The sequence below is a fragment of the Macrosteles quadrilineatus genome, unplaced genomic scaffold (genome assembly GCF_028750875.1).
Source record: "Macrosteles quadrilineatus isolate MER2022 unplaced genomic scaffold, UCM_ALF_1.0 Scaffold_7__1_contigs__length_78375512, whole genome shotgun sequence".
Taxonomy (NCBI): Eukaryota; Metazoa; Arthropoda; class Insecta; order Hemiptera; family Cicadellidae; genus Macrosteles; species Macrosteles quadrilineatus.
Window position 1 is genome coordinate 10,061,152 of NW_026542600.1, and position 125,032 is coordinate 10,186,183.

At 35.4% G+C, this 125,032-nt stretch overlaps 1 protein-coding gene across 1 annotated transcript; it reads right to left on the reverse strand.

The window, feature by feature from the left end:
• Window positions 1–12,459: 12,459 nt before the first annotated feature.
• On the reverse strand, window positions 12,460–54,337 carry LOC128998276 (abl interactor 2). Its single transcript, XM_054424335.1, has 8 exons — window positions 54,059–54,337; window positions 50,253–50,419; window positions 42,537–42,704; window positions 40,880–41,027; window positions 36,417–36,628; window positions 29,356–29,554; window positions 21,837–22,103; window positions 12,460–15,328 (listed from the first exon to the last, which is right to left on the reverse strand). The coding sequence occupies exons 1-8, from the start codon at window positions 54,090–54,092 to the stop codon at window positions 15,165–15,167; spliced, it is 1,359 nt and encodes a 452-aa protein (XP_054280310.1). The 5' UTR covers window positions 54,093–54,337; the 3' UTR covers window positions 12,460–15,164.
• Window positions 54,338–125,032: the final 70,695 nt, after the last annotated feature.

Sequence of the window (125,032 nt, forward strand, 5' to 3'; positions counted from 1 at the left end):
TACAGGATGAGATATAAAGCTATAGTTCAATTGTACATGATGAGAGATAAAGCTTTAGCTCTGTTGTACAGGATGAGATATAAAGCTATAGCTCAGTTGTACAGGACGAGAGACTAGATGTAGCTCAGTTTCTCAGAATAGATTTTAACTCTAATTTAATAAATTGATGGTACATGCAAGAGTAAAACAAAATTTCAACTGGACATCTTGGAGAATTACAAGATTAGAGACAAGCTTTAACTTAAATGTAAACTAAAACATAGCTTTAATAAATTAACTCTGCAGCATTGTACTGAATCATTCGTTAGGCCGTCGGATGCATAAAAATAAAAAATCTTTTTTTATAGAATTTTCAAAGGTTTTCTTTTATATCTGAAAAGAAGGTACAATAATGAATTGTGAGACAAATAAGTTTAAATGAACTAAGATCACTACCAAAAAGCTACTTTGGTCACCAAAACTCCTTAGTCACTGTTACCATCACGACCGTCCCTGAAGTCGCGGGTTCAAATCTTGCCAATCACTAATAGATTTAATCTAAGTGATAATGCCACAACCCTCTAGGGCCAGAAGTACTATTGTGTAAAACGGTTCAGCGTACGTAGGATGTTAAGGTGTCACACAAAAAAACCACGAGAGCGTGAAAATAAATCCACCACAACTGTTAAATTGCCCAAACGGATATCTGTACACGACGCTCTCTATAACGTAGGCCCTACATTCCATAGAATCAGTTAACCGTCAGTGGACAATTACACAAAGATATACATGATCTAATAAACGCCTCGGCAATTTACACTCGAATATCTAACGCAAGCAACCCACGAAATCACCGTAGTTAAGTTATCCCGTCAACTCGATTTAGACGTTTGCATTTGTAATGCAACCTACGCGCAATTATTTTTATTCAACTAATGCCCCAGTCCACGCCCCGTCGTATGCGCGTTGACCTCGTAAACCAACTCAGTCTATTGTCTTTATGACCGAGGAATTCATATTTTTACTTCTCGTTCTAGAAGGGCGTGGTAGTCGGCGTGCGTGGGATACATTTGGTACCGGTATGTCACAGGACTTGCGGAATTCGGTACCGGTACTTCACAGGACTTGGTCTAATTCGGTACCCGTAACCAGTATTTTACAGGAATTGTTGGAATTCGGTACCGTAGTGGTACCTCACAGAGGTGGAATTCGTTACCAGGACTTGGTGTAATTTGGTACCAATACTTCACAGGGCATGGTGAAATTCGATACCGGTAACCTGTATTTTACAGGACTTTGAATTAGGTAGTGGTACCTCAGAGACCTTGGGTAGAATTTGGTATCAGGACTTGGTGTAATTTGGTACAAATATTTCACAGGGCTCGGTGGAATTCGGTACCGTTACCGGCGTTAACCAGTATTTTACCGATTACAGGACTTGTTGGAATTCGGTAGTGGTACCTCACAGTGGTGGAATTCGTTACCAGGACTGGCAGGACTTGGTGTAATTTGGTACCAATACTTCATAGGGCTTAGTGGAATTTGGCACTAAACAGAGATTGGTGGAATTTGGTACTTCGTTCGGTACTTCATAGGGCTTGGATGGAGTTTCCTATCGCCAGTGACATAGTTCTAGTTCATCAACTCGATAGACTAGATAATTATTTCTTTCTTTAAGCTCTACAAAATGGTTTGGAGAGAAATTATGAAATTTTGTGTTTTTAGGGTCAAAATGGGAAAAATCAATTTTTACCCCATAAAACCCCCCATAAACCCCGGTTCCCATAGTCCGATCATGCTGGTTCGCGATCTAGTTCGAATAAGCGTAGGTTTACACTTTTGTACCAAATTTCATCAAAATCGGATCATTTTTGCTCGAGTTATCGCGCTAACGGACACATATATGAATTTGAACGGATTGTGTTTTTGGCCTCTGGGGACCTCAAGTAAAAAAATAAAATCGGTCCAGGTCTTACCATGAGTACTACGGTAATAGCTTATTTCCCTATATGGGAAATTCGCTAATAACTCTTCATCATTATTTCAAATTAAAATCAATTCGGTACAGGTATTTCCCAGATATTGGGTTGACATTCAAAATATCTCAAACAACCTTCATTCATTCAACTTTCATCGACTCGTAGGTAATATTAATAACGTTTTTTACATTATACGTCCACTAACAGCACATTACAAATTTTTAAAAATCTGGATACATTTGGTTACTGTTACATTTCAAAAGACTATGCTAATTTTTCATATAAGTTTGAAAAAAATAACTTATTTTCAGAATGATACGTGCTTTTAATTACACAGTGCAACTATCCCAGATGGTACTGGTCTAAATTACATAATTCGAATAGAGTTTCGAAAGATCGCAGGTTTAAATAGCTTTTTAGCTCGTTAGTAAAAACTAAATCACTTTTAGCATCGTACACTCTTAACAACGCACAGAAAGTATTTTAAATCTAGATACATTTTTCGTGTATTTAATAGGAATTAGTGAGAGCAACACACTGACGGATGGATGGATAAGTATGTACTTCGGTCCATGTTTATATTGGGACATATTTGTTTGTCTGAATTATGGGAACACATACTCACGAGGAGATAAGAGAGTTCCGTGACACCCTGTATATTTACTAACCAAATTGATAAATGTATGATTGTATTCGTCCATACTTGTGTAGAAATCTATATAAGGAATGCAATCGATGAAACACGGCACGCCAGAATACAGACATTATAGAACACTTAACAATAATTAGGTTTGTTTTAAGCTTATAAAATCTATATGAAGCTGAAGAGAAGTAGAAGATTATTGAAATGGGTAATAGCATTGATTATGTATAGTATAAATTGTTAATGATAGTAGCGTTGCAGGGAAAAGGTTTCTAAAAATGAGTATATTTTTAATTATTTGGAATATATTCAGGTGTGTTTTAAATGGAGCCAATGATAATTAATTGGGAATTGACATTGTTAAAGCTTTTCAAACATGAATTGGCGTTTATATTTTGTATATAAAGGGGAATGTTAACGTTTTTTACAGTTATGCGGTATAATAGAACACACAAAGTATTTTTGATTAAAATTCGTAAATTTAACGATACTAGCGAAGCTGAAGTAAACTTTGTACAAAATATGTGCTAGTCATTCCTTGATCACATCATTAACATGTAGAGATTCCCTAGTAAAATCCCGACATTATTCAAATCTCTTCTGAAAAACGGGAACAACGATTTCCCCCGAATATTTGGGTCTTTAAGTTGAAGCCAAGAATCACTTTTATCCTCTTTTAAGTAAAAATATATTTAAAACTTTCGACCTAGCTAAATTGCTCCAATAAAATACGGTGGGTAAGACATGTTTTACTTCAAAAGATTTTATCCTGAAACAATTAATAGATAATTATCCTGATAAGATTTGTTGTTGTTGTGCTGTTTTGGGGGTTCCGTGTATACTTAACAAACATGATACCTTAATAATAACGACGTTACCTACACATTTCAATCATTTTTCGAAATGCAATTACTCTATTCTAATTTTGCCTACACATTTTGATATCTAATAATGCAATGAAATAATGATAACGATTTTACCAGCACCTATTTCATTATTGGAAATGCAATGACATAATGACAACGAATTTACCTATTTTTCATCATTATTGGAAATGCAATGGCATAATGTTTTTCTTAACATTTTTGACTATTATTGAGCTTGGAATGCTCTAGTTTATTTTTGTTCTCCATAGGAACAAGTGGAAGAGTTATTAGATGAGTCTGATGGTAGGCTACCGAACATCTGGCGAATCAAACGTTCCTAATCAAGACAATATCCTTGATGAACCATCTGCCACATCGCCTATATTGTCCCTATAAACCTATTGTTTTGTATTGTATCGAGTTTGATTGGGACATATCTGAAAAGTCTAAATGTTGATTTTTATATCAGGGTTCATTTTGGGTTCGTCCTCCAAAGATAAGATTTAGGTTAAGTTATGGGATGATTGGATATTTCGGAAGGGGGGTATTTTAGAATTCGGAGAGTATTTCAGCCATTTTAAAAATACATATAGCCTATCGTTGAAGAGTTTAAAACAACCAAATCCGACAGTAAATTATAGAACAAGAATATTTTTTTTATTTTATTGTTATTAATGCCTAAAAATTGTGAAACTGACTGCACTTAGAACGAAAATCTCAAATTATTTTATTTTTTGTATTATTAGTTTTTTTGTTTTTTTTTGTAAAAGGGGGGAACGGGAGGTTTTTGTTAGTATTTTAGTAGTTTACATATTCAATACTCTTATAAAATATTGCAAAATAACGTCTTGATTGGAATTTTACGTGTTGGTACTATATTATATTATACAAATACGAATGTTATAAAAAACGTAGTCCCTCACATTTTAATATGTTTACACCTACACTGTTAACTACGTAAAATACGTATGACGGTAAATATGTATAACATAACATTGTTGCTGTTGTAACGTCTTCTATGTTATATTTACCAATTTCTAATGTTAACGTAAGAAGGTCTATAAGAATCAATGTATCGAAAAATATTGAAAGACTATTTTATTGTCTTTGCCAAGTCAACGTGTAGGCTAGTGTTTTTTTCTAAATTAACAACATGGTCATTTCTAGCGCATTTAGTGAATACATTTAGAATACAATCTGTTAATGTCGTACATAAATTTTTCTGTAATTCGTTGAATGGACACAACTATATGTCAATGAAATATTGAATTTGATAGAAATTGTTTAAAATGTATGCTCTTACGAGTGTAGGATTCCACAGAACAAGCCATTGAAACCATTTTTGAACACCGATCTGTTTTTTAACCATTTCCAGTGTAAACTTACCAACGCAAATCTGTAGATCAAGATACAAAATAAGTAGTTTATATTTTTGTAGTTCTGTTATAAAAACAGCTGTTTCAATGCATTCGGTGGTAGTAGTAGTTTAATTAGTTCCAGGACATCCATGACCAAAATCAGCTGATTAAATATGTCAGCTGTTCCATTGTTGTTAATGAATTGCTGCAACAATGTGTGCACTGAAAAAGTCGTCCGATTGTATCGAGAATCGTAATCGGTTGGACTCGTTTTGTTTTTTATGAATCTCATTTGACTCAAACAAACACAATGAATTACAAAGTATGCATTTTAAAATAAGCAAAGCACATTTCATTGCCTTGGGGTTTCTATTGGTTAGCGATAGCAGTTGACAATGTTCCATTTACAGTATCTTTATCATCTAAACCTATTTAAACTTGACTACAAATTCCCATACCGCTGGAACCGTTTTTATTAATTGTTTCCTCGTTTAAATGTACCGTTTTACCGTTTCAATGTTCGTGTGTATATGTACTATATGTGAATCGACGACCTTCTGATAAAGTGATCATGACATCCTTTGACGTATGAAGATGACTTCCCCTAAAGCCAAAACTAGTATTAGAAACTACATTAGCAACATTTTGGATTACAACAAAGCAGCCTATTTACACAAATTCGTATACTCATATTCCTTAATTTCTGACTATCATAAGGAATATTTCACAAATAATTTACACTATAACAGCTGTTTGTTTACAATAGTAATGGTATTATGGAAACAGCTTAGTAAATAATTTTAAACATTTTCAAACATTATTTGGTAAATATTAAATTAAATGTGTATTATTAACTCATGTTATACCCTGGCAAAAAACAACATTTACTACATTATTTTGTTGTTAATTTAAGGATACAGAATAAACAAAAACCCAAACATAAATTTTACTTATACACTAACTTATATTAACACGTCTTGCAAAATCGTCTTCCTGTTGAAAACTTGTTTCAAGGTAGAGCGATTTTTCGGCTAAATAACCTTAAAAAATTATTATAAATTCTTAAAGCACTTCTTTCTTCGTTTAACACCTGAAAAAGAAACAAGAATTAGTCACAGATAAATAAAATTATAAGACGGATTAGTGTTTTAATAGTAGTTGGTGTACGATATATTTATGCTTACCTAAATCCTAAATTGAAATGATGAAACTGTGGTTTTGGAAACAACCTCATCAAAAACAGGCCTGTAACAGGAAATTTAGACTTAAGACTCAAACCCATCATAAAAACATAATGCTCTATAAGGTTTTGTGTGTAAGGATTTAGGAACAAAGCATAATATATTGTTGTATTGGCAAAAATTCAAATACAACAAAAAATAATACCTCATTTACACTAAACAATGGCTGTTGTTCAAGACTCTAAAACCATTAGGTGGAGAAATAGTAAAAATAAATAAACAACACCATGTAGTTTTAGTATAAGAGCTTTGTTTGTAGAATCCCACAAAATAAGTACACTATTTAATACAGTACTCCTAAAGCAATGTTAAATTAAGCAAAGGTCCCGTTGTTGCAAAAGATTACATTGAAAAAATTAAGATACAGTAATAGATATTTTTAAGTTCAAAACTGTTTTCATTAGTTTCAGAGTCTTTGTCAGGAACAAAAAGAGGCATTTTAATTTAAAAGTCAGTTCTATATTTAAAAAAAAGTTATTAGGGTAGCATGCCAAATGTTCACCACAAAACAATGGGTTCTTACAAATACATATCCTATACCAATAATGTATCAAGTAGATTACATTTTCAACATTTGGTTTTGTAAATTTTAAGATCGAAATAGGAGTTTTTAAAAGTTTGGTAATGAGTGTTAACATCACAGGAATTGTATACTGTACTGAAAAAATAGTTGGAATCAACATCATAGAGTTGAGGGGAAAATTAATTCTTTACAAATTCTGTTATTGAAGCACCATGGATATTTTTCTTTGGTTCCATTCAAACATCCAGTTTAAAATTATATGTACGACAGAAGACAAAAGATAGTGTTGAAGTTGTCTAAAAACTTCATTGATCTTATTTCAAAGTGATATGTAGGGTAATTTTTCGGCTAAAAACCTCCAAAACCTATAATTTCTTTAAAAGCACTTCTTTCTTCTTTTAACATCAACACCTGAAAAAGAAACAAGAATTAGTCACAGATAGTATAAAAAAAATGCCAGTATTAAGATGTATAAGTGTTCTGTATTAGTTGGTGTATCTTTAATACTTACCTATTTCGAAAAAAGAAGTAGCGGTTTTGGAGCCGACCCCATCTAAAACAGGTTTGTAAAAGGAAATTTAGACCTAAGATTTAAGCCCAACATAAATACCTAATGCTTAATGATTTCTTAAGTTTTCTGTCTAAAGGTTACGGAAAATACATATTGTTGTTTCCATTGAAATTCAAATACAACAAAAACAAACAAAGGCTGATGTCCAATTTGAAGATAATAGACATTTTAAAGTTAAAAACTGTTTTCATTAGTTTCAGAGTCTTTGCAAGGAACAAAAAAGTGGATTTCCATTTAAAGGTCAGTTCTGGATTTAAAAAAGAATTATCAGGATAGCATAACTATTGTTCACCAAATAACAATGGGTACTAACAAACAATACATATTCTTACCAAAAATGTGCCGAGCTGATTACATTAAACTTTTAAATAGTATTGGTTTTGTAAATTGCAAGATCGAAAAAGGAGTTGTTTTAAGTTTGATTATGAGTGTTTACATTACAAGAACCATCATACTGCACTAGGAAAATATTCGGAATCATACTTATGACAACATAGAGTTGAAGGGAAATTTCATTCTTTACAAATTCTATTTTATTGAGGAACCATGAATATTAGCTCTTTGGTTTTATTCAAATATCCAGTTTAAAATTTTAAGTACGACAGAAGACAAAAGAAACATTGAATAGAAACTAAAAACAAAATTAAAACAAGTTTAAATTTGCTTTTTCTACCCTGAACCAAGCAAGAGTGGAGAAAAGGGTCAAAAAGAGTATTAAACTCTTCAAAGCCTTATCAGTAAACTATCAGGGTCATGATGTTATTGAAATTATATGTTGGGTTAAATATAGACAATTTTAAGCACTTTTGGGACAAACATTTGACCCTGTAATTAAGACAATAACCTATGAAAGAAACATCTTGGGGGGTATTTTACCTTATGTTAGAGAGTCAAATATATTTTAACTTTCACAGAACTATACATTCTATCCCCATGTTTAAGCTGTTGTCAATTTTTAAATCAAAATGAACACAGTTGATGTGAGCCACCAACAGATTGCGCTGATATAAATTACTTAATTCTGTTTATACCACAACTTTTTAACCAAGTCAAACTTATAGGTTGACGCATTGTCTGATATAGCACCTTTTATGTAATTTCAACTATCTGAGTGACAAAAAATAAAGGTAGGAAATAAAATTTTAGACTCAAGCGCAATCTGTGACTGGATCACTCAACATTTTTTTTTTTTTTTTATTGGCAACAGCTGGTCAACGGTTTTACTTTTACTAACGCAGGCTAAGTAAGCTTCAACACAGAGAAGTAAGAAACAGAGGATACATTCAATGGTACACTTAAGTAGTGTCTAGCAACAGTCGCTGGTGCCTAGAAAATTCTATTCGTCCCCTTCCGCTCTCCTTTCCCCCCTTGCCATCACGTACTACAGCGCTCCGTAGGAAGACCCTGTGCGCTACAACTGTTGCACAAATATTCTATGTGGCCATCGCCGTTCGGGCTCTTCCTTGCTCGATACTAGAACATATCTACCCCAACATACCTGACCTATAGGCGCACGGTTGACCCATAAGCTTGTACCCTCTGATTACTTCTCTGTGGCTTCAATAATAAGTGGTATACACATCAACAACCCTTACAGCAAACGTATTCTGACCATAGTCCATGGTTTTAGAAGTTTTGTGTTATCGCACCATCAACTAAGAATTTAAACTCCATATCTGTCCAGAGGACGTAAATTAAAAGTGACAAAATGCACATATTACAAGTACTGTTCATCAGATAGTGTTCAAACCATGGTTACCATTAACTTTTTTTAATGATTGATGACGTTAAGAGGTGTAAACCACTTATTATTGTAACTTAGAATCCTGGGCAGTTGTTACAAAATGATAAATATAATTAATTAGCAAGCCTCTCTGCCTTTATTCAAGACATCCTGTAAGATCCTAAATCAGTTCTTACAAAAATTCCAGCATCCAGCACTGGTCCATGCTTGATCTCAGGTTTTATTTCACAACAGGGGAAGCAATGATTATGCCGTTCTGCAGGCTTTATAATGATCAGCTGACTTTCTAAGCTCAAAACAAAAAGCGGGTAGATCATGGTGCTCTCATTGCAATAATGATATTCAAATCCCAAGTACTTGAAGAACCACAGAACTCCAGCTTTGACCACACTGAAAAGCACTGGGGAAAAAATGAAATATAGACTGTCAGCCGCAGTGGTTACCATGGTTACCATAGGTTTTGGCGCACACCACTGGGAGCGCCGTGTAGTTATGTAGCGGGTAGGTCATAACTTTATGGCCCTCCCAGCATTGTGCGCCAGAAAATGGGGTAACCGCAGCACAGCTGACGGTCTATATTTAATTCTTTTTGTCTATGGTAAATCTGAAGAAATGCATATGAAGATTTTTTGAAAAATTGTTCCAGCCTTGTACGCAAATCAGAAACCACAATCTTCAGATACAATTAATTTAATTATTTTTTATACAAGCTGACTAGTACAGAAACCATTGACCATTGGATACTGAAGTAGACGTCCCATCTATATGGACCAGTTGTAGCCAATTTATTTATTTCAATAGAATATGGTTAATATGAACTACTCATAGTGTGCTATAATAGAAATTTTCTTATTTGATTCTTGATACTTTTATAGTTGAATATATCTCAAAGCATTTCTCATTAAGGATCTTTTCATATCATGAAAGTTGTTTTTCTTTTTGGCTAGGTTAAAAAGTTCACATTCAGCAGAAATCAATAATTTACTTAAGCGCACTCTTGTCTGTAGCTTAACTGAATTTCGTAAATTTTTATTTGAAAAATGGCTACAGCTTTAACATATGAATGGAATGTCTACTTCTATCTAATAGTCAAGGATAGTACTTAACATGTTCACTCTGACGTGTGCCCACCTTCAGTCAAAAGTAAATATGTGTACTAAATACCATACTTCCAAAAAAAACAAAAGTGCCTTTTTAAGAATAACTAAATATAAATAAAAACTAATCCGTTGTACAATCATAGTACAGTTTTAGTAACAAAATAGATACAAATGTTGCTAATAAAAGCGTGTAAAACCTGTGGTACTTATCGACCTGTCATTGTGTCAATATACACTGGTCGATGTGCGCCACCCAAGGCCTTGCTCAGTACTGCGTAAAACAGTGCATCACGACTAGGGATGAGCATGGATAGTCGATGTTTTGTGTTTAAATGGTAGATTATCGATGTTTTTGTCGAACATCAATGTTTTTGCCACGTATCATATTTATAAACCTGGTTATTATTTGATTGATTTGAATACATTTTTAGTTGATTTTTTATGTTTACAACAGTTTTATGTTGTAATAAAGAAAAGCACATTATTATTGATTGGATAAATTAATGTATTGTTCTAGTATTGAAACCCGAGTTTGGTTGAGGTACAACCTGTGGATATGGTTCATTTGCCTCTAAAATACAGTGGCAGATCTAGAACAGTCACACGGGGGGGGGGGGGGGGGGGCGAATCAGGGGTTCGGGTAAGCCCCGAAAAATATGTGTAAACTAAGTCTCCAAAATGACAATTTTATACCATTTCTTTGTCCAAAGTTTGTGTGACAAATTATTTTACACAATTTGTATGTACTACTGTATTACATACAGTCAAAAATATATGCATATGTATGCCCGAAGGGAGGCGGTCGCCCCCCCTCGGATCCGCCACTGCTAAAATATGAATACATAGCAAAACCACTCACAAAAACTCCGAAATGATGTGTTGTAATGTAAAAATCCCGTAGTAAAAGTGTCCACTGGTGGCGCATGTTGGGGTTTTAGGGATCACTGTATCTACCAACACATCAGTTTCAAAAACTTTTAAGATACAGTTTTTCAGATGGAACTTACTAACCTCTGGTTAAAAAAACATACACCCGTATTAGGTCTTTGATTTGGCTGTATTTGTATTACTTTATAAAAATGGGAAACATTTAAAATTCTATTTTAAAACTCTACCTATTATTTCATTGAAAAAATGTTTTTCAAATTTTCTAATCGATTACCGTTACCGATTTAGTCAGATTTCATGCAATAAACCCCACTCAAGCTTTAGAGTTCAAAATCCTGTTTGCTGATGAAGTGCAATTAAACACCATCAAATAGGCAGTAAAATGCAAATTTCATTGCCCACAATTTAGTAAAAATAACCATCCCAAAACTGGTGTTGATGAAATCTTTAAAGCAAGGTCCAATCTTTCCTTCTTCAGATTTTGTGTTTTTCTGGTATAATATTTACAATTATACATAGTACAGATTTTTATTTCGTTCGTCCCAGTTTGAGTTATGTTTGAATCCGGTATGATATCGGCGTTGTAAAGGAAAAAGTATAAAAATTATCTTATGGCAGAGACAGAACTACATAACAACTTAAACCTTACTGTGTCAACTTATAAATCGTTTAGATTGAGTGGCAAGTGTCTAGTGGTGTGATTCTTAGTGTTGGGAGTTCTTTTCCCTCCACCATATCCTAATTGACATGATCTTTATTCTACTTATACTCCACCAACTGATATTACATTATTTTTGTAATTTTAAACTTTTCTTCTATTTTTTAATCACAGTAAAATAAGACAAGAGGAGCCAGAAACAGAAATATATGTTCCAAATGTTTTTCTAATTAAATTAATTAAAAAATGATATAATTTTTCAATTTATAACTTTGTTTTTTGATTGAATGGGACCCTTGATTTGATTGTTTGTGTAGTATTTGGCCTGAACATATAAGTAACTGAACATGTAAGCATTTAAAAAAGGGGTAAAGTGCTTGTGATTAAAGAAATATTGTTTGTCAGAGCACATTAAATGCTTATATCTTTTTGGGAGCACCCCTGGCCAGGCTTTTTTTATTTAGACAGGCAAAAGTTAAGGCCACATGGGGTTTAAACTGCAGTAGCATTTATAGCATTTTGCTATTCACAACTTAAAAAGTGCTACATTGTTTTTGCCGGCTATAGCAAATTTGGTACAAATAAAATTGAAGATGTAATGTTCAAACATGTACTATTAATTTCAGTTTTTAAAACAATGCTTACAATAATATTTTTTCTTCAGTTGTCTGAGAGTTTGAAGCATTTTTGCTCAAACAAATTTCATGCCAGCCCCTGACTTAATCAATTTTGTGTCGATTCTGTTTCTGACCATTATAAATTTCGTAAAACACTTTTCCCAAACATCAACCAAACTTAAACTATTATATTTTAGTCAGATGAATGATTGTATTTCACCTCATAGGAAATATTTCCATTTGTTTTTTTCAGAAGAAAAATCAGGTATCCCTTACAAAGAATTTTGACAAATTAAAGATAATTTTGAGAAATATTTTTATTCAATAATTGTGCACCACATACATACTGTAACTTATATACAAAGAATAATTCATCTTTAAAGCATAATATGAGATAACAATTTTAATTTTGTAGGATGTTGGCAGCTTTTTACCTTACATTTGCCTCACATTCGACCTCATACATATGGGAGAAATATATCGAACTTAGGGATGAGCTGTTGCAGTACAAGAATCAAACGTAGCGACTGCATCGGAACTCAAATCCAAATCGCTCCATTTTTACAGTTGCTTGCTTATCCAACTAACCCCCCCCCCCCCCCAATTCTATTACAGTTATACAAAGCAACTCTAGCTCTTTTGCCTAACAAAACAAAATAAATAGTGCACGGCACGGTTTTCCGTAGAAAATAAATAATTTTATACAATATTGTTTCATAATCATAACTAGGCCTATACAGTATTTTTTCTTCGGTTAATCAAAAATACTTGGAAACAAATATATACCATCATGTTTCCACAAAATAATAGTTACAGCAGATTTGTAACTAATAACATGTATTAATTGTAGGATAGGGTAGGTGGAAGACGAGTTTCCTTCTAAAATATTTTCTGGCTAAAAAATATTTAAAAATATGTTTCAAACTTCTTATTCAGATGTATCAACTTAAATAACTAAGGTATTGTTTTTACTGTAAGCACTAAAAATGTTGATTAGCGATTAAATTACAAAACTGGCTTAAATACTGGTATATTAACCTTCAATAACATTTGCTGCTTAGTTTAGGCCATAACTTACTGAAAAAAACTATGGTATTTCTTTTACCTATGAAAATAGACGGTATTCTATTGGAATGTAATTTATAATTTGGCTACACTTAAGGGATGGGTTGAATATATGTTATTTCAACATTACTTTTGTCAGTCACAAAATTTGTTACTAATACAGGTAATTGAATTGAACTCTGTAAACCAATCGTTTGTTTTTAAAGTTGTCTTTCCTTAACATTCTAGGACGCTAGGCTCTGTTTTGGACATTACTTCGAGTAGCATCATTATTACAAAAGTCATTGGTAATTGATGAGATTTGAACCTGAGAGCTCAGTAACTGAAGCTGTCATCACTACAACCAGCAACTAGGGTGAAATTTAGAGCATCTACTGTGATTGCAACGAAAATCAAGAAACCGAAAATGACATTCTCTCTCAATTCTCAATTTGGATTTTTAACTAAAATCAATGAAATTGACAGCCAACTTTCAAAACCGATATCTCGAGTTTAAAAAATGTTTCCTACAGTTACCCAACAAAGCGGACTTTCTTGTACCGATTATAGCACGCAAAGTAGCTAATTGCTACATTTACTTACTTTTGTCACACTCATTTTACTTTTACCGCACTCATTTCTTTGCTGCACTCCAGTATTCCAACCGAACAACAAAAACCTTGTGCTTTTATTAGGCACGTAATACAGTACGCTTGAAAATAAGTTGGCAACACTTAATAAAACGACTACGATCAGCTGATGCAGCGTTTCCCATTGTGTTATAACGCTTAGATTTAACCTAACCTAAAACGTGTTGCTTAGTGTTTGAAAGACTAATTATTTCTATGATTTATAGTAACTGTAGGAAAAATACAATGTGTAACGCGAGTGCAAAGTGCCACTTTGGCCACTAGTTACACAAATAACTATTTCAATTAAACTTAGTGTAAACACTAAGAAGACCTGTCTTTTAGAGTGGTTATCATTTTACAAGAAAAATAAAACAACCCACCCCCATATTATTCACAACTCAAATAACACAACCAAATAAAGTTATGAGTATTAAAAAGAACACTCCTTTTCCATGAGATCCATGCTAAGATAGGAGGAAAAAAAATAAGAAAATGATATACTTTAGTTAAAAGTTTAAAATAATATCTTCGTAAGTCTTAACAGGCACCTTTTAAAAAAGCACTGAAAATATCAATTAGGTCTCCAACATAGTGCTCAGAGAACAAATAAACTTTTTCAAAGTTACGCAAAAAACATAGGGGATAAATTCTTTTTCAACAATTGACTTAAACTAAATAGGTTATGATATAAATAATTGTATCCGGTTAAAAATATATATCTAACATTCCGATAATCTAGTTAATATCATAACGTCTTCAACTAAATAAATAATTTAGGGTATTGGATAAAGTGAAATTAAAAGGGTTTAAAAATGTTGTCAAACTAACTATACTTGTGTGCACCTATATCTTACTATGCACCAAAATAACTTTTCTTCTTTGCAAGAAAACTTCAAAATGCTCAAAATAATCCTTCAAAATTGATAGCTTTTCTTGTAGATAAGCAGGGTATGACAATGGCTTAAAGGATTCATTGAATATGATATTGAAGTCAAACTAAATAGGTAATGGGTAATGTAATAGGTTTTATGATGGCATAAGCAAATACCAAACTAATATTTTTATTAAAATTTGTTTTCATTTTGATCTACCATAAGTATTGTTTTTAAATTTTTAGAGTAGCTTTCGCCAGCGTATAAACTACTAGCAAAACTCACTTCGATTTTCTACAAGGAAATTATTTTGAGCATTTTATTATAAATTTGCAATATTTAAATATTCAATTGTTGATTTACAATAATTTACAAAACATTCTCCAAGCTCAATTCAACTCTTGAGTATAAGTTAGTAGATATAAATAATGTATTAAATGGAATATATTTTAGACGCAAGGCTCTACGTAGTTGCCTGGGAACAGCCCTGTGATTCCGTCCATGACTCCTTCCCACCATCCGTCGTCGTTCTTCTTGAGCACGTAAATCACAGCTGATTCCTGAAAACTCAGCTCATCGTCTTTGTCTGCGTAGTAGTCGTAGATCGCCACAACTGAAAATAAAAACCATCATCAGCTGTGCAAGTTAGCGGTAAGATATTTGTTGTATTGGACCTAGTTCGGTTGCAGACTTGCTTGTAGTAAAACCATCGAAGTACATAGCACAACTGGAACACCGGGTAGATAGGAGATGTGGGATAAAAAGCGCGCCATTTCGGCAACCTTCCCCCACGCATGGGAACCCAACGCAGATGTCAGTTCCTCAAGCTGTGCACACGGTTGATAATACGCTCTGGCCGTGCATACAATAGGTTGACTACAATTATAGTTATATATTCAGAATCTGCATTAACTGCAGAATCTGACAGTATATAAAACCAAAACTTTTTATGGAAATTGTATATATATATATAATCTTATTTAAATCGTAGTTAAAATTTTAACAACTAAAAATGTTAAACAAATATCACACCTTGACATGAAAAAGTTACTAAGCGAGGATTTTTTAAAAATTTTTTGGGAAGAGCAAACTTCAAGCAACAAAACTGTAGGTAATGAGATGATCTTCAGCATATAACCAAAATTTTCTAGTCGTGCGTAATGGAGTAATTTGTAACGCAAATAGGTTCTTTATAAATCGCGCCGCGGGCCGTTCTCCCTGGTCCCGCTGATCTTTTTGTTTACGGTACTCCCAGAAATTGTTTGAGTACAACCAATAGTTATATTAAATACATTTTTATTATAGGTAACCCATAACTAAATGCTGTATTATCACCTTCTAGGTAAACTATTTACATACAATGTTACCGTCAATTAAAATATAAAATGTTTATATATACAGGGACAGGGACTGGTAATCCCCCTTTGTTTAGTTTAACAAGGGATTGTTTACTATCTGCTTGGTTTGGTAATTAATGAGAAATTAAAAATATTAAGGTTCAGAGGAAGTACTTGATAAGGTCATAAATACTAAACCTAGGAAGTATTTAACGTAAAGGCAATAACAATAACAAAAATTGAATAATACATTTACAAATTGAATTGTTAGACGTGTTCCTTTGACAATATGAGTATTTCAATAATGTTGCAAAGACAAGAATAGTAAAAAAGTGTTTCAAAAATAAAATACTTCCTCGTATTCCTACTAACTTTTTCATGTCACAATGTAGAAATTGTTGACTCTTTTTAACTATGGAAATTCTATTTCAAATCAAAAGTAAAATTTATTTATAACATTACATTCTGCATTTAATGCAGATTACGAATATATAAACATTATTGTACTTAATCTTTGTTATTGAAGGCTAGGAGCGAGTTAACAACTTTGCGCACTATTCGATGAATTGGCTAAAATCCGCTGGGTCCCACATGGTGGTGGGGGAAGGCTGCCACAACAGCGCGCTTTCGTGAACACGTACCTAGCGATCCAGTTGTGTTATATACTTCGATGAGTAAAACCTCGGTTATTGGGGTTAATAGAGGGGAATGTAACCACAAATAACTCTAAGTCAGAGAAAGCCAAACTTAGTTGACAGTTTTAGAAAGAAAGGGATTTAAAGTTATGAAAAAAAATTTAATACAGAAATAAAACATTGTATAAGAATGTACTAGGCACGTTTTTTAAGTAAGGGCCGTTTTTAAATTTCTTCGTTCCAGCACTGCGATTGGCATTTTCGACATTTGCGCTGTGTATGTGCATCTATTGGTAAGTCATAGCCGGAAATTCGAGAAAAATCGGCCGTGTTTACATCCGGTTTTGAGCATTCAAAATGGTGCCGCCAATTGAGACTGCCGCCGACTGTGAAGTGAGCGCTGTAATTAGATTTTTAAGAGCTAAAGGTGTGAAAGCTATTGAATATCATCGACAGATTAGTGAAGTGTATGGCGAGAACATTATGAGTGACGGAATGGTACGCAAGTAGGTAAGGACATTTTAAGACGGCCCCACCAACGTTCATGATGAGCAACGCACTGGTTGTCATCATGGGTACGGGGACAGTAATGACGCCGCCCAGTGCGTTACTCATCATGAACGTTCGTGGTACCGTATTTCAATTCCCATATCCACTTGCATACAATTATGACACTCATAATGTTCTCGCCATACACTTCACTAATCTGTCGATGATTTTTAATGGCTTTCACACCTTAAGCTCTTAAAAATCTAATTACAGCGCGCACTTTCACAGTCGGCGGCAGTCTCAATTGGCGGCACTATTTTGAATGCTTGAAACCGGATGTAAACAAGGCCGATTTTTCTCGAATTTCTGGCTATGACTTACCAATACATGCACATACACAGCGCAAATGTCGAAAATGCCAATCGCAGTGCTGGAACGAAGAAATTTAAAAACGGCCCTTACTTAAAAAACGTGCCTAGTACAAGGTGGAGCGGAATATTTTTTAAATTATGCTGTAGCCAAACTGTTGGTTGAAGACAATGGAGACGCCGTCGTTTATATGTAACAAAGAGAGGTTTGTATTCATCTAATATTCGGTTTCCAAAATGCAAATGAAATTAGAGTGCAGGTTGTTTTTTGTTTGCAATTTATTGTTCAGTGCGTGGATATGTTCTTGGATGACAATGGATGCTCAAAATAATCCTTTTCTAGTATTGCATTAAGATAACATCAACTGGGTAACATCATTCTGGACAACAGGGAACAACTAACTGCGCCAGAACAGCATGTATTTGAAAAAATTAATATGCCACACTCTACGCTGTATGATTCTATGGCTTTCATAGACAGCTGTCATATTGAGTTTGTAACAAGCTGAATGGTCTACTGATACTATTGGAGTGCCAAGTGAGGAAAACAAAAACGATTACAAATAAAAAACAGAAATTTAATTTTTCTGTAAAAATATCTAAATTTAAGGTGGTAGGTCGTTGGAGTTCTTCCTTAAGCTGGGTTTTCCTAGGCGCGGAGTCGGCGAGCGGAGAGAGGAACGCGGAGAGCGGAATTGAAATTAACATGGCATTCCGCTCCGCTTCTAGGAAAACAGTAACATTAAATGGCCTAAGACAAGTGGAATCCGCTCTCCGCGTTCCTCTCTCCGCTCGCCGACTCCGCGCCTAGGAAAACCCGGCTTTAAATGTTTGTATGCTACAAGCAAGGGTTCTGAAAATGAGGGGGTGTGACGCTGTGTCAGAGGGGGCACGTGCCTAAGACCAGTTATGAATAAAAAATTGCATTCCAATACAATTAAATCCATGCATATCAGTTACAAATTGTATGTAGGCCTATTACATTCCTGCAAGGTTCTCATTGGCCAAGACTCTGTGATGTACACCACTGTACTAATCAAATGTTATTTATAATGAAGTTACGAACTTCTCCTAATTGTTTTTATTTAAATAATTCTTGAGATAGTATTATATTAGTTTTATTTATTTCATAATTAAGAATATTTGTAATTACAGTATTATTAAAATATTATTAAAGAAATATTAAAAAGACTACATAAACTTTGTGTGTAGCCAATATTTAAATGTATGTGATGGGCAAAATACACGTTTTGTTTACATTGTAATATTTGTTTTTTGTTTACCTACAAAAGGAGGGCATGAATCAAACAAGTTTGGGAATCTCTGCCCTAAAGGCTCATTTAAACATTGCCAGTGCCTGGCATTCCAGTTGAGATATGGCTGGAAGGCGGAAGGTCAATGGAAAGTGGTAACTGGAATGCCAACTTACTGGAACTTTAAAGTTTACGTTTACACATTCACAGCTACTGGAATATTATAGCGTTTTTTTCATGTTTGTGCGGATGTTTGTGGTCTATTTGCTGTAGTGAACAAATCATAACTGAAACGCTACAAAAAAGTATTATTAAGAAACAGTGCGCTCGATATCTAAACTTTTGTGTCCAGAACTTTTATGTTCACACGAGTTGACAAAGAAAGAACGAGAAACCTGGATACAAGATTGGATGGATACAAAACCAATCTACAACCCCCCCCTCTTGTGGTTGGATGGAACTCACGCTTTCGTGTGTTGTTTATTTTAGAAGACTTTGTCGGGGACAATAGTTAGAGAGCTTCATGTAAATGATCCACACAAAATATAAAGTGGTTATTTGACTGGCAACAGATCAGTTTGATGAACACTTTGTATGATTAGCCCAATTATAATCTGAAATGACACTTTGATGCCCAAAGCTCTACCAGCCAGGCTGAAATTAGAGATTACACTAGCGTATTTAACTAAGGAACAAATTCAAGAATGCTAGCGCTAACATTATAGTTGGGGGGAGGGGGGGGACTGGCATGCCTGTAAAACAAAAATATTTGGTCTACTGAGTCTGCCAGCTACTGGCGGGTCTGTGGCTAACTGGCTACTCTAGTGACTGGCAGGACTTGTTTACACGGCGCCAGACACTGTCATTCAGTAACTGGCAACCTCAACTGGGACACCGACTGGTATGGTGTAAATCAGTCTTTAAGGAATAGGGGAGTGCCCTTGAACGCCAGGTAAAATTCATATGCTCAGGGACACTCCTGAGGTGCTAACTCCAGGAAAAACAGTACGACAGGACTTAATTTAAGACCTAACTGCAGCTTGGCATGGCAAATAGACATAAAACTTTTGTGTATTGAAATTGGTACCTTTGCTCCTATTTGCCTGTACTTTATGCTTTCAAACAGACTATTTTAAGTACATCTAAGACACAGGGAAATTACCTTTACGCAGAAGTCGGTGATTGCTCCACGTTTGTTCAATGTGATATGAGCCAATATCTAACAATTTCTATGAGATTAATGAGTGCTAATGATTGCCTTGAGATTCAGGAACAAGAAAATTCCACAAGCTTAGAAGGCTCTAACAACCTTTTTACCTCTCAAGCTATATTTTAGAAACTAAAGGATAAATCTACAGTATACCTAACTAAATGATTTTGGTTTCCATTTGAATGCAAGCTAATAATTTTAAGATTAAGATAACATCAGATAGAGTAAAGTTAAATTATAAAAACCATTCAAAGTTGTCTGTGAGTCACTTAAAATCATCTCTCAAGATTAAACTATTTGATTAACTATTTATAAAAGCCAACGGCTTTGGTAAAAATTAAAAAAACAAGACCAAGATTATTTAACAAAATCTTGCTGGGTCTAAATAAGAAGAAAATTCACAAATTCTCTATACTACTGTTTTGTGTGTAGCATACTGCTGTAAATACTGAACTACTGTGTGGATAAATAGCTTTAATGTTTGTAGGTTCGACAAAACTATATGAAAATTTAAAGAGTGGCAGAGCCCAACAATTCAACGCTGGTGATGCAAAATTCCTAAGGAATTAAAGTATTTGGGAGTTACCATAAACAGCCAAACCAGAAGGAAGGCCCCATAAGGATATCCAAGATGGAGCTACCCAAGATCCGAAAGTGACTAATAATAGGAACGACAAAGTCAAAAATGTGTTGAGGAATTTATTTTACTAGATAGAACCTCACTTAAAATTTGTTTAATTACCTCAGTGTGTTAATAAACTGTGTACAACTGGTTCTATTGTATTTTTTGTAGTCTTTAATATGTAATCAATTAGAGAGTAGAAAAGAACATAAACCATCCTTCTTTCAAATGTCATCATCGGCGATCTTTAGTAAAGCGCTCCTATCTGTAGTGTATTTCATACAGTATACTTTGCTGAGTATGACCATTATAAATGTATATATCATGATGGCAATGTTTGACCGAAGAAACATTGCCGTGGTCCGATCATCACGCCACCCTCAACCAACCAATCAGAACACAGCCTGACCATGCTACACTTTTACCAGCTATTTCTTTCAGTCTACCATGAGCTCCCGTGATGACATCTAATCCCCATGCTACTCCCGTCCGTATCGGCCGCGGCATTTTAACATTAAAATGTGTTATTATTTAAGCCTAACGTCACTACTAACTTCAAACATTACACTATCGGCTTACAACAATAGATGCAGTCACGCCACCCCCACATTAGTTCAGTATGAGCTCAGCCATTGCCGGGGAACGTTATAATCGTTGCTAGCCTGTAGCTTAGAATATGAGCTTTATTTTGGTTATTTTGGTAGGTTGGTGCTAAAATTTCCCGTAAAATCCCGTCTAACAATGCTTATGTCCCAGTTTCGGGGATTTTCTCTCTTCAAGCCACATTACAAAGACACTGACTACTGATCCAGGCAGTGCTGCTACCTTTGGGTGTTTCAGTGAACTACGTCCACTCTCGGGGTAACACAGTACAATCACTGCTGCTCTTTAGTTATTTGTCAGATTGAAATATTTGAATGCCAATTGCGTTGGCCGTTTCGGTGCCGAGCCGAGGCTTCGCCTGGGCCTCGCCGCCATTGGTGAGCGCCTGTTCAAATGTATGCCGCACTCAACGTGTTAAGGTTAAACCACTTGGTTTCAGTAAATTTTAATTTTTAAGAAATATAATACCTTTGTAATATTTCAAGAATTGTATTTCAGACAATGCACCTATCTGTATATACCATATGTAAGAAATATTATGTGTACATAAAAAATGTCTATGCCTAAAGGGTCGTGTATACATATTGGTAATTTAAAATGTCACCTTTCTCAATGTAGTTCTTAGGCACCCAGCCCGGCAGATCCAGTTCATCACTGACTATCGGCATGCCCCGACCCTGCAGTTGGCCGAACTGTACGTGATGGTCGTCCTCAGGCTGTGGTGGTGGGGGTAGCGGAGGCGAGGCGCGGGGAGGCAGAGTATGGTGCGCTGAGGGGTGGTGGTGAGGCAACGTCCGACTGAGATGCTGATGCCCATCCAAGATGTCAACTCCTTGAGTGTTGTTAGACAGCGTGAGAGGAGAAGGTGGAGCTACAACAAACAAAACTTAAGCTTTTGATAATGGAAAACATTGCAAGAGTAAAATAAACTTGTATATCAATTTCCAAAAGCTGGTGTTTCGGCTCCCTGACTGAAACCTTACAAAACTAACTAACACGTTAACTGTTTTGGATCACATATGAAGTACAAGAATAATCAAATATTTGAAACCATTTAATCTTGCCTTTTTTGTAATACTTTTCCATACCTCATAAACACGAATATTTCAATTTCTTACGTAAACAAGTTGTTTGTTGTTGTAAAGTAGACATAGCAACAATAGGATAGAGGTCAAAGGTTCAATAGTACAAAGGTCAAACCCTGGAGGCAAGACGATGAGGACGACAACGCAGTCTACGTTATACTTCAGGTACGTGGTACGTGCACATCGTTAACTCTTACCGTATAATTTCCGTAGGCTAATGTAACTTACTATCATTTTAGTTAAAGTACAATAAATCTGGCGACGAGTTTTAAATTTTTCAGTTTGTGTGTAAATATTAATATGTAATGAAGTTTCTCCTGTTAATATTTTTTTGGTACGATTTTCTAATTATATTTAAATTGTCTCAAGTTTGTTTCCGCCATTTTGGAAGTCTCATTCGGTGTTTCATCCAAGTGGAGTGGAAGGAGAAGGAACAGGGTTCAAGAACTGTTACAAATAAAGTGCCCAAGTGGTTACAAACAACAACGGCTTTTCAAGTAGCAATTATTTCAATTACACACACATAAGTTTGGAAAGAAGAACTGGTATCTAGGAGCAGTTGAAGGAGCGGTAATGTACAACTGACTAACTAGTATTGGTTCAGTAATAGGGTTCCAGTTGCATACGATTGTTCGCTTCACTACAGTAGTGGACTGGAGTAAAGAAATATTGGAATTGAGATGTAACAAGGGTTTTGGAGGAGAAACAAGGAAAATTCCTACAAGTCACTGTAATTTTCATGTCAGAGTTTGACGATTTTCATGTTGGAAAAGGAAGTGGAAAAGCACATGTGTAGAGCTGTGAAAAGTTATTTTAATGTTGAAATAACTGTTTTAAAGTAAAGATTTACAACTGTAAAGTGTTAAATGCTGAATTGTGAATATAATCGCAGGCTATGGCTAGCAAACTGATTACAGTAGACTCCCTCTTATCTGGACACCTTTTAACCGGACATCGGTTGAACCGGACTACACTCGGTAGAAGTGGCATCTCTTTATCCGGATAACTTTTATCAGCACATCGGTTTAACCGGACTAGATCGGCAGGAAGTGGGCGGTACTGAAACGACTGTTCTCATGGGAAAGATTTGAGACCAGTGATTACATGTCTAAATACAATGCTCTCTTAATTTTAAGTCAGATACCTGTGTAGAGTATGCATTTAAACAGTCCGTTTTAACAAAATTTTGGGGATGTTGGTTTAACCGGAAAACCCGTTATCCAGACTAGCCTCGGTCCCGAGGAGTCCGGATAAGAGGGAGTCTACTGTATCGGTAAGTTGTCTGAATTTGATCCAGACGTTGAGTCTTTTCAACCTTTTTCTGAACGACTAGGAAATTTCTTCACCGTAAATTCTGTAAAGGATGCTGATAAAAGGCTTATTTTATATCACTTATGGGGCCTAAAATGTACGCTACATTAAAAAACCCTATAGTCCCAGATGCACCTAGAGATAAAGGGTATTCTGATCTGCTTTGAAGTTTTGAAGTCTCACTATGCTCCTAAGAAAAGTATTACTTATGAAAGGTTTTTGTTTAATAAAACAAACCAAATGGAAAATTAGGGCATTTCTAAGTATGCTGTCCAACAAAAGAAACTGGCTGCAACTTGTAAATTTGAGAAATTTTTGGAGCAAGCACTCCGAGATAGGTTTTCATGTGGGCTGAGGTCTACGAACATTCAGAGCAAACTTTTAGCAGAGGGTGAATCGCTTACTTTTGATAAAGCGATTGAAGCGGCCTTGTTGGTCGAGAATGCGGAGCAGAATACTAGGTTCTTTTACACTGATGGTACGAAGAAGTCTTGTGAGATTAGTTTTTATGAAGAGCAATTTTAAACCTAAGAAATTTGTGCAGAATCCTAAACCTAGCTTTAAGAAAGGGTTTTCTGACAAAAATGTTAGCTCTAAGGTCCACTACAGGTGCGGAAAAGAACATGATCTAAGGAATTGTCCATATAGAGGCTATACTTGTAACTTATGTAAATGTAATGGACATTTATCTGTTGTTTGTTTCCAGAACAAAAATAGGCTAAATGTAGGTCATGGTAAAAATAGGCCTAGCTCCAGGGTGAATTTCTGCGATGAAGAGGGCGACCAGGAGAGTTGCTCACATGCTCAACCGGTAAACAACTTCGATCAAGATGATGATATCAACTAGAATTGTATACAATAGCCTACTCAAATAATAAAAGTAGGCCTAATAAATCTGTTGCTGAAATGCGTGTAAATAATGTAAGTTTACAGATGGTGATCGACACAGGCGCTGTTGTTAGCGTGCTTCCAGACTCTGTTTAGTTTGATAAATTTAAGGATTCTGTCCCACAGCTCTCAAAAAGCAAAATATGTTTGAAGACAAATACAGGTGAGAAAATTAATGTCCTTCGCGAGTTTCAGGCAGATCTAAATATTTCCAATGGAAAAAATGGTCCTCCCGATGGTGGTGATTGAAAGTACTTCGACCAACCAACCAATTTTAATGGGAAGAAACTGGCTGGAAGCAATGAAGCTGGACTGGAGTAAAGTAATGAAGAAACGCAAAGATGACTCTGCTGTCAACCAACTGAACGGTAAGACTGTTCTAAATTTTGTTAAGCCTATCGTAGAAGAATTAAAGAAGAAATATGCAGGTGTTTTTGACGCTGCTTTTGGAGAAATTAAATTTAAATCCTACATTTGTAGTAGTGGAATTGGTGCTCAAAGAAAACACCACTCCTGTGTTTTGCAAACCACATAATGTACCCTTCTCGTTACGTCCTGCAGTAGACCAGGAATTAGATCATTTGGTAAAAAACGATGTAATATATCCGGTGACAAAAACAGATTGGGCTACTCCCATTGTAGTTGTCCCAAAAGCAGACAAATCTGTCAGAATTTGTGGATATTTTAAGATAACGTTAAATTAGTGTATCAGAACAGATCATTACCCCTTACCGAACCCAGATGAAATATTTGCTCAAATCGGTGGTACTTAATATTTTTGTAAGCTTGATTTGGCTTCTGCCAACAACCAGGTTAAAATAAAGGAATCTTCGCAAGGCCTTTAGACCATAAATACTCTGAGAGGGTTGTTTCGCTACAAGCGGCTACCGTACAGAATTTATAAGTATAAGTCAATAAGTAATTTATTGGGCCAAATTGACAATAAGGCAAATTTGCTAAACAAGATTTCTAGTGCAGGCTCTATATTCCAGTCTGTAATGGAAACAATCATGTCAGGGATTCAAAATGCCTATTGCTATCTTGATGATATTTGATTAATAAGTCACTCACCAGAAGAAATGGTAGTTTTAGTCCATAAGGTTCTAACTAGGCTGAGTGAATATGGTGTAAAAATAAATGAGGCCAAAAATAAGTTCTTCCAAAAGAGTATTGTATTTCTAGGGCATCTTCTAGATGGTACAGGGATTTATCCGAGTCCAGAAACGCAGTTGCGTTCGTACTTAGGATTAATGAATTAGGCTATTACGGCAAATCTTTTCCAAACCTTTCACCAGTTGTTAAATAACGGAGTTCAATGGAAGTGGGATGACAAATGTGAGGAGGCGTTTGAGAAAAGCCGAAAGTTGCTTCTACAAAACACCCTATTGATGCCATTTGATCCAAAAATATATATTTTAGTAACTTGTGATAGTTCACAATATGGTGTAAGTGCCGTAATGGCTCATGTTTTGCCAGATGGCACTGAAAGGCCTATAGCTTTTGCGTCTCGGACGTTGTCCCAAAGTGAACGCAAATATGCTAAAATTGAACAAGAAGCCTTTTAGCAACAGTTTTTGCTGTGAAACGGTTCCATATTTTCTTGTATGGTCATAAGTTCAAGCTCGTGACTGACCTCAAAGCCCCAATTTTTATATTAGGGCCTAACAAATCCATACCAACTCTATCAGCTGCATGAGTACAGAGATGGGCACTTATCTTGGCAGCGTACCAATATGAACTTATCTATCGGAAAGGCTCGGAGATATCAAATTGCTTCCCGACTGCCATGCAATTACGACCAGAAGGAACCTGAAGAAAAGAATTCCTTTTCTACATCTTACAGTTTTCCTATAACACATTTTTAAGGAGATAGGCCTAGCATACAAATTTGACCCAATCTTGTCAAAAGCGATGGATTACACTTTTCATGGGTGGCCTAATCATGTTAGTGAGGAATTGCAACCGTTTACTGACAAGACACATCAATTATCAGTAGAATTAAACTGCTTATTGTGGGAAACTAGAGTGGTCATACCCTCGACTCACAGAAAGGAAATTCTTAATCAACTGCATTCAGAGCATTCTGGTGAATCACAAATGAAATCATTAGCTTGTAGCTACATTTGGTGGCCGGGTATGGACAAGGATATTCAAAGATATGTTGCAGAATGCAATGTTTGTCAATCAACCAGGAAATCAGTACCAGTTGTACCTCTTCAACCCTGGACATGGCCCAGTCAAAATTGGCAACGACTACATCTTGATTTTGCAAACTTTGAAGGCAAGGATTTTTTTATCTTAGTAGACTGGGACGGGTGGCGTCGTCCTGTAATCCAGCTACTAGGAGGTTACGAATTGTGGATATTTATAGGCATGTACTGTGGATGCGATACTCCCTGGTGTGGATTAACATCCGCACTAGTGAGTACTACGACTATCTGCGGTACTATCCTGAAAATTAGACCAATTCATATACACCAAGGCAAAAATGTGGTTCGGATTCCACTATAAACTGTAGGTCCCGTAGTTGACATTAGCTGTATGAGCTAACTTAGGTAACATTCTAAGGAATAAGTTGGCCTTAGTCACTAACAAGACTACAAGATCGCACCACTCATCCTACACTAATCTCCATTCATACTTGGCTTAAAATACCTACTTTGTATGGTCGCCATTTCATTGAAAAGTGTAGATAGTCGCACTAAATGGGTTATGTCACTTAACTCTACATCCTTGAACACTATAGAACGATTGAGAACATGTTTTGCAGCCTATAGTTTACCTCAAACAATTGTAACTGATGGAGGCCCGCAGTTGACCTCAAATGAGTTTAAGGAATGTTTGACAACAAATAGAATTCACCATGTTCTCACCCCTCCATACCACCATGCCTCAAATGGGTTAGCTGAAAGGATTGTTCAAACCATTAAGGAAACCTTTTTAAAACAACTTCTACTCGACCAGAAAAATCAGTCTAATCGATCCATCCAACACAAAATACGTAGACTTTTTTTTTACCTTTAGAAACACTCCTCATTCTATTACTGGATGCACACCTTCAGAAATGTTTTTGGAAATGAAACCAAGAACCCCATTGAGTCTCCTGAAGCCTAACTTGTCAGCAGATATGAATCGGAAACAAGAAGTAATCAAGAACAGTGCTGATACCTGTAGAGGCTCAACACGAACATTTGAAGTAGGTGAAAAAATTTTTGTTCGCTCGGTGAGGAAGGAAAAGTAAACTGGTTGCCCGGAAAAGTAATCAAATGTATAAGCCCCGTAACCTATTTGATTAAGGAAGGAAACTGCACAAGATTTGTTCACACTGATCACCTAAAGAAAAGTCTAACAAAAGAAGAGGAACATAAAGAGTTGCTTTTGCTACACCGACTATTGTTAACGCGAGCCAACTGGCAGCGCTGACTGTGCCGACTAAAGTCAGCATGCGCGGTTATCATGTTAACTCCTCGTGAGTTTCATATCGGACATACCTGAGAGGGGATTTGAGCCCTCATCCAACAGTGTTGCCTCTAGGGAACAGCGCCTACTCAAGACACAGTGTTAATTTTGCTTTAATAGCACCATTTTCCCTAGAGCAGGGGATCTAACCTTTTTTCTTTGGGGACCACATTGTACTTTTTAAAGGGAGGGCTAGCCAGTCATATTTCAGTTCAGAGCAGAAAGTCCCCTCTCCTCCCGCAGCCAAGAGACAATCACGGTATTGCTGAGACACAAGGTATGGTCATGAGAGTTACCAAGATCGCAAGAAACGTTCATGGTATCGCCAAAATACAAGTGTTTATGCTATCCCAAGAGAAGATGATCGATGTTTGCTGTCTAACAATTATTTTTTTACTAGCCTATAATGCTGGCTTTCGGCGGGCTTGAAAAAAATCTGCTTGTAAGCCCGATGATGCCTGTTGGAGTCCCCTGCTCTACACCGTAGTATAGTTGTAAGCTTTCTTTCAGGCTAAAATACATAGGCACTACTTTCCAGCTGTTTTCGTTAAACTTGTAAGTACCTATAAGTTTGTTATGTGGATATTGATGTTTGATATATAGGTTTTTGAAGCCTTGAGGATTAAACCTAATTATTATACATAACAAAATAAAAGGGGCGGTTGTCCAGAACGCGTCTGAGTGTTATCCAAGAGCGGAGATCGCCTGGCAATGGTCACAGGGTGTTGATCGCTTTACAGCTCATTGTCCAAGAACATCTCTATTAAGATCAACAATTGGTTGCTGACTGTGCTACTGTAGTATATTAAGTGCTCTCATTATAAGTGTTAAGAAAAAGCGGTTTTTTTTTAAGAAAACAAAAAGATTTTTACGCACTGACTAAACATTGAACCCAAAATGAATTTTAGAAAGGGTCACGTGGTCATACAAAGCTGGACGTGCAGACACTGCTTCTATTAACTTTTCATCTTTATCAGAAGAAAAAAAAAACTTTGCATTATTTCTACAAGACATCACACACAAGCTTAAGAACACCGAAACAGCACTGCAACAAACACTGGCCATCAGCGATCCCGGAGCAGTGCCCTGCGTCAGACCTCAGCGCCTCAAGTTCAAGTACTTATGGAACAGCGGACCAATTGAAAACAATGCTGAGTGACAGTCACTGAGTGTCCATCGCCCGCATCAATTTCTCGGCAACGGATGCAACAGACACGACTTTAACAATTTACCTTTATATTACTCCCCTGACGATGAAATTGTCACCGTTCCGATCCAGATAAAAGTCAGTTATTTTGTTGATTCCATAAAGTTTTCGATGGTATTGATCCACGTATCCAGTGAATTAAGTTAACAAACTAATATTCCACTAATACTCACGAGGCATGTTGCTGTGGTGGTCGTAACTAGATGGTGGCGGCGGAGGTGGTGGTGTTTGTGGCAGAGGGTGAACCATTCCCACCTGCGGGGGTGGTGATGGGTTGACTCCACCTCCACTAGCCAGGGGTAGAGTGCTATAGCCAGCTCCACTGCGTCTGGGGTGGCCCAGTGGGTAGTTGGGTGCGTAGTGACTTGGTACCTGTAACCAGATAAATGTAAGACTTGGGGAAAATCATCCTTAAACGTACAGTACACTCCTGATTAGGTCTAACCAAGGTTGTAGGGACAGAGACTACCTCGGTAACCAAAACTCTCGGACAAAACGGAGGTTGCATAGATTTTGAGATTAGTAAATACACACACACACATTGGGAATTCGAATACTTGCAAAGTATAAGTTCATCAATACATAGGAAACTAAAAATTATCATATGGAATTTTCATGCAACATTTTAAAAATAAAGTAGGCCCTAGTATTTTTAAAGAAAAAAATACAAAAACGCCCACCAATTCATTTGTTTTGAATAACTTCAAACACAGTATTGTTAGTGGAAGTATGCCAAACCATAGTACACCACAGTACTTTAGGCAAAACATTAAGGAGGATATAGTTAAAGTTACATTTTGTTTGAGCAGAGCTATAACCTCACACAGTTCAACATTTTAATGACGATGACAAAGACTGACACAGCCAATAACTGCAATTGTTTATGTTTTGCAGACGGCTCATCCAGCATGCCAACAGTTGGCGTCCAACCTAGGACTGTGTAATTTTCATTTTCTAGGTTACTGTACTGATGATCATCCTCATGTTAAATTAATACTTCATCATTATTTCAAGTATTAATTTAAACAAATCACAAACCACTTGCTATTTTAAGTTTTATCTTAAAAAAACATACTATTATAAAGTAATTATTGTTTACGACTGAAAATAAAAAATATATATATATATTTAGGCTTAAAACATCGTCGGATAATCCAAGGGCTCGGATAATCGAGAGTGTAGTGTACTGTATGAGAAATGTCCAAATTATGATTTGATATTTTTGGAAGGGGAGTACAGTACAGTTAAGTACCTGATCTTATAATAACCTAGTTGCCTTATATTAAATAGCTAATAAAGCTGGCTGATCTTGGTGCTACATGGCTAATATGCATGATAAAAGGTCCCAAGAATATCACGGATAGTAGTCAAAACAAGTTTCTCTATTTGTTTGTAACGGGGTGAGGATACAGAAGAGAATAATGTGGTTCTTTACGTCAGCTACAGGTGCACACCCTTCTATTAATTGGCAAAATTAAATTGTTCTTATTGCTTATTTCAATGAAGATTTATTTGGTATGTATTTGCAATCAGATGTGTTTTGCACCATATTAAACCTTGTATTTGCCCGGCCACATAGGCTACAGAGGACTGTGTGTGGAACCTATCCAGCAAAACAAGGGGTGAGCCGGTACAGGACATATAATTCCCGGTTTTCCTGGTCGGTGGAACCTGGTAAAAGTTGTAGCCGGTTTTAAAACAAGAACATAATTGAATCATGCAACCAATGTTTAACACTTTTTACTTTCAAATACACAAACTTTTCAATCATTCCTAAGTGAAATATCAAAGCTGGACTAATTTAATTTTGTTATAAGGGAGATATTTCATTAATAATAAAGTAAGGACTAAGGAGTATTTTATTTTAATCGAGAGTCAGAAGTTTAAGTTAGACATGTCTAGGATTGCTACAAGATAACAATAATCCTCACCACTACCTCTGACATGACATTGGCAATCTACTATGAGATCCAGTTTAGTAAACTGATCCGATATAGTCTCATTTAGTGTCATGGTTTTTCACCTAAATTCAATAGTACTGATTAAATATACGTTTATCGAATTGTAAACCATAGCATCCTTATCTAACGTTAACTGTCATAGTATCAACAACAAAATTGCAAACATTCTTATTCAAGTTATTTTGAATCTTATAAATTCTAAACAGCTGTTCTGCATTGATATTATGTCTTCTCAAGCCACAGTTGCCGCCCGTCCCGATTCTGACGGGACTACCCCAACTTTGGATCCTTTTGCTCGTATTTAGGCCTGTGTTAATATTGCAGAAGGGGGCACGCCCCGATTTCTCCCTCAAGGGTAGCAACCCTAACTCCAGCACCCAAAAGTCTGTTCAATATAATTCTATTGTATGGAAAGGTTATTTTGTGGCACATAATAATATTCAGTACTTTGCTTTAACCAGCCTAGTTACTTAAACCGGCTTTTAATCAAGGCCTTCCTAGGTACGTTTGGCAGAAAAATTGTCAGAAATTGAATAGCTCCGCCGAACAATGTAGCAGGTACAAATTCAGAAAACACCAAAACGTTCTTGCTGCGTCGATTACAAAGCTAGTTTTCCGTGCATTCAATCTCTTGTAAGTGCTGCAAACCTATGTATTTAAAAACTAAATTCCCCACACGGTAGAGGGATGCAAATATGTCATTTACAATGTCGTTCGGAGAAAATATTCAATTGTACTTCACCTCAACTATCAATCAAAATAGAAAAACAATTTAAGATAGAAGTACTTATATAGTAAACGGTGAAACTCACAAGAGAAAATAAACTGAACACACGTTTACACACACACAAAGAAGAAATAAGATGAATCAAAACACATATCAAAGTTGAATAAGCAACTGACCAAGCATCTCAAATAACAGAAGTCGTCAAGATAAAAATAGTTCAGCAAGTCAAGTTTTTTAATGCAAATAGAAGAACGGGCTTGATACATTTTCACTAATTCATTCAAAAATGGTAGTTTCTACATACAGTCCATGATTTGCATGTACTATCAGTACACACACATATCATTCCTTATCTATACATTGCAAGATTAACACATCCTGATTCAAAGTTTTAATTTAATTTATCTTTATTTCAACTGTTTAAGCAAACACATACTATCATGCAACCTATAATCCCAAACAAGTATAAGTCTAAAATCAAAATGTCTTGGGAACAAATGCCAAAACAAAATAAATACTGATAACAATTCTTCCAGCATTTTTATGGGTCCTATCAAAACCTTGACACTGAACATAACAAATTGTTCACCTACTCGGGGAAAATACTACTTGGATACAATTGGAACGTCTTTGGATTCATGGGATTACGTTGTGACATATCATAGACCTACTTGTGTGTGTTGTGGTAATGAACCTACATCGAAGCCTGGTAAGTAAGAGTTCTCAAAATTTACCTTGGCTCGCAAATTTCACTATATTGCAAAAGTTATTAAGGATTACATCCTTCACTTATCATTAAATAATTTTTTTTATTGTAAATGTAAAACCGAAACCACACAACACAATACAGAATATAAAATTTAACAAGGAAACCAAACTATGTACACATAAAGGTAAGAAATAAGACCTACTCTGCAAGAGAAACAGTGGAAAGTGCCGAGAAAGCAGGGGTCCGAAATATAATTAAATTTCTATACCGTAAAAAAGAAATCAGCTTGTTAATAAATAAGTATCTAGAAATTGCAAATAACGTCCATCAAATTGCCTTAGACAGTATTATCAATTAGGTCAAACAGTTGGTATCTAGTTTTATTAGGTCTAAAAAACTCACTCAAAGAAAGAAATGAACTAGATTAGTTAATGATCAAAAATCTAAGGAAACTACAGTTTTGTTTGCTTTGGATTTTTACCCAAAGAGTAATAAATAATAACATTAATATCATATTTGATTATGGAACATCGGTATTAGAGAAAGGTTTAAAATATAACCTTCCTAGAGTAGGCAAAAGAGCCCAGTTTAATGAATTAATAAATGCAGAATGTGCTATAAAAAGTATCCCAGAAGAAGAAGAGCGTAATTTAGCTCGAGTTCTACATAGGTCAAACAGGACGAACATTTGAAAAAAGGTTTAAAGAACATTTGAAAAAAGGTTTAAAGAACATTTGCCTAAAAGCCACCAGTATACAGAAATCTAACTTTGCAGCACATCTGACCAATAGCAACCACAACTATACAAATATTAATACTAATTGAAAACCATTACACATTTGCAGAAAAGGACATAGATTAACCGCATTGGAAAATTATGAGATTTATAAAGCTAAATAATTTCTTGTTCAGCATTGTACGTGTTATTAAATTTACGGAAAGTAAATAAAGATACGCCTTATAACACTTAAAACATATATTTACGCTTATACTGTTACTCACAAGACGGTAAATATACAAAAGATGGTAAGTGGTAAGTGGTTGATCAGATCCAATAGGCAAATGACTTTTGTCATTCGCCTATTGGGTCTGATGATGATCGGAGTGTCCAATCGAAATCGATCACCACTTACCATCTTTTGTATATTTACCGTCTTGTGAGTAACAGTATAAGCGTAAATATATGTTTTACGTGTTATAAGACGTATCTTTATTTACTTTCCGTATTTAAAAAGCTACAAGGAACCAGTCTCAAAATTTGTTGAATGACAAATGTGTTTTCCAGTCAAATGCATTGTTTGAATCCCTGATTAAACTAAAGAGCTCACAACTAGATGATACCGGTGGCAGAGGACAAAGTCCAGTTGATAAACCAGGAAGCGGCGCACCATTAGTCGAGTCTCGGCATGCAAGCAGATCCGTACTATGTGACGAGCGTTTACCACGAATTAGTTAACCTCTTGACTCCCGAGTAAGTTAGGTCATGCTACTTTCCCCAACCCGGGTATGTTTAGATAATTTTCAGAAAATTATAAAAAATTAAAAAAACTAAGATAACATATATAAATATATATTTTTTTTGTTCAGAACAAACTGAAGAGCAATAAAATAACAAACTAAATTTATAAAATATTGAATAAAAAAAGTTTTAGGTAAAAAAAGTCAAAATTTGTAAAATTTTTACAAAATTTTTCAAACTTAGCTATCATAAAAATTATTTTATTCAAATAAAACTCTTACTCATTATATACATTTTGTAGATAATTTATTTCCCTACATAGAAACATATAATACATGTACTATCAATATTTATTGCGTCATCATGTGAAATATAATCACCACTTACCCGGGAATCAGGTTTTGAGGTTATACCAACGTCATACACTGTTAGGCCTAACCCTTCATCACCATCACTGCACTGAACACTAATATTGTCATCGAAATTGCCGTAATAATCCACTCCCGATATATCACACAACCTTTGATTATTTAAGTATAAACTAATTTCATTATCTTGAAGAGAACACGATGTTCCGACACGATTATTCATTATTTTCAAACAAACTAGCTACATACGTAATTGCACAACACACAACAAAACGTCAGCTGAGTTCTAACTTCTAAACATCGCAGCAGTGATGCATGTCAAGCTAGCGCAAAACAAAATATACCACGAGAATCAGCGTTTTTTCCCAAATATAATGGTGCCAAACACGGCATATTATTCTTCTTCCTGCAGTCGTAGTTAGCGCGGCAAATTCAAACTGCACGCGGACGCGTATACGCGCCCGTGGGTTCCCAGCGGGGCTACTGCACGGACGCGTATACGCGCCCTTGGGATTCAAGAGGTTAAAAGGCCTACTGTAAATGTATTTTTGAACCGGTAATGTGTTTTGTACGTGTGTGTCGGAAAGACTATGACGAGACCATTATGTTTTAGACAAGTCTTTGTAAGATTTGACAATGACGTGTTGATGTCAAAACGCACGTAATCCTATTTTTGAACTTGCATGGATCACTTGGCGATTAAGGTAATGTAACCTCATGGTATGAAACAAACATGGTTGGCAGAATGAATTAGCATACAAAGAAATAAAAATAAAAATATAAATGATAATAAAAAGCCGCGAGATAAGAAATATGTATGTGTAGAATACTATCATTCGTTCATTACAGCATACACTAACCAAAGAGTTAAAGAAATATGGTATAGAGTTAGCTTTTAGGACAAATAACAAGACTATAAACAATCTCAATGTTACAAAAGGCTATAGAAAAGGATGACAGGTCAGGGGTACAAACAATAAAATTTGCTAGTTGTTTTAGTGTTTGTAGGAAAAATGTACATAAAAAAAAGATTAAAATTAGCATCATCCGAACCCGAAAAATTACAAACAATAATCAACGTTTGCTCAACACATGGCACAGTGATGCTGAAACGGGCGTAACATATGTTACATTACATTACAGGAGCTCGTTGAATATGGTAATATTTCGATTCAGTAATAGAACAAGCTCAGGGGCTAGAAAATATGGATTGTAATATTTTTATTATGTTAGCAACGATGGACTGTACAGTTAGTTCTTAATACTAGTTTTAATAGGGCCATTGACTATTAGATACTGAAGTAGACATCCTATCTTATGGACCGGCTGTCGCCACTTTTTTTATTAAAAAAAACTTAGTTGTGTGCCAGTCACAGAATGCACTAGGGTCTAAAATTATATTTTCTACCTTATTTTTTGTTTCTGACCAAGTTAATAGGTCATAGCATTTGCTATAGCGCACAAAAGTCATTCTATTAGTTTGTCTTGGTAAAAAGGTTTTGTATTCGACAGAAATAAGTAGTTTAGATCAGCACAATCTGTCGGTGGCTCACATCAACTACGATGATTTTTATTTTTAAACTAGCGACAACTTTAACATGGGGATGAAATGTCTAGTTGTATCAATAGTCAAAGTGTGAAACAACTAATCCAGCAATTGCTGGTCAAAGATGGAGAAAGTAAGTATATTTAGTAGGTCACATGTTTACCTGCATATGTAATATCTTATGGCAAACACCACAAAAAATGTGTCAGTAGACTGGGCAATATAATAGCAGAAGAAACCATAACCTGTTTAAAGTTTCAGACATCATAATTGATTGAGTCTGTGGCCAAAAATATCTTTATCCACAGACCTTTATATTCAACCCTTTTTAAAACAATAAAATTAAAAGAACCAGAGTAGCCTAAAAAGATATCATCAATATTCAACTCACATTTGCTCAACATTTACTACGTTGGCTAAGCAATCTATGTTTTCTGTAGAAACCAAATAAATATATTAGTTACCTGCGGAGGTGCTACGGCAGGTGGAGTCCTATACTGGCTGCTCTTGCTCAATGTTCCCATTCCTCGTACTTGTGGTGGCGTGGGTGGTTTGGTAGTCGGGGCAGGTCCTACCGCGACTATACTGGACAGAGACTGCACGCTACCCTGACTGCTACCCCTCATCTTACTACGTGGCGTGTTCGATCTTACCCCGTGGCCGATTTCATCTAGAACTGCAAAGAGAACTTGTAGTCAAGGAATCTCAAATACAAGTATTTTTACATGTATACAATGGGTACAGGCAAAAATTTAGTAATATCTATGTTGGAGTAGTTTTTGAAGTGAAAGCTACCTACTTTCTTGTTGTGAAAAAACCCCAACTGTATCTAGGCCTGGAATTTACTTGAGTCCTTATTGCAGCTAGGAGGATGGTGACAATAAAGAGCTGCAATTAAGTTTTAACCTCCCTAAGTTCTTGTAATGAAATTACCATATACATGTCTGGGCCGTGTTTTTATGAGGATTTTGCCATTATTATAATAGAAAACATATAATATATAATATTTCAGTTATAGTATTTTATAATAGATCTTTTAATAATTATTATTATATAATTTTTTGGTCTTTTTTTGACCGGGCGCCGGGCGTATACGCGACCATAGCCTAGCAGCAGGACTAGGCCTAAGTCGCGTATACGCGACCGTGGACTTTAAGAGGTTAAAGCAAGCAACTAGTAGGAAATAGCTTAGTGGCCCTCAATGCATCCTAGCATTGATTAGTAACTTTCTCATTTGACTAAAACAGAATTTATGCAAGTCAAACGAGCAAGGTGTCTGCTATTACATATGCTACAGCTGCAGGTAATGTATATTTTCTGGTTACATCAGTATGGATTTTTATCCAGCAAAAGTAACCAGTCCAGATATCCTATTCCTACTAAATTATCAATTTTTTAATCACTCTTCCGTTTAAACATTTTACTAAGGCTCAAAATTAAGAGTAAATTCTTACAAATTTACTTAATAATGGAGTCACTATACTCTATACAGTAAGTTTTCTACACAAGAGTAACTCTGAGAACATCGGAAAGTGGGAGGTAGACAAGTTACAACACGAAACCCAGCTGAGCTAAGTAAGCTTACCAACAGCTGACATTAGTTTGCTTGGTTGGTCACAGGCTGATTTTAACTTACTTTGACCTTGCTACCAAGAAGTAACAGTTGTTTATTCAAGTGCTAAATCTAAAGCCACATCCCCACTATGCCAAAGATGGACGTACAGCAGAGCCAACCGGCTTGGCCACACGGTTTCCTTAGATATGGACGGACAACCTGTTGATTCAGAATCGGCATAACCGATCGGTACAAGCCATGTGTCTACGCTTGCCGCTCGGCAATGCTGATCTACACCATTCGCCATAGTGGGGATTCGGCTTAAGGGAGAAACTCTGTAGGTTTTTTTCACTCAACCAATACAGTAGACCCCCTCTTAACCGACCCTAATGGGACCGAACCTCGATCGGATAGCACAATACTAGTCAATAGGTTGAGTAAAAAAGGCAATCCCTAAAAAATGAAGTGCTACTAATTTGGAATTATATAATCATTATTCTGAAGTCGTGTGTGCTTAATTACAAAATAAACTACACTAATCTTCATTATTTCTTGTATTGACGATAGAAAAGTCTCAATAAACCCAAAACACAGTAAAGTCAAGTACCTTCAGTGGAATAAATTATAGTTGTGGGGAACAGTCAATAAAAAATTAGTAAAATTAATTTATGCTTTCCAAATCTATCGTAATACAGTACAGAACTTCTTGTCAATGTTTATTTATACAGTAACATCCTGTAGAGTTCAGTTGTTCTCATCACTGAGCATGGGAGCAGAAATGCAGAGATTCTTAGAAAGCGGTGATTAAACCTAACTGCTCTCAAAATAAGGCCGGTTAAAACAAACTGTAATATTTTACGAGCGAGGGCGGATAATCCAATTATCAATTAATGCGAGGTCGGTTAAGATGGTGTTTACTGTACTATCATAACGTTAACATCAAAAGTGTAAAAGTTATTTAACGTAAATAAATAGAACAAAATAATCACTACACTATTTAGTGCACTGAAGACCCTAACTCTGTAACTAAGCTCCTTTCAATGATTTGAGTAGCCTTCAGTTTACTCTAGTTAATCCGACACCTAGGCACCAGGGGAGTGTCAGATGATCAGATGATCGAAAACGTCGGATTTCTAAAGTCAAGTCAGCTGTGTATAAAATTGGCCTATAACCTAATCAGCATAGATGTATGTATAATAGGCCTAGCTTATTTTTTTCTTTTAATCCCACTTTTCTTTAATAGTCAAGGCTTTATCCGTATGTTTGGTTCCACTTCTACTTGCCATCCCAAAAAATAACACAGATCAAACACAACATAAAATAATGTACAGTAGGATAACCAAACTTAAAACACAAAGTAATTCAACTACAGTAGACTCCCTCTAGTTCCGCCGGATGGTCCGGCCTGGTCTCAGGGGGACAAGTCACATCGTCACGGGTGAATTGCCTTCAACAGGATTTAACTTGAATGTTTAGTTTCCGGCCATAGAAGTAAACAATTCATGTCAGTTTAGTTGACGGGTGCTTCTATGGGTGAATTGTTGCATAACACCTATGTAAAACTATGTTACATAACCTCAAAAATACCGAGAACATTTTATAAATAGTTTTCTTCGGTCTAATAAGTTGAAATGCAGTGTATAATTAAATATTTCGGACCATTTTTTTATGCGGTAGGTTCCCCCATTATTATTTTTGAAACACCACAGTTTATTTGACAAAAATAAATTAAAGCAAAACAAAGAAATAGCCATCGTTAGCTTCAAGGTCAAGCTATCCGCTTGCACTGACAATCATCTGTTCTTTACACAACTCAACTGATGTCTGCTGTGCACTTGTTTGCTATCTCACAAAACAGTTTGTGATTGGGTGATTAGTAACCATGGCAACTTGTTGAATGTGTGGATGAAGAGAAACCAAAGAAAGAATAGAAGAACAAAGAAGAAAGAATAAGCAGTGTTTTACGTCATCTATTGTTATCTTTATTTTATTTGACGACTGTCGTTATTATCTTTAAGACTAGTTGTCTAATGTTTTCATCAACTTTCTTATGTTCTGAAACAACATGTAGTAGTAGCCTATGCTGACTACGGTAGCAGTAGCTTGCAGTACTAGACTTTCTATTTTTCTGTTCTTTACGTGATTTATTGCTGTACGTTCAGTGTTGTGTAATTTTTGTTTTGCTTGAGTAAGCCTGATTTTAACGTTACAGTTTTTATTACTGAACCAAGGTTATTGACTAACATATCACGATTGCGCAATACTATTATTTGTATTTTGATTATGTAAAATGCACTAGAACCGGTTAGTCCGGCCGTTTTGTAGTTTGGCCAGTGGTCAGGTCCTGAGGTGGCCGAACTAGAGGGAGTCTACTGTATATAGTATAACAGCTAACCACAGTTAATCGCACATCTTTTAAAAGGAACACCCTTGGCTGAGGCTAGTAGCGTAGGCCTACTTGTGACAGCCAAAAACAGACAGTCGCGACGTGAACACTTGGACTGTACAGTTCTGTACAACTACGCCGCTATCCGATGGCGCGTCGGACTACCGAGCGTGTCGGACCAGTAACTGTTAGATTATCGAGAACCAACAGTATAGTGTTTATGGAGTTGGATGGTATAATTTCTTAAGCACGTTTTAGGTTTGCTGATACTGAGGTTGGAAATTATTAGTATGATTTGTTAGAATTTTTACAACTTTGAATGTTTGTGGATAAGTAGCAGTGTTATTTTATTTAAAGTGGCAAGCAATCAGTGAAGTTATTATAAAATCACCTGTAAAGGCTTTCATCAACACGTTAACTGCTAACCATGTGGATGCGTATGGTAGTGAGACCGGGTGGCACTACCATGCAAACTTACATTGTTCAAAATGAGGTTAGTTTTTGTCCAGTTATGGTTGTTGGAGTGTCCTTAACTTTTCCCCAGCTTTTTCCTGAATTTAAAATTAGTCAGGACTAGTTAGCAACTGTACAGTCCTACTCCTGTTTAGTTCCTGAACAACAACATCCACAAACACACACTTAACACAATTAACTAAATACTTGGGTTTTCCTTGTTGGATAAAATAGAATTCAAACAATTTCTTGCATTTATACTCAGCAAGCTTATTGGTCGCTGCCGCTTCCCAACCAATAATGAGTTTGCACAACCACAATAAATGTGTAAAAATAAAAACAGATTAACAAAATTTCTAACACCAATGGTCCTAAACAACAAAAAAGTAAAAGACCTTGAGACAAACTCAGAGATCAGTAAATGTTGTAAAACATCTAATAACAACAATGCCTAATTTATCTTGTTGGAAACGCAGTTATAGTGATAATGGAACCAACAGTCACACTGAATCTAAAAAAAACAATGTACATACTGTTATAGTCTATGGGTTTCCTGACATATTTTATGGGTTTTTCTGGATTAGCTGGAGCGATGATTTTGTATTGTCGGTTTGTGGTCTTGTTTGCTGTCAAAACTCCTATTTCTCTCCGAGCTACTTTTTCCTTGTGAATCATCACCGTCTGAAACAGAGGAAAAGTTAAATTGTAAACATTTCAATCACAAAGTTTAGATAGCTCCAATTCTGAGGATATTTAATACCACTGTTGCAGCAAACCAACAAATTAAACAAATGTCCAGGTGTTTTGTTTTACTCTTATCCATAGAGGCACCAAATAAAAAAATATATTTATTGTAAATCATGCCTAATAAAATTAATATTAAGTTTAAGTAATGGTGTTACATTTTAATAGCCTTCCTCTAAACAAAAAAATATTAGGCTGTCACGTTTTATAAGTATATATGTACGTACATAAACTGGCTAGCTGGGGAGCGAGTTGGTCTAGTGGTTAGAGCACGGACTTCAGTACCTGAGGTACCAGGTTCAAATCCAACCAACTCACCAATGGATTTTATCTAAGTTATATTGCCGCAAACACTAGGTCTATCCTGAAGTAATGAGAAAAACTATCCCGGGCTCATGCCTAGCGTCCTAGGACAAAAAAAAACTAGCATCCTACATTAATTTGTACATTCTCCAAGAGAATGCCATGAGACAAACTACAGAAACTAGTACTAGCCTATAAGCTGAATTTGAAGGTGAAAAATGCTTTAGAGGTTATTTCATTACTCCCCAAATATTTGACAAGGCAATGGAAGTACACAACGAAAAAAAAAAACAATATCACTGCAGGAAACCAGGAGAAAGCCATTTTCTTAAGACTCGCTAAAAACTAATTCCCTTTCTTAGGGTGGAACAAACTAAGTAGGGCCTATTGTAGGAAGTTTGCACTAACCATACTGCCCATAAACCAACGATCTAGATTTAGGCTAGGGCTGAGGATGTTATATGAGAATGCTCTTCGGTACAAAAAGCATGATTTTTTGCAAAAAAAAAAAATAAAAATAAAAATAGGCCTAACCTTTTACAGGTTCAACCCACACTCAAACCGGACAATTTACATCAACAATATAAAACCAAATCATTCTAAATGCAGTATAATCAGTATATTAATTTTGAGTTAAATAACTTAAAACTGGGGTAAGATTTTTTTTTGTTACAAACCCATCTATACTTATACTCGGATTGGGCTGGTTTGCTAACTCGTTCAAAATGTTGCTTTTATGTTAAGTTTCTTATATGTGCTTTTAAAATAGGATAATTTACAAGAGTTGTCATGCCTCCAAAAACATTCAGAGACCAAAAACATTTGAGCTAACAGAGTTTTTTTATTCAAATAGATAGAACAATAAAACTAACTATGTCAAAAATAACAATAGTTGGAACGTTAAAAAACAAAACTGCTTATTTGAGAGTAAAAGTAAATTTCCTTGATACTAAGTTATATGACAAGTATTCTTGGATTTGACAAGCTTTGGATGGATGATTGCCTATTCTCGCCCCTTAATACTCTACGATTATAGGTAAACAACTAATTCTCAGATGGTTGGCCTATCTATCTTACCACAGTAAACTACTAACCAACCACAACACAACAATGACTGTCTGATAAGAATCAAAATTAAAATACCTGAGCGATATGATTCATCTGGCTCTCCATCTCGCTGAGTTGTGCGGTTTGTAAGTCCAGCAGTTGAAGAAAGTTGTAGGCGAGCGTATTGATTTGATACGCAACACTAGCCAAGGACTGGGTGGTGTAGTTCTTTGTCTCCTCAAGGGCAATTCTCTTATTTTCAGACTGAAAACATAAATTTCATAAGGTAAGTTACTATTTTTTACTTTGGACCAACAATACATTTGTAGTTTGGTAGCGCTACTCTGTCAATTCGCTTGACTGTAGATAAGCTCTGCACACACCAGATGGCACTAAGTTGCTGAAAACAACATAGGCTGCACATAGTAAAACTTTTGCTTTTATCTCAGTGATTAGTTGCCAGTCTCTAATAAATTATGTAGCCTAATAATGTTTAGGCATAAGAGGTTTACTCATTATTAACACCTGCCATGGTTGAAGACAACTTAAATGTTCTTCAAAATCAATTAATAAATGTTGAAACTAGTAATGCCCCAATGTAGACCTACTTCCCCCCTGCGGTTTCGGGGTTAGAATAGAACCGCAGCCTTCCCGGGCTTGTCGTAAGAGGCGACTAAAAGGGTGACCGACGCTCTCACTGGGAGTCCTTGGGAGTGCCCCTGTTGTGTTTGCAGGGGTTGATGTGTGCTCTGCACTGCCGATGGGTATTCTCAGTGAGTCGTGAGAAACCAGCCACTTCGGTCCTTGGTCAGGGAGTGCGGCATGGATGTAGAGGTCGGGCTCTACATTGTGACGGGTGACCCCCGGCACGTCAGGTATCCGGTGCTGGGAAAACGGAGGTTGGGCCTCGGGGAACTGGGGTAGGGGCGCTGTCCCCGAGGGTATACCCGTTCCTGACTATTCCGGGCCGCCCCTTGCCGCACGATGCGCTGGTAAACACAAGATGGCTTTTATAACAAATACCCTGAACACATCTTTAATAAGTAGCTCGAATGAGCAAGAAAAGAAGTCGGAAGTAGAGCGAGACCCTTTTGGGCGAAGCTCCAAGGTCCAGAGATCGCCAACATTGAAAGGCGTGAAGACGTCCCCTCCACCTGCATCTTTCAGGTGTACAAAAGACTTGACTTTGGGATCTCCCTTGACAAGTGGAGAAGGAAACGGTGGACCACCCTCTAAGTCTGGTGAAGGGATGCCGGAGGAATCCCTAACAACAGCGTTAGATTTGGAAGTGTCGGGAATGGTACTTCTGCGTCAGCAATATCTCGACGCAGAAAATGACATTGAAAACCGGCTTCGAAACATGGAGCAGACCATAAAGGCAATGCTTGAAACCTTTAAGACGCAGAGAGGAGTTAACCAAGTGGTTAAAAATGGCATGGCTAAGCTCGAGGACGACCTTGGTTTTGTCTTCGCCTGCCGGCTGGTGAGCAAGGCGGCCATGGAAAGGATCGCCGAGAAGGTGGTGTCCCTACCTGACGACAATGCGCGACCTTCCAAGAAACGCAGGAGGCCTACATCAGAAAGCCCTCCAAAAAGAGAAGAGGTTGTTCAGACAGCAAAGCCTAAAGTTAAGGTCAAGGCGACCCAGACTTCTAGGTCCTTCTCTGACGTAGTTGCCGCTCCAGCGAAACCTCAACAGCCACAGCAACCTGCGACACCCATTGAGGGTAGCTCCCGAAAGGGGTCAGTCGTAGAAACACCATCTGGGACTGTGTGGGAAAAGCGCCTTACGAAAAAGGAGAAGAGGAAATTGAGGCACGCGGAAGTCGGCTCCAAGACATATGTGGCAGTGAGGGCGCAATCGACCGGCGTGGCCCAAGCTGTGCCTGGCTCGGCACTCGCTAAAAAGTCGCGGCCCAAAAAGCCCAGGACTGAGGCAATTTTGGTCAAGCCTTTGGAGGGAAGATCATTCGCCGAAGTCTTGGGTGTTATCAAGGCCAAGGCTAAGCCAGAGCAAACCGACACGGTTGTACGGTCGATTAGACAAACCCGGGACGGGGACGTCCTCCTCGAACTGGGTAAGTCTAAAGATAAAGCCGCCTTTGCTGCCGAACTAAAGGCAGCTGTGGAAGGTCAGGGCACCGTTCGTGCTCTCGAACCCAAGACGTCCGTCGAGGTTCGGGATATGGATTGTGTGTCAACGGAGGATGACGTCATTGATGCCCTAAAAAAAGCTGTCCCCGAGCTTGCCGGACAAACGGCTAGTCTGAGGGTGTGGCTCACGAAACCAAACCGGAGTCAACAGCGGATGGCGGTCGCCGAAATGGCAGACGCAAACGCCAGTAAGGTTTTGGCACTCCAGCATTTGAGGGTTGGATGGGTTAATTGCAGGTTGAGACGGAGGGTGGAAGTAACGAGGTGTTTTAAATGCCTTGATTTCGGCCATTCCTCCCGAAACTGCGAAGGGCCCGACCGAGGCAAGAACTGCCTTCGATGCGGGGAGGTGGGTCACACTCGTAGGGACTGTAAAGTTGAGACCTGTTTCCTCTGTAAGGAGAAAGGCCTCAATGATAAAAACGCTAAACATATAGCTGGGTCTGGGCAGTGCAGTGCATTTAAAGGCGCACTACAACAAGCGAAAGCCCAACCACGAAGATAAGGATCCTCCAGTGCAATGTAGATCGATCCAGGACGGCTGACGCGCTTCTCAGTCAGCTTGCCCTCGAACACGGTGTTGACGCGCTCTTGGTCAGCGAACAGTACCAGTACCGGGACAGGGACCCATCTCTTTGGTTTCCCGATACACTTGGTACTGCTGCGTTCTGGGTTCGTAATACAGCTAAAGTGCAGGTAAGGAGTCACGCGAAGGGCCGAGGATTCGTTTGGGTCCGGTGCGGGGATGTCACTTACTTTAGTGTATACCTCACCCCCAACGAGGCTATCCGTGACTTTCGTGGAAAGATAGACCGCCTGGAAGAGAGCGTGCGCGATACCGCCGGGCACGTTGTCGTGGCGGGGGATTTCAATGCTAGGGCTGTCGAGTGGGGAATGACTCTCACTAATTCCCGGGGGAAGTACATCCTGGACTTTGCTGCCAGGGCTGGACTTGTTGTCATAAACGAGGGCAACACGCCAACTTTCCAGCGTCCCGGAATGAGGGGAACGATCCCAGACATCACGCTTGCATCTGAGTCCCTCTTGCCGAGGATACGAGCCTGGAGAGTCCTAGAGGATTATACGGCCAGTGACCACCAGTACATCATTTTTGATGTCATGGATAGTCATCAGAGACAAGCTACCGTGTCTCGGCAGGTGCCCGTTCGGTGGAACACCAAAAAGCTGGACGTGGCCAAATTCACCGAAGTCATACTACGGGGAGAGCCAGTGGTACCTGCTGCATCCGGCGTGGCTCACGCAGAGACATCAGTTACATCATTGATGAGGCTGATAGTCTCGGCCTGCGAAGAGTCAATGCCTCGCAGGATATCCCGGTGCGATAAGCGACCTGTGTACTGGTGGACAACCGAGATCGCAGAACTACGACGGGCAGCATTGAGAGCCAGACGTCTTGCTACCAGGGCTAGAGAACCTGAAGATAGACGTCTTAAGTCTGACGCTTACAAGGTGGCAAGGAAGTCTCTTCGCCGGGCCATTAACCGGAGCAAACGCAGTTGCTGGGAGAAATTAAGGGACGATGTCGATTCCGATCCGTGGGGCCTTGGTTACAAGATAGTAACCAAGAAGCTTGGCACCCGCTCTCCACCTTCCGTTATGGACGGGGCCTCTATGGAGAGGATCGTAAAGTCCCTTTTCCCGACTCACACACTGCGTCCATTGCGGGAGTTCGGAAGGGTGGACGACGTACCGCTTTTCAGTCTCGAGGAGTTGGAGGCGGCCGTTCTGTCCCTGAAGAACAACAAGGCTCCTGGACCGGATGGGGTACCTGGTGAGGCCCTGAAGAAAGTCTTTTCAATAAACCCACAAATCCTTTTGAGCACGTACAATGCCTGTCTGGCCGAGGGGAAGTTTCCCTTCTGCTGGAAAACAGCTAGGCTTGTGCTCGTGGGGAAGGGAAAAGGAAACCCAGACCTACCCTCCTCTTACAGACCTCTCTGTATGTTGGACACTGCTGGGAAAGTCTTGGAAAAGTTGATCCGTTCCCGACTGAATTCAGCCGTGGTTGCTGCAGGGAATCTATCCCCTCGTCAGTACGGTTTCAGGAAGGGACGGTCAACGGTTGACGCTATTGAGGAGGTAAAGCGAGCCGTAATGAGAGCTGAGGAGTTTAACAACTATTCTCGTCACCACTCATGTGTCAGTCCCTAAACCAAATTCAACAGCTTTTAAAAACTTTTATCTTTATCTTGCTCCAACTTTCTTTAATTACTTGCCAATTGATATAAAAACGTGTTTCAACAAAAGACGTTTTTGTTATCTCACAAAAATGTTTCTATCCTCCAACGATTCCAATGCATATTATCGAAATTGTTGCCAAGTTTATCTATGACGTGTATCCATTTCCCAATTTATCATATTATTTTATTTCTATATCTTAATGATCAACATATTACTTCTAAACCACATAGTTTTTATATCCTAAATGCATCTAGTTACTCTCCCTTGTTATTTGTACAGTGTTTTCATATTTATCAGGTCTAAGGTATTTAGTCCTATTTTAACAATGAAGCTTAGTAATGTTATTTTTTTTAGAGTTGCTTTAGAGTGTAACATTTATTGATGTCGGTGATCCCATCTTTTGAGCTGTTTTTATATGTGTTTTTTCGTAATAGAACATCCCAAACAGGTCTTTGACCTAGGGATGAATTGTTTCATAGTTATAAATAAGTGTGTGAGTTAAATCTTAAATAGTTAATCTAAGTTATTCTTAAGTACTCTGTGTAAAAGCTTGTACAAAAATATGAAACAATAAAGATTTTCTGATTTCTGATTTCTGATTGGTTGTGCTGCTTGTAACACTTGATGTGCGAAACGCATTTAATTCCGCGAGGTGGTGCGATATGCTCGACGCACTGGAGAACACTTTCCACGTCCCGGCATACCTCATGCGCATGATAGAGGACTACCTCCGGTACCGCCTCATCATTTACGACACTACAGAAGGCTCCAGGACGATGGATGTAACTTCTGGTGCTGCTCAAGGATCCATACTGGGCCCGGACCTCTGGAACGTCGCCTACGACAGCCTCTTGAGATCCGAGATGCCTGAGGAAACCGTCCTAGTTGGGTATGCAGATGACGTTGCGGCTTTAATAGCTGCACGTAGCATTGAGCTTGCCCAGCTGAAACTAAATCGAGTCATGCGAACCATTAACGCATGGATGGCAGAACATGGTCTCTCGCTCGCTCTGAGCAAAACTGAGATTGTCATTCTGACTAAAAAGAGGATTGACACCATCGTGCCTTTGATGGTGGGGAACGTTGAAGTCCAAACCACTCGTGCCGCAAAGTACCTTGGGGTCATGGTGGACAGCAAGCTCAGCTGGCGAGACCAGATCACCCGTACGGCGGACAAGGCCGCTAAAATGGTTTCTTCCCTTAGTCGGTTAATGGCCAATGTCGGAGGTCCACGGTCCAGCCGCAGAAGGCTGTTGATGTCTGCGGTCCAGTCAGTGCTCCTGTACGGTGCGGAGGTCTGGGCAGACGCTCTCAATAAGGAGGTATATAGGATGCGGCTCGCCCGAGTGCAGCGTCAGGCAGCACTAAGGGTAGCATCTGCCTATCGAACAGTGTCCGAACCCGCCGTCCTGGTGGTTGCTGGAGTCATCCCCGTCAAACTTTTGGCGGCGGAGAGGAAGGCAATTTATCAGCGCCGTGGGGAGGACCAGGCAAGTATTGAGGAACGCACCCGGACCTTCCAGCTGTGGCAGGAGAGCTGGGAACAGGAGACAAGGGGGCTCTGGACCAGGCGACTGATACAACAGGTCCAACCTTGGGTTAATCGGCGGTGCGGAGAGGTGAACTTCTACCTCACCCAATTTCTGACGGGTCACGGCTTTTTCCGGTCGTACTTGTTCAGGATGGGCAAAGCCGTGTCACCCGATTGCATATACTGCCCAGGCATTCCCGATGACGTGGAACACACTTTCTTCCACTGCCAGCATTGGGAAAGGCCCCGCCTAGAGGCTCAACAGTTCGTAGGACTGCTGTCGGTGGACACGGTCATACCGATGATGATGGAGGGTGAGGACAATTGGACCTGTGTGTCACTTTACATCCAGGGTGTTCTCCGCGCCAAGAAGCTTGACCTCGACCGGGATGCGGTGTAGGTCAAAAAATAAATAATGCCAGAAACGGTGCGAGCCCTGTGGGCTTAGGTCACATGTTGGCCTGACTTGAAGTAATGTGACAAACAATTCCAGGTCTGTGTCCAACAGAGTAGAGGGGGTTTTTTAGTGAGTAGTCTGTGATAAACTCAGGAGTCTCACACTACAGGCTGGCTACCTGTGTGCGTAAAAGCATTTTCCCTCCTCACCCTAAAAAAAAAAAAAAAAAAAAAAAAAAATGTAGACCTACTTCAAAATTAGTAGGCCTACCAGAAAAGGTAGAATATGATTCCACTAGGTAGGGCCTACAGTACTTAACAAACCTCAATTTACATAACATGGAGAATTCAGTATCGATCTGGGAAAACACTTAGGCCAATTATTTTGCAGTGATCTAATGACATTATATTTTGTGCATATTCAAAGGAATAGTAAATAGAATGTTGATTTTTTTTAGATTTTTGGATATGCAATATTCATTTGATTAATATCAATAACTAACAATAGGTGAAACGTGAAACCATTTTTAATAATGAACATTAGATCTCAGTATTTTCTTACTAGAGGAAACTTATTAACAGACCCGTTAGTACTACAGCTTTTGAAGAGATTGAGAACAAATATTTTTCTCTTCAGAGATTTATTGTTTCGGTTGGTTCATAATTAGTCATAATTTCATATCTTTTCTTGCTCAAAACTCACAACATATCTCATTTTTAGCACGATAAGATTAAGATTAACACATTGATGACATTTTTTTATATCTCTATTAATATTTGTTTGAATAGGTTATGTCCTTTAATGTCTTTTATCATAATAGGCCTATACGTATTTTAACACGGTATATCCATTTTAAAGAGAGGACAATGCAAGTCCACCTCTATACCAATAAACGAATGCAAAAAGAAGCAAAACAGGTGTTGAGTGCATACGTAACCAAACATTGGCGTCAACTACCACTGAAGCCGGACACAGTTTATTTAAGATGGGCCCTCCACTACAGCTAAACCACACATATTAAAAAGCTCAATATAAATTCCACAAGTACGGGATTCGAACCCGCACATGTAGAAAGACCTCAACGCCACACTCGTTAATGTAGCGCCTCAGCCAACTGAGCTCCCATGCTAATGTCGGCCGAACGGGTTGATTGCCAAGTATAAGCACACAACGACACTAACGCTGGTAGGTTAGATTTGACATACTACTTGAGGACCAGTGGGTTAGCAGTACAACTGTCTCGTGATAAGCTTGTGAGTCATCGTCAATGGGTTAAGAGGATAACATATGAAATTAGCCTAAATAAAATACATGAACGTAAATGAAATTCGTAGTAGTTTTTGACATAAACCACGTCATCTTTTGGAGTTTTACTGCCAGACATTTTACCCTACGTTGAAGTAACGGTATCCTCACAGGCTTCAGGACGCCTCTTCAAGTAAGGGCAAAACATTAGGTAGGAATATTCAACTGATGACAACATTAATGCCAAAAACCACTATGGATTCTAATCCTACGAATTAATTACCTGAAAGTAGTTGCCCTCACAATACTCAGCGACCCTCTCTAAGTTGGTATGACTGTCCGACAGGTTGTTCTGCCCCTCGGGAATCTCTGTGTTCAGCAGGGCTGCCAACTCTGCCATGTTGTCAGAGTCACTGCCGAGGCCTGACTCACGGCTGGGATCAATGGATCCTGAAACCAATAGTGAATTAGTATGGATTCCACTAATCAAAGGTAGGCCGACACTAGACTTTTAAAGGCTCAAACAGATGACGCTAGTAGTAGGGCTAACTTACCATCAGCGAGTAAACTGGCGATGTGTAACCCAAACATTAGTTCTAGAAGCTAGTAAGTTAGCACGACCAATAAATACTCACTCGCAAGTGACTTTGAAAATTTTTAACAATTTTAGCGCTAATTGTGATGTTTTATGTCTTGAGAAACATTATTTGCTCATGTAAATCAAAAGAAAATAGTACTAGTTGTAGTTGATAGCATAATATCATTGATTTTGAATAGGCCTAGTGCAAGCACACTGTAGGCCTATATAAAATTGCATTAGACTGTCGGCTGAAGTCTCATTTGTTAATGTGTTTCAAGTTCCTAGCATTTGGATTGCCCTGAAGTTTAATGAATATTTCTCTATTTTAAGACAGTATTCACAAATTGTACTTGGAATTGCAGTCTAAGTTGCATAGTTAATGGAAATTACCTGGTCTATAACCAGGCTTAACATGGATTATCATATCGAAGGATCAAACCCCTGGAGTTTTGAAGGAAGAACATTTTGATTTTGTATGCTTCAGAAAGGAAGAAGGGGAACTAAGTAACGATAGACCATACAACTGTATTATTTTCTACATGAAATAGGGTAACTTACACCTAGTTAAACATTGATGTTAGCCTATAGCCTACCTTAAAAAAATTTAAACAATGTTCTAAATCTCCTTTAATGTCACAGTCAATTTAGGCTACGTTCAATTAACTTAGACCTCCTAGGGTACAACTTATTTATTATAACATACCGGTACGGCCATCGGACGTTTCATAAATCATATTTAAATAAGGTTTAAATGCTCCATATATACGGTGTTACTGTAAATTGTGAAATCAACGTGGCAGCCTGCATATTCCAAATTACAGTTCGGCCAAAACTTCTGTGTACGCGGACCAGTCGCTACTAGCCGAACTAAAACATACGGTACCGGTGATTGGTAGTGCTGGAGGTAGGGGTGAGTAAATAGCCAAAGACACAAATGTTTTCACAAAAGTACCCCCACCAACCCCCTCGCCAAGACCCGACCAGATCTGGTCGCGCGCACAGAAACTTTGGCCGAACTGTACAGTTAGAGCCCACTAATCCGGCATATGATGACCAAGCGATTTCAACAATCCAGCATTAGTCTACAGGTCTAAACAAATTGTTGATGGCCATTTTGGCCATACTAGTGTGTTTGGCAGTCAGGAGCAATCGGTACACTTTGGTTGCTCTCATTGGAATGCAGGGACGGGAGTTCTGTTTTTAACAATTACAAAACCACAAAGAAAATGTTTAATCCTACATTGTGCTAGATATTCAAATAACAATCACTTGGATTTTTGAAAACAAATTTAGATGGTAAATAACTCTATAGGCCTATAGTGACTGTTTGAAATTATCCAAGATGGCTGCCAGTCTTTAACCCTCCGAGTGTCATGCGTCGCTGCAGCGACGCGTAACGCACTTTGTATAGTGTCGTGCGTCGCTGCAGCGACTCGCGAACACTGTTTACGGCGAAGGCTCTATGACTAACTGAATCGGACTGTACTGGATTGAGTTAGGTATCGTTCTGTCCGTAATATTCTAAGCTTTCTGCAGAGGTCTGTCTCTAAGCACTATTCATTTTAGTTCCGAAAATATTGTAGCAGACAGCTGACTGAGCTGACGTGCGTGTATTTGTAAACAGCTAGGTTACCCTCGGACCGATGACTGATGTGTTTTATTACGTTTATCATTGTTTTAGTGTTAAAAATCAAAAGTAGTGATATACGTGGTGCATTATAAGAAGATTTAAGTGGTTTTGAAGTGCTGGTTGATGATCCTGAAGAAGTAGGTAGTGATATTGATGTAAATTATCAGCCAGATTCCTAGCTATGGTTGGGCTATGCATTCTTAGCTAAACGCTATGTACTGAAATCTGTTTTTTGCCCATAACTTTTTTATTTGCAAATCTACTTCTTTATATTATTATAGATTTGTAATCCTCATAAAATTTAGAACAAAGTGGCTATTTTCAAATATTTATAGGCCTATAATTTATACAATTTCATTGAGCACAAACTTATTTTTTTTGAAAATTTTCGAAATTATACATTTTTTTACCTAAAAATTTTTTTTTTTTTTTAAATCTTCCTTATGTTTTATATATAATATTGAAGCCCAAGATTTTCCAAACAAAATGGTATATAGAACAGTATAATTAACATTGTTTTTAAGCTTCTCAGATCAGTTTTAATAAAACCTTGCAAATGAGCAAAAAATAGGCTGACATTAAGGCCAAAACACGTGACACTCGGAGGGTTAAGTTAGACGCAAAAAAATTAGTGGTAGATTAATACATAGGCTTGCAATTAATGACTGTCTTTAGAAGATATTCAGTATTCCAGTATTTTCAATTATTGGGCACAACCAAAGTCCTAAACAAGCTAGATTAGCGAGCCTGTACTAGACAATTTGGCTTAAGACTCAAAATTATGATGCTACAGCATAATATAAAACACTTATTCGTAAACTATCAGGCAAAAAATATCCCTTAATTTCATATAAGTTAATTTTCAGCCACCACCCAGGCTTCGTCAAAAACCCAAGAAACAAAAGCTTGAGACCCAGGCTGTCTGAAGATACCAAATTTCTTTTACCTTCCCCTTCATATAAGTTTAGATTCTTTGGCATCATACCACATTTAAGTTCTATTCAAAATTAACCTAGGCCTAATTTAAACTCACACAGCCTAATCCCAAGGAGGTTAGCCTATGCTAAGAAACTTCACTTCAACCAAAGCACAACTAGTGCAAGTGGTTTTAAACTTGTAGACTACAGTATATATATTTTTTTTAATTACGTAGTCTGAAACCAAACAGACAAAAGAAAGTTGGGAATACTAAAACATGACAGAAAAGATACTGCAAGTCAATTCGGTTGACGTGCTCGGACCCTGAGTACAAGCCCCAAGTCAATAGATTTTCCAACCACTAGTAACTTACACACAGATGAAAGTTGTTTAGGCCTACAACATTTAAGTTGTTGGATACATTTCATAACATAAAAATGAATTCAGTTGTAGGCACAGATAGGGTAAAAGTAAAGTTATAAGTGAAAGTTGTAAACTTACTTTGTTATAAAAATTGACACAGTTTAGGCCTATCCAGCTATGCTGGACAACAACGCAGCCTTGGCAAGAAGGGTTAGTTTCTAAAAAAATATAAGTATTATGCTTGCATTCACTACTTGTGACCTGTGGGTATGTCTAAGTAGGTATAGAGGCTCCTCACGGTGAGAGTAAACATTCCTCGAACTTTTGAGGTTTAGCCTATAAGTAGAAGCCTCACATGTAACAAACCTAGAGTCCACCTTTTTAAGGAATCCACAGTCCTACTAGACTATGACTAGCCTATTCAATCACAGGTAGGAGAGTGAACTTATGGCTAGTGAAGTAGGATACAATCTGTGTTTGGCCTAGGCCTAAGCAATTGTGCTCCTTCCTTAGTCCTAAAACTGACTTAAAACGACCGACTCGTTTCAGGATTGGTATACACTTATTGTAAGATAACGATATATTAATTTGGGCCTACCTGCATAGCCGTTCATGAGATCCATTTTGAACATAAAATTAACGTAGGAAAGTAGTAAATTAGTATCAACCTTGGAGCAAACACTCAATCAACTTTCTGCAACTGATAAAGAAAGACACTTTTCAAACCAGAAACAATTATTCCAATAGTTATTTTAGAATTCGATTAAAAGGTAAAGGTTTAACTTGCAACACCAAAAAGATTCGTTATTTTAAATATGTTTAGATAAAAGAATCATTCTAAATAATAAAGCAAGTACGGGCACGGGCGTCGGCCATAACATCCTTAAGTTTTTTTCTGACAAGGGAGAGCAAGAAGAAGTGAAAAACAGAAAAACAGATGTCAGGTTGAGTAAAAGATGTTCCATGTAGCTCGACTGTTTCTAAGTCTATAACTATAACCAGCTCTCTTCCTAACTGAATTACTGTACTGTATAAAATTGCTATTTCGTTTTCAGGGACAGTTTTTGAATCTTACATCTTACATCTTACATCGGCGCTCCTCTTCGCAGTCGTGGAGACCGGAGAGTTGTCAATTTCTTGGAGGGGGTTTGTTGTATTTATGTGTGTGTGTTTATGTGTGAGTGTGTGTGGTTTATTTATTTTAGAGGTGTGTCACATTGTTGTGGTCTTTGTAGAATTCCTTTAAATTGTAGTATGGCCTGTTCAGGAGGTATTTTTTAAGGCTAGTGATGAATTTTTTTGTTTCGTTTATCGATTTTATGTTTTGAGGAAGAGAGTTATAGAGAGTTGTTCCCATGTATGTAGGGGTTTTACTTGTTCTGTGTAGTCTGTGTTGGCCTTGGTTGAGATTTGTCCCTGACCTAATATTGTGTTGATGGCATTCTTGTCTGGTTTGTGGAGGATCTGATTTGATGGCGATGATTGTGTCAAGGATGTATTGGGAGGTTAGAGTAAGGATCTTATATTGGATAAATAGTGGCTTGCAGTGTTCTTCATTTTCGACCCTTGCGATGATTCGGACAGCTTTTTTTTGGAGTGTGATGATTTTTTGTAGGTGGGTTTCGTCTGCTCCTCCCCAGGCTATAAGTCCATATTTGAGATGAGATGAAAAGAGTGCATGGTAGGCCGTTATTGCTATTGATGTATTTGTGATTTCCCTGATTCTTCTGATTGCAAAAATTGCCGATGATAGTTTTGAGTGTAGAATTTCTAGGTGCTTTTGCCAGTTTAAATTTGAATCAAGGGTAACTCCCAGGAATTTTGTATGGTTTGCTCTGTATATGTTGTTTTCAGTTTGTGGGCTAGCAGCTTCTTCATTACCGTTAGTTCTGTTTTTAACTTTGAATTCAATGTGCACAGTTTTAGTTTTATTTATGGTTAAATTCATGTCTTGGCTTATATTACTGGCTGATTGTATTATGTTTTCAATTTGATTTGCGTCTTTTGTCATGGGGGCAATTATGGTTGTATCGTCGGCAAACATGATGCATGTGCAGTCAGGGGGGAGGAGTGTTGGGAGGCAGTTTATGTAGATGAGAAAGAATAATGGTCCGAGGACTGATCCTTGTGGTATTCCGGTGATGGTTTTTTTAGTTTTGATCTGTATTTTGTTAAGTGGTTGTTCGATAGGTATTCTATTTCCACCAATTGTTCTCTGTTCTCCAGGTAGCTTTGGATCCAGCGGAGGGCTTTTCCGGTAATTTTGATCTCTTGTAATTTTTTTAGAAGAATCCTGCGGTCCAAACTGTCAAAAGCCTTTTCTAGGTCAATGAAAATACCGTTTGCTGTTTGTTTTTTTTCCCAGATGTCAGTAATGGAGTTGCACAGCTGGGTGAGAGCTGTGTTTGTCGATTTTCCTTCCCTGAAGCCATGCTGGTTGCTGCTTAGAATGCTGTTTTTTTCCAAATATGATACCAATTGAGCGTTTATAATTTTTTCTAGGTATTTTGATAGAACTGGGAGGATTGAGATGGGGCGGTAGTTTTCTGGAAGGCTGTCGTCTCCTTTTTTGTATTTAGGGTATACTAGGGCTCTTTTCATTGCAGTAGGAACTGTTGATTGAGTAATGGAGGCATTTATGATGTTTAGGAGGGGGGAAATCAGTTCATTTTTACAAAATTTAATGATTTTGTTCGGTATTTCATCTAGGCCTGAAGAGTTTTTTGGTGGGAGTTGCTTGAAGATTTCTTCCAGTTCTGTCTTTGATATGGGTTGAAACTGTCCCAGTCCTGTTAGTCCATTTATAGGCCTAGATGTAATTTGATTGTTTTGGTTTTGTTCTATTTGTTTGTGTCCTGAGTTATTTCCAGTGTTTATGAATATGGAGTTGAATCTGTTGGCTATGTCTATTGGGTTTGTGGTTTCATTTCCATTGAGATGTAGAGTTAGATTTTTTTTTGTTTTTTCTTTGTTTTTTCGCTCCTTGTTGACGGTCTTCCAGATGGTTTTGTTTTTGTTTGGTGCCTCATTTATTGTTTTCATGATTTGTTCCGATTTATTTTTTTTAATGCTGGTGTCGTACATTTTCTTTAAGTTTGAGTATGTTTTCTTATCCTCTTCAGTATTGCTCAGTATATATTTGTCATGGGCTAGATTGGTCAGGTTTCGAAGCTTGATCAGTTTTTCATCCCAAAAAATATGGTTGGATTTTCTATTGGAGTTTGAGCTAGTTTTGGGGAAGTGTTCATTTATTTTGTCCGTTAGGATTTTTATAAAATTATTATATTTGTCCTCAACCAGTGGAGTCTTGTAGATTTCGTCCCACTTTTGGTCAGTTAGGCTCTGTTTTAGCTGATTTAGTTTGTGTGTAGTTATAGGTCTGACGATTTTTTTAATAGGTTTGTTTACTTGAGATGAGTGTGTTTTAATTTCGCAGCAGACAATGTGGTGGTCTGATAGTGGAGTTTTTAGGGCATTTAATTTTAAATTTGGGAGGCCTAGGTTTGTTAGGCAGATATCAATGCTGGTAATTGAAGTTGGGGTAATTCTTGTGAATGGTATTTTCCCAGCCTCTAGATTGTGTTCTTTCAGGAAGTTTGTAAGCTTTATCGTGTCTGGGCTAGTAGGGTTTAGTATGTTTACATTGATATCCCCGAGGAAGATAATATCCTTGTTTTTGTTTGAAAAGCTTGTTAGAAGATGGTCAAAGCTATGCAGAAAGCCATCCAAGTTGGTTGAAGGTGATCTATATGCCCCTATAATGTTTAAGTGATAATTTTTGTAGTATAGTCCCACAAATTCCGATGTTAGTTCCTCGCAGTGGTCGTCTGTGTTGATTTTGGTGAAGTTTGTTTCACTGTTTTGTTTGGTGTAGGCAGCTACGCCTCCCCATTTATTTTTGCATCTTGAGAAATTGCTGATTAGGATATAGTTGTTTATATTCAGGTTTTGCATTTGATCCTGTTTGAGTCCATGTTCAGCTATTAAAAGTATATCAGGTTTTAAAATGTTCAGTTCAAATTCGAGTTGGCACAGTTTCTTTTGTAGTCCTCGCTGAATATTTATATAGATAATTTTTAGGTGTTTTTCTTTTATGCTTATTTGTTTGATTGTGTTGGGGTCGATTTGGTTGTCTTTGTTTAGTCCATTATGGACGGAGAATGGCCTTGCAAGTTTTTTGGTTCTCTATTTGACAGGTTATCAGTGGTGTTTGCTTGATCTGCTGGTTTTTCTGGGGTTGGTTGTGAGTTAGTAGGCCTATTACAGTCTCGAGTTGTAGGTTGGGTTGTTATGAGATTTGGACTGGATAAGTTGTGCTTTGGCCCCTGAACATATGTTTGTTCAGGTGGTGTTATGAGTGGTTTGTCCTGACTCAGGCTTTTGGAGGGGCTAGGCTCATTTGTGTATTTATTATCATGGTCATTGTCGAGGTAATTTCTATAGGGGGTGGCGGGTGGTTGTTTTTCAATCTCCTGTATCAAGGGTTTTCTCTTGCTAGTTCCATTTAGCCTATTTTGGTTGATAGTCTTAGTGTGTCTGTTGTGGTTTTTGTTGAGTGTGGAGTGCGGGCAGGTTAGGTTAGCTTCTGTAATTATGTGATGTGCCAGGACTGTTGCACCTTTTAGATTAGGATGGATACCATCGGGACGATAGTTGGAGGTGTCGACGATAGCACCTGAGTCTATATAGCTAATCTTAAGTTGCTCACACATGAATCTGTAGGCTTCATTTATTTCTTTAATGTATGTTTCTCTCGTGTCTCTTCTAGGTAGGATTCCATTTACATACCATTCTGTGGTTGGGTGAAGTTTCTGTGCAGCTTCAATGGCCAGCCACAGTGGCCTCATCGCATGATTGGGAGTTTTGGCGTGCTGAGCATTATTAGATCCCAGGTTAATAATTACTTTTCTAGGCATGCTTTTTGTTTCGTTTAGTATCTGGTCTAGGTCTTCGATGTATCCCCCTGGTATAATTTTACTGTCCACGTTTATTTTGTAATTATCCTTGATGATGCTAGCCGCTGCGCGAAGTGTTGAGTCTCCAACAAGAAGGGCTTTTGGTTGCGTGTTTTCTATTTCTTCTGGGGTGCATTTACAGGATCTACTTGACCTGGATTTGTTGTTGTTGTTGAGGTTTGTTTTGTTATAGGCGTTTGATTTTTGGATCAAGAAAGGTCCTCCATCTGGGGATATTGTGGTGTTTGTGTGTTCGTAGCTTCCCTGTACAAGTTCGGAGGCCGCTTTTTCACCCCGCAGTTGGGGGTCGTGGAGGCTGGGGGTTTCTGGTAACTTAAGGTGATGTGACTGCCTAGCTAGGGAGTCTGTCAGGCTTGTGCCATTTATTAGGTCTCGAATGGTTTGTTCCATTTTTTGGATAACCTGCATTTTAATTACTACCACTTCAGAGAGTTTATTGGTTTCTGATTTTTGGTCTTCGAGTTGTTTCTGAAGGGATGCAATGTCTTCCATGAGTATTTCAATTATTTTTTTCATTTGGTCTGACTGACCACAGTTTTGAAGGGGTTCTGAGTCGGAGGTCATGTCAAGGGTCTGATTGTAGTTGGTCTGGTTGGGATTTGAGTCATTTGGTTCAACTCGGTTCTCCAGGTCTATCTTAGGTCTAACTTTATTGGAACATAATTTGCACATCCAGTCAAAGTGGAGTTTGTCATTTATCATAGCTTTATATTGTCTAGTGGTTACATTTGCACACTTGATGTGGTACCAAACGTCGCAGTTACACATAATAGCATTGTCATTTTCCTTAACATCTAGTTTACATATAGCACAAGGTGGTGCTTCATCTGTATTTTTAGTCATTTTGGATAGGCGGGTTTTTAGGTAAATAGGCCTAGGAGAGGTCTTTGGGGTTGGCAGGTTTTTGGTAGAGTGCACTTGGGAAATTGGCTGGGTTTGTTGATCTAATCTTTCCTAACCTAAAAACTTGTTTTTGTTTTGTGAACTGTCTTAGCCTAACTTTGGTGTTTTGTTTGTCCCTGATTTGCTAACTAACTTGTCATTTACTGAAATTTGGTTTGTGTGGCCTAATGTAGGTTTAATTGTGTGTTTCATGTGATTTTGGAGGTTTTTTGGTTAATTGGGTAGAAAACTGTAGATTCGTGTTCTGTAGAAATGGTTTGTGTATGGTCTAATGATGTATGTATGTGACGTGTGTTTGGTTGGCTGAGCTTGATGAAGTTTTCCTAAGCTGTCCTCTGATTGGTCGAGGTCTTTGCTTTCTGAGCTTGGCTTCTTGATTGAATCAAGATGGCGGATCACAGTTAAAATCCACGTTTAACTCTAGGTTATTATGCTACACGATAAAAATGTTAAGGGTTTTAAAATAATCAGCAAAAAAGAAGATACAGTAAATATAAACGCACTCCACATATTATGCACGGCCATCTTTAACTCCAGGGGCCCATTTCATAATAAAGTACAAACTAATGTTATTAGTAAATCAGCTGATCACCCAATGCAAATCTTATGGAAATTACAAGTTACAAGTTGTAACTTGTAACTTGTTGTAGTTTATTATGAAATGGGCCCCAGGCCGCGGCTTTCGAAGTGCAACATCGCAAGCAGGGTTTTTAGTCCAGCAGCTAGCTATACTTTAGTGTGCAAACTTGCGTATACTCAATATTCTTGCATAACGTTTTAGTTTGATGTCTAGGGAGTTTAAAAAACCTGGGTGTTTACCTCCTACCCCCCACGTTTTCCGGCTATGACGTAATCAAAATGGCGGCCATTGATTTTTAAAAAGCGTATATTTCGCAAACTATTTGTCGGATCGGAATGAACTTTTTTTTATTTGAAAGATAAGTTTAAACGCTATCTGTTTTGCATTTACACATTTGTTGTATGCTTAGTAAATTTTTCGTAATTTTGCAAAAACCTGTATTTTTTAATATTTTTGTGTTATTTTTGTTTGTAACGTTTTATTGATAGAGTATATCAAAAACCACCAATGGAAAAAGTTGTAGAACATTTAAAAAGCTTTACAAAAATACCAAATTCGATATGTTTTACTCAAAATATCACGTCAGGAAACTAGATAAATCTCATAAAAACACCTATTTTGGCGCAAAAACGCCTATTAGTCCGGCATCTAGGGCAGTGCACAAGTCTTATATAGACAGTTTTACCATTCAATGTTGATGTATGTGTCTAAATAAGTGTTTTCAACTCGGGTGTCACTTCTGCACCCACAGCAGTTTCCGGTTATGACGTCATCAAAATGGCGGAAAGGGCTATATTAAAAATAACTATATTTTACATACCATGTATCGGATCGGAATGAACTTTTTTTTGTTTGAAAGATAAGTTTACATGCTATCTTTCATACATTTACACTTTGGTTGTATGTTTAGTGCATTTTTCGTAATTTTGCAAAAACCTATATTTTTAAATATTTTTGTGATATTTTTGTTGATTACGTTTTATTGATACAATATATCAGAAATAACTTAAAGAGAAGGTTGTAGCACGTTGAAAGGGCTTTACAAAAATACCGAATTCGATATGCTTTACTCAAAGGATCACGTCAAGAAACTAGAAAAATCGTACAAAACAACCTAATTTGGCGCAAAAACTCATATAAATCCGACACCGATGGCTATGTACGAGTCATATATAGACAGTTTTACCATTCAATGTTGATGTATGTGTCTATAGAAGTGTTTTTAACTCGGGTGTCACGTCTGGACCCACTGCAGTTTCCGGTTATGATGTCTTTAAAATTGCTACATGTTACGATTTCACCAACTATTTTACTTAAAATAAGACCATTACCCCCTTTTATGCAAATAAAAGCACAACAAATCAATGTAATTAGTCCATAGGAATGTTCCCACTATATAAATACCCCGAGTGCAGCAATCCTGTTGACTAAGCGAATTTCCATTTGCCTGGGTTGATTTTCAATTAATCTATTAAATTAACATGGTTTAAGATTGCCTAGGTTTGCTGCTAAAGGGAAACTAATAAAGTGGTTTTTTTATTAAAATATTAATGGCTTAGTGTTAGATAAATAAATCTGCCAATTTTGATCAAAATATATCCATAAACAAGCCAACTACTACATTTACAATATTGTCCATAAAAATAACATTGGAATTTTAAATGAAAAATGTTTTTATTTTCTCCTTAACCAATAACCGTACAAAAACGCTTTTACATACTACATTATTTGTTTTTTCAAGGTCTTTCAAAAGGTTCGGAGAAAAATTGATAAATTTTGTGTTATAAGGATAAAAAAGAGAAAATCCCATTTTAGTCCCATAAAATCCCTCTTTGAACTCCGTTCCTATGGTCCGATCATGCTGGTTCGCAAAATTATTCAAATTAATCACAAATCACAAAAATATTTAAAAATATGGGTTTTTACAAAATTACGAAAAATGCACTAAACATACAACAAAAGTGTAAATGTATGAAAGTTAGCATGTAAACTTATCTTTCAAACAAAAAAAAGTTCATTCCGATCCGATACATGGTATGTAACATATAGTTATTTTTAATATAGCCCTTTCCGCCATTTTGATGACGTCATAACCGGAAACTGCTGTGGGTGCAGAAGTGACACCCGAGTTGAAAACACTTATTTAGACACATAGATCAACATTGAATGGTAAAACTGTCTATATAAGACTTGTGCACTGCCCTAGATGCCGGACTAATAGGCGTTTTTGCGCCAAAATAGGTGTTTTTATGAGATTTATCTAGTTTCCTGACGTAATATTTTGAGTAAAACATATCGAATTTGGTATTTTTGTAAAGCTTTTTAAATGTTCTACAACTTTTTTCATTGGTGGTTTTTGATATACTGTATCAATAAAACGTTACAAACAAAAATAACACAAACATGTTAAAAAATACAGGTTTTTGCAAAATTACGAAAAATTTACTAAACATACAACAAATGTGTAAATGTAAAACATATAGCATTTAAACTTATCTTTCAAATAAAAAAAAGTTCATTCCGATCCGACAAATAGTTTGCGAAATATACGCTTTTTAAAAATCAATGGCCGCCATTTTGATTACGTCATAGCCGGAAAACGTGGGGGGTAGGAGGTAAACACCCAGGTTTTTTAAACTCCCTAGACATCAAACTAAAACGTTATGCAAGAATATTGAGTATACGCAAGTTTGCACACTAAAGTATAGTGCAGGACTATTTAGCGGCTGTTTTATTTGGATGCAGCTTATGGTATTTTTGGGTATGTTCTTAGGAATATGAAAGCTTGGTTACTGGGCTATGAAAATATTGAGTCCACTTTAAATGTACAAAAATAGTTTTTAAATTTAAATATAGTTTTGGTTCTTATTTTATATGTTGTATTTTCAATCTTTTAATAAAAAAATTTATAATACGCGAATTAATAAACTGGTGTCACCTCTGTCTGCGATGACAGGTGACATCATAATCGTTTTATGATTTTTAGCGATTCGCCGCTGTCATAGAATATTTCTATCTGACAAATAGTCAGAAAGGGGAAATGGAAGTGTTTAAAAGATCACTCGAGAAGGATTTTAAAGAAGGATTGAGTTTTACAAAATTCATGTGGGATAAAACGATAAAACGGGATTTTCTCAACCTGAAAAGTAGGATTTTTGCCGTGATTTTGGCCATTAGTATTAAACCCAAATAACATGCATTTGATAAAGGGAAAATATGTTTTTCGTTATTTAGGTTGTAAATGGTACTGAACATGTATTTCAAATTTTAGTTAAAAGAGTAGAATGACGTTCCCTGTGTGACTTAATGACTTGGCGTCATTAGCGAATCCCAGTTAAGGGCGAGATCCCAAATAAGGGTGAGAAAGTCGTGGCATCAGCAAATACATTATTATTTCACAAGAATTGATATGCCAAATGCATTCATTTTAGCGAATTTCCCATACAGAGATTAAGCCATTACCGTACGTCTCATGGTAGATCTGGACCCTGGACCGTTTTACTTTTTTGTTTTGAGGTCACCAGAGGCAAAAAACACCATCCGTTCACATTACATATGTATATGTGTCTGTTAGCACGATAACTCGAGCAAAAATAATCCGATTTTGATGAAATTTGGTATGAAAGTGTATATCTACAATTCATACGAACGAGTTCGCGAACCAGGACTATGGGAATGGGGGTATATAGGGGCTTTTATGGGATTAAAATGGGGTTTTCCCATTTTTCAACCTAATTCATACAATTTTGTAATAATCCTGATAAAATACTGTACTTTACCACCAAACAAACTGTCGCTGTCAAACTACTAATTATATAGCTCGCCCAGCTTATAGTGCTCGCCTCACAATCTAAAAGTAGTTGGTTCGATCCTGTCAGTAGCTTTTTGATGGTTCGAAACTGAACCCAGCTGTTTCTGACCATTCGGCTTATAAATGGTCTGGACCTGGCCAATGAAACAGCTGATCATAGTCAGTTAACTATACGTTAAACTATGTATTTTGTCTCCAGAAACACAAAAATTTGTCTGTCAACAGTCGGCCGACTTACTAGAGACATCGCATCGCAACACTCCGGAGACAGTCGGCAGACAATGTTTCCGCAGACAAATCGCCATGTGTGGACGAGGCTTGGACCTTGTAAAAAGTATAATTACTTAGTAGCTCAAGTTCTGATAAGAACTAAGAACCACGCCTTAAAACATTCTACCCTCGGCGATACAAACGCCCATGGTAGGCTGGAAGAGAACTGGAAGAGAACAAATAGTTAGACTTGCCTCTGTATTTGGTGACTATAGTGTCTAGAAACTGTGCGAGAGCCAATCATAATGAGTTCCAAAAACCCAACCTAGGAAATATGAAACGGGTAATATTCAGGTGTTTTCCTTAAACGTACTCACGTTACGACTATTTTATCATCATCATTTTAAACATTCCCATATTAAAAGTTACAATGGCAAAACTGTTATATTTACAATGTTAATCTGATGTACTGTATTCCTAAAATTAACTAGCCTTAACAAAAACTTGAAACAAATTACCTTCAATAAATAAATATATACCGTAACAATAAATAACACGCATTAATTCTTAACTTTAACAATTAATTATGATAACAATACAATACGTACAATAAATTACGTGTATTAATTGATGTTAACTTTAACAATGATAAAATTATCATTGCTAAACTAAAATTAACAGACATTTTTTAAAGTTCATTAAAAATTACATTGATGACTTGAGTTTAATTTGGAACACAATGTAAAAAGTTACTTTACATAAAACTTGCGTTTGAGCTGCCCTCTGCATTATTATTCTTTAACCAGATAACTATCATATAGAAATTTACTGAAGAAATTTATTGAAGTCATTAGAAATTTAAGAAAAAATATTGATAATTTTAGATTAAGATGTGATGTTCATGAATATAATACTAGATTTAGGGACAAAATAGATATTACTAGATGTAGGTTAGGTAAGGCACAAAAATATCATGATTATTTGGCTGTGATATTATACAATAAATTACCAACTTGCCTAGTCAATTTAGAGTCTGATAAAATGTTTCTAACTAAATTTTACAAATGGCTACAGGAAAATCCCATGTACTCGGTGGATGAATACTTTGAGCGAGAAATTGTGATAGTTTAGGCTTGTTTTGTTATTTTGTTCTGAAATGTTTATTAATTGTTTTTGTCTTTAAATTATTTATGATTCATGTTTCTTTAATAGTCCTTAAGCCAATACCACACTGTACCTGACTCGCCATAATTTCTTAATTTCTTATTTTATGTAGCTAACTTATTAGGCCTATTTTTAAAATTGACAAGACCTATTGTATTTTGTATTTACTTAACGGTCAATAAAATGTCTTATTGTCTTATACAAATCTTTTGCTAACGGACGTAAATTTGAAGGTATGGTGTTTTTGGCCTCTTGGGACATGAAAACGTGAAAGTAAATCGGACCCGGGTCCAGCCCTTACCTTGAGACCTTCGGTAAAGCTTGTTCCCTAAACGGTATATCCGCTAATAGAGGAGCAATGCGCCACCTCTAAGGTCAAGTGGTAGCAAGGGAGCCGTGCTAGGAATTTGAACGCTTGCGAGCCAGCGCTTTTCAGCGCCGGCTCTATTTAAAAATTGTGATCTTGCTACTATCACATTGCCTTCCAACATCCCACGTAGTCCACTGGTCCTGAGATCCTTCGGACGGGGCTTCCAAAATAATGAGTCAATTATAAGCCACCCATCGTTCCAAAGGGGAACGACTTACGGCTTTTCAAATAATCAAGGAATCACCTTAAACTCCGTAGTCCATAACAACAAATAAGTCAGCAGTCTTATGGATATATCATAGTACGCAGCAACAGAAATCCCTGCGAGAACGTACGTGATGTTCAGTTGAAATGCTTCTACTTATGATGTGGTTAAACAAAAATAGTTGTTGAATTTAAGTTTGTATTTATTTTTTCGATTATTAGTGTGACTAAATAACAATCCTTTCCTTAATTGATTAATTAATTACTGCACTTATTTATGCACTCACAAATTTAACTCATTTTGGCGGTGGTGGTCTCTAGCGGCGGTCACAACAACTACGCCGCCCTAGTGTAGGACTTGTCCGCAGCGCTGCGCTAGCGGCGATCACAACAACTATACCATGCCACATGCCGTCGACCGTCGTATACAGAGCGTCGTAGTGCAGACTGCAGAGCAGAATTTGTCCGCATAGCTAGTTTGGAAACGAAAGCTACAGCTAAGCTAGGTGGACAGATTTTCAAAGTTTTAATTTGAAATTCAAATGGCTGTTAGCAGGTCGTAACTTAATCGTTGATTCGGGTAGATGATGGTGTTTTGCAACATAGTCACTTCAATGTATTGTCGATATTTGGCCATTCTAGCAAAGGATATAATGTTTAGGATTTACTTTTTAGCACTTCAATATTATTCACAAAGTTTCTCAAGGAAAGAAAGAAAAATAGAAAATGAAATATTTTACTGCTTTTAAGCAGTCTACTACCATCAAAAGGCAGCATATTAGTCCTACTTTAAAACACCAAAAAATGATACCTAGCTTAAAATGTTTACCACGGTCATAGAGTTAAGTAAGTTAGATGAAGGAGATATTTTAATCATGGCTCGATCCTATAAAACCTAAAACTCATGTGACCTTGTTGAATTCTAAGTATGCTATATTTGGGAATGGATATTAAAGAATCAAATAACTACCGTATATGATCTATGTTAATAATTTGGAAGCTTAGTTTCGATTCAGAAGTATTAAACACTGCCTTAAGTTTAGGACAGGCCTATTAAACGGTGTAAAAGATATTAGAGGTGGGATTCTCATATAGCCATTATGATGTTGTCATGCGTTTAAGCCTGCATTATAAAAAATGTATTACAAAAATGATGATAATTTTTTTTTTTTTTTAAGTCAGACAGAACTGATTCGGGGAATTATCGCCCAATCTCTCTCCTACGAGTCGTTTCAAAATCGATTAAGAAAGTTGTTTCGGAGCAACTTAGCAACTTCTTGGAAAAAAATAACATATTGTGTGACAGACAATATGGTTTTAGACGCAACAAATTAACAAAATTGGCACTAATTGATTTCATCAACAGCATTAGACGCAATGGAGGCTGGAGAGACAGTACTTGGTTATTTTGCTGACTCTCCAAAGCCTTCGATTGTGTCGAACCTGCGATTCTATTGGAAAAATAGTGGTGTTTCCCCCGGACGTGGTTGAGGCGGACAGTGCGTGAGGCGGACAAAACTGGTACGGGTGGGTAATTGAGCGGATGTCTCCCTGCATCTATCCGGCTCGTGGGGAATATCCCCGTTACCGAATCGTCTGGGGAATTGCCGCGTTTTGTCTGCATGCACCCAGTTATCGTTCAACCACATCTAAACTACCGAAGCAATTTAGCTCTGCTATTATTGGTTGATAGCTAAGAGACTATGTTTGATCTATAAAAGCTAATAACCCAATCACAATAACTCGTAGGCCTAGTCCCTTTGGGTTACTCCCCGTGGACGTCCAAATTTTTAGTGTTAAAATTTTAGAAGAGTTAGACAAATCTTGAAACTCTAAAATTCTGTAGAATGTTCAATCATTATCATATATATTAAAACGTAAAACGTGACAGGGTTTTTTACTTCACGATTCTAAATCAACCACATGGATTTTAATTATTTAGGTTGAGTTTCAAACAACATGTATAATCATCATCTGCATATTAATGTGGTTTAAATTGGTGCTTCGTAGTAATCCTGTTGCACAAAGTGTTCAGGTTCGTATTTTTATGTACTTTATGTGCAATTACGACCTTCATATGAAGAGACCACCTTTTGATAGACAATAGACCATTTATTCATCGTTCAGTAATTACAAAATTACAATAGATTTCGTCAAACAGAATATATAAATAAAGGTTTTTTTTAAAACTAGATCCTTGTTTATGAATTTAACATAAAAAATCATATATTTTGTACATTGGATTGATTTTACACCACTTTAACAGTTTGTCAGAGAATACATTTAAAGGCAAAGAGCTGAAATCAACAGGAAACTTATTAAATATTTTAAGACCCAAGTAGGTATGGTAATTCTGAGTTCTTGACAGCCTTACTCTATCTAAATCTAATGTACCTCTATTTCTTGTTTGGTAACTATGGACACCATCTCTAATTACATATTTGTGGTAGTTTTTTTTTTTTAAATATCCTAGACGCCTGAAGATGGCTTTGTAGAAAGTCGAAACTTGTTCCGACACTAGCAACAATTACCTAGTGTTACTACGAAGCAGGTATTTACACCCATTTTATATATTCAACGTAATCCGGGAGGCTAACTTATAAAACGAAATCATTTGCATGTTTATGACGCAACCAAAAAACTAGAGCTAAAATTCAAAATATATAGTATGGTAGTTAAATAATGTAAAATATAGCAACAACTGAAAAAATCAATAAAATGTTAGTTTGTTAATATTTTGTTTGTACCTACGAAAAAACGTCAATATAAGCCCAAGCACTAAGTGAACGCGAAAGGTAATGTATAGGTTGAGATATCGCATTGCGTAAATAACAATCGATTTTGCATTGCTGATCTTCTGACACCGACGGTAGACACCGTTCCTATAACCTGATGTGGCTGGTTCGCGAACTAATTCAAAGTTATACCGATCTACACCTTCAAGTCAAATTTCATCAAAATCGTAGCAAAGTTACTTGAATTATCGTATTCACGGGCACATAAATTACAAACATTTGAATGAATAGTGTTTGTAGATTTAGCCTCCGGTAATGTCAAAATCAAAAAGTAAATTGGTCCCGGGCCCAGGTCTTACCGTGCCACCTACGGCAATGGGGGGGGGGATCACTTTAACACAACTAACGAATGAAATCGTAGTAGATTCAAATTGTAATTCTTTCATTTATCTTTGACTAATCATTTAACTTTACTTGTTCAATCGGAAATGACGAAAATCAAATAAAACAAACGGAAGGTATGTTAGCAGGACAGACAACATCATAATCTATTTAACTGTAATTTAAATCAGCTGAGTGATAGCAAAGCGGGCGAGGGCCGTGTACGTGTAGTACAAGCCAACCCCCACAGGGTCAATGTTGATAGTTCCTCGAACCCAGGTGAGGGAAACGATTCACAACTGTCAAAGAAAATCTCTATCCGACAAAAATTGTCAGAGGCCACAGACGTAATTGTGAGCCAGGCCAGTGGTGTTCATATTTAGCAAAAAAACCACTTAACTTTAAAATCCGTATGTACATACCGGTACTGATAACAAGCCTTAATTAGAAGATAATCATAATGTAAACTGCCTTGCAAGCAAAAGAGATTAGGTTTAAAGTAAGGTATTATATTTTATATGAATGCTAAATAAATACGTGGTTTTTATCTTAATTTATAAAAAATATACTTAGAGGTGTAGCACAACGGCGGCGCTGCCTAGCAATATAGATACACGCAAGTACTGCATGTTGCATCACTAGAATGTTACGGCGCGTCCTACTAACATAGTGATCAGGTAAATGTGGTAATGGGAGTCTCTTCCAAGTAGATAGTGTACTGCTAGCTAGGTGTAGCACAACTGCGGCGCTGCCTAGCAATATAGATACACGCAAGTACTGCATGTTGCATCACTAGAATGTAACGGCGCGTCCTACTAACATAGTGATCAGGTAAATGTGGTAATGGGAGTCTCTTCCAAGTAGATAGTGTACAACTACTAGCTAGGTGTAGCACAACGGCGGCGCTGCCTAGCAATATAGATACACGCAAGTACTGCATGTTGCATCACTAGAATGTTACGGCGCGTCCTACTAACATAGTGATCAGGTAAATGTGGTAATGGGAGTCTCTTCCAAGTAGATAGTGTACTACTAGCTAGGTGTAGCACAACGGCGGCGCTGCCTAGCAATATAGATACACGCAAGTACTGCATGTTGCATCACTAGAATGTCACGGCGCGTCCCGCTAACATAGTGATTAGGTAAATACGGTAATGGGGTCCATCCAAGTAGATAGTGTACTACTAGCTAGGTGTAGCACAACGGCGGCGCTGCCTAGCAATATAGATACACGCAAGTACTGCATGTTGCATCACTAGAATGTCACGGCGCGTCCTACTAACATAGTGATCAGGTAAATGTGGTAATGGGAGTCTCTACCAAGTAGATAGTGTACTACTAGCTAGGTGTAGCACAACAGTGGCGCTGCCTAGCAATATAGATACACGTAAGTACTGCATGTTGCATCACTAGAATGTCACGGCGCGTCCCACTAACATAGTGATCAGGTAAATGTGGTAATGGGAGTCTCTTCCAAGTAGATAGTGTACTACTAGCTAGGTGTAGCACAACAGTGGCGCTGCCTAGCAATATAGATACACGCAAGTACTGCATGTTGCATCACTAGAATGTCACGGCGCGTCCCACTAACATAGTGATCAGGTAAATGTGGTAATGGGAGTCTCTTCCAAGTAGATAGTGTACTACTAGCTAGGTGTAGCACAACAGTGGCGCTGCCTAGCAATATAGATACACGCAAGTACTGCATATTGCATCACTAGAATGTCACGGCGCGTCCCACTAACATAGTGATCAGGTAAATGTGGTAATGGGAGTCTCTTCCAAGTAGATAGTGTACTACTAGCTAGGTGTAGCACAACAGTGGCGCTGCCTAGCAATATAGATACACGCAAGTACTGCAAGTTGCATCACTAGAATGTCACGGCGCGTCCTACTAACATAGTGATCAGGTATATGTGGTAATGGGAGTCTCTTCCAAGTAGATAGTGTACTACTAGCTAGGTGTAGCACAACAGTGGCGCTGCCTAGCAATATAGATACACGCAAGTACTGCATGTTGCATCACTAGAATGTCACGGCGCGTCCCGCTAACATAGTGATCAGGTAAATGTGGTAATGGGAGTCTCTTCCAAGTAGATAGTGTACTACTAGCTAGGTGTAGCACAACGGCGGCGCTGCCTAGCAATATAGATACACGCAAGTACTGCATGTTGCATCACTAGAATGTCACGGCGCGTCCCGCTAACATAGTGATCAGGTAAATGTGGTAATGGGAGTCTCTTCCAAGTAGATAGTGTACTACTAGCTAGGTGTAGCACAACGGCGGCGCTGCCTAGCAATATAGATACACGCAAGTACTGCATGTTGCATCACTAGAATGTCACGGCGCGTCCCGCTAACATAGTGATCAGGTAAATGTGGTAATGGGAGTCTCTTCCAAGTAGATAGTGTACTACTAGCTAGGTGTAGCACAACGGCGGCGCTGCCTAGCAATATAGATACACGCAAGTACTGCATGTTGCATCACTAGAATGTCACGGCGCGTCCCGCTAACATAGTGATCAGGTAAATGTGGTAATGGGAGTCTCTTCCAAGTAGATAGTGTACTACTAGCTAGGTGTAGCACAACGGCGGCGCTGCCTAGCAATATAGATACACGCAAGTACTGCATGTTGCATCACTAGAATGTCACGGCGCGTCCTACTAACATAGTGATCAGGTATACTGTAATTGTTGTATATACTGTATGGTAACGGAAGTCTCTTCCAGCTGGAAGCTGGTTATTCGTTATTCCAGAATCTTTAAAGGTATTTATATTGTCGGGCACAGGAGAGCATATATCTAAAGTTATATAATTAAATAAATATTTCTTCTAGGTTAAACAAATCAGGTCTTTGAAAAACATCATCATCAATATTCTTTTTTACCTTTATTAAAATATAAAATAGCGTGTGTTCAACTCAGATCTTAAGGTTACTAATTTATTTTTTTTAATTTTTAAATCTCATTTGATCATATTCATACAAATTTTGAAATAAGATACCTAACTATTCATTCACAACTTCTATTAAGTAATGTATATTATTTGTAGTTTTTGTTTCTATAAACTGTAGTTTTCAATTAATAAAGATATTTTAAAAATGAAAAAAATAAAAGCGCACAAAAAATTCTCTAGTAGATTGTAATATCATAAAATATGTTAAATTTAATAGAAAAAATTTAAAAAGATTATATAAATAAAATTAAAAAAAAACAATGTTTGAGATGTATCAGGGCCTAATTTACTTCGATTTTGAACTAACTTACAAAAATACTCTATAAAATGGTAAATAATCTTACCTACGACCGTTTTTTTGAACTAGCATTTTCAGTTCAGTTCTTAGAATTGAAGGGATTTATTTTACAGCATTGTTTACTTACTCTACAGCATTTTATTTTTTTTACTTTACAAAATTAGTAACGGACCAATGAGGTTCAAGGATTGAGAAAAAAAGAAAATTGTAACGCTTTAAACCGTAACTTATCAACTGTTAAGACCAATTTAATTGTTAATGAATGGGTCAGTGTATAGTTAATACAATGAGTCGTTGCATCACAATCAGTGACAATGAGAGATTAAACAAAAACATAACCTCTCTTAGAAGTTTCTAGTAGTGATTGTTAGTAATTGAAAACTGTCGTAGGTAAAGCAGTGTACCCAAATTGAGTAACTAGTCTTTAGTATCGTTGCGTAAACTACTATAATCGTCCACATTTTTACACTAGAGGGATCGATTTGCAAAGAAGAAGAACACCACGGAGTTGAGTGACCTCATATAACCTTTGGTAAGGTATCGTAGAATTAAAAACTCAAATTTGTTTACTTTTCTTTGTATTGTACATGAATACAAGTATATGATTTTTACCCACCCAAGTTTGTAGAAGGAGGTGTTCACTTAAATTCAAAACCACATCTTGATATTCAATCATCCAGACACATCCCGTAGTATATATACCCGATTTATCACGTTTTCGATTGACGTAAATCAGTGATTATTACAGGTAAGATGCAATGAAAACACGTGGCATATTCACAGATCTCAGCCCTGTACTAGAACATTGTCCCCAAAAGTTTACACATTTAAAAACTAAACCAGGAGAGTGGAAGCATATACAATGAGAATTAAATATAGACCGTCAGCCGTGCTACGGTTACCATAGGTTCTGGCGCACACAGTTGGTAGCGCCTTATAGTTACAGGGTACGCACTACGTAGCTACACGGTGCTCCCAGCGGGGTGTGCCAGAACCTATGGTAACCACAGCTGACGGTCTATATTTAATCTTTTTTGACTATGGTGGAAGTTCATGATATCATGGAAATCATGATTGGAAATCATTCGCTAAAACAATGAATAACAACCCAGTGAAATAATGTTGAAAGAAAATTAATCCGAGTATGTATTAGGAGAGCAGAAGATACTAGGGAAGGGCTCGAGAGCGCGCGTATCGATATAAAAAGTGTAAACACTTAATTAGTGTTTAATTACTGTTTGCTAATTGTTGTGTGTTAATTACTGTGTTGATTACAATTAAATATAGTAAACGGTACTTGTAGTATCAACACCGGTGGTGGCGAGCTGGTCTAGTGGTAGAGCTCAGGAATTCGGTTTTTTAAGGTGCGAGTTCAAATCTTGCAAATCACCAATGGTTTTATAAGTGATAAAACTGCAAGCCCTAGGTCTATCCTGAAGTAATGTGAACAGATTCCCGTGCTCGTGCCTAGCGTCCTAGGACAAAGAAAAATTATCGATCGCGAAAAAATATCAAGACGTTTGATTAGCGTCGTACTGTGTCGATGTGTGAAGTGGTACTGTGATTAGAGGAATGTGAGCAGAGGTGGTGACCCGGGGGTTGGAAATTCCCGATAACCGATAACACCAGAGGTGAAGAATGCGATATATTTTCCTAACTTCGGTTGTCCTCCTTGCAAAATTTGCTCTGCTATACGAGTCATTGTGTGAGTGCGCGTGTGTCCTACCATAGATAAAAGGAGTATAGACATATGTATACACTCCTTTTATCTATGGCCCTATCACAGATTAAATGGTAGACAAATAGTAGACTCGTTGATCTATGATACTGCGCAACTGTGTTTAACAACAGAGCACGCCCCCTCGCCCACTATTACTATATACGTTTTCGGTCGTCCGACACTGTGTTGTCCGACATTTGATCGTAAATGCGGTCCTCCTCCACTTTACGGCACTTTATCGGATAAATGAGCAGTTGCTTGAAAGCCATGGACGAGTGAGTGTGTGTTGTTACGCAATATCTTAACAGTGATTCAGTGTAAAATAGTAAAACAATGAATCCCAAACATGTTGTTGCAATGTGGCTGCTGTGACGCAGATTTAAGCGGTGAAGGATTAACCTAATGTACTGAATTCACCCAATTAATCAAAGTAGGGAACACACAGGAGCAGGAGCATTCTTTTTGAAGAACTCCGGCGTGATTATAACAAGTTTTTAAACTACTTCAGAATGACTGCTGCATCCTTGACGACTGCATTCTTCGACAGTTTGTAGTGGTTGTGAGACTTGTGTCGGACAGTAGGTGAGCGCTCGTAAGATCAATGGTTCACTATTGGGATGTGGTTGGTCCGACACAGTGCTGGACGACAGGAATCGTATAGTAGGCAAGTGTAGCTGAGACTATCATATGCCTACCACATTGCTTCCAATACAATAGTCTTGCCTGTTATCCCGGGATCGTCTTATTAGTTGTTTTTCCTCTTGCAACTGAGTGACTGGTTATCTACGATTATTTAGTTGGATTGAGTTATCAGAGTGAGTGATGCACCCAATAACATGGCCTCAGTTATGACAACTGTTCCTACAAGTGGGATGACGGTGGGCCATAAGCTCCATTTCGAGCATTCAACTACAGTATGGCCAGGAAGGTATCACGATGAGGATTATTTCATGGGTAATTTATGTTCATTGCTGTTAACTTCCCGTATTATCACTAAAAGACAAAATTTAATCCATACTTTTTGCTATTTCCCGCTTTATGAATACACCACACTTTCTATGACTGACGAAGACAGTGCCTAAAGCGCATGATTGAATCATACGATACTTCAAGTAAGAACACGGAACTGTGTCATGCCATACTTCGTGCAAAAAAGTCATCTGAATCAGCATTATTGTCTAGAAATTCTTAATAACGAGTTTAGCTGAGACAACTTTTAACTTGAGGGATTTACTCAGGATACATACGTCCAATATACGACTTGGGGATGTTTTACTTGGGGTCTATGGTGATCGAATACTACTGAGAATACAAATTATTTTAATAAATGCAAATTATATTTCCTAATTGGTTACAAGAAGACCAGGAATGGGTACCAAGCTGCATCAATTCTTCAGGACCAAGGAATTAAGCTCCACCGACTTGGAAAAAACTACTTTAAACTGTTATCGGAAAATGTGAATAAGGAACGCAGGTTCTATCCTGCGAGTTCAGCAGGGATTCTATACGGTAGAAGGACGACTAGAAAATCGACCAGGACACAGGGTGTGAAAACAGTACCAGTGGCGTAACCGCAGAAATTTAATACCTGGATGTGAACCTGAGGAAAGAAATAATCTGAGATGGAAAACTAATGTTTCAATTAATTCATCAACATTGGGACAGCTATTCCTGTTCGCAATATTATTTATTTATGACTTTGCAACAATTTATCTTAGCTTGATATTATATTTGGTTATGTTTTGATATAATAGGATAGCTAACGTATTTAGGGCAGCATAATATGAATATGACTCATCGAGAATGTGTGTTCAATTGGACAGAAGCTAAGAAAATATATATTTTTCATATATTGTATGAGATCTTTATAAAATACAACCTTAAAAGATAAAATTGTATTAACATTTGCTTTGTTAATTAATAATAATGAGGTAATAGCGTTGCTTCATGCCTACCAAAAGTGAAAAATTATGGAAAATAAAGTAAAAGTGAGCCTTTGCTTTAACGAGTGAAACGTTTGAGAAGAGCTTAAGTTATTAGTACATAAAGAACCTTGTTTCCATGTTTTATTCACCAAAATTGGGTGACACAAAACTGTTGGACACAGTTGTAGTATTCAGCTTAATCCAGATGTAATCCTGGCCTACAATCCGTGGAATGGTATCAGCAAAATCCTCATATTATTATTTTACGATCGGTATTTGGTTTTGCATAGAAAACTTAAATTTATCAATTTCAATCTACGGTTATATTTTTATATTTAAACTCATTCACCCGAATAAACATAATAATGTATGCTGTATGCAATGATATAAGACCTTCGTATGGAGGAAAATTCCACTTAATAACCAAAAGCAGACTGTTTGTTTTTTTAGTAAAAACAACTTGGATTATGATTCGTTGAGTTATACCATTGACTATACACATTATAGACTTCCCAAGTAATGTAAAAACTTGAAACAAAAAACGTGGTGCAATCTGTTGAGATGGTCACCAACTAATGACAGTATTCTGTGCTAAGTGATAAATCAATCAGCTGTTTGCTATGATACTGCATTGAATTACATTAATAGTCAACCCAATACACTAGTAAACTCTGGTGAGATGGTCCTGAACTTCATCTATTTTCTTGGATTCAGGTTTTTACATTACATGAGAAGTCTATTCTGTGTAATCAATGTAACCCAGTAAACTCTGGTGAGATGGTCCTGAACTTCATCTATTTTCTTGGATTCAAGTTTTTACATTACATGAGAAGTCTATTCTGTGTAATCAATGTAACCCAGTAAACTCTGGTGAGATGGTCCTGAACTTCATCTATTTTCTTGGATTCAGGTTTTTACATTACATGAGAAGTCTATTCTGTGTAATCAATGTAACCCAGTAAACTCTGGTGAGATGGTCCTGAACTTCATCTATTTTCTTGGATTCAAGTTTTTACATTACATGAGAAGTCTATTCTGTGTAATCAATGTAACCCAGTAAACTCTGGTGAGATGGTCCTGAACTTCATCTATTTTCTTGGATTCAGGTTTTTACATTACATGAGAAGTCTATTCTGTGTAATCAATGTAACCCAGTAAACTCTGGTGAGATGGTCCTGAACTTCATCTATTTTCTTGGATTCAGGTTTTTACATTACATGAGAAGTCTATTCTGTGTATACGTTCAAACTATATCGTTAGTCTTACACGCTCTCAAACCATCTATTTAGTATACTTCGACTGAAAAAACAATACTGTGCAGAACTATTTAAAGTACAATTTAAATGCTGCGCTTATCCTATCATGAGATAAATCTCTCAATTAAAGATATGTTCTTTTTGCATTGTTTTATAAAGTTTAAGTGTTAGACTGAGAGGTCCTAACTGGTCATGTTCGCTGGAATAATAAGTATTATCATTTGTTCATAGGTAAACTCTGCTAATACCACATCTTCTGATTTGGTCAATTAAACCAAAATTTAATTATAATAGATACACAATGATATAATTTATAGTTCAGAAGTTTTAGGCCAGCACATTCAGGCAGTCTTCTTAATATTTTATAACATGTGATTACCTTTGACTTTATATTATATTGAAGCTCTTAACCCGTTATAGTGTATCAATAGTGTCAATTAAATCGTTGAACTGATCTTTGTCATTCATTCTTAAAGTTCCCTCATATTTACTCGATTGTAACTTCAAAAATATGCGAAGGAAGCTATCTTCGAACTTACCCAATAACAATATTATGCAAACGTGTGTTGAAGTATAAAAAGACAATTAATATTTCAGTGATAAAATTGCCATGTACAATTAAAAATAAAATGTAAAATGTTGTAATGAACTGTAAATGGAGCATTTAGGCTTTAAAAAAATGGTGGACATATACATAAATTACGTAGTGATTCCTTGGGTGAAAATAAGCAAAAATGTTCATGTAAACAAATGTCCTATCTCGTTAGGTTTATTATCTGTCTGCTTGTCTGTATGTGTTACAAAACATTCATAATTCCTTAACGTTTTAAGCTACAACGTTGAGATTTGGCAAACGTTTTCATCTTATTAACAGCTATCTTTGTGCAAAATGTAAATAAAAACCCTTAACCCGTACAAATGGCAACTACTTTCAATATTCTATGTCAAATTTCACAAAAACCGTTTATAATTTAACAAAACATTACACATCAAGATAAGTATACCCCCGCCGCAGCAAACCTGCAGACTAAGTGAATTTCCATTTGCCTGATTGGATTTACCCTAAAATGTCTCCTTAAAAATATCACATTTATTCCCTATTCAAATAGAATCAGTTTAACACATACTTAGGTTTGCTGCAACAGGGAGGGTAAAAGTGTTTTTTTTATGTAAAATGTTAATAGTTAGTAAGAAATAAAAACATTTTCCAAATTTGGGCAAAATATGTTAATAAACAAGCAAACTACAACAGTTTACTTATTCTCCATAAGAATAACATGGGAATTTTAAATTAACAATTTTTTGGAATTTTCTCCGTAACCATTAGGCGCGTTATAACGCTTCAATATACTAAATTATTTGTTTTTTTAAGCTCTACAAAATAGTTTGGAAAGAAATTGCAAAATTTTATGTTTTTTGGGTAAAAAATTGGAAAACCCCATTTTTACCCCATAAAAGCCCCCATAAACGAACCATGGTCCGATCATGCTGGTTCGTGAACTCGTTCGAATAAACGTAGGTTTACACGTTTGTACCAAATTTCATCAAAATCGGATCATTTTTGCTCGAGTTATCGCGCTAACGGACACATATATATAAATATATAAATATATATATATATATATATATATACTAGCTGTACCCGCGGGCTTTGCCCCGTTTAACTTCATAAGTATTCGCATGGCTCAATCATGTCCTGGTTGAAGTTCGTTCGCTACGCTCACTCACCTTTAGGTTAGAGCTCGTTCGCTGCGCTCACTTGCCTTCAGGCTAGCTCGTTCGCTACGCTAACTCGCCTCCGGGTTGAAGTTCGTTCGCTACGCTCACTCACCTTTTGGTTGCAAATTAGCTGTTGTCATAAATTTAAAGAAATAATAGTGCTGCACCCTGTTGGTAATCCTTGTAACTTTAGGCCCCTACTAGCCGTGAGCAACATGTGGCGCAGCTAGTGAAGCCGCCGGTGTCGGACGTGTAGAGGGGCATGGAGTCAAATGGTGCCTATTAGCCGCGGGGAGACCGGTGGCGCCGCCGAAAAAGCTGCCCGAGGTGTTGCCGGGAGTGATTTTGCCCGGCAACATGTGTCGCGACCGTTTTAGTGTCCAGGCAGTCGGGGGGCATTGCAGTATATGGAGCCTATTAGCCGTGGGCAACATGCGACGCCACTGACTGCTCGCGCATGCGTTAAAAACGTGAAAACGGAGCATGCCACACAGTCTACATCGTGGTTTGAGTCGATTGAGACGTGCATCGCCATATTGTTGGTCTATTGATTAGTTACTTCTGTTCACTTTGTTTACCAGTGACCTTTTTAACAGTGTATTCTTTCCTTTTTGTGTCATTAATTAGCGTTTTTAGTTGTCTTTAGTTTTGAAAAAAACAATGTCTAGTGCCAATAGTGACGTGGTATTTGTGGATGCAGTAGAAGAAATCGTAACTCTTTTTTTTTAACAGGAGAACAAGAAGAAGGAGCTCCGAACTGCTCAAAGTCATGTTTGACACTAGAGTGTTGTGGTGAATTCCGCGGTTTGAGCGAGCTACGAATGTGTCGCGCGACTAGTGTCCAGGTTCCAAAACGCTGTTGGCCACCGGCGGCTCCACTAGCTGCGCCACATGTTGCTCACGGCTAATAGGGGCCTTAATGCTATTGAACAACATAGAACAGAACCAACTTGTTTAATTGAAACAGCTGTTAAGATTCATTAATTCCTTTTAAATATGAAAAATCATAAGGTTAACGTGGGAAACTCCAGAGCCACTGGGGCGGAGCCCGAAAGACCGATCAAAATAAAAACTACTTAGTTTTCCTATTTAATGCCCAAAGAATCGGTGTACCGAATTTCAGCCTCCTAGGTAAATGGGAAGTGGGAGAATTAGTGATGAGTGAGTGAGTCAGTCAGTCAGTCAGTGAGGGCTTTGCCTTTTATATATTTAGATATATATATATATATATATATATATATATATATATATATATATATGAATTTGAACGGATGGTGTTTTTGGCCTCTAAGGACCTCAAAACTAAAAAAAAATCGGTCCCAGGTCCAGGTCTTACCATGAGTACTACGGCAATAGCTTATTCCCTATATGGGAAATTTGCTAAAAATTTAGTAAGTATTATGGATATTTCAACGATATCTTATTAATCTTAGTTTGGGGAAATACTAACTGTGGAATCGGTTTCTTTCTTGGTATACCGACAGTTTTCTATATTTAAACAATGATTTAAAGTTAAAACTACGTTTTCTATCAGGGGTTTTGACGTATTAGAGCTAGATCTTTACATAACATGATTTCTGGAGCATGAAATGTGTCTTGGAAATTAAGATAAACCATAGTAGATGATTGTTAAGTACAAAGTTGGACACGAAGGGTGAGTGGGTGCACCATGAAGAGAGTGATCAGGTGTCACAGAAATAAGAAGTAAGGCACAATTAGACATTTTTAACTGAGTACATTTTTACCCTTTATTAATTTATAATAATATCTGTTTTGGTAGCCCTGCATACAGAAATTTTATCTAGGTGTATGTAGCAATTAAAGCAAATTTTGTATATTTCCTACTGATCCTTTACAAACTTACTAAGTTTATATAATTTCAGGAGAAGGAAATCGTTAGATGAATGTGTTTAAATTGAAACTGAAATTCTAAGGAGCCAAAATAGAACTAACCTCGTTTTTTCGTGTTTTCAGCCGATCCCAGGCGTGCAAGTTATTTTATATAAAATTATATAAACTTTTATATAAGCGACTTTTATATAAAGTGAGAACTAACCTATTAAATTTTATGAAATAACGATCAGCTGTTTGGATTAGTTCTCACTTTATATAAAAGTCGCTTATATAAAAGTACAAAAGTGTTCAACCGATCTAACTAAAAAAATTAAAACGTACAGATCATTAAATGCTAAGTTTAAGTTAAACACATGGAACAGTTCTATTGTTAACAATATGTTTAAAAAAGATGTCACTGAAAAGGCAACACACTAATATAACTTTGATGAATCTTTTTAAAACCTTAACCATCATGGTCATTAAACTTACGAAATAATTCGTGTTCCAATAAATTAGTTATGATGGTAGCTCAAGGCAAGAAATCTCCTAAATTTGAAGGAAAATTATATCTATTCAGCTGATACTAATACTATGCTAGTTTTGGTCCACCCTGGGAGTACAGGGTGGCTGAAAAGTTCCTTATCACTATTTATTTATATAAAAATTCATATATCAAGTGATTTTCAACCATGGAATTCATTGGACGTGTACATATTCTAATTTTTTGTAGCCATATAAAGTTTGTGAGGACTAAGATACAGAAGTCAACTTCAAAACTTCTTGTTGGAGTATATTTAAATGACAGGTCAAATAAAACTCTTTTTCCATCCTGAAACACTATGCAGTCGAAACACCACAGGGCTGTAGCCATTTAAAGACGTTCGATTTAGGAAATCAAGTCAACTTTAACATTTTAATGAGAATCTAGTCATGTGACATATCAAATATCACCCACCTTCTTCGTGGAAATATTGTTTCAATCGTTATTCAAAGGATTGTATCGCTTTCAAGGTATTGGTAGGAAGATCTACGAGTCAACATAGGAGTTTCATAGCTAATTAGGTGACCTTTCAAATAAATATGCCCATTCTGTTAGCAAACAATATCCAGACTAACACCTTTAAAGTTTCCTCAGTAAAACATTTACCTATTGCTTAGTTTGAAGATCATCAAATAGTTTTCACACAGAAAAAACACTCATGTGCCAGTTTTGTCAGATTGCATTTTAAATCATTAATTTATTTATTTTATGGTTTGATGGCACCACTGTTTACAGAGGTGAAGGAGAGTGTCATTTGACATGACGCATTTACTTACCTTCTTATTAAAATGTTTAATTGAAATCCTAGATCTTAACACTATAGATATCCTAAAAACGTTACGGTACAACCCTGTTGAATTTAGATTGCACCACTGTTAAAAGAGAAAAACATTATAAGACTACATTCATCTCAAGACCTCAGGTAATTCTTTCCTAAGATTTTATACTACTACACAAGTTATATTATGAACGTTATTTTTACAATGAAAACTGAATAATGTATTGATTGAAGAAAAACCATAGGGATAGGATAAGTGACTTTATAACCACCCTGTATATTCCCAGTACCCGCCGTGTGACGGGTCTTCCCCTATCCGCCACCTGGGGAGGCGCCCGATGGGAGACTAGCAACTCCACACGGGAAAAATATGGTAGAGGCGGGCGGAGTCATATTATCAGTTTAAAATTTAGTACACGAAGCCATATGTCACACATAAATGGGATTATAAACCCAAAATAAATTTAGTAAATTCCCCACAGAGATACCTACTCTGTAAGGTGTTATGAGACCTTTAAAGAAAGCATAGTTAAAAAACTTAGAGACCTTTAAAGAAAGCATAGTTAAAAAACTTCCTTGCATTTTAGGAATACTACATAATGTTTACTACTTCCAGTAGCTTAAAATAATTGAAATTTACTACTAAAAAGCATATCTCGGTTACAATTTTCCTGCTGCTTCCCGAGAGAATGGTCAAGTGTTAACTCCCAAAAATAAAATACTCCCAAAGTATATTGCATTTTGTGTTTTTGAATCAAATAATAATATATAACTGTGTACAGAGATTCTATTAAGAATCTTTTCGTAACAATTGTCTTTCCGTAAAAGAATGTCAACGAAGTAGAAACCGCAATAAATTATCCACTCCCCACCTGATACAGTTTATCTTATAACTCCGGCCGCCTCCAGTACTTAGCCTAACCCTAACCTACACTAACCTAACTAACCTATGAAGGTGCTGCCATAGAGATTAGTCACAACTACTAAATATGGGCCGGTTTAACTGGGGAAAATTTAAAAAAAATATTTAATCAACTACCGGGAAATTGACTGATTAGTCGAACAACAATTGAATTGCATTTTATAGTACGGAACTATCAATGTCCTTGCGTATATTTTATGAGAGACAAACACTGAAACACTTATAATACGAAAAGTTGGAAAAACCACAGTATTATGTTAGTTATTCATATTTAACAATATATCGGAATTCGTTAAAATTGAAATGTCAACTCATTTATTTCTAATCAAAATTTTGTTTTCCCTTCAACATCGTTTACTCTGTAATGCAATATTCCCACGAATACAACAGTTCAATCTCTACCCTCTCAATAAATATTTGACTAAACTATGAAGTCTTAGTGAAGGCCCAGTTTTAAGGAAACACAATTAAATAACATGATATAAAATGTGTAAAAGTCCTAAAATGTTTAAAAATACTTTAAAGCAATTTAAAAAAGTTAAAAAATTGGATTAATGAAAACCCAAAACTAATGTATCTTTGACTTAGATTGAAATGCAAGAGATAACATGTATCAAAAACTCAAGACTAACTACACAAGCACTACTGGGCCTATCAAAATTTGATTAAACGAATTAATAATAGAAATAACAATTAATACTAAGGCCATGTTCCAGCCTGTACACAACTAGTTAAATATGAATTAAAACTAAAAATAAACTGTGTAATAATTAAACCTACCATTGTTTGTAACGATGCAGAAGTCACTGTAGGTTTCATACATCAATATCAACTAAACTTTGCAACAGTCAACTCTTTCACTTCATTAATCACGGTTTTAAAGTTAATATAATTATAACATTACGTTATCTGCACAACATATTGATTTAAATTTCATTCCAAATTAATTATAATCCATTATCATTAAGTATTTATGCCAATTTTATTAGTAAGCATAACACATAGAATATATGTTGGCAGATATATTTCCTTGTATCCAGGCTAAGTTAAACACACAAATCCAAGATAAACTAATTTCAGTACTCCTACCTTTGGTTGGCTTCAGCTGAAACACCGATATGGTGTGAACAAATTATTTTAAAATATGAATCTAAAGATTTTATCCATAAAATAATTTTTTCAAAACATTGAGACTTTTACATTTGCAAGAGTTAAACTTTTACATTAACTGATAAAGAGAAACATTGTATTTTTGGTTACTCTCATATCTTTATTATTCTCAACTAATAAATGTTTGCTGTAAAAGATTAAATTAACTTTAGGTTATAACTAATCAGAAATTACCCCTATGGGGCATGATGGTTGTTGTTCACATCATATTGGATTTTTATCAACAAGACATGATATACAAACAATACAACATAGAAACACATTAAATTTCATAATACAAGTAAACATGACACATGCTCATAAATCACAAGAGAATATAACATTGCTTAAAACTACGTAGCACAAGATATGTAAAATTCGACGACTTGATGTATTAAAGGTTAACTGTTACGTCGTCAGTATTTATCTCAACATTATATGTCTTATGTCTATCGACGGTTATTATCCCCCGACGTGTTATTGGTGGTTGTTGATGGTCTTCTGTCTGATCTGGCCAACAACGGCAACTGTCCAACACTTATACCCTTCACGTGGTGCTGTATATCGACAGAAAACAAACCTACCCGAAGCCTGGATACAAGGAATGTGTTAACAACTAAAACATCATGCACTAAACATCAAAGTATGAATCTTGAGGTGAGAAGATCCGAAGTCTTGATTTTGTAAAGCCTGACTAGCACTAACCTATAAAGTTATTCCTGACTTTCTAATAAAAAATGTAAATGTTATGTAGTGAAAAGTTGAAAATCCTATGAATGATTTGACAAAAAACTTCATTTACAATAGTTTTAGCTAGATATTTAGTTTTGGTAACAATTAACCCTAATATATATATTACATTATTTGGAAAACATACTGGTCTAAATGAATAGCCTATATTAAAGAATTAAACTCATTTTCTGTGATAATGAAGAATACCAATCCCCTAACATTTTGGTTTTTTTTGTTATATGCATGTAAAAAGGTTGTTGATTTTTAAAACTCAAAAGTAAAATAAAATAGTATATCTTATTTGCCTTTTTAGGTTAAGAAACATGACACCCTTTTACAGCAGACCTAGGCTAGAAGTTGTATTATGGAAAAGTTATGTTTTCACCTAGCAAAAACTAAATTTTAAAGGTACAGTACGATAAATTTTCCTGATATAACTAAATATAGCATCTGTTATGATAACTTCAATTTTTTTTCTAATTAAACTATTTCGAATGCGCATAGAGAAGAACATTACAGGTACTTACAAATAATTGTTAGTAGGAATTTAAGATTTTTGTGGAAAAAATATGGTGTACTGTCAAAGTTTAAAAAAGGGAATTAATACTAAAATGTAAACATTTTGAAAGTTTTGGGTCTGACGTAACAATCAGCTGTGACAGTCCGGCCGCAACTGTCCCAACCTTTTGCTTCGTCAGCCGAGATGAGTGTTCGAACAACAGTAGACAAAGCCAGTCTGTTATAGTAGGTACCTATATGTGTAAAGTGAAAAGCAAGGATTCATAGTTCTGATAGAAGCATAGCTGCTAATTTGCCATACAACATTTACTACATTTGATGCCAATCAAGTAAATACACTGGTAAAACTCCGATGGCAAAATTATTTTAGCTAAAAAGTGCGAAAGTTATGTTGTCTAACCTAATGTATCGACAAATATTATTCCCAGGTCTGCTGAAAATGGGTTTCTTAGTTTGGGGGATTTTAAATATTGGTTAATCTACAAATAAGCAGTTCCCTTAGTTTTTAACTTTAAATTCCGATCGCTTTGCTAAGTATATATTACAATATCCTACAAGAAAATATAATGAATAAAATGTTAGGAAATAAAAATGTTAAATATCGTACTGTTATTTCACATTGCTCTAGTGAAGTGCTGGTGCCTCATAATAATGAATTTTCCTATAATTCCTAACTTTTCCCTACCAATTAGTTATAGTTTACGCCCTAACCTCCTTCCTTTCCAAGTCCAACGATGCGATGGTCCAAATCTACAAGGCATGCACACACAAAACCTTACCTTTGGTACGACTGCAACCACTAACCTGCAAACAAAATAGTTTTTATCATCCAAGAATCAAGTACTTCATTGGTCATTAAATATAAGTAAATTACAATAGACCTCGTCAAATAAAACCTTTAAAACACTAGGCGTTTCGATAAGCTATGAAAGCTCTACATGAACACACAGCATACTAATAGCTAATATGCTAATATATAATAATGATAGCTATGGTCGATACAGCATTTAGTATACATGAGGTATTCTGTATACCAAGTAAATTATTAAATTTATATCTTATTTTAAAATATCGAAATTATAAAAAAATACTATTTATCAAATTCTAATGATATTTGAACCACAAAAGCTTGGCTGGCTATAATTGATTTATCTTTGGATTTGTATGAAGATTAAATAACTATCACAAATAAATATAAATTTACCTTCACAAACACAAGCACATTTTTTAGGAAATAAAAATAGGCTATACAATATTATTCTATGTATCCTATAGTAATTAGTGATCTTCCATTTTATTTGCTGTAACTGATCCATATTCATCAATAGTTCCATAAACTATACAGTTATTAAGGCTAAATCACGATTTAAAAACAAAGCTTTTAGAGTATTTTTATTTGTAGTTTTAATCTTTCTTTATGTGTCTAATATTTGGTATATAATCTTGCTCAATCCGAAATTCCATTAATCCTACGTTTAAGCTTGGTTACTTCAAAGCCTAATCCCAATTCAAATTCAACACTTTTCAAATACTTTTCGTTATTAGGTTACAAACAACAAACGTAATACTGTTATTGAGTCATTAATCATGAAACGACAACAAATTATCATTTTGTGAAAGCCCAACAATTATTTTATGAGGTGAAATAAGCTAAGAATTATAGAACGACATAGTTTGGTAATGATAGTGTAGGCTAAACTAGGATATTAACAATTAGAGTATTTCACAATCAACTTTTGCTTCTGCAAATACGTATACTTCATAAATAGAACAAAATAATTGAAAATACTAACCAACTAGTATTATTACTGTAGATGATTCATGTAGACAGGAAAATCAGCCCAAATAAGTCACTTGACACTAATTATTTCAAGTAAATGTCCACTAAAACACACTCGCGAACACTCACGACATAGAAGCACACGACTACACGTAATAACTTGAAAATACAGCTTACAGTTCAATGTCACGTACAGGACAACAATGAACCAATAAGAAACTGGCACATCATGCGTGTAGATGACTCGCTAATCAGCTGTTCGCAAAAAAGGTTTTTGGTTAGTTACTAACCAGCATTTGAATACGCTAAAACGTATACAATTGATTGTTATATTATATACTGTATATCAATAAATATAATATGATAATAAGTAAATAATTCATAAGAAAACAGTTTTCTCTATTATGCAATTACCAAATAAATTAACAAGGACCTTACAAGTTATAACTTGTAACTTTAAATTTCCATTATATTTGCATTGGGCGATCAGCTGATTTACTAATAATATTGTTGTAGTTTATTATGAAACAGGCCCAGGACTATTAAGTATTATTTTGACTAACATTAACATTCACTATATTCAATGTATTATTTTACTTAATTTCTAATTTTGATAATACTATTATAGCATTTTGATCATTTTAGTACTGTACTCGTACTTACTGTCATTCAATTAGTATATTACGTTTGAATGAATTATTCTAGGTTTATGTGTAAGAAAAATTACGTTAAATTAAAATGATTTTATAGTGATACCATTGATTAAATAGAATACCTACTCTTTAAGCTACGGTTTATACTAAGAACATGGGAAGTGAGCTGATTTAAACATGATAAAATCACTTTCTAGGATATAATTAATGTTCTCCTGGTTGTTTTTATGCGTTTTATCTATTATGGACTTGCAACTATGAAATAGCCAATGTTAAATCAATAATAACCGTTGACAAGCCATTTTAGCGGCCTGTTTTGGAACAGTTGATTATAGTAGTGAGAGGAGATGTGTCAAAGAGAGTGTTGTTAGGAAAGTACTTAACAAATGTCAGGAGAATGAATTATACATTGTTGAATTGTTGAATAATAAGACATTATGATAAATGCATCAACAATATAACCAATGCTTACAAACCTTAAGAGTACGAAGAAAAATAGGTCTACATTTAAGAGAACCGTTTGAATGTGATAAAAGTAAAGTACTGTATTATAGCTTTTGAACACGAAATGTATTGAAGATAATAATCCATTGTGAACCATCTAATAGTAAACAAATGTCTTCTCCGTACAATTGGGTCTATGATTAATAAAGTCATTATGGAAATAGTAAAGGCATCATGTCTGGAGCACGCAATGTGTCCAGGACATTAAAATAAACCATAGTAGATGAGTTTTAAGTACAGAAGTGGACATGAAGGGTAGATGGGTGCACCATGAAGAGAGTCATGATGGAATTAGTAAAGGCATGTATGGAGCATGTAATGTGTGCAGGACATTAAAATAAACCATAGTAGATGATTGTTAAGTACAGAGGTGGTCAGGAAGGTTAGATGGGTGCACCATGAAGAGAGTCATGATGGAATTAGTAAAGGCATTATGTCTGGAGCATGCAATGTGTCCAGGGCATTAAAATAAACCATAGTAGATGATTGTGAAGTACAGAGGTGGTCAGGAAGGTTAGAAAAGTTAAGAATTTCTTCATCACGACATCTTTACTGATTTTTACATATTTATAACTATTTGAATGATTTCAGCAAATGTAATAATACTTTATTTTATAATAACCACAATGAAGCAAATAGCTCCTGCTGCATCAAACCTGTAAAGCTAAGTGTATTTCCATTTACGTGGTTGGATATTTTTACTAAAATACTTTCTTAATATGGTCAGATCCATTTTCTATTCAAATACATTTATGTTTAATGCATATAATAGTTATAATAAACGGCGAATATTAAATTTACAGTTTTTTTTTCGTATACTAAATTATTTGTTTTTTCAAGTTCTACTGTACAATATAGTTTAGAAATAAATTGCAACATTTTATGTTCTGTGGGGAAAAATTTGAAAAAAATGTTTACCCCTTAAACCATGGCCGTACCCATAGAACAATCATGCTGGTTCTCAAACTAATTGAAATAAACGTAGGTTTCCACTATTGTACTGAATTTCATCAAAATCAGATGGCATAGGACTTAAAAAGAAAAAGTGTTACGGTCCTGCGTCCAGGTCTTACCATGAGACTACAGTAATATTGTTCTTATTTCCCACATAGGAAATTCGCATAAACAAATAATCATAGTAAATGTATACGATGTATTCACCCAAAATACATGTGAGCAGCTTTTAAGTTTCTGCGATCTACCGGTAAACCCAAAGGGTGGCTACTTATTTATTCGTTACGCCTACATTTCATCATACGCTACCCGCTTTACTTGCATGTATTGCGGGAAACATGCCAAAATTACAGGCTGATGTGATGTCTACAAACAAGGTAAAATATGAAAAAAATGCTTTCGTGGGTGTTCTTAGTGTTTAAGTGATCGCTAGTTTTATTTGGGGTTTTGTAAGGTGTAAATCCCTGTCATTGCAGTTCCTTGAATGGTAATGGTACAATTGTTTTACTGAGGAAGTGTTTGTAAGGTAATGACAGCCAATTTCTCAGTGAAAATTGTTATACGTTATTGTTTTTGCTCATAAATTATGTTTAATGTCTTGGCTATTGTTGTGTAATTGTTGTTGTGTTTACCATTGCTAAATATACAAATATATTTGAAAGAATATCTGTTAATAAGACTATGTAGTCAATGAATTATATTAACTGCTATGCCAACTTCATTGTAAGTAAACATTTTTAATTTTAAAACCTTAAACTCTCCTAACAACTGCTAAACACTATATGAGTGTGACGAACAATTCAAAATAGGTCAGCTGTTCTAAACCTATTTGGTGATGAGCGTTTAAAAGGTTTGAATGCTAGGAACCTTTTATGTATCTTGTGTTGTGATGAAAATCATATTTATTTGTTGATAGCCTTGATGTGGGTTTTAGAAGACATATTACAAAGGAACGTAAAATTACATGTATATGTTTACATGGCTTAAACATTCTAACTTATTATTATTAAAATTATTTTTAAAAGAAATTATTTTATATTTTTCAAATTTGAGTAATTGTGTCTCTGGATTACTGAACAAACTGTAAAAGGTATAAAATTACCCGACTACTGCCAGGGTGATCCTGTATGATCCTTATGGATTACGCGTTTCGAGGACTTAAGTCTTCATCTTCAGATTTCGTACAAGACCATTTATTACACTGTCACTTCGAAAAGGTCGTCAAGAGTTTAAATAAGTAACATGGACAAAAACTGTATACAAACGTAGACATTTGCAAGATACAAAATAAAGTGTAAATGTTAGTATGTGTCCGCCGTTAATATGTAACCAAAAATAAACACGTGCTGTACATTGTTTGAAAGACTAAAACTTTTGGAAATTTAACATATGGGTTAATTGGTTGCCATGACATTATTTGCGAGATAACAATAAAAAGGTAAACAAGAGTTGCAACATATGTTAGTCAACGAATCGTCTAAATAGCACATTACAAATACCGTACAGAGAAAAGGGGAATCGGAATCGGATTCATTTCATTAAGTATAATTTACTACAAAATGAATAACCAATAATTATTATGGACGCCAGAATAAGGCTGATGGCCATTGACTTTAAATAATCCAAATAGCCACTGATCCAAATATAGGCCTTTGAGTTTGGATACTGCAAGTAGACTTTCCATTTATGTAAACTATACGTACCACCATAGACTTAACAAGGGAGTATGTGTTATCTATGGTATCATTCAGTAATACAGACTTGAATGGGTACTTCAATTAGGAATTCCATTAATGTGAACCAAAGATACCACTGAGTTTGGATATTGCAAGTAGACATTCCATTGTGTCAATCGGACGTACCATTGGCTTATGATATTGCAAATAGGCACTCTATTTATGTGAATCAAATGAACCATTGCTTTGGATCCTGCAAGTAGATAATTTAATTACGTGAACCAGACGTATCATTTACTTTGAATACTGCAAGTAGAAATTCCATTTAAGTGAACTAGAAGTAAGCCTTCCATTGATTTTGGACACTACAAATAGGCATCGTAATTATTTGAAGCAAATGGACCATTGACTTTGGATACTGCAGATAGGCATTATATTTATGCAAACCAAATGTATAATTGGCATTGGATTCTAAAAGTAGACATTTAATATGTGTGAACCAGATGAAACATAGACTTTGGTTCCTGCAAGTGGGCAAAATTCATTTACGTGAACCAGACAATACTACAAATAGACATTCCATTTATGTGAACCAAATATACCATTGACGTTGGATTCTGCAAAGTGCAAGTATTTAATTTTATTTACGAGGAACAGCATTGACTTTAGAAAATTATCTCCGCTCAATATTGCAAGCCGACAACTGCATTGTACACCTAGTGTACATAGATGAACTACAATTGACAAAATAAAGACAAACAAGTCGGCAAAAGTGAAATTTGGCTGTTGTGATTTGGGCCTCCATAGTGACAAGGCATAGTAGGGTTGTTGACATGGGGCTCCGGCTGGTAGTGGCAGAATTAATAGTTCGCAATATTTTTCTGGACCTTTTTGTTGCTGGTTTTTTTTAGGAAACTTAACAAAAAGTGTACTGTACTAACCGCAATAAAAAAAATCAAACTATGTATAGGTCAATCCTTTTAAATCATATAAGTTGTGAACACAGTAAAATATAAACAAACAGCTAAACCATTAGAACTCTAGAGTCTCTGCGGCTGTAAGCTGTAGGAAACGCTTTGATATTGGCTTCGGGGAAGTGACCGGTTAAACCGAAGCAAAATATGAGGAAATAAAACAACTTGACATTTGTCAAACTCTGCATGCTTCCAGTCAACAGTGAAGTTTGTGGGTCTACAAACCTTTGATGACAAAATAGTACTTTAGACATTAATTGTAACTTCATCAATCTATTGTATGAGTTATCTTCTGTATTACATAAACTGTATAATTTTACTATGGTTTAGCTGTTATGTTATGTATAAATCAATAATCTCTAGCTATTAAATTGATTAATATGTCTACTACAACTATAAAATAAATTACGATAATCTCTATTCAAAATCCTCTAGAATTACAGAAAGACTGCCTGTTCTATTAAACTAGTAGAAACAATATACAGACATGGAATATTTAACAAAACCTAATTAATAGACAAAGCCATAAATATAAAGCAGAGCTGAATATTTTACTATTTTTAGTTATTTGTACAACTTATAATGGTTGCAAATAGTTTTGAATATAATATAGTATTTAGGGAACCTGTAACACATTGTTTTACATTTCACCACCCCAAAGTCCCCTGTTCCTATAACCTGATTTTGCTGGTTCGCAAACTATTTCAAAGTTATCCCGTTCTACACCTTTAAGTCAAATTTCATCAAAATTACTCGAGTTGTCGTGTTCACGGGCACATATATATACATATATAAACATTTGAATTAATAGTGTTTTTAGCCTCTAGGGATATCAAAATTAAAAAGTAAATTGATCCCGGGTCCAGGTCTTACCGTGCCACCTACGGCAAGGCAATGGCTACTTCTCTATCGCTAAAATAATCCGAAAGGGATCACAACTAACGAATGAAATCTTAGTAAATTCAAATTGTAATTCTTTCATTTATCTTTGACTTACTTGTTCAATCGGAAATTATTAAAATCAAATAAAACGGTATGTTAGCAGGACAGACAACATCATACCCTATTTAACTGTTATTTAAATAAGCCGAGTGATAGCAATTAGCAAAGCGGGCGAGGGCCGTGTACGTGTAGTACAAGCCAACCCCCAAAGGGTCAATGTTGGTAGTTATTAGCCGCTCCTCGAACCCATGTGAAGGAATCGATTCACAGCTGTCAAAGAAAATGTTTATGAAAACATTGAAAACATAACAACAAAAGATAGTGTTGAGCCTGGCCAGTTAGGGTAGTCATCTACTAGCTACCTGACTACCAGTGCGGGTGTCAACGGATACAGTAGTTGCTTAGTTGACTAACATGACTTTAAATCGAAAAAACGTTCATGATTTTGAATAAACAGCATGTTTTTGTTTTAATTAAGTGTGCCTGTTTGCATTATACCATTTAAATAATTTATTAAATAAATAAAAGACAGTGGATTGAGAAGTGAATCGTTCAGCGACACCTAGCGGATACTAGATGAACTGCGACACGGGCTGGCTAGTGGTGACATCTAGCGGTGATTAGACGAACTGCAGCACACTTTGCCATTCAAAGATGGTAGATTCAAGATATATTTGAACGGCTGCTATTTATGAATCGGTTGTTCGTTTGAGCTTAAATTTGTGGCATTGTATTTAACTAGATTTAATGTGCATATCAACCTATGCTTACATTTAAGATTTTCTTTAGCGGGCCGTCCCCCTGAGGAGGTAGTCTAGACTATCACTGAATAATGCGTTAAAATGATTTCAATGTCCAGTACCTGTATACCAAGTTTTGAAACTGTATTTTTTAATTTTTTTTTTATTCAACCGTCCCGGGATTTTTACCCACCCTGTGTATACAATACAGTAGAAAATTGATAGTTTGACACTTTGTGGACTTATAAGAAATGTCGAACTATAGGGAGTAAATGGAGTTTAATATACAGGAAAGTAAAAACACAAGTCTTATGTAGAAATCACCCAAATGTATTAAATACTAAAAAGCGTAACAATTTAACTGTTCACTGTTCACTGTTCATTAATTAAGTCCCAAGTCAACAATAAATGACAAATTAATGTTCAAGTCAACTTACATCATAACAGTAACCATTAAATATCACTTGACGAAATAGCTCAGCCCGTGTCGAACTACTAGGAGTGTCGAACTATCGAAGGTTTACCGAATAAAGGTAACGTTAATACAAATAAAAGTTGTGATTACCTCTAGCATTGAATTATCTTGTTTTTTCAGCTAGAGAACTATTGGGTTTGAAGCTAAAAACAAAAATTGTGCAAATTTTCCTTTTGCCATTGGTGTTGGGAAGAGACATTAAAATATACCTGAGTACAAACACATTACAAGAAAATTTAGATAAATATTTTTGTGTCTGTGTGTTTATGTATGTTTTTATGACTATTCTTTACAATCCCAATAACAATAAGGAATTTCTATTGACCATGTGTTCAGATATGACATACATTTAGGTTCAAAACCAATGATCGCCTAGTGTAACAAAACAGGATCACTAAATGGTGGGCTTATTACAGGCATTTTCATTTTTTTTTTGTTCCGAATAGTTCAGTATTGCGATCAAAAAGAGTTGAATTGTGTCAAAAAAGTATATTTGCCGTCAAATCATGGTTTGATAAAATCTATTTAACCACAACTAAACAACTCTGCTGTTTGTAAGCTACAGCATCTTTCATATACATTCAACTATTATAATATCTACAACTAAGAGAAGAAATATAATTTTGATAGCACAGCAAGTTAGGGGCTTATTTAACCGTAATCATTTTCAGTAAACAACTGGTGGAGGAAAACATTTTGTTTAGAAAAATTACCACAGGATGACATAAGGGACACTAATGTGATATTGATTTATCAGTTCCATTGTGTGTAAAAACACTTGAATAGTTATTAAAACAATTCTGGGTCCAATCCCTTTATCCAAACTTTACCCTAAGTAGGCTACAATAATTAGTATTGCAAAGGAAAATAATGAAACTAATTATAATCATAAATTGCTTAAAGTTGCACTACAAATGTTTTTTGAGTTCAATATGGTGTTTTGGTAATACTTCATTAAGTTGGGATATATGTGAATCTGGTCATAATTTTGGCTCTCCTAGATACACATTGACTTAGAGAATTCGTACCAAAGCCAGTAATTTAGCAAAAAAAATTTAAACATACTTAATTCCTAATCCAAAATTTACAAAGAACATAAGTGATGAATTAAAACAAAGGTAAAGTGGCTAGTAGTATTACCAAATTATAAATATTAATTTTAACAAAACAACCAAATTATAAAAGTCTTGATAATTGATTTTTAAAAGCTTACAAAATTAATGTCATAAAGCATTTAAACTAATGCACTAAAAAGTATGTGAAGTATATAGCTACGGAAAATAATTAAATATACAGCTAAATAACACTTGAAAAATATACTTCATGCAGCAATGTTTTTTATTTCTCTTGATTTCTTAAATAAGAAAACAGATATTTATTATTTTCCCATGATTTTTTTAAAAATAATTGGTTTCGCTGAAAAAAAACGTTTAACAAATCTGATGAACTGTACAATAATTTTCTCAACAACATACAGTTGGTGACATTCATTATGATTTAGGAAAAACTTTATAAAAGTTTCATAAAATTGAAATGTTGAACAACCATGTCTGTATCGTATGTAATGGATTGATTTATGGAATAATAGGTACCTCCTAATAGTAAAATATAGGTACCTCCTATGTAGGGAAATATAGGTAGGGGGACCTAATATATAGGGAAATATAGGGAGTTGAAGCCTAAAATAAAAACTAATCGATATTTACTATTACACTTGAACTAGTAGTACACTACTTTTGATTTAAATACTCTAGGAGTCAAAACATAGAATATATTTTTCATCATTTATTGTATAAAACATATTTTTACCCTTTTCAATTATATATAATCATTTATGGCTGTCTTGATATTTTCTGGCAGGTTATTTGGAATACTTAGAGCGATATATGAGAAAGTAGTATATTATTAAAACATGTTCTCTTAGGTTTTGGAATACGATTTGTAAAAACAGAGCGTAGACCATCTGTATAATTCTGATTGGCATATTTCCACTTATTCGGTAGAATATATTTAATACCTTATGATTGTAAGCTATAAGCTCTAAGCTTACAATCATAAGGTATTAAATATATTCTTTAAACTAAAATCTGTAAACTAAATAAACAAAGATCAAGAATGCTTGAATTTACTTTTTGTCAAAATTAGTCTAATAAAGGTATTTTAGCAACTTCTAAACATGTTTAATTAGTCACTAAGCAGCTTCCCAGCAAATTATGGCATATTTAAGTCAACTTTGTACCGTAGAAAAATAAAATTCCCCAAAGAAACAATTGGAATTGAGAAAAATAAAAATATTCTTAGGACAGAATTCTTCTTTTTTTTCTTTGCGAAATGTGTGCCTTCGATGTAAACAGCTCGACCAGATATAAACCTTGATACTTTGTAGTAGGGTTTACTACAGAAGAACAATTGCTACAGTTGGTTAACTGAACATTACACCTAGTAAAGCTATAGTCTACTATTTTCATTGGGCATCAGAGACAAGCTTTTGGCGAAGGAAGCTATCACCGTCGGACTCATGATAATACCTCGACCTGGAAGCGATTTACTTTTTCGTTTTGATGTCCCTAGTGGTAAAAACACAATCTGTTCAAATTCATTAGTTTACAGTGTATATATGTGTGTATCTAAAGCAAAAATCTTTAGATTTTGATGATACTTGGTACAAACATAATTATGTATTCAAGTAAACCTAGGTTTATTTGAATGAGTTTGCGAACCAGCATGATGGGACAGGGGTTTATGGGTAAAAATTTGTTTTACCATTTTTTCCTGATAACATAAAATGTCATCTACCCTTATGTATAAACTAAAAGTAAACAAACTGTTGCAAATGTTATATGTTGAGTAGGCCTAACTATGGTACGTTATTAATCTAACTATAGTACACTGTAATTGAAGGCTTTTTAGGGAAATCTTTTTCTGAGCTGCGCGTCGGGAGCCGTATCCACTGAGTGTTATTTTAATTGATTTCACGAGACCTTAATGTATAACTTTTCAGTAATCCTATCGTCTAAAAATTGGTTGAGACACTTCATACTTATGCACAATCATTGGTGCCGCGTATGGAGACACAGTAAGTAGTGAGGTGCGCAATAATATTGTATGCTTTAGTTATCAATATGTTTATAAGCCAATCATCGTTCACCTACTCACGAAGTGCACGACTCTCGGCTTTTCAAAGGATAAATATTATTCAACCGTCATGAACAATTTACAATTCTACCTTTTGGAATTAAAGCGGGGTTGTCATGTACCAGCTACCCTAAAATCACTGTGAGAGTCTGTGAGTAAACACGCCTTTTCCGTATACTAACACAGATTTAAATTGATAAATCGTGATTTGTTTTGAATCCGTGTTGGGTTTATTTGTTTGGGAAGGGTTCGGTTTTTAATTTCACTTTATAGAATAAATAATATAGTTAAATAAATAAACTACAATTGGATTTTAAAGAAAGTTCAACTCGGGAGACACCTAGCGGCAAATATACGAACTGATGGGGAGATGGACACCAAGCGCACCTAGCGGCAACTAAACGAACTGTTGCGAACGTCAATGCTAGTGAAAATAGAGAATAACTACATAACTACAAGTTATTTTTTTTTTCTGTTTAACTATTTGATACATTTAAAAAAATATATTTACAATTTATAAAACCACTCTTAAAAGGTTGAATCTTGTATTAAAGTGAATGATTTGGCTAAAAAAGTGTAATAAAAAATACTGTAGCTATATTTTTTATTTACTGATATCAAAACCCCAAGATTTTTGGTTTGGCGATCATATGATGGATTAAATAATGTGATAAAACACGAAATCTGACCTTTAGACCAACTAGACTTAAATCTGTTCTTAACCTTCTGCTGTCCAAATTATAAAATCACCTGTAGAAATTTGTTTCCCATTTTGTAATGATAAAAAATATAAAATAATACAAACCTATGTTTTTATATGTTTCTAAAAAAAAAGTTGTGAGTAATTAATATTACTCATTGGGCTGTTATGGAATGACTGTAAGTAGCAAAATCATCATTGTTACAATAAGGAAAGGCGATTGTAGAATGATAACAAAAATGATGTATTCTCAAATAACATATTGAATAAATCTTCTTTTTATTTCAGTCTCCAAGTTATTATTTTCAGCGTCATAACCGATTAATCGTGTACTCTTGTTTTACCAACTCATTTCCTGTGGAATGTGAGTTTACCAAGCAAAATTTTTCCTTTAAGGGTCGCAACACTTTGTTTTTCCCCGATGAATACTAAATAACCTTTGTTTAACGAGTAAAATATTTAAGATTCAAAAGCAAAATTGTATTTTTTTCACAAAACCACATAAAATAACTAATCGCAAGATTATATTTTTTAATATCTTGGTTGCTTTTATCATCTGTATCATCCGCAGTTCAATTCAATGAAGTACACTCTCCAACAAAAAACAATATTAAGCTACCTAAGCACAGGACAAGTTTCTTTGAGAGACACCTATTTTATAATAGTATCAGGTTTTTCAATGTGTTGCCTGAACCCCTGAAAGTGGAGCAAGGCAAAGGCAAATTTGGGACAGCAGTCAAACACATACTTTTAGAACAAGCTCCCTACACTAGAAAGAGTTTTTAAGTTGCCGATCGAATTAAGATACTGTTCAGTTGCGTTTTGGTTCTAACAGCACTTATAATTTAGTTTTATTATATATTCTTGTGACGCGATTATACAGTTTTTTCTGTGAGTAAAGATGATTTTATTTGATTTTAAAAACTATCACTTGACAAACCCAGCCCTATTGCTGTAAAAGCAACGATTCAAAAGTTGTTGCAACCTTTGTAATTTACCTTATATAATAATGACACTCCCACCGCTTACCCATGATAAGGGTAGTTGACAAGCTAATGGGAGAAATGTGTTGTAATATTACTGATGCCGTTTATAAGTATTATTTCAGCATCACAGCCACAACCACTAGGGGCGCAGGGAAATGTCCTGGCTTCATCTGCTACTATTGACTCGGGAAGTCAATATTATCTAGTAAACGATGATAACCATTAATAATGAATGCATGGTGAAACCATTATCGATATATTAAACTATGGTATATTCGCACCGGTAGGTGTCGTCAAAGTGCCCTACAGTTCGCCCAGTTGCCGCTAGATGTCTCCCAAAGTGCGCCGCAGTTTGCCGAATTGCCGCTAGATGTCAATCAAACAGAGATAGTGGTGCGTGTTAATTTATCAATACATTTAATTGTATTAATCGCAACAAACGAGCTCAACTTGAAATAAACACAAAGTAAAACAAATTATTTATCCATACAGCGCAAACCTTTTCGTCTTTAGGCCGTAGTAGTTGAGTAAATGTTCTCTGTCTCCATTGACACTCGCGGGAATTTTTCGGTAGTTCATCTATGACTACCCTACTTGGCTAGAGGAGAAATTGAAAGATTTTGCGCATGTAGTGTAGTGTGTAATTGGTGTTTGAAAAGCCGAAAGTTGCGACTCGATGAGAGTTCGACGATTGGCTTATAATAACTGAAAACTCTTCTTGAGTTAAATTCAGGCCGAATTATTCAGGGCCTTTCTTTGAGTGTAGGTGGAATTATGTAAACCAAAGTAATTGATGTATATAGGGATTGAAGATTTTGTGGATTTTTCACAAATAAACTCTTGTTATCTATCTCAATTTCGTCCTCAGTTTGAAATAGTGTAGGAATATCGTCAACATACTCATCACAACTATCATTAGAATCTGAGATTTCCTGTCAGAAACAAAGTTATGCATTTTGTTGTTTTTACTAAACTGTCCATTAGTCCTTTCAGTTTTCAAATTGTTCTTATCATTCTTAAAAGTGTAAGTTTTGTTTGACTTACTTAACAGCTTCGATCTGCGTTTACTAATTGTTATCTAATTGGTTGTGTTTACTTAACTTTTAACGTTCCGCAATGAATTATGGTTTAGGATGTAAATGATCCTGAATTAACTTAACTATATCTTCAAAAGATTTCGCGTTAGGTTGATCGGGCGTGCACAAATCGCGTAACAGATTGTACGTTTTCTTACCGACTACTGTCAATAAAGTACTAACTTTTTTGGCATCACTAATCCCGTTACACTCGACAAATAACTCGAACCTTTCAAGGTACGAGGTCAAGATTCACTCCCGTCAAAGTCGCCGATTCCGCCGATGATTCCAGACATTGTATCTTGTTCAAAGAAGACACGAGATAACACAGGGATTAACACAGGGTTGTCGTAATCGGACATTAACCCTAATACTTATAAAAATACGGTCGAACAGTTATACCGCACACACGAATAATTAGGTTCTTAATAACGCCATTGTTATCACTGTAACTTCCTCGTCGCCAGTGTGACGACGTCTTAACTTGACAGGAGACGGGACTAGTGAGAATAAAAACTACATAATTAGTTAACACCACGGGCTGCACGGACCGGGATAAAGGTGTACGGTTGTAGGACTAGGACGGACTAACATAGTGGTTAGATACACGGGTATAGCGTGGTCGCGGCAGGCAATGGGAAATTATTAAATATCACCTGATATGACGTCACAGACGTGGCGTGATGTACACACACACTTACACACATTTACATTATATACAAATCTGGTTTCCAACAAGAAACGCTGTTTTGCAAATATATTCAATACATAAAATCATTAAATATACAGCTCCTATTTAAGATTTCCTTCTGACTCCTTGCGGGACGTCCCCATGATATGACAGAAAATTGATAGTTCCTTGAAAAAGTAGATTTTTAGGTGTGGTGTTGATGTACCAAATCTTAATGATTTATCTGTTGTCGTTTAGAAAATATTAAGCGGGACTTTATATACACCCTGTATAAGGATTTGTACAGATTTAGTAGTATGGCGTAAACTATCGTACGTCACTCGTCCGGCAAACACGTATTTTCAGGGCTAGTAACGGAATATACTATTCTGAGCTGCTCGTCGAGAGCCGTACCCACAGAGTGTTTATTAAATTAATTTCATGATACTGTAAGCTTAATGTATATTCAGCTCAGCAGGCTCTTTATATACAATCATTGGTGTCGCGTATGGAAACACTGCAAGTAGTGTAGTGAGGTGCGCAATAATAATATACGCATTTTTATATAAGATATGTTATGTTTATAAGCCAATCATCGTACACCTACTCACGAAGTGCACGACTCTCGGCTTTTTAAAGAATAAAGATTCATTAGCCGTAATGAATAGTTTAGAGTTCTACCGTTTGTAATAAAAATCGGGGTTGTCATATACCAGGTTCTCTAAAATCACTGTGAGAGTCTGTAAGTAAACACGCCTTTTCAGTATACTAACACAGATTTAAATTGATAAATCATAATTTATTTTGAATCCATGCCGGGTTTATTTGTTTGGGAAAGGTTCAGTTTTTAGTTTGACCTTATAGAATAAATAATATAGTTAAATAAATAAACTACGATTGGATTATATAGAAAGTTCGACTCGGGAGACACCTAGCGGCAAATATACGAACTGTTGCGGAGATGGACACCAAGCGCACCTAGCGGCAATTAGACGAACTGTTGATAACGTACGCTAGAGAAAATAGAGGATAACTACATAACTATAAGTTATTTTCTCTTTGAATTTTCTTTTTAACTATTTAATATATTAAATAAATATTTAGAATTAATATTAGAGTGAAGGATCTTTAACTGATTTGGCTAAAGCCTGTTATCACAAATACTGTAATTAAGTGATATAAGATTCTTGGTTTGGCGATCATACGATAGATTAAAGGAGTGATAAAACACGAAATCCGACCTTTAGACGAGCTAGGCTTGGATCTGTTCTTAACCGTCTGTCCAAATTATAAAATCACCTGCAGACATTTTTCCATTTTGTAACAATAAAAGATATAAAATAATACAAACATGTGTTAAATGTGTTAAATTATACATATTCTTCTTAAAACAATGTTGTCAGTATTATATATTACTCATTGGGCTGTTATGAAATGACCGTGAGTAGTAAAATTATCATTGTGACAATAAGGAAAGGCGATGTGGAATGATAACAAAAAATGATGTATTCTCAAATAACATATTGATTAAATCTTCATAGAAAACAGTTTTTATTTCAGTCTTTAACTTATTATTTTCAGTGTCATAACCGAATAATCGTGTACTCTTGTTTAATCACCGGTGATAACTAAATAACCTTAGTTTAACGAGACTTGAGGAGAGCTTAAAAAGACAAATAGTTGAGCATATTAAAGTGTTTTTGCGCGTTTATTAGTTACGGAAAAAGTTCAAAAAATTGTAAATTTAAAAATCCCATGTTATTTTAATGGAGAATATTGAAAAATGAGTTGGCGTGTTTATGGATATATTTTGACATATTTTTGATATATTTTACTAAAAACACCTTTTATTAGCCTCTTTGTAGCAGCAAACCAAGGTACTTATTTAACCTTGTATTATTCGAGTAAATTTAATTGTATACCAATTCAGGTGAATGGAAATTCGCTCAATCTCTAGGTTTTCTGCGGCGAGGGTATTTTTTAAATATGATCACAATGTGTTCATAAACAAGCAAACTACATCACAAGTATTTTCAGAAAACAGCTGTTTGCCGCCAGCTTAATCAAATGGGGTTTCATTGCGTACCACTGTACTGTGATGAGTTTTACCGGACACCAATCAGCTGATTATACTGTATTTGGGTGGCAATGAGTAGTTATAAACAAAAACATAACCTCTTAGTGATTTTTAATCCTTTAGTTGGTGGTAATATAAGGATTTGTTCAGATATATTAGTATGGCATAAACTATCGTACGTAACTCGTCCAAAATGTGTGTACCGGACTCGTATGGTAATGACGTACTCGACTTCGTCTCGTACCGGAATGACCACACTCGTCCGGTAAACACGTATTTTCAGGACTAGTCGTAATATACTATTCTGAGCTGCGCGTCGGGAGCCAGTCGTTTAGAAAATATTAAGCGGGACTTTATATATAAGGATTTGTACAGATTTAGTAGTATGGCGTAAACTATCGTACGTCACTCGTCCGGCAAACACGTATTTTCAGGACTAGTAACGTAATATACTATTGCCGTATCCACAGAGTGTTTATTAAATTAATTTCAAGAGACTGTAACCTTAATGTATATTCAGCAGGCTCTTTATATACAATCATTGGTGCCGCTTATGGAAACACTGCAAGTAGTGAGAGTGAGGTGCGCAATAATAATATACGCATTTTTTTAAGATATGTTATGTTTATAAGCCAATCATCGTACACCTACTCACGAAGTGCACGACTCTCGGCTTTTTAAAGAATAAAGATTCATTAACCGTAATGAATAGTTTAGAGATCTACCGTTTGTAATAAAAGCGGGGTTGTCATATACCAGCTACTCTAAAATCACTGTGAGAGTCTGTATGTAAACACGTCTTTTCAGTATACTAACACAGATTTTAATTGATAAATCGTGATTTGTTTTGACTCCATGCCAGGTTTTTTTGTTTGGGAAAGGTTCAGTTTTTAATTTAACCTTATAGAATAAATAATAATAGTTAAATAAATAAACTACGATGGATTTTATAGAAAGTTCAACTCGGGAGACACCTAGCGGCGAATATACGAACTGTTGTGGAGATAGACACCAAGCGCACCTAGCGGCAATTAGACGAACTGTTGCAAGCGTCAATGCTAGAGAAAATAGAGTATAACTACATAACTATAAGTTATTTTCTCTTTGTATTTTCTGTTTAACTATTTAATATATTAAATAAATATTTAGAATTAATATTAGAGTGAAGGATCTTTAACTGATTTGGCTAAAGCCTGTTATCACAAATACTGTAATTAATTGATATAAGATTCTTGGTTTAGCGATCATACGATAGATTAAAGGAGTGATAAAACACGAAATCCGACCTTTAGACGAGCTAGGCTTAAATCTGTTCTTAAATGTTTGCTGTCCAAATTATAAAATCACCTGTAGACATTTTTCCATTTTGTAACTATAAAAGATATAAAATAATACAAACATGTGTTAAATGTGTTAAATTATATATATTCTTCTTTAAAAAATGTGGTGAGTATTATATATTACTCATTAGGCTGTTATGAAGTGCACACAGCAATATTAGTGTTAATCCTTTGGGATTTTATTGTCTAAGTTACACCATTTAGTCTTAAACCTTACCTGTAAACCAAGTGGTTGTGATTTCATTTCGTAAAATTATTTTGTATTTTTAGCTACAGTATAATTACAGTTACAAATTTACTTGTAAATCAAGGGCGGTGTGATTTTTGTTGGTATAATTATGTTGTAGTGTTTTTAATGACCTCGTTTTATCTTCTCCTTCTCCACACAACATAGGCTTAGGCCAAATTAGTTGTCTATTCATTGTTGTTAAAAAGAACAGAACGATTATAAAATTAAATATAAACGGCATTAATTTAATCACTTAATATAGAACTGATCGTTAATCAATTCGTATTACATGCAATAGACTAATATCATAGATTAAACATACTCCCTTAGGGAGTATGTTTAATCTATGCTAATATGCTCTTTAGTACCCATCCGGTTTTTTCTTTTGTACTGTATTTATAATGTGTTAGATTTGTTGACTAACGTATGTCGAGGCTCTTGTTTACTTTTTAGTGTTAACTCGCAAATAATGCCATGGCGACCAATTAACAAATAAGGCCCATGTTAAATTTCTTAAAGTTTGCATTCATGTAGAGAAAAGTCCTATGGTCCGATTTGTACCATTTCAGATTTATACCTTCCCATGGTTGGTTACTATGACTGTGTTAAATTTCGTGCAGATCGCTTCAGCAGTTCAGGAGGAGTATTTGTAAAACAAAAGCAGGAGTGAACAGCTCTAGTGCAGGTTTAAGAGCTTCGCTCAATAATACGTAAAATGAATAAATATCTTAAAATAAACTCGCATTGATGATGATTTAAAAGTAATTGTTCTCTTAAAACAACAACCACGATAAACCATTTCTTTTGCAAATTTCCCTGTAGGGAAGTAATTAAAAAAATTATATGATTAAATACCCCTCAAGTACATGAACGTGTTTTAATGTTGGATTTGATTTTACATAGCCAATGATGGCAGTAAGTACTCTTATAGTAAGTTAACATAAATCAAAGGTCAAAGTTTCACAAGTTGATGACAATTTGGGTCGGTCCCGGGCTTGTTACCGGCGCAATTAAATGGTTCGTAATCTAGATTACATTTTATCATAGGCAACAAAGGTGATGATAAAATTCTCTAACAATAAAATAAACTACAATTTATTAACAAAATCTTGATAAATGATGCTCGTTTAACTCTTAAAAACACCCATCACAGCAAACCTGCAGACGGTCGGTTTAACACCGCTAGATGTAACATACAACCGCTGTGCTGCAGCTCTCGAGGCTTCAAACAGTTCGCCTCTTCACCACTAGGTGTCTCTCTCCTGTAAACTCCTCAATCTACTGCGTTACTGTGTTTGATTTATTTAATAAAATAGTTTAGACTGTTATAGAATAACTTAAAAATAGAAAAACAATCTGTTTATTTAAAATCATGTACACTTTTCGATTTAAAGTTATGTTAGTCGACTAAGAAGCCAATGTGTCAGTTGACACTCGCACTGAGAAGGAGGTAGCTAACCCATAAATACCCTACTAGCCTCCTCTTACAGCAACAAACAAAAACAACGAATGATTAAGTCATTTTTTAAAAGCTGCAACTCGTTTCCCTTACTTGGGTTCGAGAAGTGGCTAATAAACTCATCTCACAACTGTAACAGTTGACTTTGACATAAACGGAAGTTACATAACAAGCTGTCTGTTCTGTTCATAGCTATGCTAGGTTAATAAGAGGTTGAGAATTTTGGTTTGAGCAACAAGTTTAGTTTAACACCATTTTATTGTTATGCGACTGTTTTGAGGTAAAAGCGCTCTACATTTTATCCTAAAAACTAGGTTTAGACATTTGTTATTTTATGCTAATTTATTTAAAAATTATTAACTAGTTGAAACCCGTCGAAATCGACGGTTACTTTCAAGGCTTACGCTAATTCGTCTAACTGCGATAAATATAGAGAAATGAAACATATTTTGAGCATTTAGCATTGTTTAAAGGTTAATAAGTGTAAAAACGATAATGATATTAGTTGCGTTTGTTACCAAATATGGTTGATCATTACAGTATTTCCCATACTGTACGTCATCGGAGTTGTTAGTATGATATCTGGTATCTCTTCCTTTGGCTTTAAATAATATTAAAATCGTATTGGTGGATCTTTTGTAGTTAAACACTTCCGTGATTTCAACAATGTAATGCAGATTAATCTCTGATTTTATTTGAAAAAATCTGTTTGTTGGGAAGACACGTTCTAACTTCAAAGGGAGTTATATCCGTTACAGTGTAAGTTTGAATTTTCCTTCGTCATAAGGTAAAATGCTTGTAGCAAGCCTGTTTGATTTTAAATACTATATAGTCCTATGTCCAGGCTTTGCTTTTTTATTTATCGTTTAAGTTTTATCAACAACACCACATATCCATCATTTTAATTAGTTAAAAATACACAACCAACAAAAAACCTAAGTATTTGATTAGATCTAAAGAGTTTGTGGTGTTAAATAGTTAACATAAATGGAGATTAGTAAACAAAATAACAAGTTCTATACCTGTTATTGAGAATAAAACAGGCGTACAAACATTTACTTCATAACAGTCACATAACAACGAAATAGTGATAAAATAAAAGTGTTAATATCAGCCCATTAAGAATTTTAACCTGTAAATTAATCTTAACTAACGGGATTACAATTAACGAATGAAATCGTACGTAGTAGCATTGACTATATATACCTACATACTACATGTATATAGTCATTAGTCAAAACCATATACATACCAGGTACAAAAGCACCAAACCATATTAAAACAATACAAAGGAGCTGACGATTTTTAATACCAATTGTCTAGACATTATCATCATCATGTCAGTATGTCAAGATGCAAAAAAATATTCGTAAACAAAAGAATGAACTTAGATATAACTATTCTGGTTCTAGATAGGTAATGCAAGCTTGGGAATAAGGCCAATCTATTATAAGAGCCTAAGAGCAAAAAGTTGTTCAGTAAATCCTTGTAAATACTGGAATTACGTGAAATCAAGATAAAAGTAAATTTTACAAAATTAATCAACACCAGCCTGTCCCCGCAATAAATAGGCAAAGAGATATAAAATCATATAAGCTACATTAAATACGGTAATATTTAAAAAATAGCCAATCTTGACCATTTTAAAACTATCTACTATCTTTAAAACATCTGTTTTGTTGGAAAAGTAGTATTACAACTTTTTTTTTACTTTTTAAAAGTTGTATCTGAAAAATGTAAAAGTGAAGACTACTGAAAAAAAACAAAGGCGGTTGAAAAAAAATGATTAAAATATTAAATTCTTTCCTCGAATTCCGTTTAAAATGCCGAACACAACAAATATAATTTCAAATTTAAATTTTAAGTTAAATAAATAAGATTGAATTATAACGTTCAAAAGCAGTAAGGAATGTTTAAATTTTTCTTTATTTTAATTACTCTGTAACTATAAGAATGCTGCTGTTATGAGGTTACTTGACAGAGCTAACAGAGGTTCAATAAATGGAATATTATACAAAAACGAACTTTATTGGTAACAAAGCTACAAAGATAGCTAAACTACAGTTTATCAGTCCACAACACAGGAATGATATCCTGAACCTTAACAGAACCAGAAGAAATTAATACATTTTACAATACATTACAATACAGTACTATGCTATACAACAATACAAAAATACCGGATAAACGAGGTTTAGTACTACTTTGTGTTTTGAAACTCTTTAAAATGGTTTGGAGAGAAATTGGGAAATTTTATGTTTTGATGTCCAAGAATGAGAAACCCCACAATTTGCCCCTCCTCAGAATAAACGATGTTCAATGACCACTGAAATTACTGAATGCTAACGGATAAAGTACCTACATTAATTATGTGGCAAATCAGTTTCTATGATCAATAAACTCATTTTATATACTTGAAACAATAAAAGAATATTCACTCCGACGTCTTATTACGTCTTCGGAACGTTGCTGACGTCGCTCTTATTGTTATCATGGACAAACAGAATTCTTCTTAGTTTATGTTGTTACCTAAATGAGCACGATATGATCTTAGTGTTATACTATTACAGCTAAGATCCATCGCTCCTCCGAATGATAACGAAAAAGGCGATTTCCTTAAGGGCTTTACTCCCTTGTGATTGAATTATTTCTATAGATTACTTCAAGGATCCAGTGTTGCTGAAAAACTTTCTTTTCATGAAATCAAATTTATGCAAATTATCTAAATTTGTTGGTTTTTTGTATCAGCAAATTGACCTCTAAATATTTATTTTTATATTTATATTGCATATAAATTTAAAGCTCTTGTACTCAAAATGTGCCTTTTGAAGGTTTGGATGATATCCCGTGAAAGTCCTTCGTTCTATAGGCGTTAAAATGTTCAGTTTATACTGAATACTGTTTTCAATCGTGTGACCTTTTTCAAGTTTTTGTTTACATTAAAACAGATGGCCACGATACAATTTTGGTTTACACCCATACAATAATGAGGTTATCGTTACAGTTGTTAATGTTTTAATAAATTCAAGCATTATTCAAGGAAAACTATGGAATGTTATTCGTATTAATAAGAATATTACTTTCGTTAGTTTTTGTGGTTTGATAGGATTTGCAATGTACAATTGTAAATTAATTCAAATATGCTACGGATTTTGAAGTCACGAAGTGTCGCTGGCTGCTAGTTTATTAATTAAATCATTTCAGTATATTTATCTCAACTCAAGAGAAGAACGAAACTGCTAGCGCTTCTGCGGCTGCGGGGATGAGAGTAAACTGGCCTAGTAGTGTTTGTATTCGCCGCTATGTAGCGCTAGCAATTCGCTTTATCATCCACTGTAGTTTATTTATTTATAAAATATTTTACTATATTATTATTTCTGACTATCCTGAATCGCTTCATAAGTATGACAAAGAAATATAGAAGAACTTTAAGATAAATGTTTCCCTTAATTACATCTTGGTAAGAAGAATTTCAACTCATAGTACTGTATAAAATAAACAAAATTACCAACTTTGATCAAAATATATCCATAAAGAAGCAAACTACAACAGTGTATTTATTCTCCATAAATATAACTTGGGAATTATAAATTTAAATAGTTTTTATATTTTCTCCGTATAAATGTAAAGAAACTAAGTTATTTGTTTTTTACGCTCTTCAAGCTGGCTTAGAGATAAATGAAGATAAATTGTATATATATATTTAAAAATAATAATAATTTAGCATATTAAAGGGTTTTCATCACTCTGTATACAAAAATAGCCCATTTCCATACAGCTGAGATCTTAGAAAATCTTCGGTTTCCATTCACCAAAAACAAATAGTGATCAGCTGACTTTTCCTGACATGAACATTTCTTTTGCTACACAAACAATACTTCACCTGACATCAACAAAGAATTTTACACAAAAATTAATTGTACACCCGTATCGTGTTTAGTTTAGACAAATCAATGGATTACGAAATATTAGACATTTTTTAAGTTTGATGAAGTAGTTTTTTTTTTCACCGTGATGAAAAGTACTGTTCGATACTCGACACGAAAGTCCCATTTCGGGGGTCAGTGATTCCCATGCAGTAGAGAAATATACTACTGTATAGTTGGTTATGGAAAGAAATGTAAATATAAAATTGTCATGTTATTCTTATGGAAATTGAGTAAACTGTTGTAGTTTCGTTGTTAATTGATATTTATTGTTCAAATTCGACAAATTTATTTGTTTCACTTTATGCTATTAAAATTTGGCCGCAAACACTTTTTACCTTCCCCAGAGCATCAAAAACAAGTACTCTTAAAAATGTAAAGTTATTTAACTATGAAATTATTAGGCTTATGACTTGATTTTGGAAAAATTTTAGTTTAAATCCAATCCATCGCGTCAAATCTAAACTCGCTTACTTTGCAGGTTTGCTTTGACGGGGGTATTTCAAACCAAACATCAAATAATTATAGGCCTCTATTTAGTTTTATTCTTGAACATTCTAATTAAATATTGCTGGTCGAAAGTGATGAATATATACATACTGATCCCTAAATAGGTAGTTCCTCATATGTTAAAGAAAGGTTACAATTGTTGACTATATTTACATGGCATATTTGTATTGTAATACATCATCCATACAAGAAGAAGTCTAATTAGACTTTTTAAGAATGTAGTTTTTTTGTAAATTGACTAATTTATCAGAGAGATGGTCAGTTATCATGTATGTTGTTGTACAGCCATAGGACTAACTAACACGTTTTATCCATGGTACAGATAAGGCTTTCTTACATCATTACATTAGATGTCCTACTTCCTCCGATTCATACTATTACGTGCTAATTATTTATTCCATCATTAAAATTGATTTAGAATAGAACAATAGAACAGAACATTTACATTATTCGTTGTTTCATGAATTATATGTTTTATTATAAGCCAATCTTCGGCCTCAAGTAAGAGACACGAATCTCGGCTTCTCAAATAATGTTCTATTCACTCTGCTATTTTGCAGGTGAAGTCGCAGTCGCAGTGGAGTGAGTTATGTTGCAATTCTCTATGTTACCGCTTTGCGTAGTCTTTTAGAAGCTCTGCAAAACTCGATGCGAGAACCAAAGTATGTAGAGTTTTTTTTGTTAACCAAAACGACTGTAAAACAGGGTAAAATGCATAATATTTTGAGTGGTTACCTCTTATTTCATAAATTAAAAGTAAGGTATGTTTATTTGTGCTTTATACAATTTAAATGATTTAAAATTATGTACCACTACTGTGGTATAAGGAGGGATCGATGTCCCTGCCATCTAGTGGTGACTAGACGAACCAACTGAGGATCTCGATGTCCCTGCCATCTAGTGGTGACTAGACGAACTGATTGAACCTGAGCTCATCCTCACGCCTATTTACAGTTTGAAGGCGTTACACTTGAACTATTTGTACAACAATCAGAGAGAAGTCGAGTACTATAATTTACATTCCTATTTACAACTCTTGATTTGTTATATAATATGTATACGTCATGGCTATTTTGCTTTCACCTAAAGTAAAAAGCTAAATGGTCTGTCACTGCTTTTTTTACTTTTATTTAGTTTAAATGTGATAGTAATAAATAAATAAATAATTAATTAATTAATTAATAATATTATAGTATACGTTTTGGAGAACAGACCTGGGTATTATTGAAACCGAAATATTAGAACAAACCTTATAAAATATTCGCACTTTCTTCTGACATGCCAAAATATGTGTTATACCCGTAAACATACTTCGACAAACTTTATGTTTATACTCTACTCTAATTTAAATACTAAACTATATTTTTATATGTTTAACTTTGTCACCCAAACGATTGCAGTTCTTTTTAGAAAAAAGAAATAATAACCGAAAAAAACATCTTGGTGTAGGGATTGGGATTATTTTAGGACAAAAGTGCAATTTAGTTTTCTCGGTCCAGAAAGGTTGAACCAGAATTGGTGGGTTTTAGCCCAGTGTTTAATGCTTGGAAATATAGTTGGGACAAAATTAACTAATTCAATTTACAGATTTAATTTTGTTCATCAAATTATTATTTTAAAATCATGAGACTCGCTGGGAATCGAACCGTTCTATTTTATAAAGATTAATATTGCTTTTATGTTACGATAAGATATTTTAGGAGCTGAATTTCAATAAAACATATATCGTTATTTGAATAATGTATAGTTAAATAGGTACTTATGTGACAGTTTTTAAATATGCTCTTTGACAACAGGTTGCCAACCAAATAGACGGTTTAAATATACCATTGTTTTGTGTGTTTTTTTTTGTTATCGTTTAAGTTGTCTTTCTTTCAATTATAAATTACCTCGTCAAGTAATCCTAATGTTGTTGATGTTAGGTTGACAACCTACATGTTTCACCGTTAGTAGGCATCGTCAGAGTAAAAAAGATTAACACCATTACTGTCACACGCACACAATAAATAAAAAGAACGAACGTACATTTAGATAGACATATCTCATGACGCGGACGGTCCAGGCGGAAATAGTATTTTCTGCAAAGTCACCCTTTCCTTATTGTTGTCCAGGTTATCAGTAGGACAAAGGTCAGGTGGTCGGTTACTTTGGTTTCTTAAAACATTGAATATTCAAAATTCTTTATTAAGTGTTCTTATACAGCTTAACAGCAAATTACACAAGGCACTAATAAACAATAACATAAATGTGACAATAACATGACAACAGTAATATTTGAACGGAACTGCAGTTATTCATTGTGGATATGTCCACTGGTGGTGTTTTCGTGGTATTTGGAAGATTTCAAATTCCTCTATCGTGTTTAATTTACTACCAAGCATGCATGTAGCACCTCTAGACCGTCAGCAATCCCACTCATATTATGGTTTAGGTAAATTAAATGCTGGACAAACGCTGAATTTTGCTTTATTGTACTTGGTTTGTGCCTGTGTTCAACGAGTAATAAACCCACAACCTTGTTTGCCCTACATATTTATTAGCTTGGAAAATTATGGCAATTAATTTTGTAAACATCTGTCATTAAAATTTTGTCCCTTGATCGGTCAGATTGTGACAAAATGTTACGAGTACGGTTTGTAGTTTAAAAGTTAAGTTTAAAGAATCAAAAGCAGGTGTGGTTACGTGGTGTTGCGTACGAGAAATGTCGAGTAATTGTAAAGAATCGATGGGTCGATCGTTGAAGAAGTGATATGTGTCTCCGAACATGTGTGCGACAACTCTACAGAAGTGAAAAGAAAGAAGAGAATAAGTAACTGCAAGAAGGTGGCACGAGAAGAAACAACCACTTTATCCGACATATACCGATAGAATGGGAATCCTTCATAATAAAGGTAATGCACGGATTTAATTATCATAATGTTATATTTGTTTGATAAAATTAAACTTCATTAACTCCTCTTAGCGAATTTCCCTACAGGGAAGTTCTTATTTCCGTAGTATTCATGATAAGACCCCATTCAAACCCCTAGGTCTAGGACTGATTTATTGTTTTCCATTTTGATGTCCCCTGAGGCTAAATACACTATCCATTCAAATTTTTATATCTCAAGGACCTATGTCAGATTTTGATGAAATTTGGTTTGAAGGCTTGTAGTGGTAGAAACTTAAATGAGTTCGTGAACCGTGGAAATCTGTCATAGGAACAAGGGTTTTTGGGGCGTTTAAACTATAACAAATTGGTATTTCCCTAATTTTTACAATTAAAACATGCAACTGCCTGATTTTCAGTACAACCATCGTTTAGAGCTTAGCAATTTGTTTTTACAAATAATTTCGTGCATTGAAGCGTTGTTGTGAAATTAAACGTTAAGGTGACGATCCAAAATACCCCCGCCGCAGCAAACCTGCAGACTAAGCGAATTTCAACTTGTCTGATTACATATTTACTAAAATATTTCCATAAATAAGACATATTTATTCCCAATTTAAATAACATTATATTTAACGAGTGCTTAGGTTTGCTGTTACGGGAAAGGTAAACAATGTTTTTTTGACAAAATGTCAATAGTATAGGATGAAATAAAAAAATTGCCAAATTTGATCAACATATATCTGTAAACAAGTAAACTACAACAGTTTTCATTTTCTCTATAAGAATAACATGGGAATTTTAAATATGCACTTTTCAATTTTCTCCGTAACCATTAAGCATACAACAATGCTTCAATATACTAAATTATTTCTTTTTTTAAGCTCTACAAAATGGTTGGGAAAGAAATGCCAAAATCTTATGTTTTTTAGGTCAAAAATGGGATATTTTATGTGGGAGTTGACTAAAAAGTTTTAATAATATACTAGTCATGCAACATGTTAAATAACACCTACTTTCCATCTTAAAAACAGTGGTGCGATCGAAATCCAACTGGGTTGTACTGTTTTAAATATATTTATAGGTCTAATAAAAATATATTAATTCGGTATGTATTGTTGGAAGAATAAATAAATATGCACTTCTAATTACAATATTTGGCTATATATCTCGGAGATACGTATATTTTGAAAACCATACAACCCTTATGAATTTCAATTGTACCACTATACTGTTTTTAAAATGGAAAATATGTTTAATTTGTCATGTCGCATGACTAGCTTCTCATAGGGAATTCTGAAGTTGACACCTACTTTTTAGACCCAAGGTAACCCCCAAATTTGAAATTATTACAAAAGTAAGCGTATGTAATTACGCAACCAATCCCATAATTAAAAATCACTCCATAAAAAAATTGTGGAAACATAAGGGGTAAGTACTTTATATCATAACCTAACCAAACCAACCAAACTTGCTGATAATAAAAAAATCGAATAATGGTTAATAATCGAAAATAGTTTTGGTCATAAAGTTATAAATTAAAACAAAAGATGTACAGTTAAGAAGTAATCTTATTCTAAGCGAAATCTTTGACAAAAAGTTAACACCTCCGGTGGGATTCAGAATTCTCGATTCCCCACCCCTCTACTGGTGACCACTACCATAACTCACTCCACTACTATCAGGCCATAACTCAGGGGATTAACCCAATCAAAGATGTGGGACATTAACCCTTGCCGACAGACCGCCACCGTCCACCACTGCTCAAGCGAACACCATTACCGCAACGATACTGTCATTAACCGTGTGTCTCGGTGGTCTAGTGGATAGCGCACCGGGCTGATGTTTTGGAGGTAGCCGGTTCGAAACCCACAGGAGGCATTAACTTTTTGACTCGATTTTTTCATTATCAGCAAGTTTGGTTGGTTTGGTTAGGTTATGATAGTTTAATTTTATATTTAAAAAATTATATAATTGATTTTGAGACATTTATAATTTTATTTCATGAACAGAACTAATTTTGTTTTTAGTAATCTTTCTTTCATTCAAAATTTTCATTATCAGCAAGTTTGGTTAGTTTGGTTAGGTTATGACAGTTAAAATTAATTAAAATTTAACCTACAAACGACACGTTTTTACAGCGACAGTGATAGAGATAACAATTTCCCATGATCAGTTCGGCTAAGCACGGTGTTATGCGTTCTGCACGGCGCGGTGGTGGGCGGTGACGGTAAGGTCTCGTATCTGGGACGCTGTCCGTCTCCCGTTCGAGGTAAGCGGCGTGGACCACGTCACGTGGTCGATGCCGGTATACCTCAGCGTCCACGTACACTGTCATTAAAAACGTGACACTAGCGCTAAACGACATGGCTATATCGTGACAGGGAAGGAAACGTCTCGTGAGAGTTATAAGCCAATCATCGGCCTCAGGTAAGAGGCACAACTCTCGGCTTTGTAAAGAATAAATGTAAAATACGTAACACCAGATAGTGCAGACATAATGCACTCAACTTCCAAGTCATATTACAGCAGTCACCGAACCGATGCGAGAACCAACAGTTACTAACCGTCATTTAACGTTCATATAATCAGATTACTCAAGTGTTGCAAGTTAAATATAAAGTTTAAATGCAGATAAACAACAATTTTACTTAAAAATTGATTTTAAATTCGTTATTACAGTGTAGTATAAACGTTTTGATCTATCGAGCCCGTGCCCCGTGTGGGCCCGGAATGCGGAAAGTGTTAGTTCTGTGGGCGCCCGCTAGAGCGCTACACGGTACTGTCGCCAGGCGGTCACCCATCCAAACACTGACCAAGCCCGACGTTGCTTGACATTTTGTAATTAAATGCGGTACGTAAAATGTTATATTCGTCATTTCAATGTAGTATAAACGTTTTGATCAGTTTTTATATACCCTACTGCAGATGTATTTAAACGGATCCCATGAATTTATAGTTAGATATAGGCATATATTGTATTGATGTGTTGTGATTCCAAATAACGCCATTTCTATTTAAACTCATGTTTTTGCATTTTGTTTTAATTTTAGAGAAATGTTCTTATTATTTTCTTCCTTAATTCATCATCTGAGTGGTTTTGTCTCATAAAATATGTCCCTTATTTATCCTACGAAAAGGGTTAACCCTATTATAAGGGATTATTTCAGGGAATGAAGGAAGTTAGTTTGTTTGCCAACGTCGTATATAGTCAACAGTTTTAATTTTAGATCACAATATCTATTGATGATCAAACATGGCAAAGATTGTGTGTAAAACGAAATTGTGGTGTGAGGCCGAAACTAACACAGGTAAAGTATCGTAATTATTACTCTTGAGATCGTACGTAAAAACAGCAATGTAGCTTGGATATTAAATTCTGCTACTGTAATATTTTGTTGTGGACACCCTGTTATGAATCATTGCTTTGCCTAAATACGGCAATTTTTGATAGAAACCTCCTAACTGGAAAAAGGGGTATTGTTTGTGAAATCCAAAAACGATAATTTGAAATGTCTTTCTATGTGTGTGATTTTGATGAAATTTGGTATGTTTTTTGTTTGGTATTGTGGGTTTTACAATTAACTTTTATTTTTTGTGTAAATAACTAAAACTAAGTATTTCTGATGGGTTAACAATTATTTTAGCAAGGAAAGATCACTTGGCTGAGTTATTTTCCATTAGCATGTGTTTTTTAAGCATTACAATCACTTGGTAAACTTTACATAGGTTTATTTTGGTTTTCGGTCTACATATTGCCAAACTTTTAAAATGTAGTATCTACATCATCTAAGAGCTTATTCCATTGTAAGTATTGCTTATGGTTTAAAAAATCGTACGTTAAATGTGCCATATTACTAACACCTTACACAAAATTTAATGTATTTAAAAAATTAAAACACAAGTTTAAACTTTGATCACAAAGCATACGTTTACATGGATGTTTATACCAATAGATCCTTAATATTCAATAAATCTCACTAGGACTCTAAAAATTACAATACATCCTATTCAAACATAATTTTTAAAGCAGCTCTTGCTATATTAAAGCAAATACTATGTTATTTTATAAGGGGATGCGATTATGGCCATTATGTGATTTTTAAGAAAGACTCTAAAATTTAAGAACAAATAAAAGAAATAGGCATAGTAGGTGTTAATACATAATTTTAGAGGATAAACACTGAAACTGTTTTAGTAGCATTTGACAGCCCAGTTTAGTATAAAAAAACTTTGGCAAATGTTAAAAAATCTTTTTTAAAAGCCACAAATTCAAACTTCTATTGCAGAATAAGGACTTACACAAATGTTTTATATCAATGGCTCTGTTCTATTGACGCTAAATTCGAAATAAAAACAATGCTCAGAACACTTATGGCCGTTTTATATAAACAGAAACAAATACAAATATTTTGAAACATATCTTAATTGAATTTGTCTGTCATTCTCTACCTGTGAGGGTGTGTATATCATCTAACTTGGTGCAATTTTGTCACCAATACTAAGAAATTTAAGTACAATTTTTAACGGTAACTTCGTTCCACCCTGTATAGTACCCTGTATAGTAATAACGTGATCTAGAGGCTAGACATTTAAAACATAGTATGTTGTGAAATTTTAACCGTAATGGTACAACCCCCATTTCCGCAAAACATGTAAAAGCTAAGTTCATTTTTTAATATCTTGGTTGCTTTTATAAACTAACACTTGACAAACCCAGCCCCATTGCTGTAAAAGCAACGATTCAAAAGTTATTGCAACCTTTGTAATTTACCTTATATTATAATGACACTCCCACTGCTTACCCATGAAATATTTACATTGGCAATTTTTGAAAGGTAGGTAATAAAACGATAAATACCTACGTTGCCTAAGGCCTAATAGGTTGTTGACAAGCTTAAGGGAGAAATGTTTTGTAATATTACTGATGCCGTTTATAAGTATTATTTCAGCATCACAGACAAACCTAAACTAAACTGAAGATTACTCTGCACAAACATAGAGCTTATACGAAGCTGGCTAAGTTTTGAATAAAGTACAACATTTGCAATAGGTAATGTATTTATAACTTAGGCTAATTAAAACTGTAGGCCAAACTTCATACGTCTAGCTAGTTTCAAAATACAGAGACATTTCGCTGTGCGATGTAGCCTATAGGTTGAGAGAACCAGTGAATGACCGTTTATGCTTGGGTTTCAAATTAAATCCGACATGGGCAAATATGAGAATTATATAGAGAATTATACACAGCTTACAAATAAAACTGTTACCAATAAAACCCCTTTATTCTAGATCGACGTTTGAAACAGTTCGTGTATTCGCCGCTAGATGCACTTACATCGTCGTCGGCAACAGTTCGTCTAAATACCGCTAGATGTCGCTAAAACCACTAAAACAAACTCTTTTAATGTAGCGTAATATTATCAGGAATTTAAATTGTATTAAGTACACTAAACAAATTTGACCTCATCTAAAACAAATAATAAAGTTATTTATTTTATACCAATTAAAAACATTCTGGTATAAAACTGTAGTAGTACCATAAATAAGATGTTTTACTTATTGACACTCGCAGTGATCTTTGTGTAGCTTGCACATATAAGGTCCTTACTTCCCCATGTGGGTTATTGTTGATTTCTGAAAGGGTTTTAACCATTATTTGAAAAGCCGAAAGTCGAAACTCTTAGTGAGTAGGAGGTTGACGATTGGCTTATAAACGCTCAATGTACATGATGATGGGAGATTGTGTAATCGCCTTAAGTTAATTTTCAAAAATATAACTTAAACATAAAAGACAAAGCCCTAACTCATCACTAATTCTCCCACTTCAACCTAGGAGGCTTAAATTCGGTACACCGATTCTTAGGACATTAAATAGGATAGTTATAAAATAATAGGTAACTAGCAGATTTAATGGAAGAGGTTGGCATACTGGCTTCCTAGTTTTCATCACTCGGTATTATTTAACCTTATTTAGCGAATAAAGGACATAGTGTACTTGTCAAAAACATCTCAGTTAACGAACTTAGAGGGAAAGTTTTAATTTGAGAGAAATGTGTTTAATATTTTCTTGCGTAATTCATCAACTAAGTTGTTTTGCCTCGTAGAATATGTCCCTTATTTACCGTGCGATAAGGGTTAACCCTATTAAAAGGGGTTATTTCAAATGAAGGAAGTTAGTTTGTTTGCCAACGTCGTATATTGTATTGATAGTCAACAATTTAACCTTAAGATCACAATATCTATTGATGAGTAAACTTGCCAAAGATTGTGTGTAAAACTAAATTGTGGTGTGTAGCTGAAACTAACACAGGTAGAGCATCGTACGTAAAACCCAGCTATATAGCTTGGATATGAAATTCAACTAATCTTTTGTGGACACCCTGTTATGAATCAATTGCTTTGCCTACTGTCCTCATAAACCCTTTTACACTACACCTCGTTTATTTTGATTTTTTGAAGATATACAAAAGTCCATCGTTGTCTAAGAAAAATGTTACTATCCAAATACGATATATCCAATACGGCAATTTTCAAAATAAACCCCTTAATTGAAAACAGTTTTTAAATTGTTAGTGAAATCCAAAAACGATTATTTGAAATTTCTTTGTATTTGTGTGATTTTGATGGAATTTTGTATGTTACTAAGGTAAATTTTGGTTTTTCGGTCTACATATTGCCAACTTGTAAAGTGTAGTATCTACATAATTATAGAGGTTATTCCATCGGAAGTATTTGCTTATGCTTTATAGAATCTTACGTTAAATGTGCAATATAACTATGAACCTAAACTTACACAACTATTTCGAAGGCTTTCATATTTCATGAATTCTTTACATGTGTAAACTTTTGCTTTTATCGTGAAAATTTTTAATTATTTTTCTCTAAACTCTAGTAGATAAACCAGAATCATGGAAACAGAATACCGGATAAACGAGGTTTAGTACTAAATTTTGGTTTGAAACTCTTTAAAATGGTTTGGAGAGAAATTGGGAAATTTTATGTTTTAATGTCCAAGAATGAGAAACCCCACGTTTTGCCCGCCTCAGAATAAACGATGGTCCATGACCACTGAATATAATCAAATAATATCCTAAAAATTACTGAATGCTAACGGATAAAGTACCTACATTAATTATGTGGCAAATCAGTTTCTATGATCAATAAACTCATTTTATATACTTAAAACAATAAAGGAATATTCACACCAACGTCTTATTACGTCTTCGGAACGTTGCTGACGTCGCTCTTATTGTTATCATGGACAAACAGAATTCTTCTTAGTCTATGTTGTTACCTAAATGAGCACGATATAATCTTAATGCTATACTTGGCTAAGATCCATCGCTCTTCCAAATGATAACGAAAAAGGCGATTTCCTTAAGGGCTTTACTCCCTTGTGATTGAATTATTTCTAGAGATTACTTGAAGATCTAGTGTTTTTGAGAAACTTTCCTTTTATGAAATAAACTCTATGCAAAAATACATGTATTTATTTTCATATTCATATTGGATATCAATTTAAAGATCTTATCCTCAAAATGTGCCTTTTGTAGGTTTGGGTGATATCCCGTAAAAGCTCTTTGTCATATAGGCTTTAAAAATTATTTCAGTTTGTGATGAATACTGTTTTCAATCGTGTGAACTTTTTCAAGTTTTTGTTTACATTAAAACATATGGTCATGATACAATTAATTTTGGTTTACAACCATACAATAATGGGGTTATCGTTACATTTGGTGATGTTTTAGTGGATTCAAGTACAATTATGGAATGGTATTTGTATTAAAGAAGAAAATTACTTTCGTTAGATTTTGTGTTTTGATAGGATTTTCAATTCACAATTATTGTAAATTGGAATATGTTACGGATTTTGAAGTCACGAAGTGACACTGGCTGCTAGTTTATTAATTAAATCATTTCATCAGATTAATTTTACTTGTTATTAAATCGTAGTACAGTCTATCTTTATCTCAACTCAGGAGAAGAACGAAACTGCTAGCGCTTCTGCGGCAATGAGAGGCAACTGCCCTATTAGTTTGTTTATTCGCCGCTAGGTTGCGCTAGCAGTTCGCTTTGCCACCAGTGTAGTTTGCTGTATTATTATCAAAGATTTTACTATATTATTATTTCTAATTATCCTGAATAACTTCATAATTATAACTAAGAAATATAGAATAACTTTTATTTGATAAATGTTTTCATTAATTACATCTTGGTAAGAAGAATTCCAACTGCACATCAGATGATTCTCGCCGTGATTTTCATTACCTTTCTGGGTTAGAGTGTAGTTTGTGGCTAACAGTTAGTGAAAATCTTCAGCTAGAATGACTTTTTGGTGTCGTCAAATGATGATACTTATTTTGTTTGAAAAGCCGAGAGTCGTGCCTCTTACCTGAGGCCGATGATTGGCTTATAATAATGAAGGTAATCCCTACAACCTATTCTCCCCTGTTCCTATAACAGTATTCCCGCGTGCTAGGCTTCAAGCAGTGGTACCTTTTAGTGATGTTACTAGGATTATTGTGTATCGAATATTTTCAACACTAATAAGAAGTAAAATAATTGATATTCATATTCCTAGAAATAAATACACTAAAAAAGTTACTATTACACTAAGGTTAAATATAAAAATAATATACTTTATATTAAAAGGAATTATACCTATCAATATTGTTAAGGAATGAAAATCTAACTGAATTTCTTACATGATCACATTCATTTTTTGTAATACAGAATAAGGCAATTGCAGGCTTGTGGTTGATTATAACAAATGAAGTAGGCTATATTCAAAGAATGTATTTAAAAAAAGATTACAGACAGTCTAAGTTTATGCCAACAGAATCTCTTTTAAAAACCGAGAAGAAGTCATTAAATAAAATTCATTCAAACAAAACAAACAAATAGCTGGCTGTGATGATGGGTTAGATAAGTAGCTTACTTAATAATTCTTTAAACTAGTTGTTGTTAAAATCTATTCAAAATAGTGTTCAAATAAAAATATTCGAACGAAACACACTAATAGTTGACAATGATAGGTACTTTACGTACAAACTCTTTAAACCAATATCAAAATCTAACAAAAAAAATATTCAAACGACTCTAGCTGCTATGGAATAACGAATAGTTTTTTTTATTCGAATATCCCATCCACCATGTTCCATTAACCAAAACCGCTTAGCGTGATGATAAAATTCCTGTTAAATTTTACATGAATTTTTTCTTATACCTGAATTCCCCATAAAGTATATCTTTTTGACAAGATATGTTAAAAAAAACAGATCTTTTACCATTTACCCTTGCTATAATAATCAGCTTAAACTAGGTGTTCAATGCAGTTGTCTGCTTATGACTGCAAACATATTAATCCAATATTTTTCCAAAGTCCGTTTTACATTGGTTTTACGAAAATGGGATGTCTACTTGTAGTACCTAAACTAAATCATCCATTATTTGGTTTACATAAATGGGATGTCTATTTGCAGTATCCAAAGGCAATGGTGTATCCGGTATACATCAACGGGAGGTCCACTTGCAGTATCAATGCTGATCTGGTTCACATAAATGAGATGTTTCATTGCATAGCAAAAGTCAATGGCATATTTGTTTCACTGCATATTTGCAGACTCTTAAGTTTTAATGGTGCATATGCGCCTAAATGGTTATTAATGTTGTACTTAATTATACTCAACGGTATTAATCCGACTTTTCTTCCCTTTAGTTCTGTATATGTAATGTGCTAGTTTAGATTATTGATTTGCTGATAACCATTATCTTGCAAATACTGTCATCATGACAAGGAATATACTCCTAGGTCCCATGTAAAATTTCTAAAAGGTTAAATTCGCGAAGGGAAATCCCTGTATTCCGTTTTGAACCATTTACCGTTACGATTTTTACCTTCCCATAGTTTGTTACAATGACTATGCTCAACTTCGTGCTGATTACTTCAGCAGTTCAAAAGTAGTATTTGTAAAAGGCAGAGGCTATTCGCACATCTGTTAAAAATTAATGCCACATCACGTTCCTAATCCAGTTACCTTTATAGTTTTTAATGCATAGTTTTTTATACATTTTTTTAATGCTTCAAAATCACAAATATTAAAGGAACCTCCCTTCACCGAAATTAAATGTGAGTATTTTTTGCATCCTTTGCATTTTTTTGTAATATTTGAATGGGAACAGGTTGTGACGTCATTTTGACGTGCGGATAGTCACCTGGTTAGTGAAAATAGCATGAGTGCAGTATAAGAGCTTCATTTGCTCCACTCTATGTATAGATAAGTGACGGTTAGAACCATTTTAAATAGATTATTGCGTTATCTTTTATCTTTTAACAGAGCGAAATCCCGTTCATTGTCTTAAAATCCCCTCAACTAGAATCTCTGGATTTTAAGTTCTGGGAGGTAAACAAAATTAATGCCTTAAAATTCCGTTCCCATAGTCGGATCATGCTGGTTTGCAATCTCGTAAGAAAAAATGTAGGTTTACTCGTTTGTACATATATGTGTTCCATAAGAAATACATTGTAAACAGGGGTTTTCATATTGCTGCTTTTTTTAGTATTTCCAAGAAATGCATGGTACCAATTCGTAGAACATTTGATGAAAATTGTATTATGCAAATTTCATAAAAACAAGTCTGAAAAACAGCTCTAACTTAGTCAATAAAATTGCCAATACACAGTTGAAAGGCAATTACTAGCTAGCTTCTTTTGATGTGGTAAATCTATACACAAACATCCCAGTTGACGAAACAGAAAATATTGAAAGATGACCTGTGTAATAATTTTTCTCTTAACAATGCTACAATTGATGAACTGATTATTTTGACCAGATCTTAAAAAGAACTATTTTAAATATGAAGATGACATATTTTCACAGAATGACGGATTGTCCATGGGTTCGCCTTATCCAGCATCCTTGTTGAGATTTTATGGAATTATGTTGAGAATAAATATTTTCTGAAACAGATAATTCAACCCTATTGATAAGATCGATTATTAAGGAAAATTTATCATAGCAATTAGAAATAGATTCAACCGGTTCTACGGTTTTGCCATGATATGTAACGTATGTTATTGTTATACACTTTGTTAAGTTTTTTTTCATGTTTTTAGTTTAATTTCCATTTTTATGCTAACTTTTTGTTTTACCCTAAATCCACCATTACCTACCCTAAACTTACTAGCACTTACTCTAAGACTAGTAAATTACCCTGAAAAGAAAAGGGTAGGTAACTACCCTAAAATACCCCCGCCGCAGCAAACCTGCTGACTAAGCAAATTTCCATTTGTCTGAATTGATTTTCAGTTAAATATATTTTAATAACATTAGGTTTAACGAGTACCTAGGTTTGCTGCTACAAGGAAAATAATAAAGTGTGTTTTTGAGTAAAATATTGATAGCTTAGTACAAAATAAATAAATTTGCCAAGTTTGATCAAAATATATCCATAAACAAGCAAACTACAACATTTGACAATATTCTCCATAAGGAACATGGGAATTTTAAATTTACAATTTTTTTAATTTTCTCCGATACTAATAACCGAACAAAAATACTTTACTTTTGTATACTAAATTATTTGTTTTTTAAGATCTTTAAAAAGTTCTATGGAGAAATTGGGAAATTTTGTGTTTAAGTGAGAAAAACCAATTTTTACCCCATAAAACCCCCCGTAAAGCCCCGTGGTCTGATCATGCTGGTTAGCAAACTCATTCAAGTTTATCCCGCTTTACACCTTTAAACCAAATTTCATCAAAATCGGACAAAAATTACTCAAGTAATTACCCTAAAAGTGGCAACACTGCACGTACAATTCAGCTAACAATTAGCCCACAATTTACTAAAATAACGCTCAATTAAGAGAGGCTACACTTGAGAGGGATTGAGAATTCTAAGCTAATCATCTTGACGTCAGACATGCGCCGCTACCACGCACGTCTGTTACAAATGGTGCCACATTAAGTTCCTAATCCAGTCCTAATAACTGTTTAGGATCAGATTGCACACAAAGAAAAACTAGTACAAGGTCGTGTGGAGTGGATACACTGCTCGTAGTAAGTGAACGACTGAACTCCAGCCGAAACTTTTTCGTATGTTTCGTCAGTTTTTTATGACACTATTTTCATGGAAAGGTTCTTAGTGAACTGAACTATTCTGACATTCTGAACTATATTGACACCAAAATACTAGGTGGAACCCATTCTT

Bases quoted from the DNA above. Each gene is read 5' to 3' on its own strand.
- LOC128998276 (XM_054424335.1), bottom strand. From the start codon at position 54,092: ATGTTCAAAATGGATCTCATGAACGGCTATGCAG. The intron at 36,629-40,879 runs GTATGTACATTG...TTCTCTTTGCAG, and splicing joins GAAACCCATAGACTATAACA to TTCTAGATGAAATCGGCCAC. The intron at 15,329-21,836 runs GTGACATTTTAA...TTTTATTTTCAG, and splicing joins TAAGAACTACATTGAGAAAG to TTGTGGCGATCTACGACTAC.